Source organism: Tachysurus fulvidraco, chromosome 1, assembly GCF_022655615.1.
Source record: "Tachysurus fulvidraco isolate hzauxx_2018 chromosome 1, HZAU_PFXX_2.0, whole genome shotgun sequence".
NCBI lineage: Eukaryota > Metazoa > Chordata > Actinopteri > Siluriformes > Bagridae > Tachysurus > Tachysurus fulvidraco.
In genome coordinates, this window is record NC_062518.1 from 8,705,423 (window position 1) to 8,849,601 (window position 144,179).

At 37.6% G+C, this 144,179-nt stretch overlaps 7 protein-coding genes across 23 annotated transcripts in view; 3 read left to right on the forward strand and 4 right to left on the reverse strand.

The window, feature by feature from the left end:
* mtss1lb (MTSS I-BAR domain containing 2b) overlaps positions 1 to 11,971 on the reverse strand; it is a 68,719-nt gene extending 56,748 nt beyond the window's left edge. For all 4 annotated transcript variants that reach the window (XM_027137007.2, XM_027137005.2, XM_027137006.2 and 1 more), the window contains exons 1-3: positions 11,429 to 11,971; positions 1,048 to 1,109; positions 872 to 945 (exon numbers count right to left, since the gene is read on the reverse strand). In XM_027137007.2, coding sequence (XP_026992808.1) covers positions 872 to 945; positions 1,048 to 1,109; positions 11,429 to 11,512 — 220 coding nt within the window. In that variant the 5' untranslated portion in view covers positions 11,513 to 11,971. The remainder of the gene's footprint in view (positions 1 to 871; positions 946 to 1,047; positions 1,110 to 11,428) is intronic.
* A 19,218-nt stretch (positions 11,972 to 31,189) lies between these two features.
* Positions 31,190 to 38,652, reverse strand: cpeb1b (cytoplasmic polyadenylation element binding protein 1b). 4 transcript variants are annotated; one of them, XM_027136939.2, is made up of 12 exons: positions 38,496 to 38,652; positions 37,800 to 37,968; positions 36,272 to 36,460; positions 35,477 to 35,694; positions 35,150 to 35,399; positions 34,622 to 34,735; positions 34,428 to 34,517; positions 34,000 to 34,136; positions 33,326 to 33,524; positions 32,817 to 32,911; positions 32,626 to 32,706; positions 31,190 to 32,474 (listed from the first exon to the last, which is right to left on the reverse strand). In XM_027136939.2, the coding sequence occupies exons 1-12, from the start codon at positions 38,508 to 38,510 to the stop codon at positions 32,364 to 32,366; spliced, it is 1,668 nt and encodes a 555-aa protein (XP_026992740.1). In that variant the 5' UTR covers positions 38,511 to 38,652; the 3' UTR covers positions 31,190 to 32,363. The 4 variants fall into 4 exon arrangements, with proteins under 4 accessions (XP_026992740.1, XP_026992739.1, XP_047675801.1 ...); XM_027136938.2 differs by having other exon boundaries at positions 34,413 to 34,517; XM_047819845.1 differs by having other exon boundaries at positions 34,401 to 34,517.
* Positions 38,653 to 41,066: 2,414 nt separating this feature from the next.
* On the reverse strand, positions 41,067 to 48,335 carry rbpms2b (RNA binding protein, mRNA processing factor 2b). 2 transcript variants are annotated; one of them, XM_047823002.1, is made up of 8 exons: positions 47,945 to 48,335; positions 46,659 to 46,736; positions 46,538 to 46,576; positions 46,260 to 46,322; positions 43,927 to 44,077; positions 43,496 to 43,644; positions 41,984 to 42,063; positions 41,067 to 41,893 (listed from the first exon to the last, which is right to left on the reverse strand). In XM_047823002.1, the coding sequence occupies exons 1-7, from the start codon at positions 47,993 to 47,995 to the stop codon at positions 41,995 to 41,997; spliced, it is 600 nt and encodes a 199-aa protein (XP_047678958.1). In that variant the 5' UTR covers positions 47,996 to 48,335; the 3' UTR covers positions 41,067 to 41,893; positions 41,984 to 41,994. The 2 variants fall into 2 exon arrangements, with proteins under 2 accessions (XP_047678958.1, XP_047678953.1); XM_047822997.1 differs by having other exon boundaries at positions 41,067 to 41,891; positions 41,980 to 42,063.
* Positions 48,336 to 62,153: 13,818 nt separating this feature from the next.
* Positions 62,154 to 66,165, forward strand: slc25a44b (solute carrier family 25 member 44b). Of its 5 annotated transcripts, none has more exons than XR_007137854.1 (5): positions 62,154 to 62,309; positions 63,465 to 64,139; positions 64,761 to 64,779; positions 64,898 to 65,025; positions 65,430 to 66,165. XR_007137854.1 is itself a non-coding variant. In XM_027137203.2 (4 exons), the coding sequence occupies exons 2-4, from the start codon at positions 63,509 to 63,511 to the stop codon at positions 65,619 to 65,621; spliced, it is 951 nt and encodes a 316-aa protein (XP_026993004.1). In that variant the 5' UTR covers positions 62,154 to 62,309; positions 63,465 to 63,508; the 3' UTR covers positions 65,622 to 66,165. The 5 variants fall into 5 exon arrangements, 2 of the variants coding, with proteins under 2 accessions (XP_026993004.1, XP_026993006.1); XR_007137853.1 differs by having other exon boundaries at positions 64,903 to 65,025; XR_007137858.1 differs by lacking the exon at positions 64,761 to 64,779 and having other exon boundaries at positions 64,903 to 65,025.
* Positions 66,166 to 70,234: 4,069 nt separating this feature from the next.
* On the forward strand, positions 70,235 to 78,886 carry crabp1b (cellular retinoic acid binding protein 1b). Its single transcript, XM_047821007.1, has 5 exons — positions 70,235 to 70,312; positions 70,381 to 70,470; positions 72,176 to 72,354; positions 76,214 to 76,327; positions 78,581 to 78,886. Exons 2-5 carry the CDS (start codon positions 70,401 to 70,403, stop codon positions 78,629 to 78,631), a joined length of 414 nt encoding a protein of 137 aa, XP_047676963.1. The 5' UTR covers positions 70,235 to 70,312; positions 70,381 to 70,400; the 3' UTR covers positions 78,632 to 78,886.
* Positions 78,887 to 82,233: 3,347 nt separating this feature from the next.
* Positions 82,234 to 103,045, reverse strand: sin3ab (SIN3 transcription regulator family member Ab). 6 transcript variants are annotated; one of them, XM_027137088.2, is made up of 24 exons: positions 102,833 to 103,045; positions 102,599 to 102,705; positions 101,191 to 101,240; positions 99,339 to 99,546; positions 98,933 to 99,112; positions 98,709 to 98,815; positions 98,569 to 98,616; positions 97,392 to 97,686; positions 96,957 to 97,208; positions 96,689 to 96,841; positions 96,444 to 96,605; positions 96,212 to 96,292; positions 93,954 to 94,072; positions 92,909 to 93,119; positions 92,624 to 92,740; positions 92,278 to 92,516; positions 91,879 to 92,062; positions 89,354 to 89,921; positions 88,932 to 89,101; positions 88,449 to 88,622; positions 87,039 to 87,131; positions 86,840 to 86,934; positions 84,365 to 84,566; positions 82,234 to 83,856 (listed from the first exon to the last, which is right to left on the reverse strand). In XM_027137088.2, the coding sequence occupies exons 4-24, from the start codon at positions 99,513 to 99,515 to the stop codon at positions 83,635 to 83,637; spliced, it is 3,849 nt and encodes a 1,282-aa protein (XP_026992889.2). In that variant the 5' UTR covers positions 99,516 to 99,546; positions 101,191 to 101,240; positions 102,599 to 102,705; positions 102,833 to 103,045; the 3' UTR covers positions 82,234 to 83,634. The 6 variants fall into 6 exon arrangements, with proteins under 6 accessions (XP_026992889.2, XP_026992888.2, XP_026992890.2 ...); XM_027137087.2 differs by lacking the exon at positions 102,599 to 102,705; XM_027137089.2 differs by lacking the exon at positions 101,191 to 101,240.
* Positions 103,046 to 126,711: 23,666 nt separating this feature from the next.
* Positions 126,712 to 142,178, forward strand: lingo1b (leucine rich repeat and Ig domain containing 1b). Its single transcript, XM_027136897.2, has 2 exons — positions 126,712 to 127,082; positions 139,114 to 142,178. The coding sequence occupies exons 1-2, from the start codon at positions 127,071 to 127,073 to the stop codon at positions 140,965 to 140,967; spliced, it is 1,866 nt and encodes a 621-aa protein (XP_026992698.2). The 5' UTR covers positions 126,712 to 127,070; the 3' UTR covers positions 140,968 to 142,178.
* Positions 142,179 to 144,179: the final 2,001 nt, after the last annotated feature.

The window sequence follows — 144,179 nt, forward strand, 5'->3', positions numbered from 1 at the left end:
CTTATTATAAGGCTGAGACTTTGTCACCAACATAATAGCTTTTGTTAAATAAATAAATAAATAAATGAATAAATGAATGAATAAATAAATAAATAAATAAATAAATAAATAAATAAATAAATAAATAAATAAATAAATAAAGCAAGCCCAGACTATAGATTTATTTAACGTATCAGTGACTAGAAGAGTCTAGTGATTATACTTGGTGAAATGCACCCAGAATTTTATGTTCATTATAAGTCAATTATGTTACTGTAATATCTATAAAATGGCTTCAGCAGTGATTGAGATGCAACACATGAAACACAATAATGGCCATAAAAACATCAACTAGAACTACTTTCTCAGTGACTCTCAGTGATTTTTTTTTTTTTTTTTTTACAAATAAATAGACTTAAATATAGCAAAGTATATAAGTATCAAATAAAGGTATAATTTGAATAAAGGTACAAACAACAGAATCACAGAAGCAGTTTGTGTGGTTTGAAAGAAAGAGCTGGCTAACTGCAAGTTTTATTGTTTACGAGACATGGCATGATTACAGACTTGATTTAAAATACTGCAATCATGAAAGATGCTGTCTATGTGTATTGCAGTGCGTGTGGTCCTATGATTATTTGTAACCGTGATAAGACTTCATGCCATAAGGCTCATCTCTAATGCTTCTGTAACTGCAAACATGAGTTGAAGCAAGCAGAAAGAAAAATAAATGTCTCGTAAATACCTCGGTGTGCCTTAGACCTCCACTGGAATATGCCACAGAGACTGTAGGCTGATCCTACTATAATGTCTAAATCTGGAAAACCCAAATCCCCTGCTATCCAGCCAGCCTAAAACTACTCTCTCACATACACACACCACATAGTCCTACCTCGTGTGTTGGTTGCCATGTCTGCCACTTTTTGGAAGGCATCCAGAAAAGCCACTGCTGCAAGCACGGTGGTTCTAAGAAAAGAGACAAAAAAGTGCATGAAATAATGACATTATCTTTCCTCAGCCCGCAATAATAAGACTTGTTCTGTAATGACAGGTACAGATTGCACTCACCGGAGCTGGGCATGCAGCTTGGTAGCCTTGGCACTGAAGTCCTCCCAGACCGGATATGAACACTGCAACAGAACAAAGGTATACGTTAGAGTCTAAGCACATCTGTGTTTACTGAAATAACCGATAAGATTGTAATCCTTGAATGGCAACTCTATTCTTGATCTGTCATGTCTTGTAACACGTTTAGAGCAAATTGGGTCAGAGGGTTACATCTGTGAGATCTATGTTCGTGTTAACTTGTAGAATTTCAAATACAAAGCTCCATTAGATGCAGATAAGACAAGCAAGTGTTAGTCGTGTGTGTGTGTGTGTGTGTGTGTGTGTGTGTGTGTGTGTGTGTGTGTGTGTGTGTGTGTGTGTGTGTGTGTGTGTGTTTGTGTGTGTGTGTTGGGGTGATTTGGCCTGCAGGAAGAAGAGTCCCATGATAAGGATCTGCCTTGTTACCACGGAAACAGAGAGGGCACAGTGCTCCCTGTGACGTGTTATAAAGGACAGCGGCACCTCAACATGTCCCAGCCATTACAAAACAAAATTAAATCCAGATCACAATCAGATGAACACATTTTCAGACAATTTTTAGTGTCTTGAAAGAATTACTGTCCACTGTGCAATTCCACAGAATGTACACTATGCAGCCTATTTTTGTGCTGCATGTACCTGCAAGAGAGGGAAGAAGAGGAGGAAAGGAGGTGTGTTTGATCAGCTTAGTCTTTGTTAGTGATGCAGGGAGTGTGTTGAGGTGTGAAATTTGACTCACTTGAGAACACAGCTGGAGGTCAGATTTCACTAACACCACCCCAAACCCCTTAAAAGTGTGTCCTAATGCACCTCGCCTCAGCACTTCTACACAACTGTACCCCCTCCTGTACATGCCTGACACCATAACCCTGTGTCTTTAACACTTAGACAGGGAAAAACTAAGGTGCAGGAGAACAAAGAGGGCAAGCAATGATCTGTATATAAAAAGAAAGGATCTGATATATGATGATTGAATGACATAAACGGGTGAAATCCAACTAGAATTGTTAAGACACACAAAAAAGGACAGAAGAGAAACACCAAAATACTGTAAAGTGAAATGATATGAAGAACAATGAAAAGAAAAGAACAGCCCAGAGAGATTGAGAATGCAAATAAAAAAAGGATGAGGAATTAGAATTCATTTGATTTACACGATAATCTAGAGATTAGAGATCAGATAACACACAATAAATAAGGAAATCTAAAATAAACTAAACCTCACTACTCAGAATGAATGGCACTCAGAGGGTCAAGAGACAACCTCTAAACTGTGACACAATAAAAGAGAAGGGAATGAAAACAACATGAATGTTAACAAAAGAAACAGTGATAGCCTAACTCAGAAAATGTGGTGAACCAAGAAACCAGGGAGCAAAAGTGACTTAAGCCATATTTGGACTGGATTAGTCTTAAATTTTTGCTAGTATAGAAAAACATTCAGAAGAAATAACCACGATATATATGTGGTTAATTAATATGAATTAATGCCTGTCTGAATTAATATGAATGAATATTCTAAGTAGGAAATCGGTAATATTTAAGTTTTTTGTTTTTTTTTTGTTTTTTTTTGGGATTGTTGCAGCCAGTAATGCCTGATTTTTGTAACTTTTTTGCAAATTGGTGAATTTATAAGCACCAGATTCTTTTTTTAAACTCCTACCAGTAAAGACACAGACTGTAATATGATAGCTGTACTCATGTTCAACACATTTTTCAAAAAGCTATTCGTCCGATGATAGCTTTGATGATGTCACACAATACGACTTGGCTCGAATCTGTGTTCATTTTGAAGTTAATTTGAATATTACAATTGCAAGGTCCTTAAAATATCAGGGAGTTTGCTTGAATTTGGGTTCATTTACTGTATTTAAATACTTCTGTTGGCTTTAAGTCAAACGAGTTCCTTGCAATGTTCCACAGAAATAGCTGACAAGGTTTTACAGGCACAGCCTAATAATGTGGAGTGTGTTGTAATGAGGACAAACCAAGCAACATCACGGATGTTAGTTACAGGGTCAATACACAGGAAGGCGGCAACAAACTGGAATAATCCATAATCACGTTCAGAATAATAAACAAGTGGAAAAAGATGAATTGCAGAAACACAAAACGGTGAAACGTGCATATATTGTGATGACACAATATGGTTTATCAGTGATTTAGACAGAAAACAGAGATCGCTTATCTCATCCGATTCTATCATAATTACTTCAATTGTCCTCCAGCAGCATGACTTAACAGGCATGTAAGGAAAACATATCCTGTCTAAATAGTACTTTAGATTTAAAAAGAGAGAGAGAGAGAGAGAGAGAGAGAGAGAGAGAGAGAGAGAGAGAGAGAGAGAGTGAGAGAAAAACAAGAGACAGGAACAAAGCTGTCACAATTTATTTTGTTATAAACACTGAATTTATTCAAATATTACATTCTGACACACAAGAATTGGAGGCAAACAACAGTCAGAAATTGACAAAATAGGAAAAAAGGGAATGAGAAGTGTTATAAAGAAAGACTGAAAACAAACAATTAATAAAATGTTAACATTAAACCTAAAACATCTGACAGAATAAAAAAGTCCAAATTGACAAAGACTCAGTAAACTAATGCAGGATTGAAAAGAGAGCACAGTCATTGGTGATGGCACTGAACTGGAGTCATCTCGTTTGATCTGCCGTCTCATTGACGTGTTTGATGTCAGACATTTCGCTCTGAATCCAGAGAGTGATATTCCCAGTGGAACCCTAAACACACACCCAGACTGTTTGAAGTGCTCTATTCTGGTGTTCGGGCCTGAGGTCCATCATACTGAAGAGGGCTTGTGAGGAAGAGATAAGAGGATAGAGAGACATGGCCGACTCCCTTTATGTCCATATCCTTGTTCATACTTCATTAGCATATTCACCGAGCTAATCTCAGAGCTGAGCAATCCCTCAAGCCCAGCTCATTTTTACTCTCGGTGCACCCCATCATCCTCTTTGTGTTCTCCCTATTTCTTTCCTGATTTGCCAAACAGGCCACAAACTATCGGATAAGCACAACTGCAGTAAGAGATGCTCTTCTCGGACGTACTGTACAAAGATGTAAAGGAAGTGTGCTATTTTAACTTTAGCTAAAGCAGGCAGAAAAAGGTATTACAAGTGCATTTTTATCAGGACAAAGACAGCCAGAAGGTTAACACATGATAAAACAAGGACAGGATAAAGCAAAAGACAAAGGTTTTCCTTTTTAGTTGCTTAACATAAAGATTGTGTATACACAAAGAAAGATTCAATGAGATTGAATTCAATCAATTTAAATAAATAACAAAATTTATGGATGCACAACAATCTATAGCAACCCACAGAACGTTTGCTGCATAATCAATCCTGTATTGATCAAGTGCAGAACAGCATCATAAGTGCAGAACAGTTTCATTACATCAGTTCTTTACACTTCTATCCCTTGTCGTTAATACTTCCCAAAACTAAATATTACTGCATTACAAACAGGACAACATAAAAATGATGTGATGTACCGGAGTTCACAGATTAAACCGTGAGGAAAATGGCTAAGCTACCCTTATAACATAAAATATTCTACAAAAGGTTCCAATCAAAAATGTAAAGAATTATTTTACATAAGAAAGGCAATACTCAGAAATACAGGATTATCTCCATCTTGACATATACTTCCTTAAGAAACCGGACCAAATCGAATCAACACATAAGGCAGGAAACGTCTTCACAAATTGGTCTTGAACGGTGTGTTTCTGCCATTTTTATCGAATGATGTCAGAAGTCAGAATAGATTTTAGCATGCTAAAGAGTAAAAACATTGCATAGCATAAAGTCATATAAGAGAAGAAAACCTAATTTGTGGTGCCTTTGTCATAATCTGGTAGTGAACTTCAGTAAAACCACATGACCTCTTAATGGCGACCAAAATACACAGCAAGCAATAGTGGAATCATTTGTACAGGAAAAGCAGGTCGAAAGATTTGATCATACCTTAGTTACCATGTGACATAGGGCTAAATCCTTGAAAAAAAGGGTTTCCTCTGATGGTTAATTATTCTAGTGTCCAAAGAAGGTTGGTTTGGGATCTTTTTGTGAAATAAAAACCGTCTGTTGTTGAGCTCTCAGTAGAATGTAAAGGTTTTATCCAGAGAGGCAAAGCAAAAAAATACTTTAAAGTGTGAGATGGAATCATTTCATTTTCTTTTTGGAGTGAATATGTACAATATATAGGTTTGATCTCTGAGTACTATTGGCTTTGAATTAGACTTTCTAGGAGTTTTATGGCTCTCTTTTAAAATAGTGGTGTCTCAGCGGTTAATCTCAGGAAATATGGTTGAGATTATACCTAATCACACTTCCTTGAGGTTTATTTCAATGTGTCAGTGGTCCATTTAAGACAGGTAAACTTCTTTGAGATACAGAGAAATTATTATTTTTCTTTTCAGAAAGGATGCCAAATGGACCACCCTTAATGAAGCAAGAAAGCCTTAACACATGATAACCCTTTAAAATATGTTAAAGACCATATTCTGATAATGTATGGTGTTATTTTAAGCTTATACATTTAAATACTATAAACTATAAATATGGCTCAATGAAGTTACAGATAATTGTGGAGTGATTTCTACATCAACATTATGTACCACAAGAAATGTGTACAGTATATCACCCCTTTTCCAGTATAGAATATATCTAAATAAAATGAGCGTTTATGTTTTTGCTGCATGTATCACTCCATGTACCCGTCTCAAGCTTCTATTGCCCATATATGTCTATAACCTCTGAAAAGACTCTACAGTCACTTATCTTCTCAAACAAAGAGCCTCTCTCCACTTATTTCTCCACTAATGAAAAGCTATTGAACATCCACTGCCTGGGAGTTTAAAAGACAAATTCTGTCAGCGCTCAAATGACTCATTTTCATTTCTGCTCCAAAAATGAATAGCTCACTACGCAGCTTAATTTCTTTTTTCTTTCCTATTGATTTCAGGGAAATCCAGGGAAACAGAAGTGAAACCACATTCGCCTGATTCCACTGCTCCAGATAGTGAACCAGTTCAGACATTCAAACAGCAATAGTTTGAAGTGAAAGAAATAAAAAAGGGCTTTGTTGCTAACAAAATACATGTTTCCCAGTTCTCAAAAGAAACACCATGCTTAAATGAAAAATCAGTGTTTGTCATTCCACAAAAAGAAGCTACAGTCTTTATTCACATGACCTGGAACAGTATATCAGTGATATTGATAACAGGGCTTCCGGTTTGAATTAGGTTTCTTAAACACTGTGTTTATAAAATCATCACTCACTTTCTATTAGCAGACAGCAGTAAGTTGTTGACAGATGAAAAGAAGACGTTGCTGCATAATTTATGAAGAAGGGAACATACCGAGTTTGCCACACTAATGAAAACCAATGATATTTTAGATGCCTTGTGGCGCTGGGGCTGATAAATTGTTGAAACCCCGGTGAAATATTTGACATCCTACATGAATGTATTCATCTATTTTGCCTTCCATTCGTTACTGCTTTCAAACCTTAGTCTAAAGAGGATTTTGTCTGAGGCTGCAATGAAGCACATTTGATATGGGCCACATTTCAAAGAGACTCTAAGCCTGCAGTCTGACTCACATCTTAACATTCACATCCATGTTACATGACGATACCCTGAGTACGAAAGCTGACATCTGCAACAAGCCACCAAAAGACTGAGTTCACTGAAAAATACAATTGAAAAATGCTGTGATGGGACAGTCGTACGTACAAAAAGTTTCCCCATTAATTTAAATGATTCTCCATCACCAAACTCCATTTCACCACTCACCACACTAGATACAGGTATGTAATGCAATGCCTGTGAGATCAGCAATAAGGAATCTTTTCATCTGAATTTTAAAATTCATGTAATGTTTTGATGACCCCTTAAGACATCTGGGAGAAACTCTACTAGTACGAACTCTACTAGTATGTTCAGTACGGTTCGAGTTCCGTGGTACCATGGTATCTGTTTTCAACCTTGTACATTTTGAATAGGAATATGTGTGGATATGTGTCATCATCATTTTGTATCACGGCTTGATGAAAGCTTGATAAAAAATGTTTACTGAATTTGAGACCAACATCACACAGCGGAAGAACTATCAAGGAGCATATGTGCATTGCCTTTCCAATGCTCCCCTCCTCCATCTCTTACACAAGTGTATGTGGAAACAGAAGAACACATGACTTGTGTGAGGCAGAGTCAATGAGAGGTTGGTGGATTCCAGAACACATCTAATGAACTGAGCTACTAGTTTAAAGTCAAGGTGATTACCTTTACAAGGGTGAAGACAAAAACAGACAGCGTGTCTTATAGCCTCTACATCTTACTTGCTTCCATGAATGAATGAATGAAGGACCGAAAAAAGAAAATGATCTCTAGCTCCTACTTTTGTCACTGCAGTCTGAGACCATGTTGTACTGATTTATGGAAACCACTTACTATGGAAAACTGCTCCTTTCTCTCTCTCTCTCTCTCTCTCTCTCTCTCTCTCTCTCTCTCTCTCTCTCTCTCTCTCTCTCTATCTCTCTCTCTCTCTCTCTCTCTCTCTCTCTCTCTCTCTCTTTCTCTCTCTAATCCTAAAATGCCATCTTTTTTCATTTGTTTCTGTTTGAACGAGTCCATCCTTCCTGTTAGTCACTGGCCACTGAATAAGCATAGAAATATTGACAGACCTCCCATGCATGAATAAATGACCCAATAAATAGTGCATCACAACAAAACATATTTTTTCCTAGAAATGGAGTCAAGGTCCATGGAAAAAATGATAGCATTAGGGTCACGGTGGCATTGGGGGCAGGAAATTATGATCTACCGAGATGACAATAAAGACAGCTGATCATTCATAGGCCATCTGGAACCCTTTTATTCGTAGCCGAAGCTCTGGATGGGAAATACATGGAAACGTTGACAAAACTAAGATAAACATAGAAAACTATTTGAGTTATGTAGAGTAAAATATGTCATATAACATATTACTATTAGCTTGCATTTAAAAATTAAAGTGAAAATGTAGGATTTAGCCATATGATGCTAGAATTATTGAGAAAGCTAATGGAATCAGTTCTAACCGAGAGGTAATTGAAACATAGCCAGACTTACTGCCATTTTTTTTTTTGTTTACTCAGCATTCAAGCTGATGGCCTATGAATGATGGTCTATGAATGATCAGCTGTCTTTATTGTCATCTCTCCAAAGTTCAAAGATGTTCAACAATCACAATGTTGTACTTGAAAACACAATGCGTTTTTTTTTTTCTAATATTTTTATGGGAAACTTGTCAGGGACAGGCTTTAACAATAAGAATACATCCAACACCAATTCAGTTTTTAATGTGCCCATTTGTTCCCTAATGCTGCTTAAATATTTCCTACCTAGGCAACATCCTCTGAAATATAACACAGGAATAGATCAACTGTCCACAATAGCAATTTTATACACTGACTTTGACAATAAATCATATAGATAATTAGTAACAAATGAAATCGATGAAAAACGAATCAATCAAATATGCAAAAATGTTGTAAGGAGAAATGTCTTAAGGATCTCAATGGCCACAGTAACATCACACCCCAATGGCTAAATCAAACTGTATTGTAAATGAATATTACAACCCTTGGGATAAAGGAAAGGGGAAAGCATATCCACTGATCAGACATATTTCATCTGCTACTACACAGAATGATCACACTTTATGAGGTTTCCCAAGAGTCACCAGACAGAAGAGACAAAATGAGTTTGACAGATCCAACAACGCCTCAACCAAGCTGGCTCACATCCAAAACAACTCTTCCATCCAAGACGGGACAATTCATCTTTAATAAGCTTTCAAAATGGCCGTGGAAACACATTTTCGATTGACACAGTTGCCTTACACACTAAATAAATAAGCAGGAGACCATGAAGAGTCTCACTAGGATTGTCAGGTTGTAGAAAAACTGGGTGGAACTGAGAAGGGGAACACATGCTCTTGTTCACACGTTCTCCACCCCTGCAAATAGCACTGCTCATGTAGATTCTGTGCTCTCAGGAAGCTCACATTGCATCAAAGCCGATTACAGCCATGGTTTCATGTGCCGCTGATGATGATTCACAGCAGATTTATATATGATATCCTCCTTAGTGTATCTAGCAAGTTAAAAGGATGACAAAGTTGCATTTCAAATGGTTCCTGCACAGACTGAGGGCCATCCTTCTAGTCAGCACATACAGTACATAGCTGGGGTGCCTTTGTGTGTGTGCATGTGCATGTTGAATGATTCTTTTCAGTATGCTGGTATGCACATCTCAGCAGGAGGCTTTTGAAGGTAAACAGGAGTGATATATAGCAGGTCCAGCTGGCAAACACATGAGCACTTGCATCGTACTGTACAACTCTAGCCCGGGTGGTCAGAATCCACCCCCTTGCTACTCAAATATTGGATTAAAGTCATGGACATGAGGTTCACATTCAATACGCACACAAGGTCATCCATATAAATCAGCACATCTGGTCTAATGGAGTTCATGTTCTCAATGACAATGCATAACAGAGTCTTACAATATGCCTGTTTTATTTGTAGTCAATGCTTGTTCATCTCCAGCCAATCAATTGTATTCTTTCAAAGGAAATTTGGCAGACAATGGATTTAGGCCGGAGCTCAATATTTTGATGGGGTTCCTACTGTATTCCTCCAGCAGAACAAAGGCCATCCAGACAGCATGCTGACTGTCAGCCACATATAAGCAGTGCGCAGTCATGCCCTCAGGGTGCCATCCCCCAGCAACAAAGGAACGCAGGCAAAGAGCTACATAGTCCAAGAGCAAACCCGACAAACTATGTATGCATGCAGAGCATTGGTTTCATTCATACAACAAAGGAAACACTAGTTCTGAAGTATGTACATCCACAGAAACCAGATGGCTGATTACTCAATGTTCTGAGAAATCACATTGAAACTGTAGAATCCGGAAAGGCATTTAATAACTTCCCTGTGGTCGTGAAGCCATCCCAGAATTCATATAAATAACAAGCTCCACCACAATGAACAAGCAGCATTCTATGGGTTCATCTGATTATATGATTGTAAAAAATTCCCCACAAGGGATTCAAAGAACTTTGAAATGTCATCAAGCTTACCAGAGAGAATATATCCTCTGAGGCATGATCAAATCTTCAAATAAGGGAATGCTATATGAAAAATATCAGAGTATAAGATCAGGGTCCATGTCTCAAATTAGTTTTTATTATTCTCCTATGATCTAATATCCTAAATTTAACTACCATTCATCTCCATTATGCAAAAGGCCAAACATGGATCAGTAATCTGGTACAAAGGTCGTCACCATGAAAGCATGACTGTGGTGTTCCAAGCCCCTTGGAATACTGACCACATTTTGCCATCATTTTGTGCTCCAGTGCAAACACTGACCCCAGTGACCTAGTACAACAAACCTACTCTACAACAAACATAAGACAGAATGTGTCATGAGTCATGTTTAGACCCATATTTTTGCAAGCCAATGATGCATAGGTGGCACACAACCTAGGGAAACCAGCATGGGGAAAATCAGTGTGTGTCAAAACAACAATGGGAACAGAGAAAGTGGACATGAAATAGAAAGATGGAGAATTACTGTCCTGAGGAGATAAACTGTAGGAGAGGACATGGATATTCAGAACCTTGGTAGATCTGCTTCACAACAGTCTCTAATTTTAATATCTCTTTACAGCTCATTGTCCTGACTACCCAAAATTTAAAGGACAGATACAGTACACATCAAGGAGAAAACCACAGAACTACCTTACCAACCACGTATCTGTTCCGTTTTATGTCTTTAAAATTGATGCCGAACATTAAATCAATCAAGAGAGACGCCGGGAACTATTCTGTAGTGCGCAAGAGAGCAAGAGCAGCAGGCACGATTGGATGGCAGAGAATTGTAAGGCTATAACTGCTTATTCAGTAGCAGATGCGTCTGTTTAATTGGTTCGGGGAAATTGATTGTTTCCTCTTTTTGTTGCAATTCTAATATAAATGAATGTTGTTCTTTTAAGGTATGTTGCAATAGTCCCAATCTTTCCAGCACAGAGCTCACCTTCAACCCACATAAACCAAAATCAAGGAGGTCACCATTGTGGCTAATAAATCAAATGATTTATCAGTTTCCAACATGCAGAAGCACCTGCGCCTTTACGTATCTACTGGACGCAATGCATGCAGGCGCATGATAGACATGCGGTGATGGAATTTGATGCAGATCTGCAACGATGCACGAGAGAAAGAAATCACGAATGCATCACCTGGTGCTGCATATTAATCACAGTCGTAGCTATAGATTGTAACCCACCTTCATGTCATTGACAATCGCCTGGAAGAGTCCACCAAGCGCGTCACACTCCTTCTCCACCGTCTCCACATTTATGTTTTCCATGTTAAGAGAGGAAAAAGGGAAAAGTAATACAGAGCCAGAAACGAAAACGATGCCACGGGTATTCCCTTCCGTTTGGAATAAGAGTGAGGTTTCCTACTAAACGAAGGAAGGGATGAGAAAATGCGCAAAGAGAGAGAGAGAGAGAGCGAGCGAGAGAGAGAGGGGGTGGATAAAAAAAAGAAACGAATAAAATTGAATGAGTGCTGAGCGTCGACTGTCTCCCCGATTTAAAGAGAAAAGAGAGATTCAGTCCATCTTTTCCCTGCGCGAGGAGGTGAAGCTCGCAGATGGAAGCTCAGGAATCACGGTCATCTTCTCCAACCGAGTCGGACTGATGGAGTGATGGGGAGACGCCGGAGCGGAGAGCGCGGACTGAGCGCGTGAGTCGGACGCTGCGGCGTGAGCGTGCGCTACTTCTGCCGCTGCACTGAGCCAGGAGGTAATCTGAGCCATGGGAATGGAAGAAGGAGGTCACGTGGAAGGGGGGAGGAGGGAGTTGGTGGAGAAAAGCGACGCGTGCACGCGCATTCACGCACCGACCTGGTTGGATAGTCCCGCACAGACGCACACGCGTACTCGTGTCGTTCTGCCTCTGTTGGGCATTTACATGGACTTGCGTAGTAACATACAACTGCACCAATACCTAATCTCAGTCAATACAGTTATTTTTGCAAAAAAAAGTAAATAAAATGAATAAAACCTGCGCGTACTTTCACACGCTGACGAACAAGCAACACATTTAATTCTTTCATTTAATCTTTTGAGGCCTTAGCATTTTGTGTAACAACATACAGCTGTATCTCACCTAAAGTCAATAATTGCCCAGGCTACGCCACACACACACACACACACACACACACACACACACACACACACACACACACACACACACACACACACACACACACACAAAAGACTTGTACAACAACATGCAATTGATATAAATGAAATGCTTTTTTAATTAAACCAAAATAAGAACGTTTCCTACCTTTTTTGTAGAGTTAAAACCTATTAAAGTGAAAAACTAATAATAAAACTAAAAATAAAAAATAAATCAGTTAATTTGTAATAACTGTAAGGATGTAAAGAAAAAAAGAAAGAAAGAAAGAAAGAAAGAAAGAAAGAAAGAAAGAAAGAAAGAAAGAAAGAAAGAAAATATTAATTTAAAAATTAGCTTTTGTCTTCATACCTTTATAATCAGCTTCAAGTAGACAGAGATTATTTTCATATCCCTTCAAAACACCCCCCAAGTATCCCCACAACACCCCCGCCAAACCAACACACACACACACACACACACACACACACACACACACACACACACACACACACACACACACACACACACACACACACACACACACACACGTCCAGACATCTTCATCTTCAAGTTTAACATCTTTAAGTAACTTAGCATGCAGCAAGTTTATAGTATGATGATTTTAAACTCTGCTCAGGATCTGTAACTCATGAAGCAGATAAACGCTGAGGATACTTTTACAGACCCTGTGTGAAGGATCTCTTCATGATCAGGACATGCTTAATAATAATAGCATATAGGCTACAGTATAGAGAACTTTGTCTCACAGAGACAGAATGAATGCTGACTATCTAGCTACAGGGAATAAAAAAAATGTATTTCAATCTAAATTTTCCATGATGCATTTGTATGTATTTGTTTATTCTGAATGCAATGTGCATGTTTACATCAAAAGGTTTATATATTATTTAGCCCTTAGCACTATAGATTCTGACCTAAAGATAACTTATAACATAATGTAATGTAAGGTAAGGATAGATAAGGTAATGTATTGTAATGTCAGTTTCCTTGTCAGTAAAATTAAAGCTGTGGTGAAAGGGTAAAGATAGGGATACAGTGGGGCATGGATAAAAGAACCACAGGATAGATAAGGTATGATGCATCATTTTTTAGTCACATTTGAGGTCTCTTACTTACTCTCTCTGGGGGGTCCACCTGCCAGGGCATGCATTACTCACCCTGATGGAAAGTGCTGGCATCAGCATCACAGCATCCGTCCTGCTACTCTCCACAGAGCCCATCGAGCATGCCTAAACCTGCCAATCAAACCACCAGCTCCATCCATCCACTCCTTCAGTTGTTCATTTTCATTTCATCTTTCATCTTGTCACTTTCTAGATAGTTATATATTCTTTTCTGACTTTCAAAATTATATTTGCTTTATCCCCAAATGCCCTTAATCAATCAGCACAGACCTCATTGCTGCCTGGAGTCTGGATTTTTTATTTTTCGTTTTTTCTTTTTCTTGTGCAAGGTTTGCACAAACTGCAAGACCCAATCTATAAAGTGTGGTTTGGATCAGTAATAACAATATAACAAAAAAATGTTAAGTAGCTGAAACATATTAAAACATTTGATCAAGTTGCAGTACAGTGTACAGTATTGCCTATACAGTGTTGCTGGGGTGAAATGGTATATAATTTCGATATATATATATATAAAGTATAGCCATGACAATGTATTGAGACCACAATGTAAGATTCTTGCAACTATGTATTTGGATATATTAAGGACATGATTGACATTTTTCAAGATGTATTTTGTCCATCTATCCGTTCTCTGCACCGCTTATCACATCACGTCACAGAAAAACCTGGAGCCTATCCCAGGAGAATTATGGCACATATATATGTACCCTGGACCGGATGCTAGTCTATTGCATGGCAACCACACACACCCTCCTATACCCATTGACACATTACAGACAATTTAGAGATTTACATTTACATTTCCACCCTTATCCAGAGCAACGTACATTACCTCATTTCATTTTATTATTGTTTTTTTATATACAACTGTGCAATTGAGGGTTAAGGGCCTTGCTCAGGGGCCCAACTGTGGCAGCTTGATGGACCTGGGATTGACTCACAACCTTCCGGTTGGTAGCACAACACCTTAAACACTAGTCTACCACATGCCCCAATTAGCCTACAATCTATGGCTTTGCACAGGGGGAGGAAACCAGAGTAACCAGTGGAAACCCCAGAGGCACTGGGAGAACATGAAAAGCTTAGGTGTGAGACAAAGCTTAGGTGTGAGACAAATGTCCTTCACGGTATTGTATTTTAAAGTATGTATTGTGGAGAAAGGAACTAAGGCATGGGTATAATGTTTTTACACAGATTATTAGCCCATGACACCTTAACTTAGAAATGCCTATTTACTTTGAGAATTGTGCTTGTTCTTGACAAATAATTAACCGGAGGCCAGATATTAGATATGATGTATTAAATAAGACAATTAATGGCCACAAAAAGTAGTTACTTAGTTAGTGGCCTTTTCTTTTTTCATGTTATATTTTATGTTATCTAGATAGTGTACTAAGTGAAAATAGGTTACAAAGAAAACACTTGACTCAGAAATACATTTTTCTTGTATCCCTTCTAACCAGTCACTCTCTACAGGAATTCTATTGTTTTCATGTTGTCATTCCTCCTGCCAAATCATTGTGTCTTCTCTTTACCTTGCAGCAGATGGACAAGAAGGACAGAGAATCCTGGACAGGACAAAGCAGTTTAAACTGATAACATATGGTCCACATTCTAATGCAGTCTCCTTGGATAAGAGACAACAGAAAATCACACCAGGGGCACACAGAGAGAGAGAGAGAGAGAGAGAGAGAGAGAGAGAGAGAGAGAGAGAGAGAGAGAGAGAGAGAGAGAGAGATTTAAGATCATAATGCAATAAGGACGGAATAGAAGACAGTATTAGAATAGTGGGACATTACACTGTTGAAAAGAAAGAAAGAAAGAAAGAAAGAAAGAAAAAAGAAAGAAAGAAAGAAAGAAAGAAAGAAAGAAAGAAAGAAAGAAAGAAAGAAAATGTGCTTTTATAGTCTTCATACTTTAATAATCAGCTTCAAGAAGACATAAATTATTTTCATATCCCTTCAAAACACCCCGCAACCATCCCCACAACACTAGCCTCCAAGCCAGCACACGCACATACACACACACACGCACACACACACACACACACACACACACACACACACACACACACACACACACACACACACACACACACACACACACACACACACACACACACACACACACACAGAATCAATCATTAATCTGTATTTAAAACATATTCCTAACTCATTTAATTGTGTACACTGTGTTTTAGTCTACCAAAATTATCTCAATTTACAGCTATAACAATTTGCTTAAAAGGTTATTGAGATTATGATACCTAATATTTTGGATTTTTAAGTAAAATATCACTTTTTATGATGTAATGAGTGTTATGATTTAGATTTGCAGATTGCAAGATGCTAAACTAGCAGCTATAATGTATTGTATTGTATAATGTATAATATATTAAACATGTATTACTTAGCTAGCTTACTTACTTAGTCACTTGTTAGCTTCAGACACCTGTGTTATAAGTCACATGTGTGTGTGTGTGTGTGTGTGTGTGTGTGTGTGTGTGTGTGTGTGTGTGTGTATGGAGGAAGGGGCGGGGTGCACTGACCTTTGTATGTGGCATCCAATTAATCAGACAGTTTAAAGAGAAACGTTTATAGAGCAAACCATTAAATCGGCCAATGCTTGGAAATATTTTCCACAAATCTCATAATAATATCTTTTAAAGAAATTACCAATATGATGTTGTCGGTTGTTTTTTTGTTTGTTTGTTTGTTTGTTGTCCTTATAGAAAAAAGCAAATATTTCTCTGTCAATCTCATCTGTGTATCTATACGCTCCTGCTATGTCTTTTACACACAAGTACTGTACACTTTCAGTCAAAACTAAATTCTAAGAATATTGTGTAATTGTATCAGTTTAACTCCAAAGGTCAGGAGGAGACTTTTGCCAAACTGCAATCTGGGCTCATACCATTACTGTGGGAGAATGAAATAACAAAAATGATTAAATGTGTCAAATATTTATGGAACATATTTTGAGCATACATAAGCCAAAGCAAACCTCTGCATCGTTTTGGGATCTTTTCCACATTTGAGTCTCAGGCATGTCATTGAGAGCACATTCTTAGTTGTCTGGCTATGAAAAATAGCAATCACATCCGCACCAAGCTCACCATCGCCAGCAGGGGTTGTGTAGTGCTAATATTAGCTTTCACTCCAGGGAACGGGGTCTTTATGTGTAACCACAAGCCACTAACTGGCCTTCGAGTGCAACTGCAGTGCAATTCGGTGTTGCATTTTATTTCTGTTACTACTCAAGTGTTCAGATTTTTTTTCTAAATTAGGAAGCATTTAAAAAGGGTGCTATTACAGAGCCCGAGAGGCGCTGCATGTGCTGCATATAGTATGGGTTATAGTCACACATAAAACATGCTGTGAATGACAGCTTTAGAGAGTAAGAAGAGGCCATTGCTTCCATTTCAGTGATAGGCATTTGTTAGTTGCTAGGCATGAAAACCAGGATGTTTTCCAGTCTTACTCACTTGCATGAACTTTGCTATAGACATGGCTGGAGTGAACGAAATTCAGTATTATCTTATACATATAACTAAAAGAATCAACATATAAAGATTCACAAAAGCAAATAAAATTGAACATGTACAGTTTATATATGTTTATACATTGAGTTTGCTGAATATCACCAGCTTTAGGAACTTTTTTTATAATTAACATCTTATCTTTAGTGGGGTCCAAGATTTCTTTTGCGATTAAATTCTTTCTCTTTTTTTTTCTAGTTTAGTTTAAACTTTTTTCATCATCATGTTGGCCTACACTGCAAAAATACATTAACAGGTCAATTAATTGAAATTTGGATAGATAGATAGATAGATAGATAGATAGATAGATAGATAGATAGATAGATAGATAGATAGATAGATAGATAGATAGATAGATAGATAGATAGATAGATAGATAGAAGTTGATGGTAGCCTTGAGGTTAAGATGTCGGACTACAAATCGGAAGGTTGTTCAAATCCCATGTCCACCAAGCTGCCGCTGCTGGGCCCCTGAGCAAGGCCCTTAACCCTCAATTGCTCATTTATAATAAATGTGATAAAAATGTGAATGAATGTGTTTAAACAGATATTCAGTACAAACGAGGCAGTGAGAGAGATGAGACAGATTTAAGGACTACAAACTGCTGCATCGCTCTCTTTAAGTGCAGATGAAGTGATGGCTCAGCAGGTCAAACAGCAATGTGGGTAATGTAGGAAACTATTACCTTAATGCAGAAACGATGGAAACAAATGACTTGAATATAGTAGGATTTATGTAGCGATTCCTATTGTAGGATTAGCACAATCCAAATATCAAATCAAAGTTTATTTATATAGCACCTTTTTAAAACAGCAGGTGTTCACCAAAGTGCTGTACAAACAATATAAAATAAACAATAATAAATAAATATTATCATAAACCAAATTAAGATGCATGCTTTAGTGAAATAAACAGTAAAAAAAGAAAAAAAGAAAAAAGTGAATGTTTTTGTGGATTGGAATTATTTATCAATTCAATTAAATATGCAATGTAAAGCATTGGTGTCCTCCGTGAGATGCTGAAAAATTTCATTATCCATATATTATTTAATGCATTTCAGGGTTGAGTTTTCTTTTAAGAAGTGTCTGTGGTAAATAAACAGATCTAAGTAAGTATTCATTTAAATAATGTACAGTATAATTAATAAAGTACTCGAAGGTGGAAGGGAGAACCTGCTTTCATGAGCACATTTCAGCTTAACACCAGCTTACCCATCTAGCCCTTCAAACTGGGTCAGAGTGAGTCATTCAACACTTTCGCTCACTGTCTCTTCTCCCCTGCAGCACCCTGTGCTAGACACCACAACACTGCCTGTGCTTCTCACACTTCTGACTGGATTCTCCCACAAGCTTCTGAATATCGAGAGAGGCTGCTGGCAGAAGAAGAGTACGGCTGAATTCCGGCCAAGAAAAAAGCCAGCGATGTCTTCTGTTACCTTTCTGCTGTAGACCAGTGAAACTGCATCATACATGATACTGTACATGCTCTGCAACACTTTCTCACAAAGGCTTCAATTCACTGTCTTATTTTTCACTTTAGCTTTAAGTAATAAATATCGTGTTAACCAGCGTTGCCTTAATACTGCCTGTGTGCTGGTAATCAGTCCAGCAAGGATTTTGCAGGGTTTTTCTCCAAAAGTGCTTGATTTTGTGTATTTTTTTTTCTTCAAAATTTGCTAAGCAACTTGCAGAAATTTATTTGAATTAACAAAATTGTGTTGTAGTATTGCACTATGGCATAGAGGATCATGGGCTTTCATCACCATAAATAGTCACATATTGTGAACTGTGCCTAATTTGTGACATTTAAAAGAAATATGTGCAATATCACCTTTCTCTTATTTTCCTGTCTGGCCAACGATATTGTGTAATAGATGTTTTAAATTATTTTCCAATACTATGGACCTCCATTTAAAGCATCAACTTGGCCATTGATAGTTAAATAAATAAATAAATAAATAAATAAATAAATAAATAAATAAATAAATAAATAAAGAAAGAAAGAAAGAAAGAAAGAAAGAAAGAAAGAAAGAAAGAAAGAAAGAAAGAAAGCATCATGAGCACCTTAGGATTTAATTATTTTTCATTTTGTAGATTTAATTGATTTGATAAATACTTGCAACCCAAAAAATTATTCACAAATAATTCCTAAGTAATCAGCAATCATGTCTGGGGCATGTTTTTCCCCTTGTTTTTAACCTTTCAGCTAGGGGGCAATACTTGGTAATCTAGTCTAGCTTACCCTATATTGTTTTTGGAAAAACATGACCAAATCTTCATGGCCTTGCATTGGACTGCATGTGTAATATTGTTCTTGAACTCTATTTGGCAGGCAGAATTATAGCCAAAACAAAAAAAGTGCTCAAAAAAAGTGATGCTGGTTCAGGGTTTCTTCCCTATAGGGATGCAGAACCCAGCGTATGATGCATAACAATGTTTAGTTCAGTGTTATGGTCATTAGCAATGTACCACACTGGAAAATCAGAGTGATTGTACTGAATGTATTTTGAGGCAGATATTGTTAGAAAAGATCATGGGCTAGACTATCACTGTTACAGCTGTTAATAAAAACAGATTTTTTTCAGTGCAATACTTCAATTAGTTAACTACTTGTGAAGAAATGTGATTTTCTTCCATTCTTTTACTTTAAATGTAATTCTGTCCTGGTTTCATTTTCCAACTCAGGAATGTATACCTATGACCTGGGCCGGTGGCAGCAGTGGGTAATTTGGCTCTTGCCCACCCAATCAAAGTTTGATTAATTTATTTTAGTTTAGGCTAATAAAGTTCAGGTGGTTTGAATAATAACCTATGCCAGCCAATATTAGCTAATTACCCAAAGCTTGCTTTTGGTAATATATTCCGTTCATTTAACCGTTCCAGGTATTGCACACGGCCAAGGGTGCAGCACTCTGTTCTGTGGTATAAATGCTTCTCATGTCGTAAAAATGCAATTGCCAATGAGAAGGATGTTGCATTAACTTTGCATGGTTTTAACAATTGGAAAGCAGCACACAGTAACACTCACACATATTTACATATTCATTCATAGCTATATAGAGTAGCCAGTCCACATAACAGCATGTTTGACAGAAAAACCAGGAGGATAAATCCATGCAGACACAGAAACCTGCAAAAATCCACACAGACAGAGAAAGCTGAAAGTGTTAAAACTAAAAAAAAAAAAATTAAGCATTTTATTTATAAAACAATAAAATAAAATAAAAAATTTAAAACTGTGGAATTTGTTGATTTCCATATAAACATAAATTCCAGCTTTTATTTAAATAAAATTGTATCAGGGTAAAATCCAGATCCTAGACACATGAAATAGCCTGTAAATGGGGTCATAACTCTAAGAAACAAAGCTATATTTAGACTCTCTCTTTTTTTAACCTACATGTACAGTATACACTGCACTTCTGCTCTCAGAAGTGCATGAACTTGAGAGCTGAACATGTGCCTCAGAAACATATTAAATTATTCAGAATCCTACCTTAGACTGAGTAAGCACTTTAAACTTCATACAGGAGAACAATATTATGGGTGATTTATATAAACAAAATAAAAAGAAAACTTTTGAACTTTGTGTCTGGATATGTAGTCGTAATGCCTTTAAACCGGCATCGATCCTTGCGCAACCTGCTCGTAAACCTATAGGAAGCACCTGCCCTCAAGCACTACACAGTTCATGTGTATCATTTGACCTTTGACCTTTTGTGAAATTCCAGAAACCTCATCAGGGTCATCTCAGAAGTGGAAACAGAAGACAGGAAACCAGTGTGTGTTTAAGCACTGGGATGTTGGGGTGAAGGTCATTAGCCTTGGAGCTATCAGTGATTTAACACATCCTCTTCACAGTGGGCTTTCAGTGGACACGTAGCATGCGTTTGATACGGCTGATGTTTTGCTATTCACAGGAATAGTCTGTTTGAGTGTTTGATAATGAACCTCTTGAGAAATAGGTTGTAGTTAATGTATATAAAAGTTTATGTAGTAAATCACCTTAGAAAATGTATTCAATTGACACAATTTGTAGCCTTATACTGTGGATAAATCAATAAGAGTTTGCTAAGAACACGCTTTCATTCTGGGTTGGCTAATTTCCTGGACAAAACCAATTTACAATTACATTTCTTGTAGAAACCTGTAATAAATGAATAAATCAAGAGACAAACTGCATGTAAAATCAAATAAAATCACAATTTTACAAAAGTACCCATGAAATTAGGTGATTATAACAGGCTTAGAAATATGTTCGAAGATTACAAGCGGCACCTTTAAAAGAGCTCATTAATAAGTTTTAAACATGAAAAAGCAGGGGACTTTTTATTTATTTATTTTTTTTCCCTTTTTTCTGGCCAAAATAGATCTGTTTCAACTTGAAATCTAAATCAATCTTAAACTTTTCGCAAAAAATATACACCAATAAATCCCATTGAAAGATTATAAAGATAACAAACTATAACATTTCGGAAGCCACATTTCACTTAATTTGATATTTGGAATGTAGTGTTTAGTATGTTATGACTGCACATTGTAAAGGGTCACTTGTCTGTGGAATAAATGTCTTTCTTGCTTTTGTGTACAGTAGGAATAAATGGATTAAACTATGAATGATAGTTGAAGTGGTTCAGACAGGAAGGACTGGCTACATTTCAGAATGACTAATGCACATAATAAGGAGGAAGCACAGGTTTTATCCACACAGGGGGTCTCCTGTCACACGTCCATACACACACACACACACACACACACACACACACACACACACACACACACACACACACACACACACACACACACACACACACACACACACCTGTCACTAAGACAAAATGTCACCTTCACCCTGCATACACTCCCCACATGAATCAGCAACACTTTAATATTCTATCTCACCCTTCTTAATCTCTTGTACTCATACCATCCTCTCATTTGTGTGTCTGCGTTTCTGACTTGTGGCTGTTCACAAGAGTCAGTGCGTCGCTCTTCATGCCAATCTGTATAGATCATTCTGTGTGATAGAGGGCCAGCAGATGGGGTGATTGGCCTATCCAAGCATCATGGCTTTTTCTACCCCTATTTTCCATACTGGATCTCTTTTAATTCTTTCCTTCTCTCATTGTTTCAACGTGTTTGCGACAGGTAGAAATAGCATCAGTACCTGTTCTCTCAAGCCCTTCTAGCTATAGTAAACAGAAAAGGAGGGTAAAGACCAATGACTTTGGCCTAGACTCTAAGAAAACCACCCATCCTCTCTCTTCGTGTCCTCTAATGTCACTGAATGTAGGTCTCTACATGCCTATGGCTATTAGCAGCAATCAGTTCTGCCCCAGTTATTGAGGCATCATAAAACACATACTCAAAACATGTAAAAGAAACACAACATACAAAAAGACAAATAATCCATAATCGTTTATACCAAAGTATATTTCTCCTATAGAGAATATACTTCATATACACACCTATGTATATACAGTATATATACAGTATAATTCCCTTTAAGAAGTACATCCATGTATTACTGTGCATTGATGACATCTTTTGTAAACAGCAAGATGGCTCTGTCTGCAGACCCGAGACCAATGGAAATGTATTTCAGTGTCAGATGAGTGTGTATGAGTCTCTGTATAATATCAAACCCACACATTTCACATGTTTCTACCATTATATGAATATTTGTGACTCCTGGCAGGCTGTCTCAGGTTAGCAGTTGAGTGTCACTAGTGTTAGCTGTGAAGATTTTTCCCTTTACATTTCAGAGAATTTGATGGGATCCGTTAATCAGTGCCGCCGGGATTTTGCAGAATTTTTGTGATTGTTGTAGACAAAAATGTTTGATTATGCTAAAGTCTTTTTGCAGAGGATTTTGTTCTTTTTTTTTTCTTTCTGGAAATGTACTTGATTTGGTGAAATGGCAAACACGTGATTTGAATTAGAATTGTTACAAATAGATTTTTTATTTTTATATTCATATTCAAAAGCTGCAAAGCTGCAGTATATATATATATATATATATATATATATATATATATATATATATATATATATATATATATATATATATATATATATATGATATGCATTTATGGATATGCTTAAACAATCTGAAATGCTGTCACATAAGCACACGATAGCCAGATAAACAGCATTCTCAGTGAATTTTATAAACATTTATGAATATGAATGTGAAAATGTATGCTTCTGTAGTGTAGTCAGAGTAGTAACTCTGAATGTAATGTTCTCCTGTTTTACAACTACGTTATAGAAAATATCTAAATTTATATATGTAAATACTTTTCCCAGGCTTTTCCTACAAATGTAATATAACAATATATACCTTACATGTGCCTGACTAAACCTTTATACTGTACTTTGTCTAGGTGGAATAATCTCCAACATTATATTCACTTGGCCTTATGTCTTAGCTGAAAACACATCTTTAAATTTTGGAATTTAAAGTGGAGGAACCTTGAGTGCTGGAGATATTTGTTTTGATATTAATTGTATATGCAGAGTTTATAATTGTGTTAATGTGTTATGATGTTGATAACTTTTAGTTTCCTAATTGTGAAGAACTTTGGCCAACCAAGGTGTTTTTAAACGGGCTACAAAATGACGCTGAGTTTCATTTGAAATCACAAAAGGATTTAATTTAGTTGATATTCATTATGCTTCAAAGCTAATAGGTGAGGATTTCGCTAGTGAAGTTAAACGACTTTGTTAGAGGAACTTTGTAAGAAAAACACAGCAGGTAAAAAGACATGGGATAAAACGGAAGGTTGTGCACATCTCAAAAACGATGACGTCTACCCGACATTTGTAGTTCTTTCGTAGTCCAAATCCAATATAGTTTAGCCCTCTAGAATATGTTTGAAATTTGAGACATGATGCAACCTTCTCTCAGTCTGCTGAAAAGCTTCAGGCTGAAGTCAGGTCACACTCTTATGGTACATTCTGAACTACATTCAGATGACAAAACCATTTCACAAGAGTTGTTGTCTCAGTGTCAACAGACTTGTACAAGCAAAACAAATAGCCAAAAAGGACAGGCATGCTGTAATCTAAGACCTGGCCATTTTTTAAAAAAATTTTTTCAGTTTTTGCATGAATACACATAGTATATAGTTACCAAGTCCTTTTTTTATTCTGGAGAAAGAAAGACGTGAAGGAATGCAGAAAAAATGGTCTACAAAAAAAAGAAGAAGAAACAAAGAGATGTTCAAAACAGACTTTTGGAATACTAAATGTCATGAAACGTATTATTCCATCATGTAAATCTCTTTTGCTTAGTTTTTATCGTTTCACAGACATTTTGGGGGGGCCAAAATTAATAAATGATTAAGCTAATAGCAAAAAAAGAGGCTAGATTAAATATTGCTCTTATTCCCTAATGCTGCTGATATAGATCATGCTAAAAAATAAATAAACAAAAAATTTTTATAAAAATAAGGTTACAGTAAAAATGGACATAACAGATTAAAAGAAAAAATCATCAGGATTATCTAGATAAAAAATACTCTCATCAGTGTTTAAAACCTTTGTGATGTTTGGTGATGTCAGTTTGGGTGATGTCAAATTGTTGAATCATTTTCAGAAGATATCAAATCCAAAAATAATCTCAGTTTTAGTGCTTATATTGTTTACATGTAATTTCTAGGCATTTTGATCCTAGACGTTGTGTGGTAAAACAAATTAAAACAATTTCAAGCATCGCTATGTTTTTTTTTAATAATTCTATTCAATAAATGAATTAATGTTGACTGTTGTAGTGTGCCCCAAGAACCCCCCTAAAAAATTAGTGCAAGTAATGAAACACAAGCTGTACTGTCCAATTCACAGCAATTTCTCTCTTTGGGATTATTCAGCCCTCAGATCTTTTATGCATGGCTATATCTTTCATTCCTTTGATGGCATGGAGGGTTGCAAAGAGCCACCAAAGTGTGTGTGTGTGTGTGTGTGTGTGTGTGTGTGTGTGTGTGTGTGTGTGTGTGTGTGTGTGTGTGTGTGTGTGTGTGTGTGTGTGTGTGTGTTTGAAGAGAAATCATAACTAAAGATGGAAGACCCTCTTGCAATCTCCCTCTGGGATAGATTAGGAGGTGAAGACAGACATATCGTTCTCTCTATCTCACTTTCTCCTCCCTTTTCCCTTTCTTACACATATATGACTATGACAGGTCTCATATATTCATGTATGAATGCAGACTCATCAAAATTCCTTCTAATAAATAAATCATGAACTGGGATTCTAACAAGAGTAAAACGTGCATAATACACATCTAATTAGCATGACACACACATGTGCCTCTGCTGAGAAAATCATTAAGCAGGCCACTCATCTGATAGATCACAAGGCGTAATGGTGAACTGCTTCTCCAAAGCAGTTTTAATACCACTGTATTTTATTACAGATGTTACTCTGGTCATGATACTGACATGTGATTATAACACATATGGTAATCAACTCACTCTGTGTGTGTGTTGTATGGTGTTATACTGTATACTATGTGATTATGTATAAAATCTATGTGCATGTGTGTCATGTTCTATGTATCCACTAATCATTATACCATTCTAGCAGTCAGTACATCTTTCTAACCGCTGAGCTACTGCTTACTATCCACACACACACACACACACACACACACACACACACACACACACACACACACACACACACACACACACACACACACACTTTGGCATTCTAAGAATTATGGGTGATCAGTTAACTATCCTCCTGAGCCTTGAAGGAGGAATGCAGACAAGCTGACTCAGTGCAAGAAAAAATGAGTAGCAGATGATAATTCTATCAAATTTGGGTGCTTTACAACAAAAACAAGCAGATGATACGGTTCATAGGATGAGGAATAATTTAATCATGGACAGTCACCGTAAAACTTTTTTTTTGTATGATTATAATGTTAGTATGGTTAAAGTGTTGGTGTGTACTAGTCACAGCAGTAGAAAAAATTAGATTTACTGAATTGTGGTTCAAAAACAAGTATAGCAGCCTATACAGAACTACAACCTTCACATCAAAAGCATGAAAGGATGGATGGATGGATGGATGGATGGATGGATGGATGGATGGATGGATGGATGGATGAATGGATGGATGGATGAATGTAAGAAAGGATGGATGTATGGATGCAAGGATGGATGGATGGATAGATAGATACACTCCCTTTTCTGTAAATGTAAGTAAAAAGATATTTAACACAAATACTGACGACACTTCTGGGTCTACATGGTCTTTTTTCTGACAGTTTAAACGTACATGATGGTGAGATGAAAATGAGAGCAGTGAACTTCCCACCAGTCCATAGAGCTCAAGAACGCCTCTCCAGAGTTGAACAAAAAGACAGAGAAAGGAGGAGAATTGGGTTACTTTTTCCCCGCCTCTGTACTCTCTCACCCTGTCCCCTCAGCCTCTTTCTCCTCTCCGGTCTGCTCTGTAAGTGCAGCGCCTCAGTGCTAATGAGCCTAGGACCAACAACCTTCCTCCAACCTCCAACCTCAAAGAATCTCATTGTGAGCACCATTCTTCTCTCTTTCATCTTTGTCTTCTCTCACCTTACCACACACCTCTCCCTGCCCCCTCTGCTCTCCTATCCCATTAGTACCCATAATGACGGTTCTTAAGAATGATCAAATTGTTCTTAAAGAGTACCTAGAAATGCCAAAGTTTGCTAAATTTTTTATTTTGTTTTTGACTGTTATGGTTCAAATTAAAGGTCTTGTGTCAAAGACTAAAGATATTCTTCAATGTCATCACAATTTTTTTAAGTCACAGCACAGGTTTTAGTAGATGCAAAGTTATAACAAGCATACATCATTTAAACATTTAGAGGAGCTTTTTTTTATGTTACGATCCTGCTCCTGTAAGAACAGAACTATTTTGCTTCAAATTAGAACCAGGTCATACAGTTTACTCTTCCCTTATGGGTGTATATGTTATTTACTCTTATCAAGACCCATTATTTTGCTTTCAGTCTGAGTGTGCCGCTTGAGTCCTTTTGCATTCCCTTTCATTCAGTTACAGCTTTACATGCTACTCATTCTTTTATCCTGAAGAGAGCAAGAGCTATTTTACAGTCCAATTGCTAACAATCGGTTATTGGCAGATTGAAGCATCACTGCTCACTTTAAGGGAAACTAGAGAATGGATCTCACTCATGTCCACTTGGGCTTATATTATTCCTATGGTAAAATGTTTTTTTACTATATACTGTATATAGTTCAGAAAGCTACACTGTTGAATTGAAATATGATTCTGTTTTGTGCACAAAGAAAACAGTGATTGGTTATACCATTAAGTGAAAAGAGTATAGAAAGAAAGTACAGTTTTCAGTGCTTTTGTGATGACAGGACAGAAACAAAAAAAAAGTTTGTTAAATGCTGCCTTTACTCAGAAGTCAGTAATTTCTATCTTTATTACTATTCTATCATTTGCACTTTTGTGATTTTGAATACACCCTCCTGTGAGGGTAGCAGGTGAATCAGCAGCTATTGGGACAATTTGGTGCTGGTGGGACAAAATCACCATGACAAGTAAATTTCTGTTTTTCACCTTCTCTTCTGCTCAATACACAAGCTCTTAAATTGTTCTTGAGGCGTTTAATGACAGGTTATGTCCAACTGTTGGGCTGCCGTAGGTGTGCGCTTTTGTTTGACTGAAGATATTTTAGAAAATAGAAGACTAAAATTTAATTTTCCAAAATATCCCTGTGTGGACCTAAGAGGAGGAATGGGGTGGGGGAGATAAACTCAAATATGGCTAACGAGTATAGGAGACCCCCCTGAAACAAGATTAATTAATACCTGGGGATAATGGGAAGAAATAAAATTGACCAAAAAAAGAGGCTCTCTACTCATCTTGAAGTAGTTTTAGCATTAGTAAGCAATGAGTAACAGTTACCTCATGTCTAGCACAACAGTGTCATAGCTTCTGAACTCCTTTCAGCTTTTAAAGTGGTTTTATCTCTGTTGATGCGTCACTGTTTTCGTTGGATACAGGACTGTCTAAACAGCTAAGTCAAGCATTAATCATGTATAATGAATGTTTTATGATGTTGAATTGTGACAAGTAAAAAGCTCAGGTTTCAGACCATCTCAACACTTCTCCAGATGCTTTACTCCGATCCTTTTACAAAGCTCAGCTAAAGCGTGAATTGCATCTTTGTTTTGACTGTAGTGTCTTGTGTTTTGGTATTACAGAGTTGTTTTGCCTGTACCCTGCATGTTGAGCTCATATTTCTCTGAACTCTATGGGTCGCTTACACTCTTACTGTGATCTTGGCATTGTGATTCAGTGAGCAGAGTGGCTGCAGTGTTACGGTGTTCAGTTGGACTCTTCAGTTGTGGTTTCTGCAAGCTCTTGCATTCTCAGTGGTCATATTTCCTCACAGTGGGGGTTGCATCCAGCTGGCGCGAATGTATCTCAAATGCACACACTCCCCATTTCAGGGAACGTGACAAACCACAGACGATAAAGCAACTGCTAAAGCAGGAAGGACAGTTAAGGCCAAGCTGCAACGAGCTGAAGCCTGTATTTCCTCTAAACATTATTTCAATCCTGTTCTCCCCCTTCATTGATCTCACTATCCTGTCCATGTGTAGTATAAAAAATGAAAGCACAAGCTACACATAGAAATGGTTAAAACAACCATAACCTACAAGCATAAACAGTGATGAACTGGACTGTAATTATATTATATATATATATATATAAACATATGAAAATAATAATAAAAATATATATATATATATATAAACATATGAAAATAATAATAAAAATAACAACCTTCTCCACACAAACACACCCCCACCCAAAAAACTAACTAGGCCAATGACGCTGTGCAGTTTCCATGACAATTTGCTGGAATTTTGGGGCAATCAACATGGTTGGCTACATCTCTCTCTTTCACTTAGTTCTTTGCTTTCACTTATTTGACATTTTAAATATGACTACACACGTGCATTATTCATGTGCAATGACACCAATTAGCTTAGTTATTGAAGTTGTTCATGCAGTGTACCAAGACCTAAAAAGGTAGCAATGAGCAAAATGTATATGAAGATTAGGTCAAGAAATGAGAATTTTCTGAATACCTCCAAGAAGCCAAGCATCTTCAACTCCGAACCAAAACATAAACTGCTGAATGATGAAGCAGCAAGGTTTTATCACCATTTCCCATCTGTGCTTTCAGGAAACTGACCTGGTACAACGCTAGTCTTTGAGCATGACCTTTAAGGATACAGGGGTCATGGCTATGCAGGACGACCTTGGATGAGTTAATGTTCAGATAAACTTCTCTTTGGCCTCTGGATCAGTGTCAGACAAGTTATCCAGTATGGAGTTGAAAAACACAGACTGGCCAGTATAATCCTGAGAGATGGTCATACATCAGAATTTAAGGTAAAGATGCAGAGAGAAAACATGCTCTGGCAGTGTTTCTCACTATTGCTTTCTTCTGACAGCTCAAACAAGTTTATCTTGCCTATTTACGTTGTTCTTTCATGGGGTGGCATATGCTGTCCGAGCCCTCCCTCTTTCCCACGCTCATCGAGCTCGCCTCCATTCTAAGCATTGAGCCGTAGTTAAAGAAAGAGCCGAACTTTAACCCCATAACCTATAGTTTCCTACAAGTGCTGACGTTTACAAATGCAGGGAGGTTGAGCTTTGCTTCCATTTCAGTTACTGACTTAGTTTAGCATTTTTGGCTGCATTATTCTTCCTTGAGGCACAGTAGAAGAACCTTACTAAATCCAGCTGTAGTAAAAGTACAATACCACGCAAGAACTCTTGTATTAGACACTGCAGCACCAGGTTATGTAATGGGCAGGGACATTTGACCAAATGAAAGGTGCTTATATAATAGTGGGAAAAACTGAACCCTGTTGCCAGCTATTCTTTTCTCACGTTACAGAAAAGCTTCAATTGACCCCTCACACTGCCTCTTACTGGCCAGAAACAGACCAGCAAGGAACACTTCATGCCCCAGGCTACTCAGATCTCACACTCCATTTTCCAGAAGGCAACACACAAGGAGGTCTTGAATGCACATAATCTTTGCAGATGCACAATACATGCCAGAAAGTGATTTTTATTTCCCCTCCAAAGACACATACTGTAGTTTATGACATTGAAGCAGAGGCTCCAGACTTGATTTGAAAAATAGCTTTTGCTCCATTCATGCATCCATCACATGCGATACAGCAGTGTAGGAAGGATGGATATGGGGATTTATATACAGCAAATCTAGAGGGGTGTAGCAGCTCAGCGCTTACATAAACACCACCATGAGGAAAATTTACATCAACTCAACCTCTATTTAATATTTCAGCACAACATGCCAGCACCTCTTCCCATAAAATCCCACTTCTAATCTAGGTTAGAAGTGACCAGACAAAAGGAGGATAGTTATTCCCCCAACCAATGTGTAGAAGAATTAACTGCCAGGTACACACTAAAATCACTTCCAGGTTTGGCAAGCCTTCTTGAAAGGAACTTTTATCCTAAAAGCCCACATCTCAGTTCACCCACTTACTCAGCATTCTGACTAAATACTACAGCTGATCTTTTAGGTTCTGGATTGGTTTTATGGAGACCTTGAAGGAAATTGACAAGAGTTGTACATATTTTGAAGTTTTGGATGTTACCATGTACTAGTTTGAGGGAATTTCAATCTAACATTTTTAAATAATTAGCTTAATCGATGTAATTAAACCATTAACTACAATAACTTGGGAAATGTTTGAGATTCTGGCTTTTAACTGAGGTAATCAGTCCAGTGCTTCAGATAGCAACCATCACGGCCCATTTACTTGCAGAAAGTACTCCAGATAAAGGGCTTAAATACTTTCTCTGAACTGTAATGACTGCAAGTGACAGAATCTAAAGAAATGCTCAGTTTTTATACCAAATTCAACTTCTAGTCTAACTGAACTGTATGAGGATTTTACAGGTATTTAAAGATACTGGTTTGGTCACAAAACAGTCAGCAGTGCATAGTTGCATTAGAATGCAGCACCACCTAGTGGACATTTGGAAAAGAACCACATTTTTTAAAAAGGCCATGTTTTATTTTTTTAAAGTGTAATGAAGACAATCACCTTAAGTTTTGATGATCAGTCAAAATCAAGAGAAAAAAACTAAAGCAATATGAATGCTTAAACACCTTTATTGTGCCCAATCAAAAAAACAACTTCACAGCTCTAAGTACACAAAGTCAGCAGACCACAATGAGGTAGAATAAAAGACAAAGCAGCTGGGCTCAAGAGGCTCAGCAAGGAATCAATGTGGAGAAATGACAGTCCAGGTTCAGAACATCTCTCAATATTCCAGGGGCTGGAAATAAAGTGACATCTGCATTTGGTCTAAGGCTCCAATGGTACATTCAAGTGAAGTTTAGAGTTTTACATTCAACAAGCAGCTGTTTGTAATCTGAGGTCATGCCCATAGCAATACCTGCTGATGTTCAAAAATAAGTGATTAAAAATCTACCCCCTTCCAAAGTGCAAATTAAAAAGTGCAACAATAAAACTATGTGCAATCTATGGCCATTCACATTTCTGATTGAGTTGATCCAAAAACTTGATGCAACCCAGTAAAAGCAATGCCTCTGAATGGCATGCAGTAAAAATTCTGGGTTGGTGATAACATTACACCCAAATCCCTTGTTCCACAGAACGTAAAGCCGGACAAGGGAGAAAACTCTCCAGAAAAGTTGTGGAGAAAGGGAAAAAAAAAATATGAGAAATTAAAAAGCCAATAGGTAGATTTCTGTTCAACCTTCTTTGTCTTGACTTAAAACCGTTTTATGTAAAAAATTAGTAAAAATAACTGCGTAAAATGTCTGGAAGATGAAAGTTGGGCTTTATGTATGTTTCTAAAGTAAAAAACTCAGCTAACTGCAATGGGAAAAGCAGCTAGGAGAAACCAATTTAAAGGCACTGTATGGCTTCGGTTAGTTAAAGAAACTTGCATGACTGTTCATGAAAGGGGAAAAAAAAAAAAAAAAAAAGAAAAAAAAAATCTCTGGGAAGGAGAGGAAAGAAAAACAAAATGCTTCTGAACCATGGCCTTATTCTCACCCCAAAATATCCAGGAAAATTTTCAATGTCTTGGGGCCCCTGCAAACCCATCATATCACTGTGCAAAGTGCCAACGTGAACAAGCCCCAAAAAAAAAAAAAAAGTGCCAAAGTGAACTTTCTACAGCGCTTGCGCAAACCCACACTGTCTGGGATGCCTGCTGCAGGCCTGGCGCTGGAGCTGGTCTGGAGGCATGGTGGCAGTCCAGGCAGGAGGACTATGCTGCCACATTAAGCAAGGCCTTTAGCTGGAATCCCTATTCTTCTGGTTGCGCATTAGAGGGCGGTGGTTGCTCAGGATATCCATGGAATGCTGCCAGTGCCAGCATGAGCGACAGTAGTACTTGAAGCAGGCCTGTGTATGATAAACAGGTCAAAACAGGGACACAATTTGTTCTGTTTGGTAATTTTTAAAAGTTTCAAATCTAAATAAAATGTGATGTCCAAAATCAGAATAGAAAGTGTTTTTATAAAAAAGTGCATATGTAATGATGCTTTGATTTTACCTGGTCTCTGCAGAAGAAGGGTCCAGGTTGACGGCTACACACCTGACACATGGAATCTTCCAGATACGGGTCGATCTGAACCTAAAAACCAAATTAAAATCCCCAACAGATCCTCTAGTCATCGTATAGGGTTGTTCATGAAATTTACTAACTTGAGTAATGCAGTAGAATTAAACCATTGAATTTTATACCTTTTTTGTAAATTTGGGGGTCTTGATTTCAACAAAGGCAGCACTAACTGCCTTCAGGTAACTGCGTTGGTTGTTAAAGGTTACACGACCAGACCCTGAGAATGAAAAAAAGTCAATATAAATACAGGCCCTATATAATCTGAGGGATGCAAGACAATACAAATTAGATATTAATTAATTGAAGAGCTGATGCATTGTATGCATTTAATTCTTTTTAAATCAAATTATTAAAAAGCAATTCAAAAGTAAATGTCTCAAGTGTTACATTTGATGCTAATGAAAATCAGTTTGGGCATCCATCAATTTTTTTTTTTAAATCCTTAAATAATTGCACAGCAAATAATTGCACAGCAAGACAACAGAGTGCTCAATACGGTAAGCAATCCCTTATAGGTTGATTTAGCAAAGCTGTTTTTCCATGTTCCTATTAGTTCACCAAAACAATGCTACCACACATCCTTTTCCATTCGACCCCCACACTGAAATTTAACACCAAAATGAAATCTTACCAATTGGATACTTGTGCTTGTCCGTGTCAATCCCAGCATACATGACTCCACCAAACAGATCATTCATGATGCTGGCCAAGGCCTCAGCATTGAGCATGCCATGTAAAGCTCCTACAAACACGGTGTTACTGGGGTCTAGCCTTTGAGAAGGGCAACGAACATAGTTGCTGTCTGAGATTACCCATGGGATCACCTGCACCTAAAAGTAACAGGATGATAAAAAAAAAAAAAAAAAAAAAAGTGTTACCAAACAGAAGCTGCATGCCTTAGGATCAAAGGTTTGTGGACACCTGACCATCATACCGATATTTAGGTCTCTCTCTGCTGGAGCATGTTTGTGCATCTTGGTTTCAGTACACTTAAAACATGTTACAGATGCCACAGAGCATTAACCACAACACCTTTCAAATGAACTGAAATACTGACTTGCTGGACCTCACTAATGCTCTTTTGGCGGAGAAACAATTTCGCCAAAATAGAAGCCTGCCACATACATTACAGCATAAATTCTTTCAGACATCCCAACATTTTTTTGGGACTTTTGGGTCACAGCATCCCTGGAGCAATGAGGATTAAGGGCCTTGCACAAGGGCCCAACAGTGCCAGCGCACAATAAATCAAGAGCCTTAAACCCCTTGTGTGCAATAGCAAAAGGTAGCAAATGTAAGGCTTACATCCTTGCAGCGCATCCTCCTGCTCGACATTTTGAAGTAGTACTCGCTGTAGCCCTCAGGATGAAGCAGATCCTGTGTGCAGGCCTGCAGCAGAGCACGTACTGACTTCTCTGATTCAAACACCAGGTACACATAACCTAGAACAGACAAGTCTCAGTCACTGCACTGACATGGAACTCTTGCAAACTAGCAAATTTGATACTTGCATACACCCCACACCACATGCAGGTTTGTCAAGTGCAACTACAATCTGCTGTGTTTGCCAAAAAAAAAAAAACACAAAAAAAAAAACCATAATCACATGAATTTCTACCTCCTAATACCAGTTATTAAAAACTCGACTGCCTCACCCAGCTGATGGTGCACACCACCTCCAAAGTGTTGGAATGAACTGAACCTACCCATTGCATTACCTTTAGGCATATTACCTTTAGGAGGGCAGCGAGGATGCTTGCCATCCTTACCAGGCCACTCCACATTCAATGGGCCATAACAGTTAAATGTGTTAATCAAGCCAGCTAAAACCAAAAGAGAAGATTGGAAAATAAGAGTAAATCCCCACACATCTTGGTCATCACAAATTAGATGTGCTTTTATAGGTTAAAAAGAAATAAAACCTCACCCTCAGTAATGTCCCAAGGAACTCCTCCAAGGAAGACCTTGCAGGAGTAAACAGGGTTTTTGTAGTTTCTGGATGGAAGCTGGCCACTCCATGTGAAGGTTGCTTCATTAATTGCTGGCAGGTAAAGACAAGATCAGTCCACTGCATTAATGAATGTCTATACCAAACCAGCATCAACACCACAAAGACCAAAGAATAAATACACAATTCAAACCGGAAACTGGAACTACATTTGCCCTGATTATATCGACAAGGTTCTGTTGGTTAAGCCAAAAGCACAAGATACTGTAAGAGGAGCAAACCAACATTACTAGAGAAATTAGTGGCCAGCTAAACTTTTTGGGGGGGGGGAGAGAAGGGATGCACTAACCAATTAAACAAACTGTTTGTAGCTCTTGCAAGTTACTGCATTTTTGCAATATTCTTTTAAAACAAAAAGTTTCAATTCAGTGGCGTAAACTAGGGTAGTTTGTTTTTCCTATGCTGACTAAATGCAAGACTAACATGATCTAATACAACTTGGCATACCTGCAGCTTGTCTGTGAAGACGAGCCTCCCTCTCAATGCTGAACGGGCCATCTGGAGTCTCCAGCAGATCCCAGTTAGGCCAGACTGATGCTCCAGGCCAGCGGCGAGACACACTGTTGCCAGGGGGAGCACTGGGTGGAGGGGTCAAGGGAGAACTATCATGGTCCATACGGGAGCCAAGACTAAGCTTTAATGGGTCTTTCTGCATACTAGGCATGAAGGGCACAGAGGGGGAGATCCTCAAAGAGGACTGCAAAGAAGAAAAGTATTACCAAAGTGCTAAGATTATGGTGTATTACAAGTAAGGAAGTTATATTTCCAACTTACCAGCAGATCAGAAAGATGATCAGAACCAGAGCTAAAGCCACTAGTCTCAGAGTCCACAGGGCTACTGGAATGGGAACCCAACAGGGAACGGGAGTTCAGGCGTGCCAAGGCTGGAAACTTCTCTAGGAAGTCTGAAGCACCTGTGCTGGGCTCGTTTGTGATTATACCCTGAGGCTTGCTCAGGAGCTGGCCCAGGGGACTTCCCAACATCCCAAGCACTGCAAAACAGCATTCACATTAACAAAGGCTGATTAAAGTCACAGGAGTAAACAAAATGCCATTTACAAGGGGAAATCTCAAACTTCAGGAAATGGTAATAGTAAAAAAAAAAAAATAAATAAAAAAAAACCTGAGCTAACAACCATTAGGAATAGGCAGGGCATCTGAGAGACAGCCTCTACACCAAGCATGGACTTTATAAGCCTCGTTTTGAATCCCTGCTTAAACTATGCTTCAGTAAACACTACTGTAAAAATGGATTAGCTCAGACGTGAACTAAAAAAGGCAAATTTGAAAATTTATTTGCCAAATAATCTCTATACATATCAAAAGTAGTTTAAAAAAAAAAAAAAGTCAAGCATACATTGTAGACAAGCCCTTGTTTACAGGAGTGTTACTGTCTAGGTTCGAAATTAACAAATGAAACTCCAATGGAACACTGAAATGACAGAACAATGTTTTTTGACTTTGTTCAAATATGTAATTTCTAAATATGGAAATTTGTTTATGTTTAATTTAAAAAAATCCTCACAAATAGCTGGAAATATCCAAGAGAATTTTGAATGCATTACTCACTTGAGTTGTTGTTTGGGGCTGATGAGTCCGAGTCATGGCTGCTCCACGGCCTCTCCCAACCAGATAAGCTGAGGGATTGCAGGCCCAGGCCCAGCTCGGTGACATCAGGCAGAGCACGAGATGACTCCTGCCCATTGCTGGGAAAAAGCATCCTGCTCCGGATAGCACACGGATCAGAATCCACACGCTCTGTTAATACAACAGAGAAAGAAAAAACAAAGTATGTGTATGCTCTGCATCAGCTGTTAGGTATAAAAAAAAAAATTATAATAAAAAAAGACACGCAGCTCAAAAGCAGCCTCTACTGATAAACACTGATTCCCTCTAAGCTCTGTCACAGAACAAATCTGCAAGCTGGCAAGCCGGACTGCACGAGGCCACTGCAGATGCCATGCAGCGACATGTGACCGAGGTGCTGATGCCCTCACACTCTGCTGCTAATGATCATCCCACAGCCCCCCAAGATACCACAGAGTTGCGCTCAAATTCCCCTGCAAGCTAAATCTGTGCAGCCTTCCCCAGAGATGCCATCCTTGGGCTGAGGCAGTGCAGATGAGAAGCATGCAGGCTAGAGAGATAAAGAGATCGGAGAAATGCCTGGCAAATCACAGAAAGGTGGCAGCCTGAGGCTGCATGATCAGAGGCTGAAGGATCGAAGCGCTGCTTTGCTTACTCTGAGCTGGAAGACATCCAGGAGCTCAAGGCCTGATTCAGCAGCATTGGCGCATGTCTCGGGTGTTTGACGTTGCATGACCAATGCAGCACTAGATTAGTTAACTTGCATCAAAGAACAAATAAATGAAGAATAAACATGCGACTACTTGCACATGGAAAGCAGGCACTAAAAAAAGAGGATTCTTATTTTTTGGGATATTTGTTTCCAGGACTTATGCATGATACAAATGCATTACAGTTTACTGATAACTAAGCAGACAACAGAAATCAAGAATTCATCTTACTTGCAAACAAAGAACCAGAAAAAAAAGTTCAAGACCATCCAAGTTTCACTAAACAATACATGCAACAAGCAAGACAGACATTACATATTCATGCATTATGTCTTAATAAGTCTCATCCGTAATAAATCGATCATGAGAAGAAATGCAGTTAATTCAAACCCAATAATCCAGTAAAAGGCTAACAAACAGTTAAATAATCTAACAGTAGTGTACCAAGTTTTGCTGGGCTGGTGTAGAAGGTGCACTGGGTCCCAATTAGCAGGCACCTTTTGCACAGGGCAGCTAGAGCGTCTATAGTCCCTTTTGCATGGGGGCAGCTAGAGCATCTAAAGCCCCTTTACATTAGCTTGACTGATACTACAGAGCCATCCTTTGGTTCAATTATGCATATCAATATTCTTAACACTATACAAATTTCACATTTCCAAATGGGAAAAGAAAAAGTGGAGTTGAAGTATTGCATAATGAAGCAGGATTTAACAGGACAAACAGTATGGAAAAAGGATTTCTGCTGGACAGCTCGTCAAGCTTTTCTTGTAACAATCCAGGTCTAATTGCCAGCAAGTTACCCATCAGTGAATCCCGTTTAGTCTTGGCACTGGGAGTGGTGCACACCCCGGTGAGGTCCAGAGAGTTCCCCAGCATGGTGTTCATCCTGCGGAAGATGTCTGCATTACTGCATGTGGACAGGGCTGGTGTCTCTGTATCCCAACGGTTAACGGCTCTGGGATTATCTCTCTGAGACAAAGACAGAAAAAATAGCATTGCAAATCACAAAAAAAGGTACCATGCAACCTCGACTTTTCCTTTGCTTGCTCGCTTTAGTCCATTTTTTTTATATTGAAAAACAAACAAGGAGAACATTGGACCTTTAATTCGAACTGAACCTCAATGACCAGTGGTATAAGTGGTTAAAAACACAAACAACAAAACAACAACTACCAAAAAAAAAAAGTCTAATCTCTTCGATTGAACCACTTAAGAAAACACACAAACATTTAGTTGCTTTTAAAAAGTTTACTATTATATCCGAAGGCGTTAGACAAGAAAAGGACCTAGCATTTTTTTATTGCTTACCTTCATGAAAATTAACAAACGATAGCAATGGACATGAATAACAACATGACTGACAACACAAACACAAGAACTGTGCTAATGCTAAGCAAATAATAATAATAATGATAACAATAAAGAAAATAACAAAAGCTCATTTTAGAGTTGACTTCTTATCGAAAATAATTCTCTTTAAAAAGAAACCAACTTACCAGAGAAAACGCCATGGTAGAATTATCAAAGAGAATAATCTAAAACACCAACAGACTTCGTGCCACCTTAAGGTGTACTTAAGCCCTCTGAAGAAAAATCAGCCCTCATTAGGAACATCTGCGCTCAGGTTAACTCAGCCTGACCTGGCGCTGCTCTTATTGGCCGAGCAGATTGACCAATCAGAAGCCGATGCGTAATTGGCCCACATGGGATACACGTGATCAATAAATGGTAGATATCAGGGGCGTTTCCATCGTTACTGTAACAAATGACTTTTTAAACTGTGCTTGTGGAGTTGAAAGCGTTTTTCAAATCAACTAATTTCAACTAATGTAACTCATTTGGCAGATATTTTGAGTTAAGTTTAACTCAGTCAAGTATATACCTGTAAAAATTGTTTTTTTTTTTCCCATCATATCTTCTCTGCAATAGGAAGTCAATTGGAACTCATCTATGGATTTTTTTTCACTATTAATGCAATTTCTGGCCTTATCAGTTATGCAACAAGGTAAAACCAGTTTAGAAAAGAACCTTAAAATATACACCAAGCCAAGAGGTGTTTTATGTCATGTCCATTGCATTGCAGTTCCTTTTACAATCTGTCATGATGATGGTAGTGCTTTGAATAGATCAACAATTTACAAAGTTTCTAGTGAAAGAATAGTTTAGGCAAAAATATTTTAAGTGTGGTTGAGGTCACCAATCGTGTCTTGATCCTGCTTTTGTAGGACCAACCATGTCTTGGTAATGCTATTGTAGTACTGGTCAAGTGTCCACAAACATTTGGCCATATAGTGTGTGTATATATAGACTCTTTTCTGTTCAGGTTGTGGAATGAATTTCCCCTAGATGTCCAAACAGCCGAGTCACTGGAACCTAGTTTGTAACCTAGTGAACCAGTGATAATGTATTCAAAAGAAACTTAAAAGCACTTTTGCACCTCGCCCTTTATAAGTGCGTCTACCAAATGGCGTAAATGTAAATACGGGAACATCAGTTGAAACGATTCAGAAGTGACTTACAATTTGGACATTACATATACAAATATATATAATCAATATTATGTATAAGATACATAATGATTTGCTGATATTACCGAATACCCGAATTTTGCCTCCACTTCATTTTCATGGCTTTGTCTTCAAGTGCCTGTATTCCATCCTAATCTAGAGCTTAAGTTAAAGTCCCACAAGTTGCTCATAAGTTGAACAAGTGAGCATGCGAGGTAGAATGAGCCTGCAGTATGAAGAGTATGAATTCTGTTGTGCTGTTCTTAGTTATTACGCATTTGCAGTCTGCATTTCTGAGATCTATGCTTAAGCTCTTTGTAAATGGTGGTTTTGGTAACACTCGTGAGACTTTACAGGAGAAGATTGTGACTAAAGTGCTGTTATGCTTTACAGGACAGGGGTAACAACATAACTGTAGGGAAGTCAAAACAAAAATTTTAGCCATCAAATGTAGCCGTCGTCATAGTTTATGAAAGGTACTGTGTCTGTTCTAGAGCAGAAGTTCTCCAATCATTGGAACCAGGTACCCAAACTTAAATATATGCAGACGGTCTCTGTACAGATGTTTAATAAAGCAATGAAGGCACTTCTCACAAGGGAAAGCTTTTATTCTAAATCATTACCTTCAAGTTGATTACAGATTATTTGCTGGGGTTAATAAATCAAAAGCAAATAACTAATAATAATTCTGGGTTGTGCTCACTTTAGCCCAAGAAAATAAGTTACAAAATATTACAATCTCTGCTCCCCTCAGCATCCGATCCCGCACTAATTGACTGAGGGATAGCTTTTTCCCTCAGGCCATCAGACTAACAGCCATAATAGCATACTTCCACAATATGGTATGCTTCACACTGCACTCAAACTTCAACACTGGACTACACACACTGCATTCATACTGCATCTACACACACCCCATTTAATTTAATATAACAATAAGCTATCGGTACCACAGGACATTTCTGTATCTGTACAGTCTGTTGCATCTTACATGTATATAATATTTATACATACACAATTCATACTGTATATAATGGGTAGTGCATTGTAAATGTCTAGTAGTACACTGTGTGAACTGACTATGCATGAGCACATTGCATCTTTTCCACATTTGCACATTTTAACCTGTTTGTAAATTGTTCTAATTTTTGTTTAACTAATGTATCTAAATGGTACTGCAATTTCTGGAGCTCGCTCCCAAGAATTTCACTCACCATGGCACATGTGCTGTGGTGATGTGTCCATAAAGGTGACTTGACTTACAAGTACCAAAACCATCTTTTCTCTAATTGACCTCTAGTGGGCAGGTTTGGCCACTAAATTAACTGCAGCAGCACTCAACTGGTTTCCTGGAGATTCAGCTTCAGTCCCTCTGTGAATGGAGTTTGGCAGTCTGCTACACCATGCTACAACACTTCTGATCACACTCATGACCGTGTTTAATATGTAACTGATGAGAATTAGATGGAAGATTTCCTGACGTAAAGGGCACCACTTGCACAAAACAAATTAAAACATCTGTATTGTATAAAGTTACAGTAATAGGCAAGAACATCATGATAATGCATTAACATGTTTTAATAATGTATCATACAATTTTCCATACTTTTTTTACAAATTAATTTCAGTTTACCATATGTACTATAATCCATTAAAACCCCTTCATGCATCTTATATTCATGTGCCATCAAGCAGCATACATCCTTCTACAGCAATCAAATGTTAAGTTATATCTGCCACCCACAAAGTGTTAGACTTGTCAGCATGACAAATCTAACAAAGGAAAACACAGTTCTACAACTGTTCTACAGGATATTAATATTAAACAAAAATAATAACTTAGATTATTTATTTAATTGCACACTTTTCTCCCCATACAGACTACATACTTGGATTGTCTATTTGGCAAGGTCAAGCTGTCTTGTATGGAAATGTTTACAAGCCTAGACAAGATGGCACATTAAAATAATAGTTCACGCATAATCACAGCTTGCACAAGCTGTCTGGGCAGACACCCAACCTCTCTAAACAGAGCTGGCCACTACTCGATACAAAAGGACTAAGGTAACAAACAAATGATTAGATTACATCAAGCCAAGGAGGAATACATATGACAAGGGGGCACAAAGCTTATTTAACTAGTTAAAGAGGAAAGAAAAAAAAAAGCTGACTGGCTCAGATGCTGAATTAGAACACAGCAAGCAGTCTTACATCTCCATTGCTTACTGAAATCTCATTCAAAACATTTCATAACAGAACTAAAGCAAGTGCTAGTGTGCTTGTACCATCTGAGCCTCCTGTTCAGCAGAAAGATGAAGTTCACAACCCAAGCAGCCAGGATGAATCAAGTACAGGCTGCAATTTGAAATGTGCCACCACTCATATCTGTAAAAAAAATAATAATAATAAATCAAAACATTAGACTTACTCATCATAAAAAAACAAACAAAAAAAAACTCCACATTGAACACACCTTTTTTTTTTTTTTTTAACAGAACTGCCTTGATTTCCATCCAGGTTGAGAGGACTCAGATGTTGCTGCTGGATACCAACGCATCTACAAGGAAAATATGTAATCCATAATCAAGTGGCGTCGTTGCTTGCCATTATGCAAGGTATGTAAAGCTAGAAAATAAGAACTTAGCTTTTAAATAAAACCAGGTTTTAGTTCATTATTCTACACCATGGAGAGATCACCAGCACAAACAGCAAATAGTCTAATCTAGAACTGAAAGTAACCAGTCGGGTGGATGAAGACGATCTGAACTGAACCAGGGGCCTTGGAGTTCGAGTTGGCATTACTGCCTGCAGTATCCAGCTTTTCAACAGTATAATGCCTTTAACCCAACCAAACTAATACTTTCAGGTTATGCCTATAAAAGCTGTATATGAATCCTTAAAATTAAGATATGGATTATCAGACTAAGAAACAGGAAGATTAATCAGCTTTGCAAGACATTAAAGTATTATTGTGGTATATACACCAACACTAAGCAACCCTTGGTGAGCATAACCAATTACTCCGACAGACAACTTTATCAACAGTTTATTATCAGCTCTCAGTTGAACAGTCTGCAAGAGAAGTACAAAGAGCATGTGAAGTCTGCAGTGTGTTTAAAAACAGCATCTTCAGTAATATTGTACATTTTAATAGGAAGCCTGCTGTTATCACTTCCTCTCACAGAACAGTTACACAACACTACAAGATTTCACATCACAAATCCCATTTAGTGTTCATACATGATACTTAAACTTCCAAATATCTTGATTACTACTTATTGTGCACATTACTGAAATACTACCTGGTGCACCACTTAATTTAGGCACTAGAGCAAATCAGAGCAATTGCTTTATTTTAATATTCAGGTCATTGTTACTAATGAGGCTTTGTACAATTAAACAAAAAAATTAGTTAAATCTTGTAAGAAAATTTTTCATACAAGCCATGCCTTTAAGTGGGTTAACAATTCTTGAATATTTTAGATATTTTTAAATCAATGAAAGACTGCACAGGATGGTGGGGGGACCCTCTGCAACATTCCTCTAATGAGGGATAGAAAACATGTACATCAGTAATGACATTAAACAGGTCATTATTGGTTCTAAATATTAAGATATTGAAATAAATAGCTGAAAATATTCTCAATCCCCTCACCCAATAGACAGTAAAGTTTAAAGGAAATGGACATGTACATAATGACATTATAATCTAGGAAAATTCTTTTAGGTTATGATTGTAGAATGATTAGCTCCACCCACATGGTGCCAATTTGTTTCAGAGATGAGACATGGACAAGTGCATGCAATAAACATTTGTCACAAAGCTATAATTGGAATGTAGCCTTTAGCCAAATATATGACCATAATGCTTTGTAATGTAATGTTTTCCCTTGTAAACTGTTCCCTTAAAACTCATTGAATCAAAATGTTCATATGAACAAGGCAATGGATTTTCTGGCCCTGATTTATTGGATGTTTAAAAAGGTCACCTGGGCGTGGAGGGCCGCAGCGGCTGCTGCAGCAGCAGGGTAGGTGAAGGCTGTGTGGGGAAGCCCAGGGCTCAGCTCTGCTGTGTACAGAGGGTATGGAGACCAGGCCTCTGGAGATGCAGGAATCAGTGCTGCCCCAGTCAGATCATCTGAGGAAGTGCAGCAAGCCACACCACACACACATCCATATAAAACTGGAACCATTGTCCAATTTTAGCACCATTCAAAATGTAAGAACTTGCAAACTGTCTAGACACTTAAAGGTTTGTTTTATTCAGAATATCAGAAAAGTTAAATGTGGTGTGAAGTGAAAATATCAAATGGCAGTCAGGGCTCTAATGATACATGCATGTGCCAGAGGTGAAAAAGGCTCTATTAGAAGGAGTGTTTGCGTGTGCTGTGAGAACGCTACAGTGTGGCCGTACACTTACATGGGTCCCGTGCTATGAAGTGTGCCCCTAGAGCTGGGTGGATATTTGTGGGGTTTGGTGTGCCCATCAGCTTACTCTTTGCCATCTTCGTGTTGGCTTTAGCAAACTCTAAACGAAGGGTCTGCGGGTTCTCAGGGTCAAATCGAACGCCCTGGAGACACAAGGTGGGGGATACAATAATAGAAGTGGGCCTGTGCCTTTGCAATGTGGAAGAATGAGCAGTAGAGTGCACTAAGCTAGTGTCCACATGCAGGTGAGAAGATTCTTTAACGGGACAGAAAATGTCCTACACTAGAGCTGTAGAATACGTTGTTAGTCAAGGAAATAATTTAATACTTTAGATGTCAAATTTGCTAAAAATGGCACAGCAAGCAAATCTCAGGCAGAACAGCCAGTAATCGGTGTGGTCCATTAAGAAGTGAACACTATGCTCTAATCCCAGCCGAGGCAAAGCTCTCCTTAATGAGAACCCTGAAGGGTCCATATCTCAAAGCATAGCCAAAAAACAGTGTCCTAATGTGTCACCTAATCACATTCATGCAAACGAGAAAAATACTGAGCAAGATTGACTAACCACTAAAACCAACCTTGACATGCCATTAGTCTCCAGTTAGTTTACTAGATAGTTCAATCTGATGAATAAATGCTACGATTTCACATGACTTGGGATTTTTTTTTTTTTTTTAATCGGGCCAATACTCTTCAAATTCAAAGTTCAGCATGACTAATCTGATCATAACAGTCAATTACAGAGACAGCTTACCAATACAAATTTGTGTATTTACAATAAAACCGTTTGTGTACTACATTGTAAATGCTCAGTTGCAGCCAAATCCCTAAAAATATTGGAGAAAAAAGAAAAACCAAACCAACCCCCCCCACACACACACACACTAAATTTACAGAACATGGCGTAGCAGCCTTTACCCAAGAAAAATAGCAAGCAACAGCAATCGTGGAGAAATATCTAGTGGGGTTTAGGGTCAAAATGTAATTGGTAAATGTGAATCAGAGGTGCAGACATTGAACTTTATCAGCTCATTAGTCCTTCATTTGAATTATTACCTTGTCTACATCCTAGACGCATCAAGGACATGGGATTTTAAACAGCAGAGTTGTTCAAAGCTGCACAGCTATAACTTCCTATTCTGCGGTTGTATGATTTTATAAAAAAAAAAAAAAAAAAAAAACATTTTGGAAGTCTGGTTTTCACGGTTTGATTCATTTATTTTACCCATTTTCTTTATATAAAAAAGAATTTGCCAAGGAAATAAATTTTATTGACTGACCTATATTTAAATAAAGCTTAAATTAAATCTGACCCATTTTTAAAAGGTCTACAACAGTGAGGTTAGAAAATGCTACAAGTTCAACCTTAAACAGATTTATACAGACCCTAAAACTTCTGTATCTCTCTCCATTCTCAAACACCATTAACATCCAATATAAAACAGCTGAACAATCATTTCCTCAGTTAAATGCAAACTAAATTGATCATTTCATTACGTATTGCATACACACCTTTTAGGACCTTAAAGAGCATCTTTTACTGCAACTGCAGACATTAATGCCTTAAACTTCATTAAAATTTGAATGACTAGTAAAGTTAAACCTCTTTTTTGGATCGGAAACATCAGGTTATATTTGCTTGCATTACAGTATGTAAAGGTCTGCATGATATCTAAACAATGGACTAATGAGCAGGAGCTTGAGTTTACGCAGCTGAAGCAGATTCATCAACTATTCAAATCACCACTCAACATTGGATCAGTAAACAAAGTCCATGCACATTGAACTCGAGTCATGCACTGTCAGTTTGCTTTGCAATGCATATTATAATGTGGCAGAGTGCCTAAAATAGCTAAATGGGATTAGTTGGTAGGGATTAATCATGTTCAGCAAAATCTAACATGGATTCTTACTTTAACATACAATTCCCAGTCATTTTTCCATTCAAAACAATTGAAGCAAAGGCTATATTGGCAGCAAAGAGTCAAACAGTGGCTTTCTGGAAATGGTCCCATTAAGAAAGGACTCAGTTTAGTTTGGAACAACCTTACAAATGGCCACTGAAATTTCTCCTTCTAGAGTCCACTATATGAGCATTCAAGTTTGTTTGGGCCACACCAATTGCATAACTTTGTTCAGCCCTTTTTTTTCCTATCAGTTTAAAATGAATAGTAAATACATATAATTATACAAAATATGTACATCTAAAGCTTATGAGTACATCTTAAACACAATAAAAAAAAAAACATTTAAACATTAAGACATTTAGTAAACCACTATGCATGTGATCGTAATGCATTGCTTACAGACGACCCAATGCTTACATTTAAGGCGTTTTTTGCCGCTTCAGCACCAGACCGATTGTCAAAGGTTACAAACCCAACAGGCTGGAAAAGAAAGAGGGAGTCATTTGAACTGTGCTTTACCCTGAGGGTAGACAAAACCACAAAGGATGAACAAGTTTACGACCAAACCTAAAGAACATTGAATTTACACAAATATGTAAATAGATTTAACCAAGCAAAAGTTCAATAAAAGCATTAAAAATGTATTACAACTATACAGTACATACATATTGCCATATGAATGTCTGCCAGCTCACCTGCTTTGATGTTAATTTGATTAGAGAACCTTCATAACCCTGAAAAACAGGGGAGAGGAATCCAATCAAAGTTAATGCATAATGAATGTACAAATGTAACATCCTTAGTATCCATTCTTACCTTAAAAGGTCTAAATAGGAGGTAGAGTTCACGAGGTTTGATGTCTGTTGGTAGGCCACTTACAAAGAGTGTTCGCACCTAGAGAAAAGGTGGAGGAAGCAGTCTGAACAAAGCAGTAGTATTTAGACAAACTCAAGCTGGATAAATCACCCACTTTAGACCTCATGCTTATACTTCTGAAAACAGGAATTAAAATAGCCCATCCTCCAAAAAGAAAGACTAAACTACAATAAACAAATGAATTTATTTCTATAAAACAAGATAGAAAAAATAATGCATAGCAACATAAAAGTTAATCATTCTTAATTTCTTCCAAAGGAGGCACAGCTATAATCTACTTTAACAAGATCAACTATAAAATGAAGAGAAATTCTAGATTATCTCTTGGAATTTCATAAAAAGGTCTACTAAACTATACTCCGTGTGAACTTCAAGCTCTGTGGGAAGCTCTGCTCTACAATAGACTGCTAACGGACAACACCACAGCATGATGGGGTTTCCTTCCTCAGCTCTGGAGCTGAGGTAAACATGATCATTTTCCACCTAAAAGCAGATTATAAAACTCTTGCCGTCTTATCTGAAGCACTGACGCATTTCATAAATTGTAAAATTTTGCCTCATTTTGCAAAATCTTCCAGATGTACAGCAAGACTGCATCATTACCCCACCTCTCCTCAACACCATTCTTAGAAGCGGCATTACCAGAATCTGAGGCTCAATCAAAAAATTAAACAAAAACCAACATATTGACTCAACATTGCTCAGACATAAACTATCAGAATTTGTGTGCTTTGGTTATTCTTTCAACACTACCACGGTTACTGTGAATAGAAAAAAAGACCACATGTGACAGTGTCTACTGAAGCTGGGAAGTTACGAAGTGGGATTTTACGAATCCAGTGATAGTTTGAACGGAGTTCACATTGAAATTAGAGCCGAATGCAGCTGCTGTTCTGTATTGGAAACATGTAATTAGTCACTTCAATTAAACACACAGAAAAAAAAGGCACGGACAGCCCATCCAAGACCAATATTAAAATTACGCAATAAAAAGGGCGAAATAAAAGATGAAGGCTAAAAGCTGTCTAGAAAACTAATTTAGATATATTAAAATTACCAAAACTTGATAGACAAGACACACAATGGCTTACTTCTGAGTGGAAAAAAGTTTTAGACACACAATGTTAACAGTATAGAAGACTTACAATTAATGTTTGCATGGAGAAAGAAAACCCGCTAATTGCGCACGGAAACAAAACACCTACACTGACAGAAACAAATCTTACCTCCTCTTCAACAACGTTGTTGTTGGGCTCGGAGTCAGATTTAACGCTCATCCTGGTGGTCGGAGAACTTAAAAAAAACCCTCAAAAAAAAACTTTTTATCCCCCTTCCGATGCTGAAGTGCATCCAATGTGTGAAAGTGCGCGCTGGTGGGGTTGCGGTGCCAAACCCGAACAGTAGCAGGTGAAAGAAAAGGAACTGAAGGTGAGCTGGTGGCGGGATGAAATGGTGAGAAAAGTGCACCGTGGGGATGAGAAAGTGGAAGAACTGCAGCTGCTCACATTTATATCGTTTTAAAGGTGTACAAAACGGGAGCACACGGAGAACCCTGTGCCATGTTGCCCTCTGCGCGCAAATTAGGTCATCAGTGAAGATGTGAAGGTCTTCAAAGACAGCAATCACAGACAGAGAAGCTACAGCTGGTCTACATGTACCAAAGCCCTTCCCCTGCAGGGTTGCCAGGTTGGAGTAATTCATTTTCAGTCCTTAATCCCTTATGCATGGTGTCCAAAATCGTAATCCATTAATTCAAGGTTAGTTTTGGAAATAAATACGACATATCAATCAATCACCTTTATGCCAATCCAATGGTTTATAGACCATTTCTTGATTAGGTGTTGTACGATCACTATTTATCCAACATAATTGTTATATTTATATAATTTTGGGAATCAGAGATGTAAGTGTTCAGAGATGTTCAGTCATATTTTATAATTTTCATACTGAGTATGTTTAGTAGTAATTTGTAAGTTTTTGTTTACAGTCTTTTTATAGAAATAAAAAGGTTAAAATATATTTTCAATCTCATGCCAGGGGTGGCAGAGTGGCTTGGTGGTGGCATGTTCTCCCCGTGCGTCGTGGGTTTCCTCCCCCGGTCCAAAGAAATGCATGGTCGGTTGATTAGCATCTCTGGAAAATTGTTTGTGTGTGTGTGCGCGAGTGTGTGCGCCCTCCGATGGGTTGGCACTCCGTCCAGGGTGTATCCTGCCTTGATGCCCGATGACGCCTGAGATAGGCACAGGCTCCCTGTGACCCGAGAACTTTGGATAAGCGGTAGAAAATGAATGAATTGCATGCCATTTTGAGTAATAAACAGAAATTTATAAGACATCAGACGTGTGTGAGCGTCTAACATTTCAAATCCATTCGTTTAGAAACTTGCAGACAGAAACCCCTGAATAGGCTGATGGATCAAATGTGTATTAAAATATGTTTTTCAGTTATTGAAGGTTAGATAAAAACCCATTAATTCAAGACATCACTAAAAATAGGCTAAATGCTGATTTTTTATTTTTTTATTTATTTATTTATATATTTATTTATTTGGAATAACTATATAAAGAATTGAGTGATGCCACTGCAAGGGAGACACTGTGTTGTCTACTGGACTCTATGAGACAAATTACTTTCTGTCACTGAATTTTGAAAAGACAAAAAACACACGGACAACAACAAAAAAAACAACAAAGAAACAAAAAAAATAATAAAAAACCAGCCAGGTCAGACTAATCAGAATTTCCAACTAAAGAATGCAGTATACACAATCACTATTTGGCAGTTCAAACAATTATCTCACTTGTGAATATGGAACAGTTTCGGTTTGAATGAGTCAGGGCTAATTGTGCTTTAAAGGCCACATGGTTTCCTGACATTGTCTGAATACACAATCAGAGCGAAGGTCTTTCTGAAAGTTTGGAACATTTGCCTTTTTAGGGATTGACATAATTCAGCTTTATACTTTATGTTTAAATTAAGGCAAATTCACTTCATCACATTTCTTCATACATTAGTGAATATTATTTATAATCAACTGCACATTGAATGGAACAAAGTCACTTGGAACTGTTTTGAGAATGAAATAATTAGATAGATCTTTTGTATAAACTTTTGTATAGATTATTTCAAAAAAACAATTTTAAAGTGTCAATGTAACAATTATGCTACACAAAGCAAACATATATGTTTCGTTTTTGCATGCTTTGGATATTTCAGATGTTGGTGCACTTCCAGTGGTTTAAAAATAAAGCACAGCACCCAAAGCTGAAGATAGTCATGGAGTTTGAGATAGTATTATCAGTGTAAAGCTCTTGAAAACTGACATGTGCAATGATTAGGTGAGTAGAACTGACTGGCACGGATAGCAGTGTTGATCCTAGATATTATTCAAGGAAATATGATTGGACACAAATATGATCAGTCCATTTTTGTTCATGCCTTCTCTTACATTGCATTATAGTTATTGCACCCCAATTTCATTAGTCTGTTTTAGAAAATATAATACATACGACAAGCCATTGTAGTCAAGGTCTCTTTTGGTGCACCAATACACCACTGTGGCCATAGGTATTCTTTCTCCAACAACCTTTCATTTCCCACTGACTGCTCATTACTGGCACATAATCTCCACCACACAAATGGCATAAAGTGAGACCCCGAACCCCACCAATGAGGCCTTCATACTCTGTTCGAGAAGAGCAGGCCCTTTGTTCCAAAAGCCAACTCGTCTTGCACTCCTCCACCCTACGCCTCACTGAACCCATCCCATCAAATCAGCGTCACAAAGCTCCACAGCACTTAGCTTGTGTTCCCAGTGTCCTCTGTGCCTCAGCGCATATCCACCGTCCTCTGAAACTTCGGATCTTCTGACATCTTCGGGAAAAAAAAATATGAGCTCTCTATCGATGACATTTTTGAGTGTTATATGTTGGATACAATTTCAGTCTTCTAATTACAAGTTACTAGAATAACATTTAAGCCTTCTCTTGTCATTTTAGTGTAGTTATTTCATTAGCATTAGGTTAGGAATCCATGGTGTAAAAATGTTACACAACAGCACCTAGAGAAATGGATTTAAAGTGTTGTTATTGTGTTCTTGATGGATCCCGATGAGTAGCCAATACACACACAAGCTGGCAAGCTCACACACTCTCACACCAATCTCTGCAACCTAACATCAGCATGATGGCCAACTGTGATCTGTGTTGCTTTTAGCTTTGGCTACAGTCAATCTGTCACTCATGACTGAGGACACACAAACACATTGAACAAAGAGCTGGAGTTCATTGCTTCGCTCTCAGGGCCACTTCACAGTAAAAGCAAACCCAGTGCCAAAATTAGCCATGTTTATTGTTTACATGGAAGTTAAATAAACACACATTGAAATATGATCAGTTTTGCTTGAAATAATCACTGATTTGCAGGGAATTTTTCCAGCTTTTGTTTGTTCATACTGTACATGTTTTCATAAGAATAGAGATGCAACATTGCAAGATTTAGGCCTAGTTTCAGACACGCTGTTTACGTTTTATAAAGTTATATCTTGCACTTTCTTACTAATCAAATTGTAGTGTATAAGCTACATATGAGTGCATTCATTGACCAATTTATCCTGGTCAGTGCAGTTGTGCATCTGAATGCTTGTCCATTGTAGTGCATCATGCACACACATCCACACACTCATTCACAGGTAGGAGTCGCCAAGCCATCTGGTATGTTTTTGGGAAGTTTTCCAGAGGTATGCAGACATGGGAAAGAATACAAAACCCTGAAGACTAGATCTGGATTGAACTTGTGGAGTTAACTGGAGCTCTGTGGTAGCAACACTTCCTACTATGCCAGCATGACACCCATATTAGAACATGTTTCTGATCACAAAACATGGATTAATAATGGTTTTAAGCTCCAACTTTCAAAGTTTAGCTTTAAGATACTTTCATTCATACTAAAATAGCTCAAACTAATCTAAAGAATAATTCAGTGTAAATGTAGTATAAATATACACAAACCTGACATGAATAATAAATACCTGTTTAGTCCATTATTAGATACAAGACACATATCTATTGTTGTGCAAGAACATCAAGCTTCTCTGTGCACTCTCAATACACTGTATTTGAAAAGCACCGAGGTATAAACTAATCTGATCAAATATTGAACAGAACGCTGCTAAAGACTGAATGAAGGTGCTGTGTTAGAGCTTAACTGGGACATAAAACTTCAGGCAGATGATGAAAGCTATAACAGACAAGGAGGACACAAATGTCTTTAGAGTTATTCGAATTATTGAAAATATTAAAAAAAAATTTTTTTAAGGGAATATAAGCAATATTTTTAGTAATAGATTCATGAAGCCATTCCGACTAATATCAATCTGGGGTTTCATATTTACAAAACAGTTATTTCTATATTATTTTCTGGGTAATATTTCATTTAAAAATGTCCTGGCCTTCATATAATAATAATATAAATATGGGTTTTATATTTCTGTTTAATTTATTAGTAAATAATAAGAATTGTAATATTTTTATTTTATTTGTTTTTTATTTTTAAAAAACCTTCAAAACTTTAAAATGGCCATTAACACCATAAATCAACATGCAAGTGTTATTAAATGTAAATATTGTCAAATGTTATCTAATAATATATGAATCATTCTAAGCTTGTTTTTTTTTTTTCTTCGGAAGGAAATTGTAACATTCAGCAGAACAGGCTTGAGAAAGGGGATTGATAAAGAACGGGAAAACATTCCAGAGTGGACATGAGCTAGAGGACTGGAGGTTCAGGTCATTAACCTGTAGTCCATCATCTCTGCAAAGCCTTGCTTTAGACGCAAAAGAAGATGAATATTTTATAGGGATCCTCCCCCTTGAGTGGGTCTGTCAGACCGTGTTTCTCTCCACAGCTGAACACCGTGCTCACTGTGATCTTCAGGCGACGCAGAGGTTTGCATAATTCACATCCCAAATGCTGTGTTTCTCCATATTACATTTGATTACCTAAATCTGTGCAGTCTAAAGGCCTGAGTTTACTAAGAAGAATAATTAGAGGAACAAATAGTGAAAATTATTACGTTACATTTTTCGATGGTGTAAATAATAGTATTGGCAAAGCTAATGCCTGATACATATTGACTAACCGAGTCATAAATGATATGCAAATAAAAGAAAGAAAAAATGAACACAATTATATTATTATTATTTATATTATGATGTTATAGAGCTTTTTACAAAATCCAACAAAGTGTGTCCTTAATGAAGCATAGTTTAAAAGCTTTACAATATATAACATTAAATTATTATGGAGGTTGGATGCTCAGTTTTTCCCTTTGAGGTTTTTTCTTTATTAATTTATTTTAAGAGGTTTTTTCTTTATTTTATTTTATTTTTTATTTTTACTTTATTAGTTATTATTTTAAAAAATCTGCATTAATAAGCCGTAAATGTAAAAAAAAAATAATAAAAATTGCCGAACAGTGAACATCTGAAATAACCAATGATTTACTCCATGTCTCCAATATTAACTTTTTAATGTACATGTTTGGGGTGATGACTGGAAAAAGTCTTAAGCCACACTGAATAGTGGCTCCCAATATTTACAGCCTAAGGCCTAAATTTTGTAATTTATCAGCATATATTTTGTAATATACTGTAAATTATTTATGCTAAGATTATCTGGACATTTTCATAGTCATCGGGTTGTGTTTGTAACGTGTGGTGTCCGAATGCTTGTGTTAGATTTGTTGAGTGTGCAATGTATACACATCTTTTCTATCTGCTCATTTACCCGTTTGGTGTTGGAGTTGTGTTTAGGTCGAAATGGTCTTTGTAATCTTACAGCTGAGCTTCTTCCCGTACTTCAGCTATGCTGCATGTGTACAGTAGATACATTGAGGCTTTGTATGCTTAAGAAAGGATTTATAATTTCTGCCCTGGCTCGTCTGCAGTAGGGTATTAGCATTACTTACAGTTATACACTGTTACTTATTTTGGACATTATTACATCATTTTTACTATGGTTTGTTGATGTCAATTAATCCACTAAATCCACTCATAAAAAACACATATTTTTCAGTCTAATGTCAAAAGATTGTGAGGGAATGACCGTTTCTAGCTGATATTACTGTACCTATATTAATCATAGGCAACTTTGAGGTGTAGATGTAACTTTGCTTCGTGTCAGACATCATATCATATCTTATTGTTGATTATTTTCCTATGACAGAATGGGCTGCTATTTTTTGTAGGGAATAATGATAGTCAAAAAATTTTTTTTTCTAAAACAGCAATCATTTTTATGTGCACATACACTGGAACAGAATGAAACTTAACACGTGTTAGACGGAGGTTTTAGGTTCTACTTGACTTGGTTTCATTTACTTTTTCATCTACTTGGTTATTTAGAGCAGACTAACTAAACTGCAGTCTCATTACACTGCAATCTCATTATCTACACCTTGTTCATTTGTCACTTAAAAAAAAAGATTTCTACTCTTGTTGTTCGAAAAATTTTTGTGTTCGAAAATGGCTTTGTGTGTTTTATGAAGCCAAGCCGTTGTTATGCTCTGCATTTCATGCGGTAGAACGATTAACTCTGAAGAACAAAAGCTGCATTGATGAGCTGAGAGTTAGCGAGGACGGCAGCTGACAGCCGCAGTGTAGACAGGGAGAGATGACCACTAGAGACCAGAGTCACAGGTGCTGCAATGGTCAGCTAGTCACCATGTATTCAGCTTCCCATTTCATTTCGGTGATACAGTAAAATCGAGGACATCATTCTGATGAGGAAAGCAAAACAAATCAAATTCTATTGTGTATTAATCTATTATTTTATAACGTAAATAATACAGTTACAAATGCTGTAGTTACGTCTTTTTTTCTAGTTAAGTTTTTTTCTTCTGTCATTGGACTACACAGTTTTTTGCGATTACTATTTACGTATCATCAACAGGATCACATTTTTCGGATGGTGAACGTTGGATTTTCTGCTTGTAAAAACAGTTACTGCTCACATTAACCAAAGTAACACTCCTCCAGGGGCTGTGAGAGACACCGTTTCTCAGGGAGGATACCAAAACAAAACACGATTTCTGCTGAGAATGTAAAGTCAACTAATAGGCCTAGTGTTATATGACTCCTTTCTTTGTACAAGTTAACATGTATGTTTCCAAGACAGGACACATGGTAGGATTCACGTCCGTTTATTACTGATCCTAACATCATGTAAGATCATAAATCATGTACGATTGCAGACAATTAAATTGTTCCTTGCAAATTTTGTGACAAAGTTTGAAATAGCTACAATCTCAATTTATATGTATATAAATAAGATAAACATGAAAAGAAAAAACAGGATTTGTTTTATTTTCCTCTGCTCCACCAATGTTCTTTTTCCTTGATTTGTTAACCAAGGCCTCGGCACTCTGCCTGTGTTTGGATGGTGCAGGGGGTGCTACTGTCATCCAAAGAGCTGATACACACCACCTGCCTTGGCCTCTTGTTGACCTCTTTCCCGCCCCCACAGCGAAGGCATTCCACTACCTTCCACTGCCATGTTTACAATGAAGACATTTAGCCAGAGCTCCTATCTGGTGCTGATAGGCTCCGTCTCTCCTCTCCATCAGAGAGCGGGTGTCCAATGAAGGCAGTTCAGTTTAAAACCATTTTAAACCACCGTGTTCTTCTCTCACTGCTTGAGACTTCACTGCTGACAGGTGTTACATTGTTCATCTTAGCTTGTTTTCTGTCTAAATAAGAGACCATCAGAAAGCTGAGCTGCCAAGAACTCATCTTCCTTCATTTCGTCATTACAAGACTTCGGACAACAACAGAATTAAAGCTAAAAAAAACACCATTGGCTCAGTGCTCTTTGTTGAAGAATATCTCGTGTGCATTTTCTGTGATTTGATTTACACTGAATTACTTTTTACAACTGTAAACATATCAACCGAATCTAATTATCACATCATGCCCATGACTGTACTGATCATAAAATCTATACGTGAGTAAAATGCCTTTTGTTTTTGTTTAATTCAGCAAAAACTATGGTATTGTCTCACATATTCTTAATTCTAATCATGTCACACTGTGACAGTACTTTTGCTTTTGTAGTCATTTCATTGTATATATGGTGACTTCATTATTATAAACTTGATCTCTGAGATATTAAGCAACAAAATGCGTGGTCATGCAGCCAACCTGTGTACTTCAATTTAATAATACTTTGAATTTTCTGGACATTTTCTGAACACTGAATTCTGAATAATTCTGAATAAGTTTAAACAATCCAAGAACATGAAATGTGCTTTTTTTTATTTTGTATTCAGTCTAGACAGTCTGGTAGATTCACAAGTCGGTATTTTATTTTTCTCTCTCATCCATCTCCCATTATCTTTAATATAGAATCAGTGGCTAATAACATAGTTGCACAATCCAGTCCACTTTGGATAAAACTATTACTCAAAGACAACCAGCGATGTTCTGACCTCAGAACAGCTGAGGAGGACATGTTAAGACATAAAATACAATCCTGCTTTGGTTACAGATACGTTAGTTAGCTATAAATAAACACATTAAACATATTAGTTCTATTTATGTCACTCATTACTAGCATAATACAAGCATGATAAAGTGCATTATGAGTATTGATGGCACAGAATCATGTAATCATGCATTTCATTAACATGTAATTTGGTTTACAAAACACTGATTAAATTAATAAAATTAATTTGAACTGGTTTTAGAATTAAAAATGAACGGGTCGAACTAGTGTCAGAGAAATTTGTTGAAAAATGAACGAATAAAATGTCCATATTCTGCTTTCACCAAGCTGTATCTTGATTGATTTGGGATTCTGCCCTGTGAATCGTACAACACAGATTACAAATCAACACAAATCTTGCAGATTGAGAGTATCTGTGAATCAGCCAGAAGAAATGCACTACAGACTTTGGAAACAGAAAAGTTCAAAGACATAGAGGTTTTATAGTGTGTGAAGTACAGTAATGAGGCCGACAACACAAATTCCATTGCGGTGGATTCTTGGCTTGGACATAGTTTGGGAGAACATGGAGACCCTGAATAATAGAGGGGGTTTTACAGTCTAAAGCATAATGTGTGGTTGTGCTGTTGGTGACAGCTGACTTTAATCAGAATGTCTGTTAAGACCTTAATTACTCGTGCCAAATGGTTTATGTTGTAACTACAGCCGTATCAAATGTGGTTGTAGTGTAACCTCATAGTGAACTTGGATGCTGTAGTTTGTTCCATAGAGGGTTTATCAAAAATGCCAAGTGACATATAACAAATATGTAGTGCTTCAAAATGTGTATAAATAAATGCCAACGAGTCACATGAAATACCTTCATTATTTTTTTTCTGCAGGCTTTTCTGCAGACGAACAGCTTATTGCATGTTCAGGATGCACTAAATTAATACATACAATACTATGTCTCATGTTGGACAGTGAAGTATTTTGCAGCACCATCTGCTGTTTCAGCTAGATTATGACATTCAATGTCCACTAGTCAAGATATCTGTTTATTTCTGTCCATAAGTTTGTTTCATTTATTTCTAACATTTTGTTAACTTATGAAGGTATTAGCCAAAATTCAGGCTCAACAGTCAAGCCGCCACTGTTGGGCCCTTGAGCAAGTCCCTCCCTGCCCTCTGACTCCAACTTCCTGGGAAAACTGAGGTATGTCAACAAAAATTATTGCACTTTGCTATAATGTATATGTAAATAATAAAGGCGGCTTCTTCCTCCTCCTCCTCCTCTTCTTCTTTTTCTTCTTCTAGTTATAGTTGTACTTCTAGTTCTAATTCATTTCAGTTTTCTTCAGTATGCCCTCTATCCTGTTTACGATTGTGAGGGATACACAGCCTATCTTGGGTATACTGACTGCAAGGTAGGAGATGGATGCCAGCAAACGTCCAGACTTCAACAATCTAAGCACAAACAATCCATCTACCTGCATAATTTTAGACAATAGACATTAGACAGTGGAAGCAACTGAAGAACCCAGCAGCAAGAATATGAACATGAAAGTCGACAGAGACAGTGAGCCATGATTTGTGGCTAAAGTAAAGGAGAATTCCACAAATGTGGAACAAATTGTGAGAACCTATAAAAGAGTACGGAGACATAAATGCAAGTGTCGTGGGTTTTCTTCTGCGTTGTGTATTTTTAGAATTAAAGAGACGTCACACCATGATGCAGTTGTCAAATGGTTTACTTTTGGCCTCTCAGGATCTCTCATCTGTATTAAACATAACAGACACCATCAGGCAGTATAAGGATCACGTCTGATCGAGAAGCGCCTCTCAGCGCGTTGAACTCCTGTGAAAGAAAGCGCACACAGGAAATTACGTCAGCTCCACCCTCACGCTTGCACATGACCACTTACACAATTCTTAATAAACATTTTTAAAAGGTGAACATTTTCAAAAAGGAGAGAAAACAAAACCAATAAAGAAATAAAAATTATATTTGTAGAAAAAGAAATAAAAATAATAATAGTTTGCTAGTGGTCACGTGACCATTCATCACCGCGCCATCTCGTCTAACATGAATTTCAAAATAAAAGCCTTGTGTTAGCGCAATTAATTAATAATAATTTAAATAATCTAGTGTAACAACATTACACTCGCCACATTCACCCCCACTGTTTTACACAAGATTATTGGAAAACCCAGCATCTCGACATATCAGCGTAGTCATTTAAACAAACCACCTTAGGTTGTACAGCTTAGAAGCTATCTCATCAAAGATTAAGATAGACCGACGGTAGCTAATCCCCAATCTAACACTCTAAAAAACCATGCCATATACACAGTTTCAGTAATGACATACACCAATAGTCACACTGCATGCTTATTTTCTTAAGCAAACTCGTGAGTTGGCCATAGAAGGTTATTTTACCCATCAAATTAACGCAGGCCCATTCCATCAAATATCCTCAAAAACAACAAAAGGAATACATAAAAAAAGTTAAACCTCCAGAGCAGGACAAACTCTTTGAGTTGACGTATCAATCTACGAACAGGTTTAATCAATCTACCAAATCTTGTTCTTGGTCTCTGCTGTTCACCAGATTCAATTGCATTGTGACAAGAATGTGTAGTATCTTGAGATGAACCCATAGGTATCTCACTCACAACAGCAGAAACATCACAGACATGAGGCATGACAGTTTGAGATACAGAGTCTACATTCTGCACATCTGATATAAACAATGTCTTATCGTTCGGTGCACTGTACGCAGACAATGAAGTACTGGACATGTTTTCAGAAATGTCTTGACACTGTGTTGCTCCACTTCAAGGTCACAAGTCTCATGTTCACTACTGTGAATTACATCACTCAGTTCATCATTCTCCCTCCCTGCAACTGCACCTAAGTCAGCAATCCACTGAGAAGTTATGTCACTCTTCTGGAGGTCAGCACTTGATGAATCACAAATTGAACTCAAGTCACATTCTGAATTCACTGAATCCCCCCAAGCAGGCAATGGTAAAAAATTTACAGGCATTAGCAGATTCCGATGTACAGTTCTGACACGACCATTAACAGGATGGCGAATCTTGTATGTGTTCAAAGAACAGTTCTTACTCACAACAATGTACACCATGCTCTCCCAACGATCTGCTGATTTTCTTTTTCCTTATTCCCCTTTGTTTGCCAGCAGGACTCTATCACCCAACTCTAATGAATGACCCTTGCATTTGTGATTATAATGTTCAGCCTGTTTGTTTTGCTGCTGATGTGCATTTTGTTGTGCAAGTGACATTGCCTCCCTTAAATCCTTCCCCAGAAACTGGACATATTTACTCACATCAACAGTCCCCCCATCCAAGATTACACTCTCAAACAGAACATCTACTGGCAATCTCGGGGTACGATGAAACATCAGAAAGAATGGTGGGTAGCCAGTAGTCTCATACCTGGTACAATTGTAAGAAAGGGTCAGTGTGTTCAACATCTGAGGCCAATTAGCCTTAGACCTTGAGGCAAGGACCTGATCATGTCACCAAGAGTACGATTGAACCTTTCAGTTTGACCATTACCCATAGGCTGGTACGGTGTGGTGTGAGATTTGGAAACAACAAATTCAACAATTGTGCGATCAGCGAGCTTTCAAAGTTTGCACCCTGCTCAGAATGGATTCGGGCTGGGAAACCGTATATATAAAATAAATTGTTCCACAGAACACGGACAACAGACTTTGCAGTTTGATTTGGGCAAATATACGCACATGCAAGCCTTGTGAAATGGTCGGTTATTACCAACACATCAACTGACTTGTTATTGACATTCTCTTCCGTCCAGAAATCAATACAAACCAACTCTAGTGGTGCTGTTGTCATTATGGATACTAGTGGTGCTCTAGCCTGTGGCTCAGGAGTTTTGCTTAACACACATCTCTTGCATTGCGACACATACAGTTTCACGTCTTTCTCCATAGAGTTCCAGTAGTATCTCTGCCTCGCAAGCCAAAGAGTGCGGTGCTGGCCCTGATGACCAGCGTCATCATGCACTCCTTTTAGGACCAAATCCCTTAAAGCTGCTGGCACAACAAACTGGTAAGATTTAGTCTTGGTTACAGGATAGACACACGGTAAAGTATACCTAACCTGAATGTAAATTTGCCCCACTGTCTGAGTATCCGTACAGTTTCTTTTGACTCATTAGCAATTTCTCTCCTAGAGGGACGTCTAGCTCGCTCCACAAAGAATCTCAGCTTGTGTAAAATCCTGGAAGCAGCAAAAGGCTCACTACTCAACGCATCGGCTACAACGTTTTTCGATCCAGGTATGTATGTTATGTCAAATTCATAAGGGGCCAGTTTCACAACCCATCTCTGTTCGCAGGCATCCAGTCTCGGATTATATCAAGATATACTTGAGCGGGTTGTTATCCGTCCAAACCGTAAACCTGTGCCCGCGAAGACAATGACTGAATTTATCGCAAATGGCCCATTTCATAGCCAAAAATTTGAGCCTATGAGCTGGATACTTAGATTGAGCGTGATTGAGCGACTTTGATGCAAAGACGATTGGCCTTGCAATTGCATGACCCTCCTGAACCTGGGATAGTACAGTCCCAAGTCCACTAGTCGAAGCATCTACTGACAGTAAAAATGGATTTGAAAAGTCTGGGTGAGCAAGTAGGACCTGATCTACCAGCACAGTCTTGAGATTCTTGAACGCGCCTCTGCATTCCTCAGTCCAGTCATTAGGAGTGAGTTTCCGGACCGCTCCCCAACCTTTTTATTGCACCCCTCCCCTTTCTAGGTTTCTCCTGACCGGTCATTAACTGAAAAAGAGGCTTCGCAATCATGGAACAATTTTCAGTGAAATGTTGATAGTATACGACCATGCCCAGAAATGACCTCATTTTTCCCACAGACGGGGTAACACCATCAACTTCCATCAAGTCTTTCTCTGACACACTTACAGTATCCTCTACCTTCATAGGATCACTAGCCACTCCGTCCTGCGAAATAACGTGACCCAAGAATTTGACTGATTTATGCAAAAACCTACACTTGGAGGGTGAAAGTTTCAAGTTGTGATCTCGGAGACCTGAAACACCAACTCCAGTCTCTGTAAACTTTCTTCCTCGGTCTTACCAAAAACTAACAGATCATCCAGGGAACAGAGCAAACTCGTGAAATTTTGATCACCGAAAATAGTCAACATCATTCTCATGAATGTAGCAGGACTGTTGCAAAGATCTTGCGGCAACCGGTTGTACTTATGTAAACCAAGGGGAGAACTGAAAGCTGTATATTTCTTATCCTCCTCATGTAAAGGAATGTTGTAATACCCTGATGTTAAATCCATGGTACAGATAAGTGTTCCATGTTGGAGTGGGAAGAACTGATGCAAGTGTACTTAAACAAAAATGAAGTGGTAGAATCTGATAAGGTTGAAGACGTAATGGGGGAGGGCCAGGGACATTAGAGTATAAAGGTCTGGCTGAGCAACAGAATGGTAACTCCCACTGTAGATGCTGTGTTCACAGTACTGAGACACCATTTTAGCGATTCCAGTAGCTCAGGAATGCCTTTAGCCGATTTCTACTCCGTGAAACCGTATTCAAACGGTATTAACCGTATTAAAACTGTATTCTAACCGTATTACTCGCCATACAAGGTAACCCAACTTAGTATTCTTATAATAAACAGCTGGAACCAAATTCCTTGTGTGTGTCAACATGATTTTGATTCTGATTCTGATTCTGATTCTTGTTATTCCTATTGGACCATTCTTGCATCTTATAAATGTGAATAATGATGAGAAAAGATATGTATTTTGACCATTTTTTTTGTTCAACAGATGCAAAATCAACACCCACAGAATTTTACAAAACCACTTTCTTTCCCATTTTTTTTGAGGCGCGTCCCAAATGTATTACTTAGTACACTATATAGTGCACTTATTTAGTAGGTAGTGATTTAGGACACAGCCATGTGAACTTTATTCTGAGGCTGTGACCGTTTCCTGCTCTGTTGAGTCGTTATACAAACTCAAATGGGCAGGTTAGTTGTAAACACTCGAATGTGGTTTAGTTAACCTAGTTTGCTGCAAGGTAAGAACTTTTTCTGTGAATGTGCAATGGTGCAAGTCTAAAGGAATTAGCCACTAAGTCAGGATCAGGTTTTAGCTGTCATGTTAGCTAGCTAGTTTCTGTCTCCCACTCATGATATATACACACATAGCTAGCTCTGATTTAGCTACAAGCTAAGAACACATGTCCCTGCTAATATCTGCATGGATTTAATTATTTCTGCGTGTGTTGGAAAAAAAAAGATGTAAGGATGTACAGACAGTTGTTTTTGTTTTTTAGGCTAGCTTCGTGTTAGGTGTTATTGCTATGCTCATGTGTCCTTGTTCCCTTTACTACAGGGTTTGCTAGCAGGGTGCTATGCTAATTCTGCATTATTGCTAGCTTGTCAGACAGCTAATGTTAGTTACGAAGACAAGAATTCTGGAGACGAATTATCAATGTAGACATTTTAAAACAGGTTTACAAATTTGGGGCAATATACCAGCTAGGATACAGCAGAAAGTGTATATTATTTTCTGTACTTTTTAGCACACAGCAGTAAAAAGGCTAGAAATACTATTAATGTTGCTAGCATGAGATACATAAGCTTTTCTGCTTTTCTAATATTTTTATTATTATTATTATTATTATTATTATTATTATTATTATTATTATTAACACTGTAGCTATTGTGGTTCGTAGTAATAAGTTAGCATGGTCTAAGTATGGACAGATGCATTGGGTGGTTTTTGTATGAGAGAGTTAACTAAAACTGTTTAGCACAGTAAGTAAGGTATGTGAAGCATATATTAATGTTAAGCATATATGAGTATCAGATTTGAAGAACACAAAAGCATATACATTAAAAAAACAATTCAAGATTCAAAAAACATATTTATTGTTTACAGTTTTTTGTGATATTGTGTAACATCTTTGTTAATTGACAACACCTCAGTTGTCAAAGTGCTTTAATGCTTAGCCTTGGATCGAGAATGATTTCTGATGTACTATAGAAGCATTAAAACAATGAAACAATTATCTGAATTACAGTTTGCACTATTGTCAAGACGGATGTTAAGAAAACAACGCGACACTTTCTGACTGAACAGATTAGAGAATTGAACATCACCTTTTTTTTTTAAAACATATTAAGGGTCACAGTAAAATGGAATAAATGACAAAAATCATTTCCCCCAGGTGGACGGGCCTGAGGCCATCGCTTGGCGCTCCAGGCAGAAGCCATGCAGCAGAAGAGGAACATCCAAATCATAGAATGGGAGGACTTGGACAAGCGCAAGTTCTACTCTTTCGGTGTCTTTATGACCATGACTATCCGTGCTACGGTCTACCCTGCCATGCTCATCCGCACCAGGCTGCAAGTTCAGAAGGGAAAAACTCTATATAGCGGCACCTATGACGCCTTCCGGAAAATCCTGAGCGCTGAGGGGATTAGAGGATTTTACAGAGGCTTCATGGTGAACACCTTTACGCTCATATCAGGGCAGGCTTATATCACGACGTATGAGGTGGTAAGGAAGTACGTCTCCAAGTACTCCAAGGACAACACTGTAAAGTCGCTGGTGGCAGGAGGGTCAGCATCTCTTGTTGCCCAGAGTATAACAGTCCCCATCGACGTGATCTCTCAGCAGCTCATGATGCAGGGTGAAGGGCAGCATCTGACACGCTTTAAAGTGAAATCAAATGCGACATGTGGAGCAAAGCAAAGTGTTAGCTTTGGACAGACAAGAGACATTATAGGTCAGATATTTGCAGCTGATGGGTTCCGTGGGTTTTACAGAGGATATGTGGCATCTCTTCTCACATACATACCCAACAGCGCAGTCTGGTGGCCTTTTTACCACTTTTATGCTGGTGAGTTTGAACTGCTAAAACTGAATAGGTTTTGATGAATGAGGTTTCATGTAGCTGAGATGGTTTGATTGTTTAAAATGGGAAGAGCCACATAATCAATAATGATTTAAAAAAAATCAATACAATCAAAAACATTTCAAGCTTTTGATTTAATTTAGAACCAGAGTTGCATCCACTTTTTTTTACTCTCCTTTTACAAGAACTGTATTCTCTTATTGGTGTGTAATGTAGTTACAAGTCCACACCTTTGCCCTGAAGCAATAACCTTTTAAGCATGTGATATATCAGTCATAACCATAATGAGGGTTTCACACCAGCTTGTACTTATGCCGACAGAAAGTGCAGCCAACATTCTTTTTACACGCTGCAGAGAGGAAGGGCATGTTCCAGACATCTTTCAGTTTTGTAATCATGAAAGTCAGTCGATATTTATTTAATAAGAGATCTTTAAGGAGAGTTCAGTCTGCCTTCAAGCCTGAGAACCTGCATCAGACAGGTCTTCCAAGCTTTATCAGGAATGCATTAGATGTCTATTTAACCGCATCCATATTTGTTATGATTGTGTGTGAGGGTTTGTAAAGCAATGTTATTTGTCTTGTCTCATTTTACGCATGTCGTAAGCTGAAGGAGAAAATAGGCGGTAGGATAACAAACAGCATTTTCACACCATCTCGCAGTGTTTGTCCATATCATACTGAAAAGGCAGAAGGAGATATCGGTGTACCCCAGAATATAATGTACTTTCTGCATTTCCACAGAACAGCTCTCCAAAATGGCACCGAGTGACTGCCCACATTTAGTACTGCAAGCCATGGCTGGACCACTAGCAGCTGCCACTTCATCCACTGTCACCAATCCGATGGATGTCGTACGAGCCAGAGTTCAGGTATTCTACTTTTCTTAAGTGTTTTTTGTTTTAAACATAGCTCCAGCTACTAGTCTGTAGGATTTAATGTGAAAAATTGACTGAAGTGTGGATTAAATGGAGGCTGTGAGTTTAATTCAGATAAAGCCACAGATATACATATTATAATCATTATAGAATTATTTTATAAAAAAAGGATCTGTTGTGGGATTGGTCATTTTTAGCAGTTAAGAATTTGCTGAATTTACAGACAAATCCTATAAACAATTGATGCAGAGTACAGTTCAGCCTTAAAGCTGATCTGCTGAGGATTAAAGACCTTGATTATGGTCCAGTGATTCTCTGTAGCATGACACGTCAACTGCTGAATTTGTCATTATTATATTTGTGAGTATTAAATGAATACCCCGTGTCTGCATTGACAGGTTGAAGGCAGGACATCAGTCATTGAGACATTCAAGGAGCTGCTCAGAGAAGAAGGATTCTGGGGGATGACCAAGGGTCTTTCTGCCCGCATCATATCCTCCACTCCTACAGCTATAGTTATGGTTCTCGGCTACGAAACTCTGAAAAAACTGAGCCTTCGTCCAGAGCTGGTTGATTCCAGGCACTGGTGAAGGAGCTGTTGATGTCTGATCAGTGACGTCCTTAGACAAAGTCCATTTTAGATTTTTTCTTTTAAACATGTTGTCTCATGGCTTTTTTGTGTGTTGATGTCATTTTAAAATTGGTGGTAAAGGGTGTTTTTATTATTATTATTTGTTTTTATTTGTCATTACTGTAATTGAAATGCTGTTATAGTTTGTGAGGAACTCTGCTTTCTTAAAAACTGTAAAAATATTTTATTGGAAACATAGGCATTTTAATGTGTTAATTTATTTTTGTTACTAACTAGTTTTTTTTTGTTGTTGTTTATTTCCGTGGGGTTACGTTTGTTTCAGAATTCCTTGCTACTTGTCCTTTGACACTTTGTGTTAAGTGCTGCACTGAATAATGTTCAGACGACATCTCATTTTAAAATTCTAATTTCTAATCATGGAAAGAGTGACATTTATTTTTAAAACAGGATAAAGTGTACTGCTTGCACAGAATGAGTAAGAAAATATGCAGTGTGATTGTAATGCTCTAAAAATTCAGTATAAAGATGCAATCTGTCAAAAGGTTCCTTTCAGTGTCACTCAGTTTTAATTAAATTAGATAAAACACGAGGCAGAATATAACCCAAGCATACATCCGAGGAGCTGAGGGTCTAGGGCTCGGGTTATGGGACCAACCATGTTATTAGTGTTTTAGATCTTTATCTATTAAACTACTGTTACACTAAACAAAGCATAACAAAGTAAAGATAATATTATTCCAGTTAAATACAGCTGTAATATTTACAGTCAGTATTTATTCAGTGTTTCTATCAAAGAATGTATAAAAAATTGTTTCTGGATGTAGTAACAATTTTATGAATATCCACTAGAGGGCGCATGGACTGCACTTTTTAAATTGCAGCCAATCCATTTATAATCCAATCTTAACTACTTATTACACACTCAATACCTCAGTAATAATGTGTAATCACGCTGGTGCAGCACATCATTAAAACCTATTTAAGTTGGTATTAATTTTTAAAATGACAAATTTGAATAATTTTCCCTCCTGTATAAATTATATATATAAAAAGGCTTATTTGAATATATTTAATGAGTTATATTGTCTCTTCTAAATGCATAAATACACAACTACACATCAAAGGTCTTCTCGCCACAACTGATAGAAAAACATCTTTTTCCACCACCCACTCACTCACACACACGACTGCAGCTTCATATTCTGAACTGCACAGACTCCTGTGGTGCTGTTTTATGAAATTGCCTTAGCCAACTGAATGAACTTTCACTCTGCTCTGATTTAGTGCTCTGTGGGAAAGCAGGGAAGTGAGCTTCCTCAAATCCGCACACCTCATTGTGTGGATATAGTGCCAGTCTGTTCGAAAAATGCTTCATCCTTGGATCTCAGACAAAGAAAGGGCCATGTGTTTCTTTCTCATCTAATGCACAATGACACACACAGTATAGAAAAAAATGGAAGGGGAGGATATATAATGTTCTCCCAACGTCTGCATGGATTTGCTTCTCCAATGTCTTCCCATCTCCCAAAACAAGGTGATGGTGAATTGGTGAGACTAAATAGATTTCTCCTTGCACCCATTGTTTCTGTAATAGGAACGGGACCCACCCTGATGAGGATATAGCACTATACTGAAGATAAATTAATGAATATACAAGTAATTCATCAAATTTATTTATTAAACACACATATTTAAGTACTTACCCAGTCGCTTTAGATCTCAAACTCTAAATTCGTTCTAGAATGAGGGTGATGGTGGAGCCAAGTGAGTTACAGGAACTTAATAGCAGGAGGAACCTGGAGAAACTACATGAACATGAGGAGAATATGCACATAAATACCACACAGAACCTGAGCTTTGGATAGAACCGGAGGTAGCAACACTCCACACATTATTTTTTTTCTTATAGATATGTCTGTGATGCTAATAGTGTTTAAAATGTAATAAAACCATAGATGGAAGGAACGCTAGGTAGTGAAAACGCTTAGACTTGCACTAAACCCTTTTTGCACACAGTTAATTTTCATTTCTTTTCTCTCATAGCTGAAGCTTGCCAAAAGTACCCGTGCATTAAATAAATTAATTTTAAAAAAAAGATAAGAAGTAAATGTACTCTTGCTTGAACAATGGAATTTCAAATGAAACCATATACACTATAATCTTAACACTGTAACATACTATAAGTAATAGCAAAAATATCACTAACTACCAACAACTGTTTGTACAACACACTTTAAGGTTCTTTTTGTGTGTAAACAACTGCAGGATAAATGTGACTGTATTGAATGAGTGATGGGAAAGTCTGATGCTTTGGTCGGTGATTAGCTAAAGGTCAGCACAGATAAATGATAGAGAGAAACATTACCACTTTCCATCAAATCAATGTGTAGTTAGAGGTCCTGCACGCTGGAAAGCCCAGGGCTTAATCTATACACCCACAAGCATTATAAATGACTAAACACAGGGCAACAGTTGTACCAGATGCCCTAAGAGCACACACACTTAATAAGTGTGATATTATAGGGGATAAGGGTTGACACAGAAGGTCAGGTCTCTTCTTCTGGAGTTACATGGGTGATGGATGTCCTCCATTAGTCAGTGACAGGGTTGTGGTTCAATCTAAAGATTGTGTTTGTCTCATCCAGCTGAGGTCTGGCAGGTGAGGAAGGTTGTGGCTAAATGCTTGTACACCTCAAAACGGCATCCAAATACATTTAGTATTCATACTAATACAATACATCTTATATACCCACAGTTTAATAAAGACAATAATCAAGGACAAAGTGTATGTGTTGTATTAAAAATTATTTTCCAACTACAGGATGTGCTGAGGTGTCTTGACCCTCTTGTAAAACAGCACATTTCCAATGCTGACAATTTCCTTAATTTTTATGGAACATCTGCAAATACAAGTTCACTTACATTATTGCAGCTACAAACACTCGCTTCTCAACCGCCCATTTCTCTCTAGTAGTTAATAAGATGAAATTTAACATGTAGGTTTATGAGAAAGCAATAAGGAAAACCCAACATGACAAATACCTTAAAGGGTGATCAAATACAAATAAAAAAGTCATGTATGTATGTATGTATGTATGCATGTATGTATGTATGTATGTATGTATGTATGTATGTTTGTTTAAATTTCCTCATTTATAAGGTGCTTGAGAACAGCACCTGCTTAATGTCCGTGAGTGTCCATGCTTTAAAACGACACAACTACCAGAACTGCTGTTATAGAAAATTAATCAACACCATCTGACTATAAGTGAGAATTCAACAGAACTGTGGTTTAATATTAATTATCATGTTAACCGTCTTGCCTCCACCTTGTGTGTGTGGAGTTTGCATGTTCTCCCCGTGCCTCGGGGGCTTCCTCTGGGTACTCCGGTTTCCTCCCCCGGTCCAAAGACATGCATGGTAGGTTGATTGGCATCTTTGGAAAACTGACCATAGTGTGTAAGTGTGTGAGTGAATGCAAGTGTGTGTGTGCCTTGCGATGGGTTGGCACTCCGTCCAGGGTGTATCCTGCCTTGATGACGCCTGAGATGCACAGGCTCCCAGTGACCCGAGGTAGTTCGGATAAGCGGTAGAAAATGAATGAATGAATGAATGAATGAATGTTAACCATGCAATACAGCAGAGAGTGTCAAGGTTTAACATATGCTGTTATGCAAATCAGCAGCTCGTTAGTCTCCTCGTGTAGCACGTTTGCTTAAAAACAAATTCATGAAAACACAAAGACCTTCTGCATTTCCAAATCAAACTTATTGATTAATGGGACAAACTGCAGGCTGTTGAGGGCTGAATGCATGTACTGATGGGTGCTTTCTTTTCTCCTGAACTTCCTGGGGGAAAGACAAAGTGCTCTCTGGCCTCACTCTACATTTATTATCAAGTGCTGTCCAAGAGACAGTTTGTCAAGGAGATAAATGACGCAGTGTCAGAAAAGGAACAAATCAGACAGGAGAGGAGGGTGGGCCTCATTCTCTCTCTCTCTCTCTCTCTCTCTCTCTCTCTCTCTCTCTCTCTCTCTCTCTCTCTCTCTCTCTCTCTCTCTCTCTCTCTCTCTCTCTCTCTCTCTCTCTTAATGTATTTCCTGGGGCACCCTTTCCCATCGTTCCCAAGTCCTCTCAGCTAGCAAAGAGGGTGCAAGGATAAATCGCTAGTTCAAGAATTAGTCGAGAATGCAATAATTTCCAAAATCCACACAAAGAACAAAGCATAATCTCAAGTTCTAGATCTAGTTTCATAATTTAGCCCCAAAATACTCTTAATCTCTGGAAAAAGGACATGACATGAGTCAATACATTTCCATTCATAATCTATTTAAAACAAAGGATTCCCCGATATTTAATTTTTCATGCATACTGAAATATTGCTGTTTGGATGTTTTCCATAAAGTAAATTTTTTTTTCATCAAGTCAATGATTCAACTGAACATTTGCATAGATTTCTAGCAGGCTAAATTTTAATCCAATAACAGAAAAAAAACATTGAGGTATTAAAGGACAAGGACTCATAAGGCAGTGCATCAGTGTGGGGAGGAGGGAAGAAGGGAGGCTGTGACGCTCGTCTCGCACGTCTTCACCAGTGGTCCAGTGGAGCACAACACAGTAAGACAGAGAGACTGAGAGAAGGTGGATGGGACTGGAAGAAGTAGAAGAAAAAGGGAAAGAAAACAAGTGTCAGCAGGCCAGGCTCTGAGATTTACATAGATTTCTACAAAGCCTATTATACTATTTGACCATTTTTTGTAAACCGGATAAAAACAAGTATGCCGAACTTCGCAGGGACCTGGAAGATGAAAAGCAGTGAAAATTTTGAAGACCTCCTCAAGGCCCTTGGTAAGAATTAAATCAGATCCTTTTGTTTTATTTTACCCTTTTGGAGCTTGTATTCAGGAGCTTCTGAGATCACTCTGTGATCACATGGAGTCATTTGTTTTCTCTCTGTCTCACTAGTGACATCTCCTGTCCTCTCGGTTTTCAGTAGTATATTCATGGATTAAGTGGTGTGAAGAGTAAATCACCATTATTCTCAGCCTGTTGCACTGCTTTTGTTTCTTTGGAGGCACATTTCATTCTTATTCAAATTCTCAGTTTAAAGAAGTACAGGCGTATTTTGCCCCAGGGTAAAAAATAAAATAAAAAAATAGGCAAAACTGAAAGATTGTTTATTTTATTTTTGAAATAGACAAAAAAAAGATTGTTTAATGCAAGGCTTAATGAAATGCTGATGTGATTTAGTATGTTAGTTCATTTAGATAATGAAAGCCATTTTCTGGTGAAAGTCGTAAAGTTTGTGCTGCAAAAAGCAATCTGTATTTAACCATCACACCCCAGCGCTTTGGGTTGATGACTCAGCACCAGTTCAGAGCTAAAACTGATTAATTTGGAAAATTGAAGGTTACAATTCTGTGCTTTCCTTTGTTTTTGGAGTTTTTACGGTTTTAAGGGAAAGAAATGCACTTCAAATGAACATAACAACCTCATAAAGATGCCAGACTGTTTAGAGCAAAACTGTACTAAGAGACTGTAGGTTCATAATCAGCCTGTGAAGAAATCTATTAAAGTGCAATGAGAACAAAGTGAAAAAAAAAAAGCAAGAGCCATGAAATTCCTTCCAGTCAACGCCTTGTCATTGCATCGCCATATTGGCAACATCTGCTGATAACAATCTGCTCTGTGGTGGGTTGATGGCTTTTTATGCAGAAATGTATACACACCACTGGCATGTACTGAAAAAAACACGAACCCGACTTATGGCTGAGAAAAATGTGTCAATCATCTCACATAGTTCTCATTTTTCCTTCTCGGGTAACACAAAGCACCACAAAAATTATTCATGTCTTCCCTCTACCTAGAAAAGACAAATCACATAATTGTACCAATACATTCAGGAATGAGAAACTGAGGAATTTAACACTACTTTGAACTACAGTCCCTTAACGCACAGAAATGCTTTCAAGTGAGACTTTTTAGTGCCTTAACGTGAATTGGTTCAATGTTCTGTGATCTTTTTGCTTATTATTTATAATCTGATTTTATGACACAACCTGGAAAATAATCAGTGATGGGATGACATGCCTTTTCCAAAGCCAGCACATCTTGAAATGTTTTAATCTTCTTATACCACAGTTTGCCAGCACTATTTTTATTAATAAGACTGTACATTAGACTTTTTATAATTTTATGGCTATGATTAATGTTGTGGAACATCTACAAAAGCAAGAATAATTTTTTCCTCTTACTTTAACCGTGTTTAACCGTGATAAACAATTGTTACCTCACCAGCATCTTTTTATTTTCTTGAAGTTAAAGACATTTCATCACCATATTAGGAATTATATAAATTAATTCAATTCCCTGTGAATTAGTTACTATACAAAAAACATAAAAATTAGTACATTAACATAAAACATAAGTGATTGCTTTGCAGCCAAACTATGGTTCATGTCATGCTGTGAAAAAGATAATCCACCTTCTGACCAGTCAGATTAAAGAGGTCAATGATGGTATAATTTAGATAGTTGTTTAACATCATGCACAGGGGTGAATGCCATGCTAAGGAAAGTGGCCTGTGCTGCGGCCTCCAAGCCTTCGGTGGAAATCCGTCAGAACGGTGAGCAGTTCTACATCAAGACCTCGACCACCGTCAGGACCACAGAAATCAACTTTCAGATAGGACAAGAGTTCAACGAGGAAACTGTGGATGGACGAAAATGCAAGGTAATCACAGAGTACTGGGATAATTATGTGCCACACTGCATGATTATACCTTACAAGCTGTTTTCAATTCTGAACAGATGATAATTAGAATTCTTTTACAAAGCGCAAGTGAGTTTCTGTGAAACACTGTGCCATTGTTAGGGAATTGTAGACGTGAGGGATGCAAATGCAGATTTCTATTATACAAAATCAAAAACAAGAACCATAAACCTTATCAGATGACACCTGGCAAAACAGAGAGTAAAAGCAAGACTATGGTATCAAAGCTTACTGACAAAAAGACACTGAAACAAGAACTTCTATAATGCTAATCATGGTGACATGAGATACAGGTGTGAGTGACTGAAGACATGAGTTTTAATGGGGGCTGATGGGAAGTACAGTTATATGCTTTGTAGTACGTTAGCTACATTAGACTGAATTTTAATTATTTAAATGCAATGCTCTATAAAATTCTATATAAATCTACATTTATTTGTTTGTTTGACAAATTATTTGAATTGGGTGGGATACACTTCATGAATAAAATATTTAAATATTGATACACAATATATTTGGAAATGATGCCACCATGCCTTGTGTATTTTGTTATCATTTATTATTATTATTATTATTATTATTATTATTATTATTATTATTATTATTATTATTATTATTATTATTATTATTATTATTTTGATCAACAGCAGTTGCAAGAACACTATATGTATGACAGTTCACAGTATAACAAAGTTGACTTTTTATACTTTTTGTTAGCTGTCTGAAACATTAATTTACTTTAAAATTAACCAAATTAAAAATTCAAGGATAGAGAAACAGGTTCACCATCCTCTTATTGTTTTCATGCAATGATATTTGTGCAGCCCAGACACAATATATACATAAAGAATATATACACATACAATAATGACATAAACAGGGTGTTTTGTAATGTAGTACGGGCTTATTGATGCACCATTTTTCAGAAAAAAAAAAAACTTTTGGGAACAATGAATGTGGCTAATCCTGACTAAAAGTAAGAGATGGTGTATGAATTTTCTGATCAATCTACTGAAAAGCCTTTATACTGAGTCATAAACTGGCTTCTGACAGAATTATACAAAATAGTCTGGCTTCTGACAAAATACACAAATGCAGTTTGTATTATGTTCATTTCAAGCTTTATTATTTGCATACATAGAGTACAATCTCTTCATAGTGAACCTATTGGTAGATGTAGACATATAGTAGTACACATAAGGTAATAGTAGTGTGCAAGACAAAAGTTGCAGTAAAGAACATCCTGTGTAAAACCTGCCTAACACTAAATATGTGGATCTGATGATCCACTGTGGCTGACAACAATATTCAAGTGTCCCAGGTAGCAAACTAAAATTGGCCTGTCATCCATTTCATTCGGCCAATGTTGAGCCACAAATCTGTTAGCCACTTTTAAATCCACCTTGCCATTTATAGTATAAATCGAATCTTCACTTGTTTCAAGGTTTGGTGCCAGTATAATTCTGTCTGTTGAGGCAACATTGGGCAACCATGGCTGACAACATTTCAGCAACCATTAAATCTAAGATGTCAATATTGGCCCAAAATCAGCCAATCTGTTGTTTAGATATTAGGCCCACATTGGCATGCTTTTTTATAAAACAGTTTTTACACTCCTTCAACATCACATATCACTGGTCTAATGTTGACCTAAAGGTGATTGGCAAAAGTTAAACATAGCTTTCCAAAATAGACATTGGGAAAACATCAGTTTGTAACCTAGGGATATTTTTGATTGAGGAATGTCTGTGTGAAGCAGCTTCTCCTGAGTCTCTCTGTGCTTGCTCTCATATTCTGAAAGCCTTTTCTTGAATGCAGAAGAGAGAACAGTTTGTAGTTTGGATGAATGGGATCTCTGAGGATTTTCCTGGCATTATCTCTACACTGCTTGATGTAGATGCCAGGCAGGTCAAAAAATAAACTCTGCCAACAGTATGTTTGGCCAAATGTTCTACCCGTTTCTTAGTATATTAGGAATAAAGCTGCTGTTAGCTAATGTTTCCCCATGTTCCTTGGTTCTTTGGTGAAGACAGCACAGATACTGTATATCATCGTTATTACATTTGAGTTTGAGTATTTTTTCTTTTGGGAATCTTTCTTGTAATTCACATTCATTCTTTAAGCAGATTTAAAGGTTTATACATTTCTAGCCTTTACCAGCGGATTTATTTTTGTTGAGTGGCACTTTTACTTGAGCAAAGGTTTTGGGTACTTTTGCCACCTCTGTGGTAATAAAGTGAATAATTATTCACATAATAATAAAAATCATGTGTGACTGCTTGAAATGAGTTGTTGCTTGCATAAAGTGAGAACCGAGGTAACCTACGGTTAAGCCGTATGTATTTCTTTGTTAAGTCCATAGTCAGTTAGAAGTCAGTTAGAAAGAGATCAGTGCTACTTACTCTGGTCAGAAATGGGTTCCTAGCTATAAAAAAAAGCACAGGCTGGATTTTGTCAAAATCTTCAAGGTGGTCAGTCTGGTAGTGGTTTTACTAGGTAACCTTTATGACTAATGATTTTTAATAGCTACATAAAAGCAAAAAACAGCAAGGTTTCAGTCCAACTCATCTGTTCTGTTTGTTAGGTGCATTCACTTTACATTTTGACACCTATATAAACCAATCATTACTAACATAAACCTAAAAGAACAAACAGCATACACGTTATACAGATAAATCTTAATTTTATTTTAAGCGAACATAACACTCATCAAAATTTTTGGCATAATAGTAGTGTTATGACACCTTCTGGACTGATAATTCTGGTACGTCAGAGTCCCATGCTGGTTATAGTGCAACATGCCAAATGAGGTTATAGTTAGTCTAATAATTTTTCATACCATAACAGCATCATCCAAATGTGCTTTGGTTTGTGTCAAATTTCATAAATAGCTTAGACACAGAGAGATCCAAAGATCTGAGATTATTTAAATGTATGCATATTACTGATAGTGAATATATTTTGCATAAAAGTTCAGATTACCCTCATGTGGAAACTTTTCTATTGAAGCACATGTTCAGATAAGATTCCAATAGATTCCAATAAGATTCCAATATCTAATTGGATCATAAGGTTTGGCACAAACTTGTGGAGTCCATGCCAGCTGGAGCGCACACCAGCATTAAAGCAAATAGGGGACAAACCTAATTTTAAAAACTCTCAAATTCATGTTAATATTGTTTTTATACGAATTCATCTTTTATACTTGTAATCATAGTTTAAAATAGTTGTATTAAATTAGAAAAGAATGCAAAACCAAATCATTTTCAACAGTGTTCTCAGACATTTGGGCCCCACTGTACAGTATGTACCCCTTTGAACCCTGTGTGTAAATGTTACCAATTTTATTCATTGGCTCTTTCCTCAAGACCTTTACAAAACATGAAAAGAAGCTCCTATTGTATTAGTAAACTGTTAGGCTGTGTCACCATGGGTTACAGGAAGACATGCAGTGATGATTTCACTGTCTGGGGAAAGTTCAGTAGCCCCAGGTGGGACTCATGGGGCCATTTTGAGGCTTTATAAAGGGAGAAATATTGCAGTGACTCATAGCCAAGCTATGATGTTGAAGCAGGGTCAACTGCAATGGTGCCCTCGACTCAGCACTCTTATGAATCATACTTTCATACCAATAGCCTTTCAGTCTTTGATGTCCTCCTGGAATGTCTGTGCAAACATTATTTTTATGCTGATATCACAAACCTGCAAGCTGAAAGTAGTTCTAAGAGCAGTCTTAAAGCCCAGAAATTTATTTCACTATTGATTTGCACACCAGGGCTTTATTTCTCTCTAGTAGCATTAACCTTTGAGTTGTTCACAGAGCTTGGCCACATGGGAGACTGAAAATAAGATCAACTGTAAGCAGACACTGTTGGATGGAAATGGCCCGAAGACCTACTGGACCCGAGAGCTGAGAGGGGATGAGTTAATCCTGGTAAGGAAAATCTTGAGAACTCTGATAAAGTAGACGATCCGTTAAAGACATATGATATACTGTATTTTAATCACAGTTCACACTGTATGATTAAAACTCTCCAGGCAGTTTTTTTATGGTGATGTGGTGGTATCTGATTTTCGAGGTGTACCTCATAACATAAGGTAATGGTTAAGGCACATTCCTTGCACGTCTATGTGCTCCCATCAGTATCAGCTCTCTGATTTCTCCTGAAAACTCAAGAATGTAGCATGGCTCTACATCTGGCCTGTTTGGTTTTATAGACCAGATGGACATCAGTAAATGGGACTAATAACTAAGCTGTACTGGGAAGGAGTATTTTCCATTTACTGCCTTGGCAGTCCCAGTGGGACATCAAATGCGTTCCTCACTTGATAAAGTGACTGTGGACACAGGATTTTTAATTTTTTTTTTTTTTTTTGCAAGGCTCAACTTTGGTAGGATGGCTGTGAAAACACTTGTCTTCTGAAACAATGTCCGCATATTATGGATATAACAAAATATAAATACACTATTTGGATTGAACACTATATAATGTATTTTAAACAAATGCAACTACAGATTGTGTGGTTGATTTTTTTTTCACTGAAAGGGCATCAATATGTGACCACATACCACTGGGACTGGGATCCTGTGGGATGCAACAAAAACAGTTGCACCTTTCAGAGGTTTTACTATCAAACAGTACAACAGCAGATGTGAAATTGAGGCTCGAGGTTCATTAACTTGAGTACGTATTGGCTTTTACTAAGTGTCTGCTGTTCATTGGCTACTTGTTCAGCTGTATTTTGGGAAGCTGAACCAAACAATTTACAGACATGTACAAATAACCAAAAATAATTGAGTATGAAAAGAACAAACAAAATCTATTATTTATAACAAAATACTAAATCTGTAGTTGAGACCAATTATGACTTGAGTTCACACAACATGCTGACAGTGTTACCATTTTTTCATGGTTTCTGGGCATTAGTAGGCCATGCCCATGTTTAAAATGAATACAGATCCAAATAAGGAGGACCAAATTCTATATGCTAGTCAAGGTGAATGAGATGGAGATTTTCATATACAGAGAGGAAGGAGGTCAATCTGAGGTCTTTGTATTCCTTTTCGTTTCCCAATGACACCACTGTAAATTTCCTGCTCTAGTGATAAGCCCATACAAATTAGATGCCATCTTTTTCCCCGCCATTATGACTCACTGATAACTCATGTTTTGACTTGCCCCAGGAAATGGTGTAATGTAGTGTGTATTCAACAAGTAAGATATATTAAAGCTTGGCTTCGGGTCAGCAGCATCTGTTTTCCAGCATAAACATGGACCACATCAAAGTCATTCCTAGCTGGTGGGGAAATGACTCTATGGTGTACCTGATTGAATAAATAAGAACCAGTACATTTCTTTGCTTGGTGTTTCCTTATCATGCCATCAGAAAGATATTTGTTTAGTTCTAAATGACTCAGACAAATGATTAACCTATCACTCCATATTTTGAGTTTTGTTCTTCTGTACCTGGTATATCGATCATATGAAATGAACTTACTGTAGGTGGTAATGGGTTTAATTGAATCTAAAATTATTTAAGGCACATTGCACAAATTGTATCGTCACACAGAGGACTCCCAAAAGCTGGCACACAGCAGCGGAGTACCTGGAGGTGACCCAGCTCGGGCTGGACTAATGATCCTCATTGATCATGTTACATAGGGGAATGCTAGAGGAGCACAGTGCCCTGACACCCTTCTTGCTAATGTCTCCCAAGACGCCAGTGCACTGGGCAGATGGCCTGTCTTGACTTCCATTTTTAAAAGGGTGGCTGAGGTTGTCCAGCCCTCTTTTCCTGCTGTGGGACACAGATGGTGCTTGGTGTTGACAGCCGGCCAGTTTGTGTCCTGCTGTGCCTTTTGAAACCCAGTAAACACAGCAATGAAGTGTTGAACTGTAGCATTTTAATTCTCCTCCAGCAACAATATCGCCGAGATAGAACACAGAGTCTAATATATACTGTTAGAGCTTAAAATCAATATTCAGTGGGAACACATAGTGGGAATGTTACCATGTTCTTCATCATTATAATTGCATTCCACTCGTGTATGAAAGCTATCACTCACATTAGAGAGTCCACATACTGGAGTGAATGTGAAATAAACTCCTATATTCCAGTCATTTGTCTGAAGATAAACTGTCAGTATAATTGCATTAAAATGTCTCGCTCTAAATTCACATTTTAGACGTTCGGAGCGGATGACGTGGTGTGCACAAGGATTTATGTGCGGGAATGAGCCCCATGAGAACCAGATGAAGAAATCAGTCAGCGCTCACAAGAGTGACATTTCATTTCCATGTTACATTACAGGGCTTTTTGTACCAATTTGTAGAAACCTGTGGATTAGCTTTCTTACCCATACTGGACCATGAATCGTATAGACACATGTAATACTACTTAAGCGCTATTCATTCTATATCTTGTCATATATTTCTTACATTTTTTATGTTCAATTGGTTTGTACTAGTTTCATTAAAAGTATGATAAATAATATTGGTCTCTATCGTATCATTATAAATAAAACACCTTGTCTGCCCAAATGGAACCACAACAAATTTCAACAAGTAAAGAAATATTACAAAAACAAATACAGTATTAACTGCAATGTGCAGCACCAGCCACCCTGCACTTTTATTGATTTTATTATTGTACCTCAAATGATCATATATGATAAAGGTTTATCATAGGTTTATTTTTTTTTGCATTTTAATATGAAATGTAAAATGTCCTAACGGTTTGGGAGAGACCCCATGTTCACTTTTAATTTTAATGAATTATATACTTTCCTCGTGAGCCCTTCCTGGAGTAGACAATGAGGTAAGTAATTGTGTATAATGAAAATAAATACATGTCTACAGCAGAGATTAAGAAGCCCTGTAATCATAACCAGAACTGGAAAGTATTGTAAAAACCTTAAAAGAGCTGGCATATGTTCTTGATTACAATTACATCACCTGAAACTGATTTGAAGTCCTGAGGTCTCCGATCTTGTCTGAACACAGTCGTTCAATCACTCCGGCCACGAAACATCTGTTTGGAGCAAGAATATACATTTGTGCCTTTATAATTCTATTGCTTAGTCCATACACTGAAGTTGATTTAACCCCATCTCATTAACCAGTTTGTCAGTAGCTTCTTAAAAATTTTAGCTTCTTTAAAAAAAAGGAATTATACATGATGTGGAATGCTAGTTACATTTTATGTCAAGAAATGTCATCATTCCTTCATCGCCTCTTCATACTCTATCTCTCTTGATTTTGATACACATCAACATCAATGGAAATAAATGTCAAATAAAAACCCTTAAAAAACTCCTTCATGGTGGAAAACAAAGCACTGACACAGGAGACTCCTTTTATAGATGATAATTAACCAGTACTAGTAATGGAACGAGAAGGTATTACAACATACGCATGAGTATAAACCTGTGATTTGAATTACATCCAGCACTGCTGTCAAATCTGCTAATTTAAAACTTCACATCCTCTGACCATCATATATGAGAATTCAACAGTGCTGAAGAAATGAAATGTAAAAATGAAAGGTCCAACATATGATGGCATATCTACCATTATACACACAGATTAACTAAAATATCAGCAAGGGACTAAGATATAATCTATAAGGTGTTGCATATAGCCAGGTGATATATTAAAGGAAAAACGTGAATAAAGGAGCAAAGAAAGCAAAAGTCTTCCAAGCAAATGTATACAGTTAAACAGTAAATATCATTATATGTTCCCTCTATGGTGTGGATGAAGATAAACATAGGAAAATATGTGCAAAACTTTTAAAAATATATTTAAAATAGGCTTTTTATTACTGGGGCATGGATGCAGTCACTGAGCTTGAGTCACAAGGTCTGCTTCACTGGCTGTGTTTCAATTTAGCTCTTACAGGAAAGACAGTAAAAATAAACGTGTGTTTGAAAATTACACCTTAGCTTTCCTCTTGTGTTAGGGTCGGCACTGACCTGTTTTTAGGTTTTAAATGCATAAAAGTACCACATAAATTTGTTAATTGCATCAATGCTTTTTAACCACTACTTAAACAAAATAATAATAAAAAATAATACATTTTACTAAATTATAAAAAGCTCTGGTGGAAATTATGACCTTTGTGTTGTTAGGGTCGGTTTCTACCCAGTTCTAATATAAGATTACAATAAGATAATTAGTGCCAAATCTGAAATCATAAACACACTGTCAGCTCACTAGTATCAACGGAAGACACAGACACATCTGACGAGTCTGATGAGCGGGTTGCCAGTGCTGAAGCTATTTTGCTCCTGCTGAAACATTCAAATCCAAAAAGTGGTAACATCTATTAGAGCTTAGTGTCTCTTGACTTACATGGTAGGGCAGCTGCTGCACATGTCATCAAAATGATCCCTAAATTGGTCACTAAAAAAAGTCATAATTTCTATGACAAACCTTGAAGGGAAAAAAGTCCACAGCGACATGTGGAATGACATTGATGAGGAATGCCTGAATGCTTATATTGGTGTTCTTCTTTTTGCTGGAGTGTACAGATCCAGCAGTGAGGCCACTGATAGTCTCTGGGACGTGTTAACAGGTAAAAATATTTTCTGGGCAATAATGTCATTTCAGAGCTTTCGAATGATATCAAGAGTCCTCAGATTTGACAACAGAGGTGCTAGAGCAAAATCTGACAAACTTGCTCCATTCAGGGATATCTGGGAGAGATGGGTGCAGCTCCTTTCACTGATGTTCAACTCAGGGCCGGAGGTGAACGTTTTGTCCCTTTCCGTGGAAAATGCAACTTCTGGCAATACCTGCCCAGAAAGCCAGGCAAATACGACATAAACATCTGGGCAGCCTGTAATGCAAAATCCAGCTATGCATGGAATCTATAGATTTACATAGGCAAACCTCCGAGTGGCATCCCTGAGAAAAAAACAAGGAAAACATGTAGTCCTCGATATGACTACTGGACTGCGGGGTCACAATATCAGATAACAGAAAGCTAACATAAGTGGAAGGTTATACCTACTGGTGCAGTAGCATAATATACAAAACAAAACACAAGAAAGTGATGATTTAGATGATTGAGAAGGTCAGTGAAGAAATAGATAAGACTTTACAATGACAAACCTGCTGTTTCTTCTGTATGGTAAAGGTTAACGTATCTGTTACCATGAATGACAACATCCAAATGCGCCCCCTGCTGTAAATTGTGCACAATTACACCTATAGAAATTGCTTCATTGTTAAGTTAGTTAACACTTTTCTGGTTTAAAGATTACTACCAAGCTACATTTAATTCCAAGCATTTAATTCACTAATGAGAAGCACATGAGACACATCACAGCCCAGAGGCCACAGTGATAAACAGATTTGGCCGCTTTCTCGACTCCTTAGTTTTTTCTTTCGTCACCTGAACGTACGCAACATCTTATAGATTATATCTTAGTCACTATAGTTTATATTCTGTGTGAAAAATGGTAAAAAAAAAAAAAAAAGGCCATCATACGTTGTACCTTTTTATTGTGCTTCAGCACTGTTTTTTTCACCGTTGATTTAACAGCAGTGATGGATGTAATTTAAATCACAGGTTTATATTCATGTGCATATTCTAATACCTTCTCATGTCTTTTAATAGTGCTTGTATGTTTCACAAGTTATGATAATATTGAACAGAATGAAAGATATGTTTTCCACCATGGAGGAGCCTTCATGGCAGAGGAACACAGAGGGTCTTGATAATATAACAAGCTATTTTTAATTTGTAATTTCCACCTTTGTGTGGTGTAACACTGTTTCCTGTACATAAGAAAATAAAGTCTTGTATCTTGAATGAATTAATGACGAGATATGCTTTGTTTCCCATGTGAATTTTACTGTTAACTACAATTTGTTTTATTTCAATCTTTAAAACAATAATGAATATAAAAGTCTGTACATGAGAACATAGAAACATGCCATTTTTTCATTTTCTTTTCTAAATACACTTTTCTCAGCAGCCATCACTGCAAGGGGCACAAGAAAAGTGGGGTAAAATGAAAGTTTCACGACTTTTTAGATTTGGACTAGAAAGGGAGGCAAAACAGGACAAGAACAATGAAGAGTATCTAATTTCTACTCAGTATATTATTAGCACGGGCAGTGTCACAAATTTCCATAAAAGGTTGAGTTAAAATCCTTCAAACGACTTCGGGGAGAAAAAGAAAAAAAAGAAAAGGGTTTTCTACATAGAGAACATTCTTTAAAAGCCCAGACAAGCAATGACCACAAAGGGATGATAAAACAATTTTACAAAAATAATGAAATACAAAGGAAAAAAAAAAGAAAAAACATTATAACAATAACTTCCTTTGGTAAAAAGGTAATCGTTTATAATATACAGACCAGCATCAGTCACATCTTCTAAGATAATAAAGTCTAAAAGGTGAACTACATTGTAATGTTCATTTGAATATAAACAGTCTGGAGTATATACAGAGTTATTTACAATTTCATCTATTCTGTGGCTGCGGTCTTATCTTGAAGCTGGTATCTTAGATAACCGTTAATGCATGATTATCTTCAGGGATTTAGAAATATTTTAGAGCACAGAGCTTTTACATGGACAATGTCGTCACGCCTGACCATGTTGCATGATCTCGTACGAAAAGCTTTCAAGAAGCTTTTTCTTCTCAGTCAGTACATTCTGTCTCCTACTTATTCCACGGTTCAAGTCTGGCTGCAATTCACAATAGTGTTTATGAGGACATGGTTAACACTGAACCAAGAAAATAATAAGAATAAAAATAAAATCGCAAACAATGGGGGCATATTGCAAAAAAAAATAATAATAATAATAAAATAATAATAATAATAAAAATAAAATACTAATTCACAAGACATTAGAAATAATAATAAAAAAAAGTTACACATTGACTTGTGCAAGATTAATAGTACATCTTCATGATTAGCTTCAGACTTTAATTACTGTGCGGAATTAATAAAAAAAAAATCTGTCAAATATTTTTCTTTATGGTGACTGAGAAAACATGAGGATGTACTAAGAAGTTTCGATCTACAAGTTAAAAAAGATAAAAATGGACAAGATTAAGGAGTCTGAAAAGAGCTCCATGGCAACCAGTATATAATATATATATATATATATATATATATATATATATATATATATATATATATATATATATATATATAAATAAAAGAAAAAAACACATAAAAGCACCAGCTCTCAGAAATGGCAGAAGGACAGAGTGAAGTGTTATGGAGTGCTGCTGTAGGTGACCCTGTATCTGTTGATGGCCTGAAAGTGAAGGATGCAAGGTTGACAGCTTGTTTTACAGGCCCGCAGCCCCTCTTGGCCTTCCCCCATCAGCCACCTGTGATTGTTGGTGGCCTGCTCGTTGGTCACACGATTCTTCCTCCATGAGTCTAACCAGGTCTGGAAACGCTGGTGCAGCCGTGTACTGACTTGCTGGTGGGACTGGACACAAGAATAGACACAAATGAAAAACGACCCGTTACTTAGCCTTGTTAATAAATAACTTTTGCTATTTAGTATATTTTTTATGATCCAACTAAACGATTAATAACAAAACAAACAAACATTCATTGATTGTGAATGGATTGTGAGTTGCAGTCCCATTCCTAGATAATAAAATATTCCCCTAATCGCTTCTGAGCAGATGGTCAGAAAAATCTCCCATACCTACATCTTTTCATAGATAATAAAAACGTGTACAGTATTAAAAATATATTGCTTCCAAGATGTTCCAGCGTTAAAAGTGTTTACTGGATCGAATAATGTGGGCTTTTGATGCGCATTATAATGAGGCCCAAAACTAATTCAGCAAACTTGAACTAATCAGAAGCCAGAAGATTCCATCGAGACAGAAACCCAACTTTAATACTAATACTATGTAACCAAGCTTTCACTACAAATAAAGCTCAGCATCGAGCAGAGAGATTAAATGTCACAATCAGTTGCATACCTGATGGGCTCTCAAGAGCGCCGTGCGTCTGTACATGTAATCCTCTGACTTAATAACGTACACCATCTTGTAGGAGTTGAGCTTAAACATGCATTCCATTTTCGGGTCCTCGGCACCGTCGGCGGTTTTCTTAGCCGCTTCGCTTGCCTCTCTCATCTGTACGTGTTGCCCTCGCTGGCACTTCCTGATCCGTCGAAGGTTCCTGACAGAACAGAAAGGAAACGTTGCATGAAGGTGTAAAGTCATCCGCAAAAGCCGTCTGTCACAGCATGTATTGCAGTACATCACGTAACCCACGCACCAAGGCTCAGCCTCTCAGTGTGACGAGAAAGAAAACACCCAATCATAATCAAACAAGATTATGGACAAAGTCTACAGTGCACCTCCGTTTGAGCCAGAGATTCCCTTAACAGGCGCAAATCCGTGGCAAGCCATATTTTGATCAAGTACAAATTCAGATTATGAAAAAAGGAGAAAAAGAAAGAAAAATAAACAGAAAAAAAAAAATCCCCGCTTCAATAAATACTAAAATTAAAAATGTACTTACCGCACAGGTTACAGGTGAGAGCGGGGACTGAAACCATGAATATTTTGTATTCAGGACTCCACTTTATAGAAATTGAGACGCACAAGCCAATTCTCAATAAAAATAAGAAATGACAGTTAAAAAGCCACGATAGGAGTTACTTGAATGTAAGTATCAGCAGTTCAAACTTGATTATGACCATGCATACAAATCTGCTTGTTTTTTTTAAATCTGTTGTTGCATTATTGTATACAGGGCAAACTGTGAAGCAACATAAATATGAAATGTGGGTTAAATAACCTAAACTGCCCAATCACACACCCATAAGAAGATGCACAGAACAAAAAACAAACAAACAATGAATTAAAAATAATAATAATAATACTAATAATTGAGAAAAAAAAAAAACAACCATCACCACGTCAATCAAAAACTTTGGCAAAACATGTTGCCAGTTTGAATGTGATTCATATAAAAACATTAAATTTATAAAAAAAAATAAAAAAAATCTTTGGCATTACACATATTGAGACATGCAAAGCCAAACCACAAGAAAATAACGGATGAATATACAATCCACAAAAACATCCTCCCATGCAAGTGCTTAAACTTTGGAAAAGAAATACACGCACATTTGAGGATACAATTCAGACCAGCATTTTATTGACAAGCTCCCCCATCTGAAATACAGCTGTATGGGAGTCACACACCATGGCAAGTTAGACTTCTATCCACAGCAGCCCTCTGTAAACTCACAACCCCAACCAAAAGCACACACTTCAACGGGAGCGCACTGCATCTCTGAAACATGTAACACAGTTTGTTTTGTTGTTTTTTTTTTTGTGCTGAGAAAAGTCTGAAATCAAAAAGACCTTAAAACCATTTATAGGAACACATTAAGCAAACACATTGAGGAATTTTGCTCACATAATTTCTGTGAAAATCATTACATGAACATAAGGCATAGACTTTTCATATTGGATATATATTATATTCTAATAATAGTAATAATAATAATCTGTATGCCCTGGGCCTTTTAAAAAGGTTATGCAATAATAAATCTCATGTGTGCCCATTTTTATAATCTCATCATCATCATCATCATCATCATCATCTCACTGCATAATGTTTAATTCGATAATGTATGCACTTCAAAGGAACATGACTGTCTAACAAGTCTGTTAAGAATGGTGGTATAAAAATAGTTCTCCATACTTACATTGAAAATACAAAGATTAAAATTATATGCACTTTCCAGTTACTTGCAGCATCACGGCTGTAACAAAGGCAGTCAGAACTGAATAATTAAATGCAGTTAAATCTTAAAAAAAAAAAAAGAAAAAGAAAAGGAGGAAAAAAAAACACCCTCAAACTTTTTTTTTATGATGAGCAGAAAGTCTGAAATAAATAGCAATGCTCTAAAGACATAATATAATATCAAACTTACAATGTGATTCATAAATAAACTATATACTAGACCTGCAAAGTCCAAGTCCAGGACAGTTGGGTGAATTCCCAGCTTAAAAAAAAAAAAAAAAAAAAAAAAAAAAAAAAAACCAACACATAGAAATCACCAAACTGTACTGGACTGCAGCAGAAATTGAACATCCTCAACAACTCCCATGTCCATGAAAAACAGAACACAAAGAGCTTGTCCTTATTTTTGGATGGAAAAAAAAAGCAATGACACCCCCACTGAACATTGCACTTTGCTGCATTGCACTCTGTCTATAATGCCATCAAAGCACGCTTGGACCAGCTAACATAAGTGGCGTGGGTGTTCACACGTCGAGTAAGATGAGTCAACTTGATATTCTGTGGAACCAGAATCTCTGGACCTTAAATGACCACTGATGATGTTACCCATCTATCTATGAGGTTGAGTTGACTTTAGGAAATGAGCCTTGCTAGGCTCAGGGCTCAGGAGATGGAGCAGGGCTGAGCCTCACCTGGGCAGAAACACAGGCTTCTGTGAGAGCTGCTCCCTCAGCTCCGGGGACGCAGAGTCCGTGTTCAGGTAGCGGTCGACGTAATCCGGCCAACGCTACAAGGAAAAAAGGTCTGTGTGAATTTTGAAGATTTCAAAAAAAAAAATAAATAAATAAATAAATGACCAAAAAGGCAAATCAAAGTGCTGCAACTGTGTACCTCAAACTCCAAGGGTTCATCAGAGTTTTCCTCCTCTGTGTCCAGCAGCTCCACATCCAGCTGAACACCCCCCTTGCTCTTCTGGAATAGGAGCTGTGATGAACACGTAAGTGTTATTAACGAAAAAATGATGCAGTCTGAACTGACACAAAAGCAACAAACCCAAATTCAATTCATCATAAAGTGAAACGAAAGCCTGCATGACTGTGTAGCCTGCACACACACACACTAGTATATTAGCTATACAATAAGGTACTGATATATGTAATAGATTTCATTTTAAAAGATGAGCATTTAGAAAGGACTTAGTTTGCTCAGTTCTGTCAGTGTTTACATGATCTGAACTGATCTTGTACACCAGCACCATTCTGAGCGTCTTGACTGGAATAATCACAGCCTAGTGATTAAACACCACCAAGCAGGACAGGAAAGCTCTTTAGAGGGTGGTGCGATCAGCTGAGTGTTCCATCCACACTGAGCTCCCTGACCTGCAGTCCGACTGGACTAGGGCCAGGAAGATCGTGAATATCCTCAGCCATTTCTGCAGGGATTTGAACCCTTAACCAGGAGAACACCTAGAGCCTGGACTTGCAACAACTCAGCTGAACCTTTTGTACATTTCACTTTGCAATTTTGTCTACATTGCACATTTTACACTTTATAACAATTTATCACAATGCTATATTCATATTCATTTCATTCACATTAACATTTCACTTTCAAATGGCCTATATTTTGACTAGCCCTGTTCCTGTTAAGCTCATTACAACTTTATTGCAAATAGCACTTAATTTTTATATATTTCCTGATATATAATAACAGGAAATATATCCTGTTATCCTTATTCTGTTAATTCCATTTATCGACTGTTTTTATATTTTGACTCTTAACAATCTGACTATTTCATAAAAAGCATTTCAATACATGTACTGTGTATGATTGTGACATAAAATCTGAATTTCAAAGTCTTCATTGAACCACAAACAACCCATCTACTAAAAAAAAGGTTGTTCTATCAGTTAGCAATGCATGTGAATGTAAATACAGATTAGAACCCTAATATTTTTGGCTTAGAAAACCCAAAATGTTTCATTGTGTTTTGCAAACGTCATTAGAGAGTAAGGTTTTTTCCTAAATAAGCTATGCATAAAATAAAATGTATTTGTTCTGAGCACTTGAGCTACCGATTGGTCCAAATCTGATTACAAAATCATGTAGCAAGGTCAAACAAATTTGCTTTAACATCCTCCACAGGAAAAAAAAAATCCTGTACATCCATCATCTTGCAATCCCTATTATATCTAAGGTCCCTTCTGAATTAAGTACAGCGTTTGATAGCTGAGCGGAACGAGCTGTCCGTTTTTTCCGAGCAAGCCGGTGATAGGTTGAAGAAAATGTCATCACTTTCACCTTGAAGCAATTCTCGTCTGCCATTAGCTGCTCGGCTTTGCGCTGGTAGCTGGTTTCGGCACTGGCCCTGGGTGACTGAGTGGATGTGGTTCCGCCTGTTGCTTTATTGGAACATTCATTGAGGTAAAGATCTGTCACCTGAACGCAGATCTCATCGCTCACTATGTGCTGGAGCTGAAAAGGGAGGAAGAACGACCAAAATTATGGTAACATTTTGTAAAATATGATCATAGCTTCAGGTTAATAAGATGTTTTTTTTTCTAGGCTGGCTGACATTAACTTGGTCCACATGGCTTTCTGGGCAAACTTACTGCTATTACTGCATAAGCATAAACTCTATCATGCTCAATAAGCACCAGATAAAAAACAGCAATGAAAAGCAAATTTCAAAATATATAATAATATATTACAAGTAATAAACAAATAAATACACTACTTATGATAGTGACTAAAAGAACACTAGAATCTGGCCTTGTCCCTTACCTGCCTGACGATGCTCTGGATGAGCTTGTCCATGGTGAAGGCAATGTAGGCATGGATGGTGAACATCTCCCTCAGCTGGTCCTCATACTGTGAGGTCTCCATATTTCCGTCCAGAAGATTGCGCACCATCTCCAGAAAGGCGGAGTAGTAGTCCTCAACGTCGACGTCCACTGGAACAGAGCAAAAAAAAAACATTTCTGCAATCGTTTTAAATCTAATTAGCGTATATACAAAGAGGTGTAGCGAGGGTGAATGAACCACCCTTGTTTTTTATTCATACAGAAATGATTCCTAAGATTTATGATGTACATTGCGATGTAATGTGCATCGCAGCATTATGTGTTAATGTTGTAAACATGAAGTGTGCTGCAGGAGAAACCTTGAGGCCATGTTAGAATGGTTTTAAAAGAGGCCAGACTTACGTGGCTCCCTCAGGCGCAGCTGGACAGCTGGACTGTCATTCTTCTCTCTCTTGATCCCTAGTACATTTCGCTCCCACTCCCTCTCCCTGGTCTCCTCCTCGATCTGTTTGTCAGCCTGGTTGTAGATGCGCAGCAGCCTGGAGCACAGCATGTGATGAAGCCGCAGGAAGACGTACCAGTTGTTGTTGACGTAAAAGAGGTTGTAGGCTTCGTCGGAAGTGCTTAGCTTCTGCTGGGCCGGCGTCGTGTGGCTGAACAGCAGCTTGGATTTGGGCTGAGGTGTACCGTTAGGCTTCTTCACTCGATCGTCGTCAGGATCTGGCTCCTCCTCTTCCTCCTCCTCTTCCACATCAGAAAGCTCACCGCGACGGGCAAACAGCATGTCAGGGATGAAGTGGTAGATGACCTGCTTGATTTTATATTTGTCGTCCTTGTGGATGCTGGACTGTCTCTTCACATGGTGGATGATGAGGGAAGCTGCGTCCTCCAGGATATGTCCATCTTCATAAGGCAGAGTCATGTGAGGGCCTGATGGAGAGGAGCCGTTGTCCTCTGATGCTTCTTGCCGCTGCAAGGGATTGCAAATTGTTAAATTAGCTGTTACCTTATTTAATTTTAACTGATTTTAGATCCAAATTTCAAGCAATAAATCTTTTGCAGCTGCTGCTTATGCTCCATCAGATGGCAGCTGAACAGTCGGAGGAGAGTCGCATCCATCTAACCCTCTTACACATACCTGTATTCTCAGATGCCCACAATTCATTAATGTCACTCTGACAGGACAGAGCATTGCAACCTCCCTCAGCACTCAGCATGACAGCACAGGCAGTTTTACTCACTTACACACTTGTGCACGGCTGCAGCCTCGTCTGGATTTGAGATCATGATCTCCTGACTATAAATCATCTGTTTTCTGCTGTTGCTTTCAAGTGCCCACGTGTCACATGTCAACGCCTCATGACTTAAGAGAACAGGGCCAATTGTTCACAAATATCAATACCAAACACGAACCATTACACAATCTTTTTAGAATGGATGTCTTTCATATTAGCACAAGATAAAGTTGTCAGATTCTCAAATGTCCCACATCAGATAAACAAACTGTTTTTAGTTATATAAAGGGTATTGCTCATAGAATATCATTTTAGAATGACTCACTTCCTTCTCACTTCCTTCCTACTCATATCCTTCTACCAAAAACAACATAAAAAAATTCTAACTATGGGCCTTTTTACACCTGGTCACTTCATGTCTTTTCTCTGATCCAATAGCTATCTGATTTGTTAAAACTGTTCCATTTACATTAGGCCACAAAAATCCGTCTTGGCTTTCTACTCCCGCCCAATATGCAAATATATTTTACCTCATTTCCGGGGTAAATGAAATGAAACACGCTTTGGTGTATGCAGTTTTCAGAATGCAATCAAAAAGAAGACGATAAAACTTGTTACGACGGTTATGCTACAAAAAACAGCATTTACTGTTTGCTGCATTTTCGCTGTCGGCAGCAGTGCATTTTAAGACCCGACGAGACACCTGGGTGAAAGATCACTTGCGAGTGACATTCTTCCGTTTGGGAGGAGTTTAGCGCTGACGTATGTGGATTGAACAACCACATTCATTCACACCTGTCCAGTTTCATCTGAAATGCGTCCCAGACCTCCTCCTGAAGTGATTTGAACCATCGGATTTATATCCGTCTCGAAAACAGAGGGCATTTAGACCGGATAGCTATCCGATCACAGAGAACACATGAAGTGACCAGGTGTAAAAAGTCCCTATGCCTTACCTACTAAGCAAACCACAGGATTGTATCATTTTAATTTATTTTTCTATCACAGTTTATACAGAAGTATAAGAAATGTCCAGGCTGAATTGATCATTTCTCTCTAGCAGCTTGAACATTACTATCAGATTTAAAAAATATGCTTATATTAATTTGCATTTTTAATACATTATTCTATATTATTTATAAAATTTATATTCATTCACAGGAACATATGACAGACTCTATATTCACCGCATTCAGCTAAAGCTAGAAATGTCACATTGTGTGTGTTCGAGATCGCTTGGCGTCGACTGGGAAGTGGCTTATAGTAATGATTAGTGTTTAAAAAAAAAAAAAAAAGGTTTCAGATTATAATTCCCTTCCAACATTCATACACTAGACAGTAGAGGACATAAATGCCATATTGTAAGCACATAGTGTACAGCTCATTATGACAGATACACTGCTGGTTTAAATTTCAAATACGTTAAGCTAGAAAAAAATAAGACTAAAGTAAATATATCCAGTAACAGAGATACGATAATTCATGCTCTGTGGCTTAATGGTTTGATTTTACACTTTTTTTTATTGCCTTTCCAAATCATTTGATCCATTTTCTTATTTCCCAAGTGGCCAGGAAACTAATTTGTATATTTTTTTTCCAGGGCACATAATAATGCTGTACTGTACGGCTATCCACATATATTTACTAAAAAGAAAAAGAGAAGGTTATAAAAAGTGACAGGATTTGTCTTACCTCATCATACTGAGTCTCGATCTCATTGAGCAATGTCTTGGAGCGGAACACTTTCGTGTCGTTCTGTTTGAAGTTAATACCCTGGTGGTCTAATGACTTGAGGTAATACTTCTCATTCTGCTCCCTCCAGATCTTGTTAAAGCCTCTTTGAGCCTCGCGCCACTCTTCGTCTTTCATTTTCAGTCTGAAAACACAGTTATAGCATCCGTGCCCATTACATAACTTACAAAAAAAAATCTCTCTTAAACAAAGTTGCACCTGTCCAAGTATTTTTTATAACATTAGGGACTTTGAAACTGAGGTTATAAAGCTTAAGGATCACTTTCTTCTAGATGTGAATTTGTGTGTGAAATGTATTACATCTGACTGGGTATTTTTAGTCACGTATCTCAAGTTTACCTTTTTAGAACAATAGGTACAGAGACAGCGGGGTTTCTCTTAAGACCGTCAATTATATCTGCAGCTTTATCTCCGTATATCCTCTGAATGGCTTTGCGGTGAATGACCTCGGACGAGCCTCCCATAGTGTTGTCCAACCTGAATTTGGCCTGTTCTTCTGCTGACATTCGTGAAAGTTTCTTCTGAACAGTCTCCAAAACACGGATAGTGGCCAGGTTTGTCTCCAACACCACATCCAGCTGGCAAGAAATAAACGCATAGAGTAAGTGGAGCAATTCAACTTTTATTTAAAAAAAAAAACAAAAAAAAACTTGGGCATGAAAACAAGTTGTGAAGGCTTTCGTACCTCAAAGCGCTCATCCTCACATCGGTATATGTGCTCTTCGTATTGTGTCTTCTTAGAGCTAACAAATGTGGAGTCCTCGGACCATGATGGGAAAGACACCCACGTGTCGTTCAGAACCTGAACATAGTGAAGCATTAAGAATTTAAGATTAGAACACTATTTTGATCCTGTGGTCCGAAACCTCTGTCATTATTTGTTTCAGCAAATCCTTAAAAACAAGTCAATGTGACTACTGCAGAAAGCATGCAACTATAATAGAAGAAGCCATAGATCACAGTCACTTACTTCCTTACACAATGGAGTTCTCCCTGTGCATTTGGGTTGCTGGAAGCTCTTAGGCAGAGCTCTGTAACTGAAACCCAGTCTCTTGCAGGATGAATAATCAATCTCCATAGCAATGCCCTCTGTGGCACGCTCTTTGGGAAAGCTCTCTATTTGGGCACACTCTTTGTAGCCCAGGAAGTTTTTGAACCAAGTAAACAGCTCTGGGAATTTCCTGTGAAAAATAATTATTGAACCGTTTGAAATTAGCAATGAGAGAAAAAAATAAATCCATCACACCTCATTACTTGTGGCCCCTCAACACTGCTGTTAGAGAGACTTTTTTGCTAGACATAAAATTTACATCATATGAATCTAGGAATGCAGTGTTACTTATTTGTAAAAGAATGTGCAACCCAGAGTAACCAATAACAGGATTTTATGTGCTGCAACCTTACTATATTTTGCCTTGTAAACAAACTGCTGATGCACAAGTGACAGTGATCTGGACAGATTTCAATGACCAAATAAAATGCAAACTGAGATCTGTGAAAATATCCAGAAAAAGCACTCTGGCATCTTCAGGTGACCCGATAAAACATTTTCTTGCGTGTAAGCAGTATCTTTAATAGGGAGCATGAGCGTTATCAGTGTGCAAAGTCGTTAAAACGAGTGCAAGATTCTAAGAATTGTACACGCAAAACTATTCAGAAGCAGGAAGCTGTGAAGTGCAAAGAAATTGGCAAAGCGCCGTTGACACCCTTCCTTCCACCAGGGTCTATAGTTTGAGTATGAAGGTACAAATTCAATTGAGATTGATATTTAAATTTTTTTTTTATTTGTAGTCAGTTGGGGGGGAAACCCCCACATCAGTGCTTTATAAAAGTTTCAGGTTTCAGGGGGAAATCTCAGTTACTTGGAACGGAATCCCATATTACATAGAAAAATAACATTTAATAAAGCTAAATATAAACACTACACTTCTACTATACTAAAATCCAACATGGTATCCTGATAAACCTCAACACACAGTTGACGTTCACTGGTACATTAACATAATCACACTTACCCTAAGAAAGGTAGCACCAACTGCACTAGCTCTGCTCGGGAGATCACCTCTTGATTGAAGATTACTAAACAACGTAGGAAATTGTCATAGGCCTCTGCACTTCTTAGTGCTTTCCTCACCTGAGATTTAAAAAAGAAATAAATAGATAAACAAATAAATACAGAAATAAATACAGAAATAATTTTACAGGACAAGCTGCTTAATGCTCTATACACAACTATTACATGTTCAGGTTGATGCTAAAAATATATTCTCTAAGTGAATTCATTAGTGTGGACAAATAATGAACATTCTTTTCATAATTAGGATTCTGCGAGCATGTAGAAATGAAACTGACAAAACTCACGGTTAAAAACCCTGAGATAAAATGAACACTATACAGTCTTTTTACAATTAAATGTACAAGGAATCTAGCTCATAGTTTCAAACACAGTATATAATTTTTCAGCTGTCTGAAAGACAACGATTATATGCCAATTAGTTCCAGGAAGTCTTTACTAAAGCACTCAACAGGCTCTTTATACAGTGAGGAAAATAAGTATTTGAACATCCTGCAATTTTGCAAGTTCTCCCACTCAGAAATCATGGAGGGGTCTGAAATTGTCATCGTAGGTGCATGTCCATTGTGAGAGACATGATCTAAAAAAAAAAGTCCAGAAATCACAATATATGATTTTATTTGACTATTTATTTGTATGATACAGCAGCAAATAAGTATTTGAACACCTGTCTATCAGCTAGAATTCTGACCCTCAAAGACCTGTTAGTCTGCCTTTAAAATGTCCACCTCAATTCCATTTATTATCTTAAATTAGATGCACCTGTTTGAGGTCGTTAGCTGCATAAAGACACCTGTCCACCCCATACAATCAGTAAGAATCCAACTGCTAACATGGCCAAGACCAAAGAACTGTCCAAAGACACTAGAGACAAAATTGTACACCTCCACAAGGCTACATGGAAATTGCCAAGCAGCTTGGTGAAAAAAGGTCCACTATTAGAGCAATCATTAAAAAATGGAAGAAGCTAAACATGACTGTCAGTCTCCCTTGGACTGGGGCTCCATGCTAGATCTCTCCTCGTGGGGTCTTAATGATCCTAAGGAAGGTGAGAAATCAGCCCAGAACTACACGGGAGGAGCTGGTCAATGACCTGAAAAGAGCTGGGACCACCGTTTCCAAGGTTACTGTTGGTAATACACTAAGACGTTATGGTTTGAAATCATGCATGGCATGTAAGGTTCCCCTGCTTAAACCAGCACATGTCCAGGCCCGTCTTAACTTTGCCAATGACCATTTGGATGATCCAGAGGAGTCATGGGAGAAAGTCATGTGGTCAGATGAGACCAACATAGAACTTTTTGGTCATAATTCCACTAAACTTGTTTGGAGGAAGAAGATTGATGAGTACCATCCCAAGAACACCATCCCTACTGTGAAGCATGGGGGTGGTAGCATCATGCTTTGGGGGTGTTTTTCTGCAAATGGGACAGGGCGACTGCACTATATTAAGGAGAGGATGACCGGGGCCAGGTATTGCGATATTTTGGGGAACAACCTTCTTCCCTCAGTTAAAGCATTGAAGATGGGTCGTGACATGACATGACATGACAATGACCCGAAGCACACAGCAAGGATAACCAAAGAGTGGCTCTGTAAGAAGCATATCAAGGTTCTGGCGTGGCCTGGCCAGTCTCCAGACCTAAACCCAATAAAGAATCTTTGGAGGGAGCTCAAACTCAAACGTGTTTCTCGGCGACAGGCCAGAAATCTGACTGATCTAGAGAAGATCTGTGTGGAGGAGTGGGCCAAAATCTCTCCTGCAGTGTGTGCAAACCTGGTGAAAAACTACAAGACCTCTGTAATTGCAAACAAAGGCTACTGTACCAAATATTAACATTGATTTTCTCAGGTGTTCAAATACTTATTTGCTGCTGTAAAATAAATAGTTAAAAAATCATACATTGTGATTTCTGGATTTTTTTTTAGATTGTGTCTCTCACAGTGGACATGCACCTATGATGACAATTTCAGACCCCTCCATGGTTTCTAAGTGGGAGAACTTGCAAAATGGAAGGGTGTTCAAATACTTATTTTCCTCACTGTATATTACATGATGACTGCCAGTTTTTGTTGCCTTTTCATAATTCTGAACCACCAAAACATTGCTAGAAGAGGTAGCACCCTAGAGATTCCACTTGCCTTGTGAGCTATTGACCTGTCCACCAGTGGCAAAAAGGCAAAATTGCATAGACTTACCTTTTCAAAAAACAATGATTCAGTGCCGATTCCAAATTTACTGCCTTCAGCCACTGGGTGTTCTTTCAACTTTGGCTTTTTCTGTTAGCAACAAAACAAGTGGGTTTCAAAGTTTCAATATGGTAAACAAATCCATCAGTGTGTCCTTAACTGCAAATATGACGGACACTAAAATCCAGACAAAAAATAATCTCATGGCACTTATTAAACAGCACCAATTAAGCAGGTTTACCTTTAAAGGCGGAGCAGAACCAGGTCCGGAGTGTCTACGATTCTGGCAGCCGTTCTGGTTAAATCTCTGCTGCTTGTTGTTGTTGAGCTGAGGCCTCTTCAAGACACCACTGGCATCCACACGAACAGACTCAGGCTTATCTGTACTTGTTTTTCCCAATAACTAGCCAGAGAAGACCATTATTAATTACCATCCACACTTGTGCACTCATTACGAATTAAGTTACTATTCTGCAAACCGCATACCACAGAACTGTTGGCATCTGGTAGGAACTGTCCGAACTCAGACAGCAGATCCTCCTGGTTCTTGAACAGCCTGGCTACTTGAGCATACACTTCCTGTTCAGTAAGAGCTGGAGTGTAGTTCCCACCTGCTTCCTTTGCATTCCGCTGCTCTTTCTGCACAAACAATTCTTTCGTTTAGACTAAATTATATGTAGAAAAATAGCCTTTTTAATTTTTTATGATTTTGTACTTCAAGGCTGCTCCTTATCTGCTCCATCTTTCCACTCACCTGGTATGTATGCAGAATCTCCAGAAAGGCTTTGTAAATGTCTGGTTGGCCTTGAAAGCGGTTTTTGATCTTGTTGACATAGTTGATGGCGTGGTTAAACTCCACAGGCTGGTTGTTTTGCAATGGAGGAGCACTGGCAGGTGTGCTGCTCACTGGCGTATGAGATTGGACTGAAGGGGAGCGGGGCGAGGCGTAGGACGGGATGGACGGATTGTGCTGGCTAGTTGGGGTTAGGGCAGGAGACTGCATGGGCTGCAGGGAACATGGAATTGTGTATTTCGCTTTATTTCAGAAATGACACGTCTGAAACGAACTGATGTCTTACTATATGACTTATATTTTTCACGTTTCACTGCTCAAATAGACATCTCCACCACTCAAAGTCACCTAAACAACCACTATAAGGTAAAACATAACACACAACCGTAATGGTACCTTGCTGATCTTGGCAGGCGTAGGCTGGCTGGGCATGGGCAGAGCAGCGGTGCTGGTAGGAGCCGAAATCTGGCTCTGGTGCACCACAGCCTGCTGCGGAATGGGAATGTTCTGCACTGAAATGCCATGTGGCGTGATGTGATGGATCTGGCCTGGGGTTGTTACGTTCACCAAGTCGTTCGTCTGCACTTCTATTTTGTAGCCAGGAGGCAAGAAGGTATTAAAACCCATGATGAGGTCTGGATGGCCCTTAAATAGCTGCGACACTCTGTTAATCACTCCTGGTGTATCGATGCTGGAAAGAGACACAGACACATGAAACACATCAATAAGCAGTAAGTGCTCTCGCATGTAACCGAATAGTAATTACTTAACAAGTATAGCTGTAAACACACAACATACACATTATTCATAATACGTTGCTAGTCTACTGATTAATATGCACAAATAAACATTTAATTACTTTTAAGGCAGGAAAATAGTACTAGTAATAATGGAGACTGTTGTGGTAGATCGACAAAAAAAAAATCAGGCAATAATAATGAATGAAGTACCTACACTGATGAAGAAACTCAATCTCTTACCATGCAAATTGGAAATATCTCACTTCCCTGCTGCATGTGGGCTCATATATGATACATAACGAATAAAACAGCACAATGTGCTGCTACAAGAAAAACACGGAATGTGATGCAAGACCATGTAAAGAAGACAGCCTTTGTTCTCAATGCAATATTTAGCAATAACAGCATGACCCAAAGTGTTTCTTACACCGCAACAATTCATGCAACACTATTTCTGCCATCGCTTACATTAGCAGCTATAAACAGTCTACCCTTTACCCCACCTCTCACTTTCCTTTTAAGTTAAAAAGGCAGGTTTGCGAAGTGTTGTAAAAGTAACTGCTTTACCTCAGACTGCTAAAGTGCTGACGTTGCAGATTCCTTCCAAAAATGCTAAATAAACATTTACTCTCAAAGATTTTTGCACATATTTGTAATCTACTTGTGTTGAGAATCTGCCATATAATTTTTGTGTCAGTTATTACCACAGAGATTAAGTAAAGATAAAGTATTAGAACAAGTGCAGCCAGAAATACTAACGAAAGAATTGATCATTACCTACTGACCAATCAGATTCGAGCGTTCAACAGCGCTGTGGTATAAGACTTACTAACCCTTTTTTTTGGGCAAATTCCACCCTCCAGTCCGGTAGAATTTCCAGTCTGCGTTTCCCCACAAAAAATTAAATCATTAAATACATATTATAGAGAAGGAAACGAAATCATTTCTTACCAGCACAGAAATTCAATCTTACCTTTGTGATTTGAATTCTTTCATTATATCCAGGAAGTCATTGTAGACTTGAGGCTGATTTCCAAACTGGAGCTTCACTTGATCAAGGTAGGAAAGAGCGTCTTCCACCTGCAGGCATCCAAAAACACAACCGAGCAATCGCAATCAGCTCTCAATTAGCAGTTAAAGTACGCTTGCATTGGCAGAAACAACACTGTCAAGTCTGCATATGGACTAAAGTCAAACCTTAAGCCTTTGGAACTGCTGCTGGCCTGGTGTTGGAGCAGAAGCAGGCGGGGTATGAGAGTGACCCTGACCCACGGCGGCTCCTGTAGGCTGGACCACGGGGCCGTGATGATGTGCGCCAGCGTGCACTGCAGGACCGTCACTATGTCCATGTCCTCCAGAGCTCTGAGCCAAGGGCACCTGAAAGGGAAAATGAAAACAAAAAAATGCAACTCAATCTGTTTAATAAGCCCTAATGGTCTATGTTTTCTTTAACCGAACCAACACTATACTTGTTTGTATCGAGATAATAGAGATGACTAAACACAATAAAGATGTTCAAATAAGCAAATGAACTGTGCAGGCTGTAATTTTAAACTTTAATCATGCGTTGTCTGCTTAAAGCTGACTAGCATCCAGCACATACCTGAAAAGCCGGAGAGACCTGAGAGTACTGCACACCAGCTGCAGGCTGCATGTTTTCTGAGGCAGCCCCGTAGGTGGAAGATGCAGCGGCAACAACACGGTGAAAGTTTTCTGTGCCTCCGGGGAGCCGCCGCTGAGACCCAAACGCTGTTTCCTGATCGTCCGAACGGCGCTTCATTGTGTACTCATACTCCACAGCTCAAGACAATCTAAAACAGCAAAGATCAAAACAGATTTATAAGGACAATAACATAGATTCAAGAGAGACTAGACAGTGATCATACACAGTAAAAAACAAACAAACAAAAAAACATTGTATCATGAGACCTAAAAACATTCACGGCGCTTAATTTCACGTGGGGATATTTCATGATAAAAGAATTGGCACAATCAAAACAATAGTGGCACATCTTAAATTCGGCATGAACAAAAAAAAATAAGGAAGAACTGACAAGAGAAAACACAGCCGATTCTGGCATAAGGTGATAGTACTTATTGGCTATTTGTTACTATACTGTTATAAAACTGAGAGCAAATCTTTATTTACTCTATATTGTTGTTTCTAACAAAGGTGTGCAAAGATGAAAGATGATTTTCCTGATGAAAATGACTAAAAACTCTAGAGTAATCTAATACAACAATCTATTTACACAATTTAATACAAACAACAGAATTTGCATCTGTAACACCTCAGTAATTTTTTTTTGCACTTCTCTAGTTGAGAGACTTCACATGTGGTGTTCAGTCCATCTGACTAGGTCTGTTCTGCTGTTCAGCGAAAAAACAAAAACTGACCTCAGGTGTGGACAAAAACCACCGGTTCAAAACCAACCAGTCCTCCAAGACTGAGGTCATCTTTGTCCAGTCCCAAACAAACTCAAACACATTCTGAATGTGATTCAACCCTGAATCGACTCAATTGCAGGAAGTAAAGCAAACACACTGTGTATTTTGGGCTCTATGGAGCATTTTTCTTTTTTATTTGAGCTGCTAAACTCAGCCCTGAGGCACAATCTGACCTGCAGTTCTGTGGATACACAATGTAAACAAAAGAAGACGACAAATGCTGCGTGTCTCAACCGAGTAATATATGAAAAAAGCTCAACTGAGTAATATATGTAAATATAATTATCCAGTAAGTTATAAAACACAGGGTTTGTGTTCTTTATGCTTGAGTGACTCTGACACACTTGGCAAACTGTTGTTTGTAGTTCAGCCAATTATGTGCAGTGTGAAACCAAATCAAATCAAGCAGCAAACAAAAACGAAAGTATCAATTTCAGTCTGATTCTGAGCAGGCAAGAAAACTGAACTGTAAAAGAATGTACGTTATACTACTAAATGTTCCAGAAAATATACTTGTATATAGAGAATAATAGTTCATTTAAAATGCCACTTTGTTCCCTTCGGATGCTGTAAGCAGCCAGGTTGACCAGTAACTCCAGGATTCTTACAATTTCAGAAATTAAGAAAAGCTTGTCATTTTTTAAATTTTCTTTCCACAGATTTGGGTCAAGACTCGCTGTTTGACAACACAGTGCGCATTCAGCAAAAACAGTGTTCTATCATGGAAAGTAATTACATATGCTTCTTTACTGGTAGGAGATTCAAAGAAGAACCTGTGCTTACAATTTCACCAGGTCACAAGTTTTCCAGCCAAAAAAATTAAATAATCAGAAAAACACTGCAAATTTCGAATCTTGAAAAAAAAGCTATACCAAATCCAGAACTTTTATCACAATCAGGGGGGGGGGGGGGGGAAAGATCTGTGAAATCTGGAAGGAACTGGCTTGTAGGTTTGAATTCCAAGTGATAGTGATTGAAATGGAGCTCAACTTGCTCCTAATTCCTACCTCATTCCCAGGAAAAGGAACTGTCCAGATCCTCGAGGACTGAGCGGTTACTAAATAAACGAACAAAGTCACTCCTTAGTCACAGTAAAGTTCTATATGGGTGCATGATTTGTTCATTTGTACCAAATCAAAATATTCTTACACAAATGTCTGCAGCATCTTATCTACTTGTTCTGGTTAAAAGTCTGAAGTAATAAAAATCCCATGCAAAAAGTGACTGTTGGGTTTTGACAGCTTGTGAGGACGATAACACTAAACCATTACTGTCAATCTTTTGATATGTAAAAAGTGACATAAGGGAAAGACGGCTGAGCTTGACACAGGTGATGGGAGATTTCAGTGGTTTTAGCTCGCAGTCTGAAACCGCCATGAACACCGAGGCCAATGTCAACAAGCTCTCCAGCTCTGTTCACTGACACACAGCTCCATGTCAAGCAAAATCTCACTTTCTCTCAACTTTCTTTACTGAGGAATCTGAACTCTGGACGTGAAGAGCGGCCAAACTTTTAAAAAAAGTTTGCATAGTTGCTCATCGAGTTTGATTTCTTTTTCCCTCCCCACCCCCCGCCCCTCTGCGTGTGCGTTATAGGCCCGTGAGACAGCTGGCAACCATTACACACCTAGCTAGCTCACCATGAATTATAATTATAGACATTGTAGTACAAATAGACAAATAATACAGAACCAAAGAAACAAAACAATAGTGTAAATATAAAGATGTATCTGAACCGTTCTGAGAATTTACCCAGGTAGTGGACTCCGTTACCTAATAGCTAACGCTAGCTATGCTAGATAAACCAATTCCTTCGTACAATTATAATAATGTTAGCGAATCCATCACGATTTCTGGCTAAATGTGTCAATTTAAGCTATCAGTTATAGACGCTGGGGTGAAGTATGGCTCGACGGGTAAAATATATATATGTGTATATATAAAGTACAGTTAACCAGCCAGCCAAGCTTGCTAAGTCCATAGCAACTATTAGCTGGCGAGCAGGGTTGTTAACGTGGATAAGTAACCGTACACATTAACGTACAGCGGAACTCTGTTTTTTTTATGATATTCTGATAAATATTAGAATTATTTCTTCTGTGTTAACAAAAAAAAATCTTCTGTGTTATTAAAAAAAGTAATTAAATGTATAGACAGTGGCGCTGTATTAATGAATTCCCGACCAGCTTTCATCTCTGGGATCATGCTAAGCCTGTTAGCTTCTTTCTAGCTAGCTGTGAAATCAGGAAGTCCTGATCAATGACTTCTAGCGGCTCCACCAATAAAAACAATGCTAGATATAAATAAGGAAATAAATAACACCGTTTACTGAATGCAAATACTAAGTGCATGTGTTGATCGTTATTAGTCTGAAAGGATGATCAAGTTCAGAATAGTATAAACGCGTTAGCTTACCCAGATGCTAAGCTCGCTAACTAGCTGGTCAGGCATTAAATTAGCAAGATGTCTCGACTCGAATATAATGCAGTTCGTGTTTGTTTTCACGACAACACACGACGTAACTGTAAATCATCAATGAAAAAAACAGTTAAGAAAGATCACGATTTTATATGTGCTATATTTTTATACGATTTTATATATGCTTTAGCTAGTTAGCATGCTAGTTAGTATATAGATCAGAAAACTCACCTCGACCGCAGACAACAAAGTCTCCTCGTTAAGTTCGGATCTAGTCACTCCAGAAATATGTAAAGGATATGAAAAAAGCTTTAATACTGTAAAAATGAGACGGACGTGTTAATAAAGGGAAATATAATAAGCCTCCATCCAAGGCGCCAGAGCTCCGAGAACATGCTAGCGTGCTAATTAGCTCAAATCGGGAAAACAACCCCAGGACGATTTTTCAACAAGAGGGTGTGTCTTTGCGAATGGTAACACCCATCTCTCACGGGATTGGTTAATCCAGTGACGCTTCCCGCCTAATCTCCTCTGAATAAACGCCTACCGGCCAATATAAATGATCTTATTGGCTCTTGGATGAATCATATCAAATATGCATTACTTGAAGAAATAAACACAGCTGCAGATGTTCAAAACATCTGCTTCATTAAAATGTGCACCCTCTTAATTTTTAAATAGATTCTAATAAGACTAGAAAAAATATGAGTACTTGTTGATGCTTGAATTTTTGTGTTGCAGAACATCATTGCACCAAATAAACACAGATGTTACTTCTATATTATAGAAATAAGTTGGAAATTAAGTAGAGTTGAGTACAATTACATTTTAATGAATTAGGAAGCATTCATGGTGTGTGTGTGTGTTATGTCTTAATGACAGTCAAATCATGATATTATACACACACACACACACACACACACACACACACACACACACACACACACACACACACACACACACATATATATATATATATATATATATATATATATATATATATATATATATATATATATATATATATATATATATATATTATATATAATATCATGATCATGAGGATATATCCTATGGACTACACATGGAATGTATGGACGCACAGACCTTCACTAAATACACACACTTCCAATATACATCCATCAACCTGTTTACATGCTGTTTTTGCACACTTTTTGCTCTTTGCACATGCTGTCTCACATTTCAGTTGTTTGCTGTTAATGTAACAATTCGTTACATTATCTCAGAGACCTGCTGCTATAACACTGTGTTCATTCTAGTACTACTGCACATACAATATTATTTGAACATAAAGTATTTACACTGGTCGGCGCTGTTTATTGTCCTTTTTTGTATTGTCTTGTAATTTTTTGTCTGCACTGTCTTTTGTCCTGCACTGTCTTGTCTGTCTTGTTTGTCTTGTCCTGCACTGTTTGCACTAGGTTGCACAGTTTCACTTTACAGTATGTGGCTAAGACTTACTTACTAATTCTTTATCTCTGTCTTTGTTCTATTTAGCCCCATGGTCCTGGAGAAAAATTGTCTCATTTCACTGTGTACTGCAACAGCGACATATGGTTGAAATGACAAAAGTTGCAAAAATTAAAGCTTTACAGGTCTGTTGGCTACAGAAATGTTGACCCAGGAAATTCTAAATAAAAATGATAAATAATGAAGGATTAACTGTATCAACGTTTACACATTTTATTAATTTGTAATTAGTTATCATTAATATGCAATAGGTCTTGAACCAGAAGAACTGTCCAACCTGTGCTGTTATAAACAAAACTAATGAAATAATCAACACCTTAGAACTAATCAGATTTGGGGATTCAACAGCACTGTAGTACATTTACATTTCTGGCAGATGCCCTTTTTCCAGTGCAACTTACAGCAATCCTATTTATACAACTGAGAAATTCAGGGTTAGAGGCCTTGCTTAGTGTCCGGGGGTTGGCAGCAATCGAACTCACAACCTACTGAAACAACTCTGTGAAGTCTGCATATGGACTGAAGTCAAACCTTAAGCCTTTGGAACTCTGGCCTGGTGTTGGAGCAGAAGCAAGCGGGGTATGAGAGTGACCCTGACCCACGGCGGCTCCTGTAGGCTGGACCACGGGGCCGTGATGATGTGCGCCAGCGTGCACTGCAGGACTGTCGCTATGTCCATGTCCTCCAGAGCTCTGAGCCAAGGGCACCTGAAAGGGAAAATGAAAACAAAAAAATGTAACTCGACCTTTTTAATAAGCCCTAATGGTCTATGTTTTCTTTAACCGAACCAACACTATACTTATTTGTATCGAGATAATAGAGATGAATAAACACAATAAAGATGTTCAAATAAGCAAATGAACTGTGCAGGCTGTAATTTTAAACTTTAATCATGCGTTGTCTGCTTAAAGCTGACTAGCATCCAGCACATACCTGAAAAGCCGGAGAGACCTGAGAGTACTGCACACACATTGGTCTATGCTTTGTGTTCACAGCACTGCACTGTGCATTAAAAAGCCTAAGGCGAAGTAAGCTGATTCAGGTGTTTACCTGTTCGATTATTTCAGATTTTCTAAATTTCAATAGTCTTAAGCGCAATCATATTGATTGAGTTGTTTCCATGAAGGCTTTTGAATCCGATTGAGACATTAGTCCAATTACTATCAGATAATTTGGTTGAATGTAATCGTACTAAATGTCAAATGTACTGGTCACATGATCCACACATGCGAACATCTTGGAAGAGAATCCGTGTTAAACTTTTGAATGATCTCCACATGCCCACGTTGGTGATCAGACTTCTGTGTTTCATGGAAAATAACTAATAATATACTGTATAATATACTTTTTAGCCCAGGAAAAAAAACTTTAAAAAGATGAAATATATTTAAATATATTTTTAAATATATTTCCACCAACATTTTTGTTTAAAACCGACCATCGAAAATGCCCTCTCTAATGAATGTTTTTTAAAATGTATTTTATTTATTTATTTTATGTATTTTATTTTATAGTTTTTTTTCATTGGTTGTTGCGTTAAATCTTTCCCAGATAGTGCTATTGTCTGATTGGCTATTGTGTAGCCTCTTTTTTTGATTGGCTGATAAGTGTCAGGCTCGACTAAGAACTCCAGGGGAGACACGCTTGATTCCTGCCCGGTTCCATAGAGACAGCGGTTCGGACAGATACATTTTGGGCGCTGAGGCATATTAAATATATGATAAATAGCAAGTTTTTCTGCGTGAGAAATACAATGTGTGGCGGGAGAGTGTGAGAAAAGACCGAAATGCGTGACTGTAACTCTCAAATGCGTGACACTTGGCAGCCCTGAAACTAGCTCACTTGAATGCTAAGCTCGCTTACTATCTATTTATGCGTTAGATGATTAAAATGTCTAGATCATCTGTAATGCAGTTTGTTTTTGCTTTCATTAATACACACAATTTCATTTTAAACCAAAATTTTAGATATTCAATCAGCCCATGATTTATGTATCTTTAATGCTAATATGTTACTCACAAGCTTCAGCCGGTTAGTTTATTTAGTTAGTACTGTAACTACATCAGAAAACTCACCTCAACAACAGACAACAGTGTTTTTTTTGTTAAGTCTAGTTCTAGTCACCGCAGGTTATTTTTTTTTGAAAAATACTCGAAGAAATTGTTCAAAGCTCGAATACTAGCCAGAAAACAAACAACAGAACTAATGCCACAGTTTTAATATAACAAAAATTCCCCCAATAAATAAGTCATCATTTCAAGGTTATCGTTAATTCAATCATTCATGCATTCATGGAGAAAAATACAGTCTTCTCTGGGAACACTGGGCAGGAGGCAGGAGAATGACTGGGATTTCACTCTATCAGAAAGCACAATGCACTAATATGTTCACACACTCATTCGCAGCTAGAGGCAATTTACCAGTTCAACCTCTGGGAGATGAGCAGAAACTGAAGGGCACCTAGACAGAGAAAGGTCTGAGGTTATTATTACACTGACATTCAAGTACTTGGAGAAGCTAAGCCTTCTGTTGTTTTTTTGAAGATTGTAAGAGGATTTGTAAGGTGAACAAGAGATTTAACAAAGACAAAAATGAAAAAAAAAATGTGGACTCAGAGCCATGTGTATTGCAAGGAGCTGTTCACTCACATACTGCAACGAGCCAGATGAAACACAAGCCCTGACATGTGACTTCATACAAGCAATAAATAAACAAACACATAAAAACAGACATAGGGCTATCCAAAAAACTTGTGCATATTGTATTTCAATTAACATTTCATTAATACCTTTATAGCATAACTTTACATTTACAGTTCAGAGTTAAGTAGCAACTGGATAGTTCTAGGATTTGAACTCACAACCTTCACAAATTATGCAGCCATAATGTACAATTGTATTTTAATAAATGTACGATACCCTCATCATTATTAACAGTTTATTAACCAGAGTCTATCCCAGGACGACTGGGTACAAGGCAGGAATACACTTTCCAAGATCATGGATCATTTTCATCACCATCGGACACACTATTTTACAACTATGGACACTTTTGTGTGGCTAATCCATCTACTGGTATATTTTTGGGAATTAGGAACACCCCGGACATATTAACAAAGACAAAAAAGACTAAGATAGAACTTCAGTGCACTGTACTGTGGGCCATCAACAGAACAACCATCTGGTTTGCAGCATGGCTCGTGTAGTTATTACTATTTATTTTTTGGTGGCCTGGAATGGACTGGTGTTCCTTCAAACTCACTCTCAGGACTGTGAGATGCTCTAGATTCTTAGTGACCCTGAGCAGGAAAAAACATTTACTGAAAATCAGTCAAAGAGTGACTAGTATTGTTTTTTTTATACATTTGGGATCAAATAAAACTGAGCTCTAATTTTCTCTTTCAATTAAATCCTTTCATCGGTGAATAAATCATGCACTGCACTGATTGCTGATAAACCCAAAATCTCCCCCTAGTTTTTAATATTATCATATTATCATTACTATCCACCCCAGGGAACGGAAAGAGCTCCTCTTCTGCAGAGCTCTAATGGAGCTTCACCAGCAGATGGAGATAAAGTGTAAAAGCAATGCTTGTGGCTCCCATCATCGTGGTGAAACAGGCACAGCTGGGCACAGCTGGTTAAGCAGACATTTGTTTGGCAAGTGACACTATGATTTGTTATTTCATTGTTGCAAACATAACTCTATTAGCCATGACCACATTTTCTGTTTAATTGTTTAAGTGGGACTATAATTATACATTCCCAGCTGGAATTTTCCCATTCTGTTGTTGAAAATATTGTATGTCTAAAATTTTGTTATTGTGTGTTATTATACTGCAAATAATTTTTCATATAAATGTTACATAGTATCAGTAAAATGCTTTTATCTAATGAGTCATATAATGTCTAATTTAGACTCGATACTGTGTGGGTTACAGTTTTATAGAGGAACCAATATTATTCCAAAAATAACTAATGTATAGAATCCTTGCACTGCTGAAAGGCAGAAAAAGACAGACTACTTTTAGTGACAGTGTTGTGAAGACAATGTTGATTCACACACTCAGATGCTAAACATGAAAGATATTACAAATAAAAACAGTGTCATCCCATCCGTCCATCCATCCATCCATCCATCCATCCATCCATCCATCCATCCATCCATCCATCCATCCATCCATCCATCCATCCATCCATCCTTTCATTCATCCATCTGCCAATCTTCTGTACAGGGGCTGCAGGGAGTCTATCAAAGGGCATTTGGGGTACAAACTGGGTTCCAGTCCATTGCAGCGAACAATCAAACACACACTCACTCTCCCAATCACTCCCTATAGACAATTTAGAGATCCTAGTCAGCCTAGAACATGTATCTTTGCACTGGAGGAGGAAACCAGAGTACCTGGACAAAACCCCCAAAGCACTGGGAGAGCATGAAAACTATTTAACACAACCCTGCTGTGAAGATGATATTGCTATCTAGATTGTGATGATGGCACCGGTACATGTATATCCATCCATACTATAACTTTTCTAGTCCGTAATGATTGAGGTTATTTTCTCATTATGTAATGATTATTTTTGAGACCACCCCTGGTGTAGTTTCATGACTAAATTCAGAATAACTTGTAAAGCAGACTTCATGTTTATTCTAAACTTTTATGGATATAGCTTAAAATCCCTTCTGCGAAAATATGGCATTTTAATTGAAAAAACTTTGTAAGACATGAGAGCAAGTTTATGTTATGTGAACTTATTCCTTCTCTTTAACTCTAATTTTCATGACATGGTTTGGATTTTGAACTGAAGTGTATAAGTTTTCAAAATGAAAGTTAAAGCAATTATTGTCTTGACTACTTGTGAGTTAAAATAAAGCTTATCTTCAGGGTAGCAGGTGAACTTTTATTTCTGAGTATAAACATCTTGAAATGTTTTAGTGTTTATTATGCTGCATAATAAATATGGCCGATTAGAAAAGATGAATGCTGAAGTACGGTATTAATTTACATACAACATTTCATTCATTTATTTATCTTCAGTAACAGCTTTATCAATTTTGGGTCATGGTAGAACAGTAGGCGAGCCCAAGAACACTGAGGGAGAAGTGGAAATACAACTTGGTTTGGATGCCAGTCAGTCACCAAACACTACTCACACAGTCATTTAGGCCTCAGAGCAATTTATGGTTGTCAGTCCAGCTAGCATGTCTTTAAAAGGTGTTTCTGTGAGCTAGTCATGCGACCCACTGCTCCGTTGTGCCTTTCCAAAAAACATAATAAAATTTTCATTAAAACGCCAAGGCACTAGCTAGTTCAATATGTTGTAAAATATGAAGCCAGTTGCCTAGTGTCTCAAACAGGTAAGTAATATCTGAAATTTGTCATGATATATAAAACTGAAAAGAATCATTTACACTGAGATTACAGTTTATTAGGTGTGCATTTAATGAACAGACAACTTAGTGTAGGTTAATAAGGTTATCCGATGAAATGTATCTGTCTTAAATACTGCTGCTGTCTTAGGTGCTCCATTCTCAAAATCAATATCAGCTATGTCTCAAATGCTAGAGTCTATTTTTAGACAACACTCTGCTTGACATCCTTGGATTTTTGTCTGCCAGAAAAATGAAAATTTTTGCACTAAATGACAAATTACTTAATAGTATCTCAAATTGCTCAACTGTCTTCAAAGCAACAACCAACACTTTGAAAAATGTTCAACATAAACTCTTAATTTGTCTGAGGTGAAACGGCAGTTTCTGACTAATAATAATAAACATAACAGTAAAAACAACAACAACAACAACAATAAAAGTAATAAAAGTAATAATAATAATAATAATAATAATAATAATAATAATAATAATAATGTAGAATTTAAGATAAATTATGAACAATTTATGCATACCACCATTTTAGAGTCATCTCTCAAAGGTAAGGGAAAAAAAGGAAGAAAAAAAAAATTTTTAAGTAAGGGGTTTAATTGCATCTTCAGAGGTTTCCTCCTCAAGTCCAAGGCATGCTTTCTACGTTGACTGCCATCTCTAAATTGTGTGTGTGTGTGTGTGCCTTATGTCCAGAGTCCCCTGTGATAGACCCCAGGTTTCTTGTGACCCTTTGTAGTAAAAGCGGTACAGAAAACAGATGAAAGGATGTGCACAGCAGTAACAGTGGTTGTATTGTGGTAGAGCCAGCAAATTAAAATGAAGGCTAATTAATTGTCTACCATGCGCTCACTTTTAGCAGCAGGCTTTTATTTAGCCAGCTGGCATGAATGTTTGTTATTTAGCTTCCTAGTTAAGTCACAGCCAATGAGTTGTGTTTCATGTAACACTGCAACAGGTCTGACTGGAAAACGTATGGATTTTCTTGTTGAGTAGATTTTCTTGTTGAAGGGATTTTCCTGTTTCGGTTTATTTAATCTGCAAGCTTTTATATGCGTGCTTTTAGTTTACTCATTAAATGCCAGTTCATAATTAGCCTCTTTACTAGGAAACTAGAAAACCACTTAATATGAGAAGTACTGTATAAGAAACTCAGTATGTCTCATTAAAGTCATCATGTTATTTCAAACATGAAACATGAAATGTATATTGTATTATTTTGCATTCAATTTGATTGATACATTTGATTGATTGGTTAAGTAAGAATCTGACTAAAACACCACTGAGAGATCAAACACCATTCTTTCAAAATATAGTCCCATATTTGGTTTTCTGTTGAGTCCAACATCTTCCACAGGTGTTCAGGTTGGGTTAGGGGTGCATAGCATATTAATTACACCATTTTAATCTGCATCAAGCCCTGTCAGTCATAGCGGGGATAAAAGCAGGCAAAAAGGCAGGGATAACAAAAAAAAAAGATTTATAAACAAACACAAAACAGGGAAAACTAAATAAACGATAACTAGAAACAAAAACCGGCAAAATATGAAACAAGAACCAAAACAACAAAGACTGCAAAAGACAAGGACTCAATGAAGCTAACCGCAAAATGGAGGAAAAAAATACACATAATAATTAGTTCCATTACAACCAGGTGAGTATGACAAGACACTTGACACAAAACACACTGCCGGAACGCTCCCTAATGTTCCTGCAGAGAATGTCCAAGCAGACGTCCTGACCAGCCCATCAGAGAGGACTCAGAGGGCTATGTGGATGGGGATAAAGTTTAACTGTAAAAGACCACTCTCATCAATATAGAAATGTTTCAGCATATGATAACCAATCACTGGCCTACGTGAACACTCATCCTGCCTCTGAATATGAAATATCTTGTTGTTATGGCAGTCATTACCCTACAACTTAAGCAAGACAAGATAGTGAATAAGACATTTAAATAAAAAGAAAATTGGCCATAATTCCCAATTGATTCTCTTGATTCACTTTGAATAAAAACAATTCCTTTGTGACTCAGGCATAAACCTAAGGATATGGACCATAAATTTGCACTAGGCCGTAAACCTGCCCCAGACCATAAACCTGCACTAGAAAATATCTTATGTTATGTTTAAACAACACAGATTCTTACGCTGCTCTCCCATCCTGCTGCTAATGCGGTGAAGAAAGAGTATAATATATATTTCATAATGATACCCGGATTTGTTTAAAAATAACTATTTTCATTATTATGTATATTATCAAATACTTCAACTGTAAATTCAAGTAAGACAGTTAATAAAAAAAAGAAATTCTCAGGCTGATAGAATTTTTTTTATTATCTCTGAAATTACTATCCACAGGCCAAAACAGTGGTGCAGCAGGTAGCACTGCTGCCTCATAGCTCCAGGGACTCTTGTTCGATCCTGAGCTTGGGTTACTGTATGTGTGAAGTTTCACATGTTCTGCACGTGTCTGAGGATTTTCTCTGTTTTTTCCCCTATGGGTAAGTAGATTAACATCTCTAAAAATTGCTCCTGAGAGTTGATGTATGTGTATGTGTGTACTTGATGTCCTGCGGTGGATTGGTGTGTTCCTGATACATGTCTAGTGTTTCTGGGATAGTTTCCATCTCCTTTTTGATCCTGATCAGGTCAGGGTGATGATCATTACAGTATAATAGTAATATTATGCATAATTTCTGTGTTCATTACGTGAAATGCATTTTAAGACTGGGGTACTGCTTTGGTCCAACTTATATTACATTTACAAATATGCATTGAAATTAAAGGTTTAAGGAATTGAAAACACAAATGTCCTTGACAAAAAAAAAAACCCAATGTGCGTATTTTAGATAGGCAGCTTATTTAATTAATTACTGTTTTAATTCTTTATCCATATGGCCTTGTCGGATTGCTTTCATTACCTGTACGCAGTTTGATTTGACATCCACAGTCAGTATACTTCAGTTGGCAGTTACTGAATATAAATGATTTACTTTCCTCTGTTCAGACTTCACATACGCGCGTAAACTGCTCTCCGGTGGGTTGAGCAATGCTGAATTCCCCAAAGTTGAGTTCCAGTTTTGTTCTATTGCATATCTGATGTTCTTCAACTGTTTCTTGTTCTTCCATTTCTCTCTGTCTAACTGAACGCGTGCTTAATGCTACTTGTTATTTGCTCTCTTTATCTTGAGCCTGAACCAATGCCATCTTCAGAATTTCAATTTGCTCTGGGTTTGCACTTTTTTTATGAATATTTATTGCTTATTTTTTGGGAAGTCTCAAAGTTGTTTCCTGGGCAATTATATTTGAGGTCTTTAGTGTTGTCACTCTATGTTTGAGTACTGCAGGATAAAATGGATTTAATATATTAATCCTTTTATGTTTTGCTTCTTGTTTGCTTTAGATCTCTATATATCGTGTCTTTGAAAAACAAGCTTATGCAGAAATATGCAGAAATGCTATATATACACATTTGTGAATAGTAATGAAATGTACAAATGTGAATTAAAATACAACTGTACAATACATAAGTAATTTAAATGACAGTTAGTGAAAGTGAGGAACAAAAATACAAATTTTGTCAATTTCATATTTTTTTATTAAGCAGTATTTAAGTAGTTAAGTAGTTATTAAGCAATCTAAAGTCTTGAAAATAGCTAGAGTGCAAATGTCTTAACTCCATTGGACACAACTGTCCACCTCTTCTTCACCCTGCGGGAGACCTTCGCGTCATATACTCAAGATTAAGAGTCGCAACGAATCAACACGTCTTCTGAGGTAAATGTCTTCAAAACACTGGGCTAAAAGAAAAGAAATCTCGACCCCCGCTAGTTCTGGTGCTCATCTGAGGACAGGAATTTTGCGCAAGACAATCCACTGCAACACGGACTAAACCCTGTGCATTGCAGATAAGATACGGCTTTTTTTTTATTTCCTGAAAAATAATGGTTTTGGAGATACAAGGATTCCGCTCGACAGTGACGATATATAAGTTGTACAGTAGTTGCATAAAAACATACATTTATGTAAAATAGTTACATAGCAGCTTGTAACTGTAGTGATTGCCATGACAAAGTAATAATAGTTATCAATCAAACTATGTGGATGAAATGACTGAGGTGAAACTGAACAGGGAGCAGTCAACAACAACAACATGAAGAAAAATAAAACCTAAATAAATGGAATATCATGAAAAGATGAAAAGTAAGCTCTAACCCCCTCTTTCTGGTCAGTTATATTGTGCTATTAAAGCACAATATTCCACACAATACACAATATTCAAAGTTCCTTTAATTTAAAAAGTTACCCTGTTAGACAGATTATATATTGAAAGCAAATAACCAATTAAAAATAATATTTTTAATACCTTTAAAATGTCATTAATTCAGAAAGTCTTTATTAGCATTGATCAAATATTTTGTGTATTTTCTAAATCTCTGCAACAACCTCAACAGTTTTTGTACAATTGACTAAAGAACGAAATGCAGCTATTGTCAAAAAACTTGGCCACTACATTTTTTTAAATACTCAAATGAATTTATTTTTAGATCCAATGTAAAAATTCCACCATGAGTCAAAACAAAACAATATCAATTTGACCATATTAAACCATAAAGCATAAAGGTGAAATGAGTGTATTGTGCAAATGACCTTTACACAGTGACTGTCACATCGATCCACAGTTCGTATTCAGCCAGATATAGCTACTTTGAAATGCTGCTTTGAAAGCTTTGAAACCTGATGTGAAATTTAAAACAAGCAAAGTAAAGAATGAAAATTATTGACGTAATTCTCTAAGAAAGAAGCATGCAGTTGATTATGCCAAAGAAGAGCAAATACAAAATATCCAGAAGCTCAAAAAAAAAACAAAAAAAAACAAAAAACATAACAAATCCAAGTGAGATTACTTGAGAAAAAAGATATTAAATGAAATCTGTTGGCTGGTAAAAAAGCAGCCAGGAATATCCTTAAAACCTCTGGTTATTTGCATGACTTGGACAGGAGTTCAAGCGTGGAAGAAGAAACGTGTTCACTCCATTCAATGTGATTCTTTTGCTCCTCATAAGAGACTTTTGTTTCTCCCAGTTGTTCTTTGCTCTTTGCCCATTTTGTGAGTGTAAGTCCCCAGATGCCAGGCTGTGAACTTGCACAAGAGCCATGTGAGGTGAAGCTGTAGTGCTGGGTGAGAGGAGAGGTGGACAGTGTGATAAATGGTGAAAGGAGATGATAAATGTTGATTCTTGACCAGTAAGTCAGGCAAAAATGAGCTGGGCATGATAAGCACACTGCTTAGACTGTTAGGTCCCCGGGTCGCTTCATTCCTTGTCAACAAGAGCTGATAGTCCCATATATTCCAGGACAACCCTTTAGTATTTTTCATGGTGATGGAGAATGTTAGGTTTATTGACTGAGTGTGCTTTGATAATATGTACGATTTGGATGTCATTATGTCTTTTTGACAGAGAGAGAGCGAGAGAGAGAGAGAGAGAGAGAGAGAGAGAGAGAGAGAGAGAGAGAGAGAGAGAGAGAGAGAGAGAGAGAGAGAGAGAGAGAGAACAGACAAACAAAGCAACATACAAGTTTGACTTTTCCAATGGTGCATTTGAAGTCATGCCACAGTGTGATACCTCCATTAACCATCCTGGGTAATCGTATCTCTACCATCATCACCGACTCTGAAAAATGGCCCGTTGTATCAGGGGTGACTCGTCTATTTCCTCCAGTGTGGATCTTTTCTGTAAATGAGCACATTCTAAGTATGATGTATAACAATGCCCTACCCAACTGGACAGCTCTGAATGAAATTGCTATTTCTTTCATTCTTCCTAAGACTTAATCACTTAGATATATTAAAAGATACCTATACACTTTAAGAGAAGTATTTGATTAAAAAAAAAAAAGTCTTTTTAACATCTTCTTCAAGTTACAGCACGTTGACCCACCTCCACATTCAAAAGCTAGCATAACATCATCATGTGGACAAGCACTGATTCCTTAGACAGCAGACTGAAGACAAATCATACTAAAATTTCCATGTACACTTTATTTTGAAAGATTTCACCTTTACTGGAATGCTTGAAAGGCTTGTGGCTGCACATTAGTAGGTCACATTACCATAACATGTATTTAGGCTTCACCTATCTTTGGCACACTATAAATTCCCTAAAACCCCCAGAAGTGTCATTTGTTATCAACCTCATTGGTATTTGATTGTTCTATATCTGAAACTCAGCCAGCACTTGGTTCTGTTTCAGTTTTGGCAAGACATGATAGAACAGAGTGAGCACTTCCTGTCTTTCTTTATCCCAAAGAAAAAGTACAAAACCTCTTATGGATATAATGCAATCTATATCACCAAGTCAATTGGGGTTTTAAATAAAGATCCTTTTATAGAAGGTAAAAAAATGGTGGAATTTTCCAAACACCGACAGAAAATACTAACAGGATAAAAACTAAATATTATTCTGGGTAATAATTACATTATTCCACATTTGAAGGTGAAACAAACTGAATATGGTTTAAGACACCATTTACCGAACAGAAAATATCTATTAAACAGTATATCATGTTATATAGTAATATATAGTTCATTTTTAAATTTTTATTTTAAATGTCATTAGGAAATTGGCCGGGTTTTAGACAGAATGGCTGTGAAAGTAATGTTGTTTGTACTTGTTTCTGAAAGACCCTAGATGCACATTGTTGTTAAAGATTACGCTTGGCACTGCAATACTAACAAAAACAGTGTCTCTGTATGATCTTGGTCTCCTGAGAAACACATTATATTTCTTTTTCAAACTCATATGTGCTTGGATGAAAAAAATATTTGGGAGCAGGGACAGGAAATGAATTTTAAATAGCAGTTATGAGTTCAAGGTTTTCTCTGAATTTTCACACTCAGCTGTAAGATTCCTCAAGGCATTTCACACTCTTCTTCATATTAATGCTAATTCAGTAGTTGATGGGGGATGGATGGAGTGTGGATAAGAACACAGCAGCAAAGATAGCATTGTTAGAAGTCATCAGCTCAGCAAAGCAGGAAAATCACATTAGATCAGGACAATGATTCATACTTTTGAATCAAATTCATGTGACTAGACAGAGCTTTAGTCAGACAGACCGAAACACAAGACAAAGCAATTAGACAGTATAGAGTAGGTTAAGAGCTTCTCACTTCCAGGCTTATTAGGCATTACGCACATTTCGTATATTCCTATAATGCTGACCTAAAGATTAATCAATAACATATGGAAACTCTCACTGAAGACAAATTTGACTCTACTGTATTGAGCACTTGCTATTTTCAGCTTTTGCTTTTTTTTTTTTGTTTCTGTAAGGGGAAATGACTTGTTAAGCCTTTTCCATGCCGCCTCTCACCCTATTGCTCCTCTCCATTGACAGTGTCCTCTCTGGAGCACGTAATGGGCGAGTGGCCATGTCAGCTTGACACATATTAGTGTTTTGCTCTTGAGGTTTGTTGTGAAGTCCTGCATTTTTTTCACAGCTTGTTTCCAGGACTCGGTTCAGCAGTTTGTTTCCAACCTTCTTTGAATGGAACAGTTCTGGCCATATCATAAAAGATGCCATATTATATGATTTTTAAAAAAAAAAATCTGTTATGATTTAATAACCATACGCTATGTAATGAGGACGTGTCCCTGATGTGAAGATAAACTTGCATCAAGTTGTATAAAATATGTATCAGGGTCATAGGGTAGTTTTGGTATAAGATAGCTTTATGCATTTTAAATGATTCTTATGCCAGTCAAATTTCACATTTGAATCAATATCTTTTTTTTTGCAGCCTGAAGCTAAGTTATTCAGTCATGCTTTGACATAATCTTCTTCTATATAACATTTCATATACAACTAATACTGATTTACCAACCAGCCAAAAGCACTAAAAGCTCAAGCAACACAGCGAGGCAAGGTATACACTAGGATTAACTACTCACTTGTCATTGTATCTGCGGGAATCTGCCCACCCACAGCTTTAATATAAACCTATAATGCATAGCATCTGCTGCGACAGGTCACTGCTTTTTTCATGTGCCCTCTAGCTCTCAAAAGTAGTTTTCAGACTATCTATTCCTTGAGAATACAAATTAGAAAAGCTTCAAATTGCAAGAAATATGATGGGCCTCAGGCAAGGTAACTTCTCACATAGTGCATGTTAAGACCTTTATACTGATGTGCCTTCATATAACCACAATGTATGGCAAACATTGACCACGAGAGTAGATCAGTTCAGAGAGAAGCTTTATATTTTGTTCCAAAAAGGTTCATTACATTTTTTGTTCATTTATCATTTGTAATTGCGAAAAGAGATTTCACAGTCACCTTGATCTCAACAGCAAAGGCCTTCACTAAAATTGCATGTGGGTCAACATTTAAGAAAAATGCCCTGTCCTATATTCACACCGGCCGAGGAGATTTTTTGGAACGTAGTCACGGGTCCCACTTGCCTATTCCAACCATAAATTACCTGAGCTGTAAGAGACTTGGATGTTCGAAGCAGCTTTTGTTTGGTGATACAGATATTGCAGCCGGCATGTAATGAGGTCATTCATCGTCCTTTGAAGCAGTGGAGCTGGGCGGCTTGGGAACAAAAGGTGGCTGCCGGCGGACCTGACTCATAATGACTGAACAGACAGAGTCGTCTGGTCTAATGGCAGCCTGTCATGGCGCTGATGATTTCTGCACCACCATTTCACAGGTTTTTTTTGTCCCTGAGCAGTTTGTGCACATGATGCAGAGTGGAATGAATTCCTGATGGATTGAATGTACTTCCTGACAGGTGTGAAGTGGAAGTATGATTTGTGCTTGTTTTATATATAGCATGTCCTGACTGTTTCATGGGCATTTCTGATATCACTTTGGCATCATTTCACAGACATTACTGTTAGCCTCCTTGACAAGGAAAATATTTGAAATGTGGCAAAAATTAATATTTGTGTAGGACAGGCACGATTTCCTCAGCGTGTGCAATATACTAGACAAACTTGATGCAATTTGCCCTCTGACCATGCTTAACCGCACTTTATTTCACCAGAACATTCCCCCAGGGGTAGAACAGCCAGTGGGAAGTTCAGGAATTTTCCCAGGGTATGCTTTGTTCCAATGATCAGTGCCAATGATCAGTATCCTGTGTTCGTGGTTGCAGCTCCAATAGACAAGACTGGAAAAAGGCAGTGTAAAGAAAGTGTGAGAAAAGAAAAGAAGGGACATGCTGACAGATGCAGCAAAGCTTTCAAGAATAAAAGCATCAAAACAATTGTGATTTGTCAGACAACTGCCAGTCTGTGCTATTTCCTAACCAGCTAAATATTTTAATATTAAAACTGACTAAGATTATTTTTTTAGTATTGATATTAATCAATATAAATATTCATATATTGATTAGACTGGTGTTTTCTGCCTTAATACAAGAAAGATCAGATTAGTTTCAGGCCTGCATGGACACCACAATCGAATTCTTTTCGATCAGAACTGGGCCACTTTCATACGCAGTTCTAGATCAGAAACATATCTGATATGTAGCCATGCAATGTGAGTTAGAATGCTCAAATGTGAAGATTTATAAGGGGGCTTTTCCTTAAGTGCCGGTACTTATCACTTTGGTTATCATCATAGTGTTGGCAGCATGAAAAAACAACAATGGAGGACAGCAACAGCAGTAAATATGGTAGCCAAAAAACGTTCTGTGTGAACGCATGGCTTTTCAGGAGACTTGTGTGGTCTTGGTAAAGACAGACTTAGAAATCATGCCACTTAGAAAGCGTGAAGATAGCTTTTGTACTGCAATTTCTATGATAGCATTAAGACAGCAATTGCCACAAACAGATTTGCACTCAATTCTTTATCAGTGAACCGTTCAGTAACTTCAGCAAAACAGACTTCAGGTTAAAACTGAATTAAATTTTCTTCGTTTTTACCATATACAGTAGTTAAACCATATACTTATATTCTATAAACCACACAGTTTATAGAAGGGAAATTATTTACAGTATAATTGCACTATCCAATGTCACCGAGATGAACTTTTTTGTCTGGCCTCTTCCTCATATCATCTCATCATCCCAAATTATATATATATATATATATATATATATATACGTATATATATATACGTATATATATACGTATATATATATATATATATATATATATATATACGTATATATATGTATATATATATATACATATATATACGTATATATATATATACGTATATATATGTATATATATATATATATATATATATATCTATATATATATATATATATATATATATATATATATATACCTATATATACGTATATATATATATACGTATATATATATATATATACGTATATATATAAGTATATATATATATATATTTCTGTAAATCTGGTTTGTGACCATGTCCATTGTGATAAGCACTAAACAAATAGAATTTTGCAAAGAAATTTAACTAAGCAGTATTTTGTATTTTGTATTTTTTTATTTTTGTCATTGTTGTTTTTTTTTGTGAAATATGCAGGGGGCCACTTTAAAGCAAAACCCCCAGGCTGATTTTTGTTCCCAGTCCACCCCTGGAACCTGCTAATACTTTAAAGCTATACTTTGATATTTACCATTTGAGATGATGAAAACGCTGTTTGTCAACCAAAACTAAATTAATAACATTAAGACTCTGAATTTAATCCTCTCCTTAGTTGACTAGAATACCTGCCCACATTTGCTAGACAGTTTATGTAAAATGCCAGCACAAGCAAGCCTACTACATTGTAAAACCTCCATCTGGCCAAAAGATCATCTTTACTACTCTTTAAACTGTTAGACATAGAGCTGTAAAGCCCTGAAGACTCAATTGAGTATAACAACTGCTGTTGCGTTTGTCCGGTGGGATGCAGTGTCTGTTCAGGATCAGCCTACCCTACGCACATCTTTATTACGGGAGGGCGTTAAGTAAACGCAAACTAAACTTGGTGCCAGCCTTTTCTGGGTAGTGGACAAAAGATCAGGATTTGCTGCAGGTGTTGTTTAATAATTCATGGATTTTTGAAACTCGCATCAAGTATAGACTCCACAAGCCTGCCGAATCCATCTGCTTCCCTAACCACCCAGACACCCTGGATTAAATTACTCTAATCTGAAAAGATTAGCAGGCACCTTCCATCAGCTAAAGCAGATACTCCTGAATAAACAAAGTGCCCCAGGGTCCCCACAAAGAAGGATGTGAAGCTTTAGAAAAGGAAATATTGTCAATTATTTAGTTTTACAGCATCCCTCATTCTTTTTTTTTGCCTCAGGTTATGTTGCTGTATTCTACATCACAACATAAAATTCACTCACACCGGCATGAGATTTGCTGGAAAACAGAAATTTTAAAATGGAAGAAAAAAATGTCGACCACGGATATCAATGAATATTAATGAAACTTGTCTTCTTACAGCTTGGATACAGTTTTATCAGGAAACAAGTAGAACAGTTATTTTGCATTACATTGCTGACGTTTGAGGAGATGTGTGTTGACTTGAAGACGTCATGGTCTGCTGCTTAATCATTATTTCTTTAAAACATCTTTTTGTCCCTCAGTCAGCAGGTACTGTATACCGGTCACTATTCCCTCGGTCAGCAAGAACAATGAAAAAATGTTTATTATGTCAGTATCCTTGGTACTGACATGAACTGTCTCTTAAATAGATATAACCATTTTCTGTACTGTATATCCTACGCAGCGTCAGAGAAAGCCTGGGGTCTATCCCATGCAACCCCAAGTATAGAGTAACCCATTATAGGGCAGACTCATACACACACAACAAACAATTTAGAGATGCCAATCAGCCTATAACATGTCTTGGGCCTAGAGGAGGAAACCAGATTTACTCAGAAGAAGCATGGGAAGAGTGTGCAAACTCCACACACAGGGTAGATGCAGGAATCAAACCCCTAACCTTGGATGTGTAAATCACAAAATATAACCACAATTTGAAAATCCATTATAGTCAATCATTTTAATTGAGCTTATATGATTTGCAAATTTTGCAAATTTTGTAACATCCAGATATGCAACATCTGTAACATCCATTTCGTAACATCCATTTCTTACTTTACTTTGGTCTACTATGTGTCTTTTACATTTAATGGATGTTTCATGAACAATTGCATTTTGGTCAGGAGGTTTTGATTAACTTCCTTTTACAGCAGCTCTGACAGTAGTTCCAGGGACAAATTGTACTTTCTTAAAGTACTTCAAATACATTATCCAATTTCTGTAGTAAAAACTAACCCAGGAACTTGTGTGGTGAACATAAACGGATTAACTTTTTTTACTTGTAGCCGTCAGAAGAAAATTTTTAAGTTTTATAACACAGTCGGGTATTCAGCATGAAGGGGTTTGTGATTTCTTGGTTACAAAAAAGGAATAAAATATTTATTGATTATAAAATAATCAGCTTTAGCGTGACAACAGTTTTCCTCTTCACTTTAGGACTCATCATTGATTATTTTCCAATAACAGCACACTTTGTTTAGTTATATTCCTTATTTAGTGATTCTGTGGTGCTATGGAAAAGATTAGAGCAAAAAGCATCTAATGCAACAAACATAAATTACCTAACACATTTATTACCAAACAGGGCTGAGTCTTTTTAGTACAGTACATCAAAGCACAATGATTACAGTTACACATTGAACACTCTCTATATATTAACATTTACTTTCTGTTTCTTAATGTAAAGACTTTACTCATCTAGAAGAGTATTTAAATATTTGATTGAGACACCGCTTGGGCACTAATTACTTAATAACATCCCAGTAAACCATGTTCTGCAGTATTGTGTGTCACTGCTGAAGGATGTATTTAGGATTTACGGCTCTGCATCAGCCTATATTTCTTCAGGGCAGCTTTATAATTTTCTACCCGCTTTGCTCCCAGTTTAAAACTCTCTGCAAAAGCATTCACTTCTAGTAAGCATCTGGTCCTCCATCGGTTGTATTTTGTGACTCAACAGCATCTGCAAAAAGCACCCCAAAAACAGAACCAAACAGATGTATTTAAATTTGGTTCAGAGGTAGGCTGGATATATTTATTTTATGATTGCACTGGGTATTGTGCAGACTCCTAGTGCCATGAGTTGTAAATTGGACAGCCCCAAACCAAAGTCATGGCAGCGCTACATTTATGACAGAAAAGGGGAATTCTGTAGGGCAAAGACGAAATGAAATCTCACCGATTCTGCACAGAAAGCTCATAAACACCCCAAATCCACCACTCAAAACGCATCGAGAGAGAAGAAATTGATTTCCTTTTCTTCTAGCCAGACTCATTAAAATAAATGGCAGGATTAAAAGCGAAGTTTGATTAAAGCAGTGCTTTGATGTAGTCATTTGCCACCTGCGGCTGGGTGTCAGTACCTGAGAGGTTCGGTAGATGCTTGAGAGAGCAGTAAGGAAAGTGTTGTTCGCTTTGAAGCACATCTGTACCAGCCACATCCAATGCGCAAACGCAATTACTCCCAGCATGGCTAGGTGTGATTTAGACTCCAGGATATTGATATGTTGAAGCAATACCAATGAAAAAGCACTAATACAAAAAAGGGTGGCAATTTAAGTATTGTGATAAACGATTCTGGTCATTTCTGTAAAACATAATGAAGCAAGCTTTTTACACTGCACGCTTTATTGCTGTTTATTTGGTTGCTTATTATCACATTAAGCACCAGGAGGAAATGGTAAAGAAAGTGCCTAAAATGCAGTAGAAGTCCTTGCACGGCAAGGTTAGTAGGAATCCGCAAACAAGACTGCGATCGGCCCAGACACTGCTTAAGGAGCCTGCTGATGCATCAACAGTCCATAAAAATGTCAGGGAAAATATAATGCTTCCCCTCAATCCTTCAGCAGCAAACTCTGCATTAAAACAGACGAAAGTGCACCCCTGAATACCAAGAGCCAAGTCAGAATTCTTTATATTCACTTGGACGTGAAACAAACTAGCACAAACGAATAAATAAAAAGGGTTTGGAAATTTTTCTTCAGTTAATGTACACAAGGAAACAGCTAGCAAACAACTATGATTAACAGATAGTCTTTAACCTAGTTTTTAATGTGTTTCTAGATTTGGCATGCAGTAAGGACCAACATCATTAACTCTTTTGTAAGCATTAGTAAATTCGCCCCAGAAAGCTAAAGCTGTTGATAATAATATTCAAATTTGCCTCACAGGCAGCTGACTGTTCTAAAAATTACAAAAGAAGCTTTTCATAAAGTACATTGCAACTATTATACCTGTAATGAAGTGTTTTTTCATGTTAGATAGACTTTTGGATAGAGGGTATATTAAGAAACAGTGGTTGCTTATAAGTAGCATTTGATCTTCAGTGGTATCCAAGTTCCCTTTTTACTTTCTTTGACATGTTGGTCCAGTTTCACTTTGGTTAAGTTTCCTACATTTTACACACACTGCCTTTGGCTACCCGCTGCTAGTAGTGCTAGCGGGATTTAAACCTTGCTTCATCTTTTCCTAAAGTGAATATTACGGCAGAGCTTAAGTCCATTAGTTTGTCTAGCTGACTCATCTTCTCTTCTGTTCACTATGCCTAAACAGATTAGGCTCCAAACCTTCAACTTTCATGGTAAGACCACCATCCTAGTTTTGTTGTTAGGAGCAAAACCTGACCATTAAACCTTATGTTTGAGGTCATTGAATTGTTTTTCACCATTTGTCACAGTGTTGCTTTGGAAATAATGAAAATTCAGCCTCAACCATCAAATGTGCGCTAGAATCACTAAACACATCACGGATATTTCAATATAAAGGGTGGCATTTTCCTTTCAATAAATCATTTAACGTCTAATTACCCCAAGTGTTTATAATAATTTGGTTCTGTTTGTCGTTTACACATCTGTACTACAACTCATAGACGTATATAATGTAGGTATGATAAAGAGTTAAAATTCTTAAATGAAGATAAAACAAGGTTGTTTTGGAGTATCTTGCTTTAAGCTGTATCATCTTTTCAGTATGACTTGAGGACATGACCTATTTGTGTGCAATGGCCAAGTGAACCAGCAGTGACATTAGTGGCTCTGACATTTAATCTTATTTCTAGCAGAACGGTCCTGCAAACATATGCCAATGTGTTCAAGGCTATTTGCCACTGCCAGCACTGAAAGTACAGCTCACAGAAATTTTCCAATATCAACCTTGTCCCAATTCTTTGTTCAGGTGGCAGATAGATTTCCTCAACCCTGTACAGATGCCAGTTTGCAATTAATAAGAATCTTTGAACATATTTAAGATGTCATTAATGACACATTTGATCAAATGATCACCGCAATCATGATTAACAATTAATATCATGTATATTTCTGATGTATGCATGGATTTCTCTTAGCTCGATGTCCTTCATGTGTTCCACTTAGAAAGCATGAGTGCATTACTAAATTATTAATTACTTCATTCATTCATTCATCTTTAGTAAACACTTTATATTGTTCAGGGTCACAATAAATTCTGTGCCTATTATAGGAACAGCTGGAGTGAGGTGGAATAACCAACACACCTACAGTAGGGGCGTTTTACAGTTACAAATTCACCTACCTGGGGATGAAAGGAAACCATAAAGCATGGAGGAAACCAATATGGATTATTCTTTAATTTATTCTGTACCGTTTATGTTGCACAGTGTCAGGAGTAGCGTGGAGATTATCCCAGGGGGCTCGAGGCAAAAGGCAGGGAGCATCACAGGGAGCACCCATCACAAGGCACAATCACACACACACACACACACACACACACACACACACACACACACACACACACACACACACACACACACACACACACACACACACACACACACACACACACACACACATGCACACACACGCACACACTTTGAAAAATTTTGAGATTAGAGATCAGGCTATACCATGGGTCTTTAAAGTTGAGGAGGAGACCGGAGTACCCAGTGGAAACCCCTGAAGCACAGGGAGAGCATCCAAACTTGACAAACAGGGCAGGAACCATATCCCCAACCCCAGAGATATGAGGCAAATGCACTATTTATATCCCTTTTTGATGGCAGATGCTGTTTGTCTGACAGCATCTGTTGAAAAGAATATAATTTTAAATCGCTACATTATGAGAAGGAACATTATGGAATATAGTAAGGCACAAGAAACAGCCTTGACTGTCACCAGGAACCACACATCAATTTAAACTGTAAGTCATTCATATGCCAGCTCTGTGCTTGTTTTCCAATGAGGAGCTTACAAAATGTTAACAAAACGACTAGGACAGCTCAAAGATGGATCTCACACACGCATACACTCATTTACACAGAAGCTTCATCTGCTTTTACTAGGCCTATATGAAGATAAATCCCTCACATGGCGTTCTGTGTTCTCTGTTTGCACCCCTCCTTCCCTTCCCCCTTTCCTTGCAGCGAGGAATCTTGGCTCTCTTCTCTGCTACTGAAGAGCTCCCACACTTCCTGTTCGAACACCAGGCTTTTCCCTCCTGCCTGTGCCGATTCAGTTATCCACAGTAATCTCGCTCAGCCTTCTACCTGCCTTGCCTACCTCTCTTTTACTGTTGAGAATAATGGTGAAGAGACTTTTCAGGGATTTACACCTGATTATTTTCCCACAATGCGAGTCCTTATGGACTAGACTGACCTTTCAGTTCACGGTGCAATAGACAGAGCAGCTGCTTGTGCCCTGTCTGTCACAGTGGAGCCCAAACTTACACCTTTCTTTTCCTCTCCCTCTCTCAGTTGGTTGTTGTTTGTCCCTGCCTGTTTACCTGCCTGAGTCATCTGTTTGTCACACTGCAGCTTAGGCTTGCTTTTGACGAGCGCTGCACCCTGCATGAAAGCCCGGCATTAATCGAGCCATACTGACACAGTGATGGAGGAGGGAGGACAGACTTTACGGAGGTACATTCATCTCTCAATTAGCCCACATGGTTATGACATGCATGTGTTCCCTGCTACCATCTCTCTCCCTCCCGCTTTCCCTCTCTTTCCATCATCTACTGCAGTCACTCAGACGAATGGCAGAATTGAATTTCATTAGTCACATTGGCCCTGATTTGAGCATTGTGCAGACTCCCCCCTATCTCTTTCTCTGTCTTCCTCTCTGTCTCTTCTATTTCTCGGCTTTGCAATCTTCAGCACGCTCCTCATCTTTCCCTCCACCCGAACAACTCCCCCCACCTTTTCCTCTCTCTCCATCTCTGCCTCGATCTCGATGCACCACAGCTCCTCCCTCCACCTTGCACAGCAGCTACCCCTCCCTCTCCATCTTCCTTTTCCTCACTCTCGCTCTCGCTCCGGTAGATACAGCATGTATTTGAAGCAGAGGGAGCCGGTCTACTCCTGTTTACATGGCTGCCTGTACCTGGGGCAGGATCACGTGTATTTGGAGGACCACAGCTGCTCTCGTTCTGCCTTCTGAACGTTTAACTGAAGCTCAGCTCGCCTTCAGGAATTGTTTTTTCCTCTTCAAAGGCCTCCTCAGTGCCTCACTGGCTCTCCGGCCCAGTTTGGATCTAAACAGCGCCCCAGCAGAATGGACCTGCCAAAATTAGACTTCTCTGCATGACATTTCTGGTAAGGGTGCTTTTTCACCAAGTGCACTACTGTGTATGCTGGTTACGTTAAAGGAATCAGGGTGGCTTTGCAAGGAAGAGGAGAACCAGTGTGTCTGTAATGTTCAGCATAAATGTATATGTGTGTGTGTGTGTGTGTGTGTGTGTGTGTGCATGCTGGCGTGTGTGCATGCGTGCGTGTGTGTGCATGTGTGTGTGTGTGTGTGTGTGTGTGTGTGTGTGTGTGTGTGTGTGTGTGTGTGTTGGGTGCGTATTCCAGAAGGAAGATGCTGAATAATGCTGCTGAATTTGGTACTGTATCTTAGATTTGAGATTAATGTGGATTATGTTGCCAGGGAGAAAATCATAATGTGTGAAAATATTTATACACCATACTTCCTGATAATATGTTTTTTTTGTTGTTGTTTTTTTTACATATACTTATTTCAAATCAAATAAAGTGCATGCTTGATTATGGGAGTGTTGCTCTTATATCTGCATTAAAATATAAATGATATTCAGTGTGTGCAAGAAATCTGTATATACCCTCCTAAGTCTCTGCCCACTCTTAATTGCTGTACAGTCATTTCACTGCTACCTATAGGATTTCATTCACTATTATCCTGCCTTTCCTCTGTCTGTATCAAGCAAATACAGTTACTTTGTTGATGAGGCAGTGTTTTAGGATCTACCAGTAATGCACTTTAGTGCTTAATCTTGGCAGCCCACCAAAAATGAATTAACAGATGAATATTTGGTGCATTAAAGATTCATGGCTTTTCCTTGTCATCAGTCTTGTGTCTATTACAAATGACACTACCTGTACTTTCTTATTTATACAGAATGAAGCTTCTTTTTTATCATGCTACTCTTTTCAAAAATATCCAAAATTAGAAATGTGGTGGTGTGCAAAAGGTTTGCGTATTAAAAGGTTTACCTCTACAGCCTGAATGTGGTGACACTTGATAAAGCAACATACTGTGTAAAGCAGTGTTTGGGTGGCACTCTTTCTCAAGCATCGAGCATAGAGCCAAATGTCTTCCTGCCTTTCTCTTAGCAGATTGGCATGCACCACCACGTAATATATGCAAATATGCATGTAAGCATGTATTCAGGAAAAACACTGAGGATGAAGCAACTGTGCCGCAAGAGTGTGCCTGCTACATTCAGAAGGGAAATTAGAGCAGACAAACTGAGGTGATTTTCACTGGACCGTGAATCTGTACAACAAATCGAGATACAATTAAGACAAAATCGATAAATAGGTTGAAGATGGTTTCAGCCGTTTTGCGATTATGCGTAGCGAGATCCTTCAACTGGGTGAATTCTCATCTCACATGGTGGTAATGGCATTATGATAATGGTGTAGCCTGATAAGCAGTCCAAGATGATGAGAGATAAGGCACAAGACTTCTACGTGCTCTTGGACTTGCTCCTAGCAGATACTCACTGATTAGGCTTGTTTTTAAGCAAGAGTTCTGAGTGATTATAATTCAGATCCTCACCAATCACCCATCATCCCCCTACTCCTCCCTTTAGTCTTCACTCTCTCCCATGGTTTCTCTATCTGTCTTCTCAACACTCCAGTGCCATCTCTCACTGCTATGTTTAGAAGTGCTTGGTGCTTAACCGACAACAATGTGGGACAGAAGCAGACAGGCTGCATTTGTTTTCATTGTAGATTGATACAGGAATAAGGGCCTATCATAATGCATAATGGCTCTTTTCTGTCATGCACAATAAATGAGTGTTAAAAAGGACTCCAAAAATGAGAGACGGACGAGTGGCATTTCAGACACAACATACTCAGTCCAGCCTCCCACACTTGTTTTCAGAAGGTCATGGAGTCACTACACTTCACCAGACTCTCTCCTATTAATATTTAATCAAAACAGCTTTATGGGTGAAAAAAACAGAGACTGCATGGAAGATGGGTAGGGTAGGGCCCTTGTGTCCTCGTTTCTGTTTTATACTCCCCGTCTGGCTCATTTAAAGGAGTTTGCTGATAAGTCCAAATGTGGATCAGAAAGTACATCTGAATTTTCAGGATCCACCAATATGTTATCACAGAGTGGCCCATATTGGATGGGATGGGGTGGGTGGGGGGGACCTGATCATATTGCCAGAGCCGTTGTTAATGTGTGTGTTTGGTCCTTTGTGTAAAATGAGAGGAAGAGATCATTGATCGTATCGGACCGTGTAATAAAATTATTAGCCTGAGATGGAAAGCTGGCCAGAGGAATAATGCTGGCATAATTCAGGAAGCCTGAACGTGATTATCTTGTGGCTAATTTTGGGAGATAAGCTTCTTTCTAATGGAACTCTTGATAAAGAACTCCGAATAGTGTAGCAAGAGTTAGATTGCTTTCGGGATTATGTTCGTCCTATATTCTCTTCCCATTTCTCCTTTCCTTTTTTCAATTAAACCCAAAACAAAGAGGCCTGTGTGTGTAAAGGAGGGAAAGAGGCTGGAGTAATTACCGGCTTAGGCCTGCTGCTAGAGGTGAATTTCAAGTGAATTTCAAGAGCTTTAATGAGGAAAGAGGAACATTTTATGGGATTTTTATTAACCATTTTCATGCTACCTAGCTGCAGACTTGTGTCGAAATGCTTGCAGTTTGATTTTTGCATTACAGGATATGTGACAATCTGCAGCAGCAGGTGCAAATTCAGCTTCTCCGTGGCCTGAGAAGCACAATAACGTCTTCAATGCAGCAATCAGTGTGCTTGATGATTCGAAGTTGTAATGGATGGACCTCATTATAAGAGCTAAGGTCTTACGTGAGCTCTGAAAACATATTGTTTTTATTAGCTCTCTGCTTTATCCCTGACAAATTCCTGCTTATTCAAATGTTAAGCCCAACAAAACAAATAAGCATTCACTAGCAAATGTAGTGAAACAAATGTCTACATCACATTTAGTGCTAGCGGCAGCATCTTATTCTCTTAATTGATGATAGCATTAAACATTAAACATTACTTTTGCTTGATAGCCAAGCTTCAGCTTCTAGCAGTTGTAGACCTTGCAGCATATATAATATATACATCAGTCGTCTGACATAATTCATACTAAAAAAAACACATTCTCTAGTGCTGTCAGTATTTCTACATCACCTTATTGAACTTTGGCTTTTCATGCACTCCACACTTCTGGCTTTTATCTAAATATTACAGTAGTCGAGAAATAAGATCAAAAGGATGATGAAACTAGAAGTCAAAAAACACACTATTGAAAAAAAACATCTTGTTTGAATGCTGCATCACTATTCTCAGGACATGAGTGGATTTCCTATACAAAATTGGTGGTGTGAGAGGTAGGAGGAAAATGAATGCTTAGGGCAGGCGATTATTGATCTGGTCTGATCCTGCCTGATGAACTGCTGTTGTAAATACAGATAAAGACATCTGCTTATGTTGTAATGGATGGTGGTCTCTAGACTTGCCATTCTTAACAAGGGCAGGGTTTATCACTTCAATTTCAAATGTCTCTTACCACATAAATCTTTCTGATTAACATAATGACTTTGTGATAAACTCAAAGACTTCTGCAAGTCTAATAATTTCCCTCTTGTTTACTAACTATGGCTTTGGATATTCAGCATCTTGCAAACTTCAAATATGGGTGGAATATGCTACACAATTTTATTAAAAGTAAATGACTTGAAGTAAATCGGTTTCTCTTCCTAACTAAAAAAAAGGAAGGAAAGTGAGGGCCACATGAGGATACAAAAATCTGAATAACACTATCATCAGTACCATTCACTGATAAGCGCCCATTTATAATCAGTTAAGTGGGTCGTGTAAATATTTAGGCATTATGGGTCTGTAAAATTGACTACTGTGTGCTCCTTTTATTAGTTCTCTGCAATGTGTTGAGAGCTGATAGAGACAGAGAGAGATGTTATGAATGAGGTTAACGGAATGAAGAAAACGATATACTTTCCTTTAGGCTAGAAGGAGCCATTAGATCCCATTACTCTAGCATTATGTTCTATATCCTCTGTAGTCCTCACATACAGTAGATTTCAATGAGACTCATAGCATGCACTAAACTGCTCTAGAATGAAACCAGTGCTGAGTCATGTCTTTTTCGAACAGCAATTAATCATTATTTCAGTCCCTAGAGAGAGTGGCATGATATAAACCATAGCCTGACTTCCTACATAATTGGACTTTTCTAAAAAAATTTTATTAGAGGTTTAAAATAACTTATCAGTTTGTACTTGAGTTGAACTAGTTGTGTATTACAAAAAAATCTAAAAAAAAAAAAAAGTCATATTTTGGAATAATAGTATGCATTGGATTCTGGAAGTGTATATGGTATTAGTATAGGCTTTGGTTTAGAGTTGAGGAACCAAATCTCCTTATTTTACTCTTTTTGCTATAGCTTTTTTATATGAAGGCTAATATTATTTACTACTATTATTTAATTAATATTATTTACCATGCATTTACCATTTACTAATGCATTAGTTCGTATTCAGTAGTTAAAATGATAAAAAAAAATTCACCATTAACAATCACCATGACTGTGAAATTAGAAAAACTGGTTTCTAATTCAATTAGTTAACTAAATTCACCTACCTTAGTGAATGTTTATCTCATCCATGAAAAAATGTAACTATATATTAAGGCATTTGTTAAAATTAGTGCTTGATTCACGGTTCTAAAGACATTAGTTAAACCTGTGTGTTCTATGATGCTTTTCTGCTCATCACAGCTGTAAAGAGTGAGCATTTTATTTTAGCACTTTAGCCTTCCTGTCAGCTCAGACCAGTCAGAACTGCCACTCGCTGGATGCTTTTTTGTTTTTCCCACTGTGTAAACCCTACAGACTGTTGTGTGTGAAACTCCCAGGAGATCAGCAGTTTCTAAAAAACTCAAACCAGCCTGCCTTGCACCAATAGCCATGCTACGATGGAAGTCATTGTGAACTGTGCTTGCATGATTTAACATGATTGGTTTTATGCACTGCTGCCACATGATTGGCTGATTGGGTAATTGCATGAATGTGCAGGTGTACAGTTGCTTCTAATAAGGTTGTCAGTAAGTGTATACTGTACATTCATGTAGGATATAATCTGCATGAGAGCAGAGCCTTCACTGCTAACACAGCACAGTGTGACCAAAAATATAGTGCTTCACACTGACCTAAATTACTTATACAGTAATTGGATGCATAGCAATATGACCATCATTTCTATCTTATGTCATCTGAAGTTGTCATATTTCTTCTAGGAGCCTTACTGGAATATGCACGTGGGTCACATTTCTCCAATGCTTATTTGTCTTTCTTGGTCCAGCAGGGCCTCATAGACAAGGTCATAAAAGCTGCAGTGGAACTGAGGAGGCTGAAGAAATGGACCACTGTGATATTTTTCTCCTTCCCAAGGTTATCTCTAGGAGGGATTGTGAGTGAGCGAGTGAGAGACAAGCTTTTGGTTTGGATTACACTGGTCTGAACAACATGAGGAAAACAGGGTTTCTTCAGATTGGTCCTTAGCAGTGTAATATACAAAGATAAAATCAATGTTGTCAAACTCCTATATACTTGATAACAATGAAGCTTGTGTTGCTTGTAGGATTTATTTCTTTGTGATCCAGAGCATTTACAAGAAATTATTTGCAGTTAAATGGTCGCACATGAATAGCACTGTAAGCTTAACTCATTTCCACTCGTAGGATGTGTAAGCTCTCTGCCGTAAAGGGATAAATAAAGCGGTTCCGCTGTATCGGAGATGGAATTGATTTCTTAGTCTGGGTTGACTGATGGCCATGAAAGTGACGAATAGAGAGGAAGAGGACATGTCTCTAAAGAAACACACTTATAAACTTCCTGACTTCTTGAGTGTTGAGAAGATGCAGTAATCTAAAAGAAATCTATTTCTCCATTAACCAGGAAAGAGCACAAGTGCAGACGGATACCTTGAGAAGAGGGAAAAACCTCTCTGCCTCTCTGTCGCTCTCTTGCAATCAACAGATAATTGAAGTGTGAGCTTGCAAAGTCTCACACAATGACATCAAGCTAATGAGCCCCTGTCAGTGTGGTTGGTCAGTGTTGATTGACCTTGACAGGTCATCTGGCTTTTGACACGCATGATTATGCCAGTTGTGCACATCCAAACGAGTGTGGGGGTTTTAATTGTTATACCTCTTAGTATGGTATTTATTTTTCTCGATCTATGATCGGTGTTTCGGAAATATAGGGCATTCCATCTGAGAATACAGAACAGTGGTGGCTTTCTCTCAGAGGGATTCTGTGTTAAAATAAACCTGTGATAGCCACTGATGCCCCTTTTCTTGCCTGTAGCTACTGTGAAGGCTTGAGCAATTATAGTCTCATATTGCCAATGGAAAATACATTAGAAAAGGAATTCTATTTCTGACTAAAGTTACCAGTTCACACCCAAGGAGAACAAAAGCAAGGCTGTTAAGTCGATGCTAAGCTACAGTATGTTGCAATGGTCAGACACAATAAAGAAAAGAAAAAAAGCTTTTTTTAAACAATTAAACATTAGCCATTTAAAGTGTAATAAAATATCTTAGGATGTTCTGCTTCAGAATGTTCACTCTCCCTAGGTCACTGTACCATGTAAAACTAAATAAAAAAGGTTTTTTATCATTGCCCATAAAAGGCTCGGTTTACTTTAGAGATTTGCACGAGTGTTTGAAGCCTCAGTACCTGAGCTGCCAAAATTTATACAGCCCCAGCTCAGTTTTTTTTTTTTTTTGTGTCACAGCATAATAAATTGGTTTATTGAAGAATTTAATGCTTGTCCTTCAAAAGCCTGGCATTTGACATAATTCATTATTTAGATTTTGCACCAAGACCAAGCAGATGGATGCATAATATAGTAATACGGTGCTGTTATTTTAGAATTCTTAATTCTGATTGGTTAAATGAGGTGTTGATATATTTTCTACACCAGCACAATTCTGACAATAGTTCAGTTTATATTTGTGTGCTCGTTCTGATAAGTAATTGTTTCTATATTAATAGATTACATTAATACACAACTGCAGCTGCAGGTACAGCTTTTATTTGAGATTTAAGATGGCAGAGAGCAAACAAATCCAAAAAAATAACACTTAACACAATCATTGTCAAAGGCAAGCAAAAGGTCAGGCATTTTACACACAGGATTTCCAAGGCAAAAGCAAAATGATAAAAACCAGGGCGACAAACCAGATAAAAAACCATGAACATCAACACAGATCAAAGGCTTGGCACATCGGATAAATAAGAGCACTGAGAAGATACTGCATAATGAATGAGAGTTTTGTGTTTGCTTATATAGTGGTGAATGGGGACTGATTCCGGGTGTGTATAATCAGTAATCAGGGTGACTATGAGTGAGATCGCTCTGTACTGTTGTTTCTGGTGGAAAGACTTTTAGTTTGTGATGCATTCTGGGAAATGAAGTTTGTAACACTATGAAAGTTTGTAATATAGTAAGCTGTCTGACAGAGGTTTTAGTGTTTTCTGGTTTTTTGGATACACAACAAACCGTACTGTATTTTTTATCCTATACAGTAATTTTCAATTTATTTAAACACGAATGTGTAAAAAAACATTACACATAAATAAACCTGTTCACAAATGGTTAGTACAGTTCTGTGGCATAAGATGAATCAAGCACTATTTATTATTGATAATGATAATGTTGATTATTTTGGTATAACAGCATGCACTTCCATTTTATCCCCCATAATGTCTAAACTGGAATCCTATACTTAGATATGTCATTTCAATAGATCATGACTATATTTTAGTCTATGCTCTAAGCAAGTTTTTTGCTGTGTCTGCAGTCATTTACAAGAATAACAATGAGCTAGATTCTCCCTCAGTTTTGGATAATACTCTTATTTAATTTTCTCAAATACAGAGAGATAAATGGACAAAGTCATTCAAGCTTAAGGAGTACAATTTCACACAAAGGAAGACTTCTCTAAAAGTGCTTTGTGAAAAAAAATAAAATTTCGAACACAGATAACTCTAAGATTGTGTAAATTATTAAGTTCTCCATGTACAGAGCTTCTTTAGTGTCTTAAAGGTTTTGCCCCTGAAACAGAGTGAAGCGTTGTTTACTAATCTTCATGAATAATTCACGGTTACCAGATTACACTTGGATTTGTATCTTAACAGAATGAAAGTGTTCATGAGGAATGATTTAATCTTTTAATTGGATAATAAATCCATCCGGTTGAGTAATGGACTTTCTATTGCCATCAGTTGACCACTGAGGCAAAATCATCAGTAATCCATTTTTTTTTTTGCTTTACAATTGTTTGATCAGGAAAAAAATGAGAGAGAGAGAGAGATTAAAGATGATTTAAAAAAGGGTATATTTTATATACCATTTCACATCAGAAGGAGTAATCGCTGTATGTCTGTAGGAGAAAGACAGAGATATATTTCAATTCAGTCAGCATTTCTATTACTTAATGTATGCCTCTTAGCAACTTGTAAATTAGGAGCCATGTAATACAAATGCTGCTTTTGCAATTAGCTTCCTATCAGAGGTAAATCAGGTGCACATTTCAGTGCTTATTTTCAGTAGGGATTATGTGTCACCATAACAATAAACTAAAGCAGATACATTGATTTTTGTATATCCATGGGTACTTCTAATTAAGGAATTTTTCTAGTGCACTAAAGAGTCATTACCCACTGTAATTTACAACACACTTCTGATATCTCTGCCTTCATGAATTCATTCAAATGAACTAAATGCATATTGGAATTTCCACAGAAGATATCATTTTTTTTCCGCCTCAAAAAAACTTTAGCTTCCCCATGCAATTAAAGTTTAAAAGAGAAGGCTATGAGTTATTTAGGCTGTCGATCATATAAATCAATATAACAGGTTAATCAAAAAGATCCTTGCCACTTTTGTGGAACTTGGGGCAGGATGTTCTGAGCTGGATTAGATCAGCAGTAAATACAGCATGATTAAAACACCATGTTTATGGTGGGTCCGTTTACTTCATGACCTTCACCCCCCCCTACCACTCAACAACCCTCCCCAACACCTACACTGCTACAGCTGCTATTTTAGTCTTTTAATCGATGCTGCAATTCATGCACGATGTCCAAGCCAGTCCCTGCAGGGTGGTGAGATGCATGCCGATCAGACTCAGCAGATATATGACTGTCAGGTACTGTGGGCTACAACAGCGCTTTGAACCTAACTAAGGAGCACTAATGAACAGAAGACGCTTTCAGAGCTACTTATTCGATTTCACACTGACGCTGGCGCAGTTCCCAATGCGCTCAAACACACCTGGATACATTTGCAGATGGAGTCATCTTCAGTGTCTCTGCCATGTTGCTGCAATAAACAGATGGCTGCATGGAGGCTTTTTTGCTTTTTCTTCATTCTCACAGCTCATCTAAATCGTTCAGCTCTGCTGATTAACACTGTGCAGCTCTTTCAGGTTTCTGTCAGGTTTCTATTAGGTTTCAATGAAATCATAACATTTCTTGGAACCATTATAATGACTATAATAAGTGTCGCAGTGGTATTTTAGTATGCATGTTATAATTTCTGTCATTTTGAAAAGCCTGTGGTATAAGTGTCATAATTTAATTCTTTAAAACCACACACGTAATTAAATGAATGGATGCATTGATGTGAGTTTATATGGATTCAAATGTCTCTCATTGTTTTTTCAGTGTGTATTTAAACCCAAGTGCCTTCTACGTGCTGATGAATAGCTCGGTAATTTGCCATATTGCTGATTGCTGCAGTGGGTGGATATGGGCTCAATTTTAATTTGAGGTTAACTTTTACTGAGACATTTACCCACACACAGACCAGTCTAGACTAACCTTCACCACTTTTACAGCTGCCTCATTATAGATGATCGGGCTTGTGGGAGTGGGTTTGTGTAAAAAGTCATTAGTTATACAGTAGGTGCATGTATTATACATGCATTGATCAATTAGTTTAAGCTGTGTGAGAAAGTTCAGTAACAGAGAAGTGGAGCTGAGATTGGATCTTCAGATCGGAGTTGATTGAGTGCCCACAGATGATCGATGCAGCATTATAATTAGCCATCAGTCTGTCAAACTATGAACATGTCTTTAGGGCTAAAGTTCTGGGTGGGTTCTGCTTTGCACAAGACAGACAGCTAATCCCTTACCCCCTCCCCAACCCCAACTGAAGACTCTAAGTTTAGGGTTGTTGAATATTAGAGTGCATATAGAACAGAGAAACAGATATAGAAAATTACAGGAAGTTAACTAGGAAGAAGGTTGAGCTTTAGATGTGTAATCGCAGCAATTACAGAATGACATGTATAGTAGACATCTTGTAAGTGTGTGTGTGTATATTTATATATATATAATACAACAGGAAATTATTTGGAAAAGAAAAAAATAAGTAAGTGTGTAAGTGTGTGTGTGTGTGTGTGTGTGTGTGTATATATATATATATATATATATATATATATATATATATATATATATATATATAATGCAACAGGAAATTATTTGGAAAAGAAAAAAATACCTTTTATGTGCATTATTGCTGAAACACATCCGACAAAATGATGCTGGTGCTTTTACCAATCACACATTTATATATGTTATTTTATGTCAGTAACCTGATTTTTTTATGTATTCATTATTAGATTACATGGAGCATCTGCCAAGTAAGTCGATCACAGAAAGGGATCAAACATAAAAGCATGTTATTTAACAAAAAACGGAATGTCTAATTGTTAACATTTATGGATGAAGTTTCCAGTATTTTTTAGGAAGTTATCAGGAAGTCTTCAGGGCATTGGTAACATGTTTAAATTTTTTACTCTGTACTACAACAGAAAGTGGGGAAATTTGATTGATGGCAGGCTCTCAATTTTAAATAAAGCTATAAAAGGATAAATAATACAAAAGTAAGATAAGTAAAAATCATCAAGTTTAGGGTGGAAATACATCACTCCACATTACAGCAGAATATTTTGTCATGAGCTTGTTTATGACATCTCAGGCTTAATCATTTTATAACACGAATTTAATATGCATTTTCATGATCCAAAAGTATTAGTAATTACAAATAAAGAGATTGCTAAAAAGTTTGCTATATCTTGTGCTTGTTTTCACCCTTTTATTTATGTTTGAGTTCACCATTTTATAAATAGATTTCCCTGGTCTGCAAATTTAGGCTTTAACAGTAACAAAGCAGGGCACTTAGGCAGCTGATGGACGACAATGTCAATACTATAGACTACATCTATAAATAAAGCATAGGCAAAGTCTTTATCATTTAGACTGCAGGTTTCCGATAAATAAGGCTGGAATAATAAGCATTAGACAAACCATATTAGCTTAAATTAGTAGCTGAGATGCCTTTTCACTGCTACAGTATGTTGTAGATATGCATCTCTGTTGATTTAAATATTAAAAATCACGTCAGCTGCACTGAAGCACTATCTTTATTTTATTAAACCACAGAGCTGTAAGGAGTAAGAAGAGGATTGTGTGATCAATTTTGGGAAGCAGAGCTTGAAGGCTTTTGCAAGTTAAAACACCCGCGAGTCAAAGTCACACAGGATTTAATAACTCCTGACTCGCAATATTTCTCTATACTGTACCGTCATCTTCAGGGTCTTTTTTTCCTAGTGTTGCACTACAGAATATATTATATTTAAAAACAGTGGTAACAGTGTTTTATTGTGAATTCTGGAGCCTGTAGCTTTATTCACTGTAATCCATCATTCTAAAATATAATTATTATAATGTATAATCATTAAATGGTATGACAGACTTTTATCTGCTTGACTTATATTTAGCTACTGATGGAATAAAAACTGGCTGTAATTCTCCAAAATAAACAATTGCAATAACATAAAACTAAACTGAGAATACTCATTATTTCTTTGTTCCAAGGTACCATTAATTAAATGGCTTTTGTGGTGTTTATGCAGTAATCTGTGTAAGGAGAGTCAAGTATAAGCATGATTTATTTATTTTTTGCCTTTCATGCTCTGTCTGTAGGTTCATACATTCAGTGAGTGTGACACGGTACCTCTGGCTTGTGTTTCAACAGGTAACCAGCAGAATGGTGGCTGGCGTGGTGAGTGGGCACAGCTACCTGGTGGCATGCTGGCAGCCCATTCTTATCCTGATGCTGGGCACTGTGCTGTCGGGTTCCACTACAGGATGCCCTTCCCGCTGTGAATGCAATGCCCAGGAGCGCTCTGTATTGTGCCACCGCAGAAAGCTGGTTGCCCTTCCAGAGGGAATCCCTATTGAGACGAGACTATTGGACCTGAGCAAAAATCGCTTGAAAGCCATCAACCCAGAGGAGTTCATCAGCTATCCCCACCTGGAGGACCTGCAGCTTAATGAGAATGTCATCTCAGTCATCGAGCCAGGTGCATTCAGTAATCTGTTTGGATTACGGACGTTAGGACTGCGCAACAACAGACTGAAGCTCATTCAGCTAGGTGTATTTACTGGTTTGAGTAACCTCACCAGACTGGATATTAGTGAGAATAAAATAGTTATCTTGTTGGATTACATGTTTCAGGACCTTTACAATCTAAAAGAACTGGAAGTGGGAGATAGTGAGCTGGTCTTCATCTCTCATAGAGCCTTTCATGGACTCAGTAGTTTAGAGCAGCTCACCATGGAGAGGTGCAACATGACCTCCGTGCCCACGGAGGCCTTCAACCATCTCCATACCCTGTTGGTACTTAAGTTGTGGCATTTTAATGTGAACATCATTAGAGATTTTTCTTTCAAGAGACTCTATCGGCTGAAATTGTTAGAGATAACAAATTGGCCCTTTCTTGAAATCTTGACCGATAAGTCCCTCCATGGCCTCAACATTACCACACTGAGCATCACACATTGCAACCTCACTGCCATACCCTACATGGCCATCCAGCACCTTGTCTACCTTCGCTCTCTCAACTTTTCATTCAATCCCATAGAGACTGTGGAGGGCAACAAACTGCACAACCTGATGAGGCTGCAAGTATTCGACTTAGTAGGGGGTCGATTGGTCACTATTGAGCCTTACTCTTTCAGAGGACTAAACTATCTTAAGGTTCTCAACATTTCAAGCAATAGCTTGAGCACTTTAGAAGAGTCTGCCTTTCACTCAGTCGGTAATCTTGAGACCCTGGCCCTATATGACAACCCCTTGGCATGTGACTGCCGCTTGTTATGGGTTTTTCGCCGCCGCTGGAGGCTCAATTTCAACAAGCAGCAGCCATCCTGCTTGTCCCCTGAGTTTGTGCAAGGAAAGGAGTTTAAAGATTTCCCGGATATTCTCCCTTCGAATTATTTTACTTGTCAGAAATCTAAGATCCGGGACCATAAACCCCTTCAGAGATTTGTGGATGAAGGGACCACAGTTCGTTTTGCATGCCAAGCTGATGGGGATCCAACCCCTGTGATCATGTGGCAGTCTCCTCGGAAGCAATTCATCACCACCAAAACAGTTGGACGTCTGTCAGTTTCTCTGGATGGCACCCTGGAAGTACGATATGCCCAAATACAAGACAATGGCACCTATACATGTATTGCGACCAATGCAGGGGGTAATGACACCAAACTTGCTCATCTACATGTTCATAGTTATTCACCCAACTGGCCCCATCAGTCTAATAAGACATTTGCTTTCATCTCCAACCAGCCAAATGATAGTGGTGCCAATGACACTGGTAGATCAGTCCAATTTCCATTTGATATGAAGACGCTTATCATTGCTACTACTATGGGATTTATTTCTTTCCTTGGAGTGGTATTGTTTTGTCTTGTACTCCTCTTTCTTTGGAGTCGGGGGAAAGGTAATGCCAAGCCAAACATCGAAATTGAGTATGTGCCACGTAGAGTAGAAGGGCAGACCAGTCCAACTGAGGAAACCCATAAGATCAGAATGAAAATGATGTAAAAGTCAAAACTTCAGTTCATGTGAACAAAATCCCTGGCAAGAGATCTAGCTTGAGACGCAAGAGAGAAGTCTGTGCTTCCTTTGTGGAATTGACAGAAGAAACAATATCTAAACTAAAGCCTTTTCAAAATACACAGCTCAGACCTGCGGGGATTGTTCCTTCAAAGTCAGAAAGTATTCCAAGGGACCTAACATTCTGCTTTTATTTTGGAAAAAGACGAACATGAGTCTGCCTGACTAATTATTTAAAAGCCAGAAAACAGAGGGCCAGTTTTAATCCATACTTGTCTTTGTCTCTGCCTTTTGTCTATTTTTTTTGTACATAATTCTTTCTCTGTACATGGGAATATAGTAATAAAAGGATTGCGAAAATCATATTCATGGGTTAAGCATACTGGAATTCTTGTGATGTACTTACATGGTTAGACACATTGTAATTGTACACGTGTCTGATTAAATTTCTGTAAATGTCCATTGCCAAGTTTTTATAAGGTATATACATTTTTTTATTTACACTTAATTAATGATTATGCTTGACAATCATCCATATAATAAATGTCAAGTGTTAATCCTGAAATATGCCATCCTTTGAATGGATGGAATAAATTTTATTTTGATGCCAGATATAAGCCTAGTATTTCTAAGCCAAATGTAGCTTTGAACTTAAAGCCATTTGGTATTTTTAAATGTGTGGTGAAGCCATTAAAGATGTTTTTTGGTGTTCACATTGATATATTCATATCTGACAGAAGTCTCTTGAGAAATCACTATGCTGATCAAGTTTTTTTAATAGCACATTTTTTAATAATTTCTCATATTCATCATATCCCTTAATGATTAATTTACCATTTATTAATACATAATTCATGTTCAAAAGGCAGGGAATTCTCCGAAGATAAATGTGTTCATCGACCCTTGCCTCTGGAACAATGCCAGACTTTAAAACATTAAAAATGGTAACATTTTCTACTTCAGTGTCCATTTTTACTTTCACAGCTCAATTACACACAGGTGCTTGAGATAACAGAAATATTATTGGCAAAAAAACAGAGCAAATGATCCAGTTCACAATTACTAAAACGGTCTTTTCTGTGCTAACGCTCATTTGGATATGAACGTATTGTCATAAATGATAACAGCTGTGAAATTGAAATGTCTAATCAATCTTGGCTTACGGTTCAGTGTTCAGATCATGTAAGAAGGAGAGAGCAGAGGGATCAACATGCATGCAAAATGCTCTAAATAAAATAAAGTCTAGGTAAATGCTGAATACTGAATGCAATTATTTCAAATATTCATTGTGAATAGACTAGTTTGATAAATAACTTCAATAAAGGATGGACAAATTTTTGTCCGTTGTATGTTTAACAGTCACATATCTTCCAGTTTATTGCTATATTCTAGTACAGTATATTAATAACAGATTACTTTCAGGGTTCAGGGTTAGGCTCTAAACACATTTATAAATCACAGACATTTTTAAACATCTCGCCTAAAGACAATAAATTCTTTGTCTGTTTGATCCTGATTAAATCCTCTTAATGACTAAAAGATTTTTCCTTTTAAACATAGTAATTGTCTGAACATTTGACCTTAATAGGCTATTATTTGACACTAATAAGCGTTAACAGAACAGTTTTGTACAAAATTGTGAAACTAACCATAATGCTGAACATAATAGATGAAAAATGAAAATGAAAAATGTAAAAACATTTCTAACACAATATTAACTCAAACTGTAGTGTGATGAGAAGATGCAGGTTAATGCACTGAAAATTCTTCAAAAAGGATATTATATATCGACAAATGTTAATTCACAAATTAAATTTGGTATAGTTTTAGTCATGGTGAAAGAGAAAATATTATTTCAAACAAGTCCTTTTTAAGGTTGGATGTGTTTAAAATAAATACAAATGATGCGTTTCGCCCCATCAGACATCATGAACTGAATCTTATTAAAGTTATTGGATTGGTGTTGCTTGCACATAGAAATAATCCTTATTGTGCAGTGAAATATGTAAAAAAAATGTGTACAGTATTCATGGATTGACTGAATCCAGTAATTAGGTCAATGCTAGAATAGATTCACATTAATTATTAACGCTGTTACATTGTCCCTGGTTTGTCTCATTGCAACATGCTATCGGATGCAAGATATTTTATATTTCCAAAAGGAAAAGGTGAAAAACAACCTGAGCAAGAAGCTGTGAAAGATCAATGTTGGTCAGTTAAAGCATGTAAATATTAGCTAACCTTTAATATGCATCTTTGCTTTACATGTGATTAAGCAGCGCTGTCGTTAAAGGCTTATCTGGTAACCAAATGCATTCTGTGAGGAAGCTTGTTCACTTCTACAGTATAGACTGCTATACATGCATGTGACCTCCAAGCCCAGTTATAACACTTAAAAGCCCTCGTAATAGTCAGCTAACGTTAATAGAGTTGATGCTCTCAAGAATGACCCAGTGTTAATTGAGGAAGTAGCACCACTCTGTTATTAGCTGCCTATTAGGAAACCTTTGAAATGAACTGCCATCCTGTATGGAACCTATTTGGCAGCATGATTAAAAAAGTGGATGGTGGTACTTCCAGCGTTAATAATTGTGTCACCCATTGAAGCAGAACAGGCATAGTACTAATGGCGTAGTAAGTATTTGCTACACCTTTTAAACGTCTTACCTTTTTCTGTTCTAACAGCTTATGAATGAATTAAAGATAATTAGATTATTGGAAAGTTTTGAAAATAGGTTATTATTTCATCAGCTCTGATTTCCTACACAAAAATATGTATAAGCCATCAAATTATATTAAGAAATAGTTAGCATTTCGGTTATTTCAGCTTTTTTAAAGAATATGCCATTCAGAAATAATGGTACTAATCTCTAATGTTCCTTTTTTCTGGGGTGCTGACCTCTAATCCTTAATATTTTTTAACCATACATACAAAAACTGTAATTGGTCTTCATGGCAAAGCTACATGCACCTTTCTAAGTAAAACAAAAATGTACCTTTGGGGGATCAACCTCAACAACAAGGAAAGGTAAAGATTAGTACCTTTATTTATGTTAGTGTATGGTCCACATGTGGATTTCAAATCACACAAGACCACATATGACCGTCTTATGCCTGTGCTTGAATTAAATCGTGCTTCAAATAAAGGTGTCTTCAAAATAAACACCTGAACGTGTAAGCCAATGACCACAGTTGTCCAT

Bases quoted from the DNA above. Each gene is read 5' to 3' on its own strand.
- rbpms2b (XM_047823002.1), bottom strand. From the start codon at position 47,995: ATGAGCGTTAAATCTGACTCCGAGCCCAACAACAACGTTGTTGAAGAG. The intron at 46,323-46,537 runs GTGAGCTGGCAG...TTTCTTTTCCAG, and splicing joins TCAAATTAACATCAAAGCAG to CCTGTTGGGTTTGTAACCTT. The intron at 42,064-43,495 runs GTGACCTTTTTA...TTTTCCTTGTAG, and splicing joins CTGCGGCCCTCCACGCCCAG to ATGCGTTGGTATCCAGCAGC.
- sin3ab (XM_027137086.2), bottom strand. From the start codon at position 99,515: ATGAAGCGCCGTTCGGACGATCAGGAAACAGCGTTTGGGTCTCAGCGG. The intron at 87,132-88,448 runs GTGAAAGTGATG...TGTTCATCACAG, and splicing joins CAGACGAGAATTGCTTCAAG to CTCCTATTCCAGAAGAGCAA. The intron at 86,935-87,038 runs GTACACAGTTGC...TTTTCCTTGTAG, and splicing joins ATGAACCCTTGGAGTTTGAG to CGTTGGCCGGATTACGTCGA.
- cpeb1b (XM_047819845.1), bottom strand. The intron at 34,518-34,621 runs GTGAGGTTTTAT...TTTTGGTTTTAG, and splicing joins TCCTTGGGACATTACTGAGG to CTGGCTTGATTAACACATTT. The intron at 32,475-32,625 runs GTAAAATCAAAG...TATCATACACAG, and splicing joins CCTTCTTCTGCAGAGACCAG to GCCTGCTTCAAGTACTACTG.
- crabp1b (XM_047821007.1), top strand. From the start codon at position 70,401: ATGCCGAACTTCGCAGGGACCTGGAAGATGAAAAGCAGTGAAAATTTT. The intron at 72,355-76,213 runs GTAATCACAGAG...AGTTGTTCACAG, and splicing joins TGGATGGACGAAAATGCAAG to AGCTTGGCCACATGGGAGAC. The intron at 76,328-78,580 runs GTAAGGAAAATC...TTCACATTTTAG, and splicing joins GAGGGGATGAGTTAATCCTG to ACGTTCGGAGCGGATGACGT.
- slc25a44b (XM_027137203.2), top strand. From the start codon at position 63,509: ATGCAGCAGAAGAGGAACATCCAAATCATAGAATGGGAGGACTTGGAC. The intron at 64,140-64,897 runs GTGAGTTTGAAC...GCATTTCCACAG, and splicing joins TTTTTACCACTTTTATGCTG to AACAGCTCTCCAAAATGGCA. The intron at 65,026-65,429 runs GTATTCTACTTT...CTGCATTGACAG, and splicing joins TCGTACGAGCCAGAGTTCAG to GTTGAAGGCAGGACATCAGT.